Source organism: Dioscorea cayenensis, chromosome 19 (genome assembly GCF_009730915.1).
Source record: "Dioscorea cayenensis subsp. rotundata cultivar TDr96_F1 chromosome 19, TDr96_F1_v2_PseudoChromosome.rev07_lg8_w22 25.fasta, whole genome shotgun sequence".
NCBI classification, from domain to species: Eukaryota; Viridiplantae; Streptophyta; class Magnoliopsida; order Dioscoreales; family Dioscoreaceae; genus Dioscorea; species Dioscorea cayenensis.
This window is the reverse complement of record NC_052489.1, coordinates 24,110,291-24,212,977: the sequence shown is the minus strand read 5'-3', so window position 1 is coordinate 24,212,977 and position 102,687 is coordinate 24,110,291. Positions and strand designations below refer to the sequence as shown.

Here is a 102,687-nt window from a genome sequence, read left to right as displayed (position 1 = left end):
GATGTTTTGAAAAATTGGAGATATTGAGATCTAATTGAGTACCTTCATGTGACATGAGATTTCTGTAATTTAAACACTCTTGTTATACAAAGTTTGGATTGAGAGAGATCCATAATATCATGTGAAATGTAGTCTAATTCTATCATGAAAGACATATACATGTGTGTATGAGCGTTTGTGTAAGTGGTTGAACTATTGATATTTTTTAAGCATCAAGATTGGAATGATATCAACATTTAAGCAAGTACAATGAATACTTTAATTTGTGACAAAATTTACTTTAATTTTTTGATAAAATAGTTTTTTTAAATTTTAATTTTTTTATAATATAGACAAAGCCATTGACACCTCTTTTTTGTTTTTACGCCTCACACTAAACCTTGAACCGTATTTGATTTCAAGTTCAATGTCTTAACCACTCTGTTATTGTCATGGTGGTTACACATTTACAGTAATTACATAGAAGATGTTTTTTTTTTTAAAAAAAAATGAAAACAACAAGCAGTTATATATATTAGCACTTGCACTGTTGCACATAGGCTTGGGAATTCATCCAATCTGTGAGCCTGAGCTGGAATGAGGGGTTTGGGCTATGAGCCCAGACCTATAGTAGACAATCTGTGATCTATTATTATTATTATTATTATTATTATTATTATTATTATTATTATTATTATTTTCAATGAATCTTGAACTTAAAATTTTTTTAATGTTTCATAATTTTTTTATATTAAGATCAAATACCACTAAGTTATTAGTCCTTTTGTATTTACATAGACGATGGTTTTATCAAAGTTGTCAGACCCGGACCGGCCCAACCGGTTCAACAGAAAAACCGGGAACCAACTATGTGGCCGACCCGGGTATACCCCATTGAACTGGGTATTAAAAAACCCGGTGTTAACCCTGTGACCGGGGCGGTTCAACCGGGAACCGGTTGACCCGGCCGGGTCAATCGTGTCACAATGTTTAATTTTTTTTTTACAATATTTAATAATTTATTATTATTTTCTCATTAGACAATAAATAGAATTACAATATATATATATATATATATGTCATAAACATACCAACAAAAATTAACATTTAAAAATAAAATCTATTAATGTGTTATGTAAATACTTTCTAAAAATTTAATTTATTAAGAAAATAAAACAATAAATGAATGTAATTTTATTATAAAAATAAAATATTAAAGTATTCTAATTAAATAAAAAATATAAGAAAATTTAAAATAAAATAAAAACTCAATTGAGATATAAGAATTAGTGAATTAAATTTCTTATCTATTTTAACAAAATCAATAAATAAACAAATAAATAAATAAATAACACCGAGAGAAGTTCGATAATTATATATTGATATATTAAATTTGTAAATATTTAAAAAATGTAAAAATAAATGACATAATTAGAAAACTCTACTGTATATAAGGTCATTTATCAATTTAAATATCAAATTTGAGTAGGTTTTTATATTATAATTATGGGTTTAATATTATATTTGTTCATTATTAATTATTATAATATTTTTTATATTTAATTATTGACCCCGGTTCGACCCGGTCGAACCCATTGACCCCTGACCCCTGGGCTTAGCTGTGTCATTGCCCGGGCCGGGTCTGACAACCTTGGGTTTTATAACCATCCATTTATCATTTTACTTAAAAAAAACATGGGAAAATTACTGTTCACCCATCGTTATTTTCAAAACTTCCCAAAAACCCCCTCCTACTTTTACACACCCCGGACAGCCCTTCCGTTAGTGTTAAACTTCCCTTTTACCCCCTACCGTTCACTTGAAATAGGTCCATGTTGTGAAATCCCATTTTTGCCCTTGAAAATGGTGGGAAAAAAAAGCGCCAAATCACATCATATCCAACCTTTTCAAGGGCTTTCTGATTGGTTTCTGATAGACAATGTCTAGAAGTTGCATTACATCTTGTTCTTCTCCTCATTTCTCCTCATTTGGTTTGTTCGACTTCAGTTCTGCCGGTTTCGTAATACGGTGAGAATCTCTTCGTTGCTATCATTTTGATCATTCTGCGGGTGTTTATTTTGGAGGGTTTTTGTGGTAATGATAGATGTAAATTTATTTCAGGAAACGAGTCTGTGTGAAGTTTATCATACCCGAAATATATAAATCGGTTTCTCCAACAGAAAATGAAGTTGATTTCCATAGGATTGGTCAAGTGCACTCCATCTTTGCTATATTTTCTGTTTAACTCTATATACTGTTTAACTCTTTGCTATTCTCTGTTTAAATATAATACATAGCTGTTTAATATTTGTCGTCTCCGTTTAACTTTGTCTTTACCTGTTTAACTATTCATATTAATGTGTAAATTCTCAACGTCTATGCGTAAAATATTGATCTTTTTCGTTTGAACTTAAGTGTTGGCAGGTGGCAGGTGGCAGGTGGCAAGGTTATGGTATCCCGTGCATAAAAATAATGACGGCATTAATTCTTGTGCACGGTGACATAAATATCTGAACATCCGTTTGTTGTGATCAGTCAATCTCGGTCCACTGTGCGTTTTCTTTTTTTCTCGGATATGAAGCGTCAACCTGCTTGTGGACTTCACACCATAAATGACGAGGAATAACCCTTCCCATGGACAACCACTCCTCGTCGTCCTCATCATCATCCTCCTCATCTTAGGTAGTGTTTGGTGCCCTGGATATCCCAGGATAGGGATGGGATATCCAGGGCTACAGCCCCATCCAGGTGTTTGGTTTCCTGGATGGGGCTGGATGGGGATGTCCCCCATCCCTGAAAATGGGATGCCATCCCACCTTGGTGGGATGCCACTCATCCCACCATCTCATCCCTTTTTCTCTCTCTTTCTCTCATCCATTTCTATCTCTCTAAATATTTTAAACTAATTAACTTCAACTAAAAAAATTAAATTAAATAATAAATAAATATGTTATTCATTAATAATCTATTAAAATAATTTAAACTAAATAAATAAAATATATTTTTATTAATTATTTGCTATTTAAAAAATTAATTACTTCCTAAAATATTTAAATTTAAAAAATTAAAAATATCATCCATTAATTAAATTAAATTAAATAATTTTAAAATATTTTTTAATGATAATTTGAAAATACATTCTTAGTTTTTAACCTCTTGGTTATTCGCTACAGTTTCTAGGTATTCATAATAGTTTTCGTTTATTATGTTATTCATTAATAATCCATTAAAAATATTTCATGCTAAATAAATAAAAAAATTATCTATTAATATCCGTTATTTAAATCAAATACATACTTAAAAATGAATATCCAAATATTTACAAATCGTTATCCCTCTAACCAAACACTAAACAATCTTTATTCATATTCCTTACTATTAAATCCCTCCAACCAAACACTTAAACATAGATATTCCCATCCATGGATATTTCATTCATGGATATCTTCCATCCATGGAATATTATATCCCACTATCCAAACACTACCTTAAAGGATGTCTCATGATCCTCCTCATCTTGAGAATCAATCAGCCGTAATCACGCAACAAGTTAAAATATGTTTTCTTGCCCAAGTCGAAATTCCCGCATAATTACCTGAATGCAGAGGATTCTCCAGCGGTGGATGACGGGCAAGCAATTAAGCGGGAATTTCGACTTGGGTAAGAAAAGAAAGATTTCACTTATTGTGTGATTGCGGAGGATTCTCTAGAGGAGGAAGATCATGGAACATCCTCTAAGACGGAGTTGATATTTATCACTTGAGAATTGTTCTTACAATTTAAGAACCTTCCGTCAGTGTACAAATATTACTTTCTCTGTTTAACTCTCAGGATCTTCGCTTAAGTCAGACCATGACACATTGATTATTAGACTTTTTATAAATGTGTTTGCTTAACCTTTTTTTAATGTGTTGCGTTCTACATTGTGCAGGTTCAAGTTGATGCGCATGTTATGCAACCGCCGTGAGCATTCGAATGTACAGATATTTGGTGAGTCAAACCGAAATCTTAATAGACGAACGAGGGTCGACTCGCGAGTGTCCAAGGTCGGAGAAGACGTTGTAAATGTTTTATTTTAAATGAAACAAGCTTATTTGAATGTGAACTTCTGATATTTAATCAGATTCTCCATTGTAAACGTTTAAACAAACAAAATTATTTGAGTGTCAACTTGTGATAACTTGTGAAATTTAAACAGAGACATATAAAATTTGAGAAACAAAAAAGGGCATTGTAAACAAAACAAAAAGTTAAACAATAATCGATTTAATCTTTAAACAATGACAACGATGTTTAAGCAAATACATAAAGATGTTTAAACAGTGACCCAGGATGTATCCATTTTCAACGCCATGTCAGTGAAAGCATTAAATTTAAACACTGACATATATTTTAAAACAGTTAAATCACTATATTTAAACGGTTTGCATATTATTTAAATGATATAGAATATATTTAAACAGTTAACCGTTAGTTTAAACACTATATGTATCGGTTTAAACATAAAAATGTTGACGTTTAAGCAGAGACTCATGATAAGGTGAGAACTTTCCTTCGAGCGATGACATTATAGCTTCCTCGCGACAGTGACATATATTTTCTTTTTTGCCCTTGGGATGGAGGGAAAAATACCGCCCAATCACATCACGTCTAATCTAACCTCTATGCATACATTGTGCACTTTTTTGTTTGCCTTTTTGATTGTTGTTTGTTCTTTACATCTTCTTTTTCTTCTTCTTCTTCTTCTTCTTGTTCTTCTTTTCATTTGGTTTGTACGATTTGGTTTTCGGCCGATATATTATGGAGAGTTTTTGTGGTATTGCTAGATACAACGGGGAAAGAAGAGTGCTAATGTTCACGGCTCAGACTTCTTGGGAGTTGGTGTTAGCTGAGATATGTGAGCGATGGGGTCTCGAAGTTTTCCTTGTCAGGGTGAAGTTTATCACACCCGATGGATATAAAACGGTTTGTCCAATAGAAAACGATGTTGACTTCCAGCGGATGTGTCACGTGCACTCCATCTTCAAATGCGATGTATTTGATCTTGTTGTCGAGACAGACAATGTGCCATTGTCGAATCCTAATGAGAACGAGTTTTTCTCGTTGTAAGTTCTTTCTCTTTTATTTTATCGCGATAGTATAGGTTCATTATTGTTTAAGTATATCGACTCATCGGGTTAAATTCTTGTACTATTCATTTAAGTTAATTGGTCACCGCTTTAACTATTTAATTTAACGCTTTAAATATTTACTTTATCGCTACACTCTAGTCTTTGTTTAAAAATATCGACCTTTTCATTTAAAATGAAGTGTCGGGCAAGAATTCGATTCTGCAGCGCCTCCCTGCTCAACCCCATAGTGGCCCTCGACGGTGTGGGATGTCTTCCTTCCTCGCCGATCATTCTGCGTCGTTGCGTTGGATATCGGACAATGTTTTGACGGTGTTGAATATTTCAGGGACGTACTTCAAAATTTTGTAATCAAGCGGAATTTTGACTTCAAATTCATAAAGAACGAAAAACATTAGCGATCGTGGAATGCTGCCGATGGTTGTCATCATGCGCCTTCACGCATCAAAAATAGTATAATAAAAAAATACTTTCAAAAATCAAGACAATCAACACTTCACACACTTGCGGTGGTGGAATAGGTTCGGCCACATCCGAAAGCGTCCCAAAAAATGGGTAAGCGCATCGAGTGATTCTGAAGCTCAGGGACCGCCCTCATGACATGGCCATCGACATTCAGAAGGACATGTTGCGGGAACATGGTGTCCACATACCATACAAACAGGCTTGATTAGGAAAAGAGCATGCCCGGGTGGTCCTCGACGGCAGTGACATCTCCAGCTACGACTTGTTGCTTTGGTATGTGGATAAGGTGGCTGAGACAAACCCCGGCAGCGTTGTGATCGTGGAAAGAGACGGTGATCGTTTTAAACGTGCATTCTTTCTTTCGTAGCAGTGTATTGTGGGATTCAAGAGTGCTTGTCGGTCATGTTTCTCGATGGTACCCACCTCCTTGGAAAGTATCGGGTACTCTCATCGGGCCACGAGGGAAAGATGGAAACAATAGTTTTTTTCCACGCCGCCTTCGGTATAGTCGACAACGAGACCGACGCCTAATTGACTTGGTTCATATCCAAGTTAGGCGATGCTTTATATGAGGAATGAGATTATAATGAGATAATTACCTTCGTGTCGGACAGGTCCAAGGGCCTTGTGAACGCAATTGCGAGAGTCTTCCCTTCTTCGCCACATGCATACCGCCTTCGACATTTGGAGGCCAATTTTCATGAAAGCCAATGTCGACTTGGGAAGACATTGAGGGAGGAGTGTCGGGTCTATATGCTTTTCGCATTGCGTGGGCATCCACGGCTAAAGAATTCGATGATACCGTGAATGAACTCGGCAGGCACATCACCCAAGCCCATCACCGGTTGATTAATAAATCGGATATGGCATATTGGTCGAATTATCTCGCTCGGAGGTGATCGCTGGGGTGAGATGTATTCAAATGTCGCGGAGTCGTTCAATGCTTGGATCAAAGAAGCTCGTCATTTTACCGCGACTGAAAAATGGTCGACTCCATAAGGTCTGCGAATGTTAATTTTCACTTAACATTTAGTTTTAACCTTTCAAAATTTCCATATTTGTTTAATTACAATTTTCTGTCTTTAAATATTAATTTAATTGTTTAAATATTTACCTTACTGTTTAAAAAAGTTTACCAATTATTTAACAATCGCTGTCTTTGTTTAACCTTATTTGCCAGGTTCAAGTTGATTCGCATGTTATGTAACCGCCGTAAACAAGCGAACAAATGGGAGACCTACTTATGCCCAGACATACATTCGAAGATAGAGATAATTGTCGAGGATAGCCGAAATCTTCGTGTTGGTTGTTGTGTCGATGATCGCTACGGGCGATCGACCAGGCACGAAGAACTCAGTAGATCTTGCCATCGAACTTGTTCATGTCGGCAGGTGGCAAGTTTATGGTTTCTTCAGAACACGCTCATACCGCAATAATGCGCATGCACACCAACGTTCATCGATTTGTTAGTGGCTACTTCATCGTTGACAAATATAAACTGGCGTATAAGGAAGCTATATTCCCATACCCAACGATGACAAGCCTTCAGACGGAAATCGTGAGCTTCGTTTGTGACCGCCTGTGACGAGAAGGCAGCCTAGGCGTCCTAGACGAAAAAGGATCGAGTCGCAAGCGTTTGATGTCCGCGAGTTACATTGCAGCCGCTGCCATGGATCCGGTCACAATCGTAGATCTTGCAATGAAACTGTCGCCGACTAGGCATTGTAAATAAGCCGACTTCTAAAGAGAAACAGTCTGAATTGATTGGCAACTTTCCATATTTAAAGTCTTATTATTTACAGTGAACGCATTTATTTAAACAGAGACAGTGTTATTTTAAACGGAGAAACTGTAATTTTAAATATTTCAAACTGATATTTAAACGATATATGGTACATTTAAACAATGAAACTGAAATATAAACAATGAGAACGTAAATTAAACAATGAAATGAAATTGAATGGAATTTAACCTGCTTTACAATTGAAAACAAACAAAATTTACATTGAGATACATAAGTCATGTTCTTCGAAAACAAAAACAATGAATTGAATTTGTCCTGGTTTACATTCGAAAACAAAATTTAGATTGACATATACAAGTCATGTTCTTCGAAAACAAAATTTAACCTGCTTATGACGAACCCCCTTTCTCATGGACGCCGGCTGCCCTCCCCTCCTTAAGTATGCGGGAAACATACTTTAATCTAAGGTAAGGAACGTCTGTCTGCGGTAGCCGTAGCTTCTCACCCCAAATTAATTGCTCGATAAACCGCATGACGTAGACGGCGCAATCGATGCTTCCTTGTTTTTGGCGTGGGGTTTTCATGTCGTGTACGAGTGGGTACTTTGCCGTCGCCGACTCACCGAACTCCATATTGACACAATTATCGAATAGATTAAGCTGTCGACATATGCAAGTTGAGATTAGAATATCGATTAAATACCAAACACTATTAATCGGACATAATTAAAGAACTTACCATGTCCAACGCGTCTTTATTGTACCCCGCGCATGAAGAATAATGCATGTATTCTTGTTTATCATTGTCAAGGACAACGACATGGAAGTGGCCATTCATGATTATTGGGAGGATGACAAATTGAACTTCATGCAGGTTGCGCACAACATCCCCGATCATAGCCATAGTTGTTTCATGTGCGTCGTCCTGGTTTGACATAAACGACGACTGGTCGTGTGATGGAGGCGCTTCTTGTAAGGATATGGCACTTTGCTCAATGACTTTTTGTATTATGCATACGAAAGCTGCTCCATCACATCATCTCGCGACCATCTCCTTCCCCTCAAGCATAGTGTATAGTTTGTCCCGTGTGAGGTCGACAATGGTCATTCTTCCACACGACAGTCTTCGAGGTTAAACGATAACAGATATAATTAGCCCATATTGTAAATATTTAAATGATATAAGCAATTTTCAAATGATATTATAAATATTTAAACGTTAAATACATAAATTAAATGATAATATATAAACATTTAAACACTATCATAACAACTTTAAACAATATCATAAAAACTTTAAACTTACCTGTCTATAGAGCAGTTGAGGAAGATCCTTATCAACTCCCTCGCTCAGATTTGTTAAGACGCGACCGCCAAACCATTTTTTTCTTCTTCGAATAAAAAGCTTTCCGAGCCGCCTCGTCCCATTGTTGAATGGCCTCGATCATCTCTCTCGCTCGCTCGGTCGGGTGTTCACTGGGGCACTCGTCGCTGAGCCTTCACGGTGTTCAAAGACCGAGAAGATCTTCCTTCGATGCGGGACGACTGACGACAAAGATCAATCGCATACACATCCTTATATGGTTGTTCTTGTTGTGGGATTGTGTCTGGCTTCGATGCGGGGACGACGGCGACAGCATCAACCGCAGATACATCCTTACATGGTTCTTGTTGTTGTGGGATTGTGTCCTGCTTCGATGCGGTACTGTCGGCCACGGCCACGGCCACAGCAACAGATTCAACGATCTTTTCAACCATGGCCATGGCAACAGCATCATCGAGAGACAAACCCTTAGCTTGTTCTTGTTCTTCAGGGATTGTGTCCATCTTTGATGCCACACTCTCGGCAACCGGTTCCACCGGGTCAGGGATTTCGTTAACAAGAGAGTTAACGATCTCTTGTTATCAACGGCGACAGACTCAAGAATAGAGATCGACCCGATGGTGTTGCTATTGTTTCATCGTCACCGGCGATGGAGACAGAGGCGATTGTTCTCCTCTTTTTCGCAAGTCTCTTCGAATGTGGCTGCTTTTGGAATGGGCACCTCGATGATGTCGCCGCTCGCCAAATCCCGACGCCTGCTCGACCCAGTGCTCAGTTCTTTGAGGGACTGCGCAATGATCGTGAACGCCCCTTCTATTAAACGCTAAATAATATGTTTAAACATTAAAGACTTCTGTTAAACATTGTCCATGATTTATTACATTTTTTCCATCGAGCGATAACAAGCTGGTTTCTACCGTCGCTTGCTTCCGGTAAGTACTTTCACCGTAGCACAGCATCCTTGGGATCTTACTGAAACAGACTTTCTTCCCCTGCTCCGGCCACTCATAAAACCGGACGTTAAGCGCGACCGAAAGCAACCCTTAATATACCCCCGTGGTTGGGTCTTCTTCCCACAGCATCTATCTCTGCACTCGAGCGGTCGCTGTGGAATGTCCTCCATAAGCCACTCATGCGTCGCTCGCGCCTACGCGTATCGCCCCATGGCGGGTAGATCATCGACATAATCAACGATCCGGGCTCGAACCGAGCATGATGTATTTTGGGAAAAGGATCGCATCCCACGAGGTACACCATCGAGTTTGACAAAAATTATCTTCTTCTTCCTCTCGTCGAATACGCTGCACAAGAGTGCCCTTTGATAGAGTCTCCGTGTCTCTCGTAGGGTTTTTGATAAATATCTCCCTTCGAACGCCGACCGGGTTTTCTTCTTCGAAAGACGATCAAGGCCGCCATCGCAACGCTAGACTCAAGAACGCTGGCCACATCTTGAGGCCTCGAAACTCAGCCAGCCTTTTCCCCGATCCTCGAATTTATTGGTTCGACCATCGCATCTTTGCAATAGAGAATCAAGAAGGGCCCTCTCTTGGTATATAGCTTCCACTCAAATGAACGCCGCAAACGGTGTCCTTCTGATGATCTCCCAGTGTCGAGGGGTCATGTTATCTTTCAATTCAGCTAAGGTCTCCACTACCGGTGTCAAATAGCATCGCCCATTAACTAGGTTGACCGCCATAATCACAAGCCTGCGACAATAACAACACATTCAATTTTCAGTATTCACAAATGTTTAAGCGGAAATATAAGGTTTTAAACGGTAACCTCTCATTTATTAAACAAAGATATCAATTGTTAAACAGAGACCCAGTGTATTAAAAAGAGACGACAATATTGAAACAGAGACAACAAAATTTAAACTGTAAGATCTCATTTCTTAAACGTAAACCTCATTTGTAAAACTGCAATCATATCAAACGAAAGGGGAAATGTACATTATAAATATTACACAAATCGTAACAATCGAAAAAATTATTTTGATAGTGTATACAGACGAACATGCAAAACAAAACAAAACCCTAGCCGAGAAATTGCCCTGCAAACTAACAAAACCCAGCCGAGAAATCCCCCTGCAGAGTTCAATATCTTCCAACAAAAACAGGAGCACAAAACAAAACCGAAAAATCTTTCTTTGTAACAACTCAGTAACATAAAATCATACTCAATACCTTAGATTGCAAACTGATGAAATGCCAACTACTTGCGCGGGACTTCTTCTTCGAGATACCGGTGGAAAGGGAAAAGCTGCAATTACAGAGGCTTCGCCGGTAGAGACAACTTCGGAGACAGCTTCGGAAATGGAAAAGCTGAAGACGCGAGTTGAGAAAAACAAATAAACGGCTCCAGTAAATTCGTCTCTTGGGGTTACTCTACGGAAAACCCCCCCACTTCCTCTCAACTCGCCGAAATGGCTGCAGCCACTACTCCCCATGCAAGGGCATTTTCGTCCATAAAATTTAAAAATCACTCCGTTGACATTCGTTACATGCTTTGGGGGTTTGAAAAATATAAAGTTTAAAAAGAAGGGGTTTTTAGGGATTATAAAACTAATAGGGTGTTTTTGGCAATATTACAAACTTACAGGGTTTTTTTTTGACAATTTCCAAAAAAAAAACATTGCATCATATCCTTACCCAAACAGCCCAAAAATAATTCAAGTGGCCTTGGCCGAAGCCCAGGCCCATGTCCATTCTCAATACTAACCCTAACATTACTACTATAAATCTTGTCTCTTCTTGCTCGCTTGTTCTTTAACCAATCCGGTCGCCGCCATTTCTCACCTTCTCCTTCCGGAAACCCTAGTGAGAATTCTCTCAATCTTTAGCCATGGCGGAGAGAGGAGAACGTGGAGGTTTTGGGCGCGGCTTTGGCCGTGGTCGTGGCGATAGAGGCCGTGGCGACCGCCGAGGCGGGCGCCGGGGTGGTGGACGTCGTGAGGAGGAGGAGAAGTGGGTTCCTGTTACCAAGCTTGGCCGCCTTGTCAAAGAAGGAAAGATCAAGAGCTTGGAGCAGATCTACCTTCACTCTCTCCCAGTGAAAGAGCACCAGATCATCGAAACTCTCATCGGAGGCCCCGGATCTGGCCTCAAGGATGAGGTCATGAAGATCATGCCCGTCCAGAAGCAGACTCGCGCCGGGCAGCGCACCCGCTTCAAGGCCTTCGTCGTCGTCGGTGATAGCAATGGGCACGTCGGCCTTGGCGTCAAGTGCGCTAAGGAAGTAGCTACCGCGATCCGTGGCGCGATCATACTGGCGAAGCTGTCTGTAGTTCCTGTCAGGAGGGGATATTGGGGAAATAAGATTGGATTGCCGCACACCGTGCCGTGCAAGGTGACTGGTAAGTGTGGCTCGGTCACTGTTCGTTTGGTACCGGCGCCTCGTGGTTCTGGGATTGTTGCTGCTAGGGTTCCGAAGAAGCTGTTGCAATTCGCTGGCATTGAGGATGTCTTCACTTCATCCGTGGCTCTACCAAGACCCTTGGCAACTTTGTTAAGGTATTTGATTCTAGCTTCCATTCTTTGCAGTAGTTCGTGATTTTATTGTTATTTTATTTGTTTTATGATTTCATTGATTACCTGTGATTCTCGAGAATATGGTAAGTAAGTTAGATGAATTTTTTTTGGCTTTGATTGTGTCAATGTTGATGTTTTATGCATCTTATTACATGTGTGGGTTGTAATCTCCTGTAGAGGTTGAATGAACTTATTTTACTGTCTTGATCATTTGAGGTTCGGCTGAATTCTAGTTTTATGGGGTTAATGTCTTGTCTTGACTCATTATTCCAGTTTGGATTCTCATATGTGTGGTTTTGTAGTATATTAGTTGTGTAATTTGTTGGTTGAAGGTGTGTTTGATTAGTTCTGCAAGACAGCTTATCAGTAGCATATACTTTGTAGGTTTTTGACCTTGCATCTTTTGCTCCCAGTAGGTTCACTATCTTAATGATTTATTGTCCTCTATTTTAGTTTAGTTATTTACACATGAGGTTATGTTAGGTTTGTCTACGTGGATGCATGGTTTTTTTTTTTTTATATCTAATCAGGCCTTGTGTTCTCTTTCTTGCGTTTGATTGTTCTTTCTCTTGCTGTTTATGTAGTGTAGTATGTTAATGAAATTGAATTGGATTTTCTGACATTCATATTGAAAGATGATGTCCTTGTGGATTTGACCTCTGTGAAATTTTTTATAATAATACCCTTCAGTGAGTCTTGTTTTAGTGCATTACCGAGATCTGAAATTTTAGCTGTGCATGAAAAAAAAGGACATGTTATTTACCTTTATTTTGTGTGACAGTCAATATCATCTGCAAGTAAGTGATACCATGAGGTGTTTGTCTGGTTATGATTATTATTAATTTTCACACCATTTCCTTGTTTTATAATAGTTTACATCGAAGTCTGGATTTTGTTAAGAACAAACAAAAAGCAGTGGTCTACCATTGTGGTAGCCATATTAGCCACATTGTATGTGTTATTGATCTTGCACTAGTGTAGTCTACTGCAGTTTTCTTACAATAAATATTTTTTCACTGGACCAAAATGCAAATTTTGAAGTTGATTTCATTTAGCTCGCAGCCTATTCTTTATATTTCCTTATATTATTTTTAATCTGATCTTTACTTATTTCGTTTGATGTGCAACATCGTCTTATCTAAACCTGACACTGCTTCAGCCTTGTTTGGTATTCTTTCACCTTTGCCATAACAATTTTAATCTATTTTCTTTGCAGGCTACATTTGACTGTCTAATGAAGACCTACGGCTTCCTGACACCTGACCTTTGGACTGAGACTCGCTTTACCAGGTCTCCCTTCCAAGAGTTCACAGATCTTTTGGCAAAACCCACCAAAACCATCATTGAGGAACCTGAGAGGCTGGAAGCTTAACAATGGCTATCATATGTCAGTTTTGTTTTTCTGTTCCATCTATAGTTTTTATTACGCGGGACTTGTGTAGTAAGACAGATCAAATGGATGCCCTTGTTAATTTTTAGTGTCTGCCTTAAATGATGAAATCATCTCCTGGGTTGAACTGTTTGATCCTCTGGATGTTTTGTATGCTTTTGTGGGCTTGGGTTCTTTCACAAGATGCATGCGGATTTTGTTGATTGAGGATTTTCCTCTCGTTTTTGTTTTTCTTCTTTTTTGTAAAAGGATTCTTTTGCTGTGAAGTATAGTATTTATTTATGTTGTAACTAATGCAGGGCTTGATGCAAGATTATGAGGTCTTATATTCAATTGGCTTCCATGGAGAGGAAAGTAGAGAAACAGGTCATGCGCTACTATGATCTTATTCTTATCATCTCCTTGAGTCAATATCATTATTATTATTTTGTAAAATTATATTTTTTTTGCTTTTATAGTTTTTATTAGTACTTGAAGTTTAAAGCTTATTAATTTAATCACATCCCTCCCCTACATGTGTAAAATCTAAAATAATTCCATTTTTGTTAAATTTTGCATTTCTTACTGTGCACAAGCAGGTGATCTTAAGCTGAATTGCATGTAAATCAAGGTTCGGATGCTGCACATGAACAGCTTGAAATATGCTAAACTAATGTGAAAATAGTTTCCATCTTTTTTATATATATTTAAAACAAACACTAACTGTGAATTTCTCCTTTGTATTCGTAGAAGGAGAGAGACAAATGAGAGAAATGGATAATGAATAGGTCAAAGCAGAAAGTATAGTAACATTGCCAATGATTTTAAAAAAAATTACTGTGTCTGTACATTTCAAATTAAATTTATTATGTTTAAATTGGATGACGATCCGTGATTATTTGTGGATTTAAAATCTACCAATCGCGCAGCCTCATGTATAAATGTTGTAGTTCCTATAAAATGATAGTAAATTAGAGAGTTTTGTTACCTATTTTGGTGCTGGACCTGCTGGTTTCACTGAGTTCATCTCCGCTGGTTCTGGAATCAGAGAATATATTGGTTCCAGTCTATTATATTTTGACACATGTTTCACGTGATACTATTATATTTTTTCTATTATAAATAAGGATATATGTTAATTTTGAATAGGCTGAAATCAGGGTATTTTCTGATTTTAGAACAAGGGGTGATAAACTCAGCTTCACTAGCATGTGAAACATCATCTATCATTCACAAACCCCAATGCAGCGAGGAAACCGCTGTCATAAAAACTCAAAGTGGCATCAACAAGAGCAGGTGATGTGATTTTCTCTTGAAATTCTGCGACTACTCAATCATTTCCATTTCGAATATTTTGGTATTAATGATGCTAAACGCCATCAAACAAGACAAAATGCCTTCATATGTTTTTAGTGTTCCTCCAGTCTAGAATTTTTCCCATTTTATTTATTTATTTATTTATTTATTTTTGTATATGACAAACTTTGTCTTAGCACGCAACTTATCTTAATTACCACTGATTCCATGTGTTGTGTGATTTTATTTTATTTTTACTACCAGACATGTTTCCAATCCCTCAGGCTCAACATTAAACAATAATATCCACTTTTGTCCACTTCAATTATAACATGATAACTTTAATCTTTACTTTTTGGTGCTTTAAAATGCCTGCTGGCCAGCAGTAAATAATGCCCAACTCACAAGTTTAATGTACGAAATCGCAAAGAAAAATTTAAAAAGAAACTAATAATGAAAACCCACGACTAGGGGTGGACATGGGCTGGGCGACCCATGGGCTGGCCCGAACCCAGCCTCAAAAAAATACAGTGCCCGGCTTTAGAAAGTTGCTAAAACCCGGGCTGACTCAAACGTTTTACTGATTGAATTTCAGCGGCTTTGGGTCGGATGACTTTTGACCCTGACCCGACCCTGACCCGATCCGAATAAATAAATAATATATATATCATATATTATTTATAATATATATAATTATATATATATAATAAGTAATAGACTGAAAAAGAGTAAACATTTATAATACTCATGTCAGATTTTTTTTTAAACGTTTGAAAAAAATTTTAGGGAGTTGTAGTAGTAGCTTTTATTTAGCTTATTTCAATTATTTCATAAAAAAATTATTTATTTTTTTGGGTCGGGTCACTGGGCACTTAACGACAATCAAACGGGTCGGGCTTCGGATCAAAACACTTTAGCTGAATACTACCTAGCCCAAATTTCCCGAATATATGGGTCAGATATTCAGCTCTAGCCCTCAGACCCTGACCCAGACCCTGCCCATGTCCACCCCTACCCACGACAAAGAAAATAATATTAATATGAATTAAAACACTGACATGATTTTCATTACTAAAAACTTTTTAACTTTTAACCAGTCAAGTGAAAGCGTAACAGAAACATATCTAATAATGGATGAATTAAATTGATCCATTGAAAATAAAATAAAAAACAAATAAAAATAAGAAACATGATGATGCATGTACATAGAAAGATCACTTAAAAGAGAAAATAAAAAATAAAAATAAAAAACAAAAAACTCAAGAGAGCAACATCACTTCTTCTCCTCCACCACCACCTTTGTAGTCTCAGTCTGCTCCGGTGGCGGAGGAACACCAGCATCAATGCAGCTCCGGCAAACACTCTCCACCCACCCTTCAACATCACTCTCTCCCAAATGCCTTCCTCCACACACCCGAGCAAGCACTCCTGCCAGCACTGCAACAATAGTAATTACTGCCAATACCACCACCAGTGTCTCCACTGACCTGTGACTAGTCTCCGGAGCTACCGGAGCCGGTGGAGACACCACTAACGGTATTGTTTGTTGTTCAATGGACTTCATCACCAGCTTAAGCTTGAACACCATCATCATCACTATGAAAATGAAAAAAAGAGTAGCTACAACAGAGAGTGTATAATAATGGTTGATGATTGGAGACAAGTGGTGAGGAGGAGAAGGAGCATTGGGAGGAGTAGTGGGTGGACAAAAGAGTGCAGGTCTTGTGTTGTAATGTGATTTACTGTGTCATGTTGTTTCCCTTTATATTTAATGGCTTTGGATGTTCTTCAATGGATGGTACTGTTCACATATGTGTGTGTTTGTGTTTTTGTGTGTGTACAAATGAAGCATTGTCATATGGCTTTTTGGCTTTTTTACAAGAGGCCATTGTCCTCTGCTACTTTCTCAAAAACAAAGCCTGGGGACTACACTTGACTGGTCAATCAAATTTTCCTTTGTTAAACACTTCATAATCATGAAATTAAACACAAAAAAACTGATATTTAATTAAAAAAAAGGAAGCCACACCTCATGGAAACTTGGGTTCAGACAAAGTAAAGTATGTTTTGAAATACATGGCTAGACAGATAAAACTTTATTTTCAACTGTTGTGTTGTCCCTCCCTTATAATTAAAACATTTCACATGTGAGATTTTAATTAGTGTCATATGTACTATTTTCTTATCTTTAGTTTTTATATCTCTTGTTAAAATCTATTTTAAACGGTTGGTGAACAGTGATTTTGACCCAGTAATATTGTTTGTGTGCTTCTTGTACTTTTATCTATCTATCTATGATTGTTTTTTTTTGTATATACAAATTTTGAATTTTGTAACAGAGGTGTGGTTTATTTAATTTATAAAAGAAAAGAAAATATATTTAAATTAAACGTCAAATCAAATAATTGCTCAAAATTTGGAGGAAAACAAATATTCAGAATCTCCTCCTCACCAACGTTCTGCTGCCAAGTAACCCATTGCAAGGAGACAGAAAAGATCCTAGCTTTTGATATTTCAGCTTTTTCACACCATGAATAAATCTCAACCTTAGAAATTTATTTGGTGATAAATGAAACCAAATCCTCTACATTTGAAACAAAAAACAGAAGACCAATTCACACAAGTACATCACTCTTCTGTTCCTTCTAATCAGAGAGAAATGGCTGGAGTTTGGCCAATAATATCAGCAATGGATACTCACTGCTGTCCGTGTCTCATTTTCAGAAATCCAAAGCCATTCAAACGTTCATTAGAAAGCTCTTTTGCAATTCATCCATGGCGTAATTCATGTCTTAAAAGAACACCAAGAAAGAAGAGAAGACTTGTTATTGCTAATGAGATTGCTGGCCAGTATGAAGAAGGCTTTGATGATGTTCATCAGGTCATTGATACTTCATTCTTTTTTTTTTCTAGTGATATTTATATTGTTTTCATTTTATTCTGACTGTTTATTTAATGAAGCAACTTATAAATTATTTCACACAAAAAGCTGTGAGGACTGTTCTTTACCAGCTCTATGAGATGAACCCTCCAAAATACATGTGGTTTTATAAGTGAGTTCTTGATGTTCTTATGATATTTTTATTTCTGTTCATTTGACATTTTCTTTTTTCAGATATGTTTAAGTGTTGCAAATTATAATATCTTTTAATTTTTGCAGTTTTGTGGCATCAAATGACACAACTGATAGTAAACATTTTCTTCGCACTCTTGCCAAGGTGATTCTTTTGATTTATTTTTTCATATGCAAATATTAATTAAGCTCAAATTTTTCAGGAATAAACCACTTAATTTATTGGCTCAAAGTTTATATTTTCTCAGTTAATGTTTTTCAAAATGTTATTAGGAGACACAAGAGTTAGCTGAAAGAGTAATGTTAACACGCCTTCATCTTTATGGTCAATGGATTAAGGTATTATTCGTTGCTTGCTACTCTTAAGTGCATCATATTAATCAATAAATCAATTATTTTTTGTTAATATGGTCCTTGAAATGAAAGTGAGGCACTTTATTTTTTTGATAATCACTAAACCAAAAACATCAATTTGGTCCCTTTCTGCTGTCCATTCATTTTTCAATTTCATTCACATTATTGCTCAATGAACAAAGTTTTTTTTTCTCACTCACTAGTCCTCTGTTTTTTTTGTTTTCCTTAAACAGAAATGTGATCATCCAAAGATGTACCAAAGAATATCTGATGAGAACTTGGCCTTGATGAGAGAGAGGCTTATTGAAACAGTGATATGGCCATCTGAAGATACAAACTCAGACACATGATCATCATCAATTGACACACTTTCTTCTTATTTTGTATTTCCATTCACTATTCTCATCCATCTCTGGTTTTTGCTACTTGTGTGTCAGATTCAAGTGTTCAAATGGTTTCATATATTTTCAGTAAAAAAAAGTATATACAAAAAGCTCAGTGATTAAATATTAAACATCATCTTTAATTAGTACTAATCTCAACACAATCTTTGTGAAATCTGGAAATACTTTCCAATGTTCTTTACTCGATTTCAGTTTGAGCACATTAATAAAACTGCAACAGTACTGGATTGATTGATTGATTGATTGAGGTGTTTAGATTAAAGAAGGGATTAAGTATTAGAGGTTACAACATGCTTGTCTTTTAAGTTGCTCATTGTCTTTATCTTAGATATTTCTATTATCATATCCTATAAAAATTTTTATAAAGAATTAAATAATTTATACATGTAATACATATGGAGTCTTGCCGACAAGGAAAACAGAGTTTTCATTGATTGGACAACAAGGTTTGGTCCCACTACATCCACCGTCCACGTACACGACCAAATCTCATGCACACACATCCCAAGTCAAAATCCACCGTCCATTTGTCCACCATTTATGGTACATAACAGTGACACTAAAGAAGTCAGTGAAGACCACTTCCAAGTATCTCAATTGACGTGATGTGTTAATGCTCTAATCCTTTGAATCCACTCACAGTGCTTCTCCATTTCACTCCTCATTCCTCATTTATATATATCTCCATATATAGTGCTTCATCTTTGAATATTATACATCCCCACTCCTTTCTTTGTCTTTCTCTTTTGTGTTTCTCATCACTCTAAATAAAACATATTATCAAATATATCACCCATGTCACATGCCTGACAGTAGTAATACTTCTTCTCATCATCATCATCATCCTCATCCTCATCCTCAAGATGAACTTAGAGACATTCATGCCTTGATTACTGATCAACACCAGCCATCATCACTTAAAAGTGAGTTACTGTCAAGCCTGATGAACAGAGAGCACATGAGGAGCTCTATGAATGATGATGGAGCTGGAGATGATCAACTACAACAAGAAGAAGAAGAGCAAGAGGTGAACCCTTTGGCTATTGTGGTTAATCAGGAACATAATAATAATACTAGTGATCATCAAGAGGCAGTGTCCTTGTATAGAGTGAGGCAGGAAGAGGTGGAGACTAAGATAGTTGCATGGCAAACTGAAGAGGTGTCTAAGATCAACAACAGGTTCAAACGCCAGTCTGCTATCATTTCTAGTTGGGAAAATGCTCAGGTTGACATGGCCACCAATAACTTCAAGAAAGTAGAGGTGAAGTATATATAAACATGCATTATATATTATGTTATATATATATATATATAGTTTATACTGTAACTGTTTCAGAGAAAACTGGAAGAGAGAAGAGCCAGAGCAATGGAGAAGATGCAGAATGAGGTGGTGGAAGCAAAGAGGAAGGCAGAGGAGAAGAGAGCATCAGCAGAGGGCAAGAGAGGAGAGAAGGTGGCAGGGGTTTTGGAACTGGCTAAGCTTATGAGGGCTGTGGGAAGAGCTCCATCTAGGAGATCTTTCTTTTAGTTATGTGCATGGCCACCTTTGCTTAAGCTTGTGCTTGTGCTTGTGCTAGTGCTAGTGCTTGTGCTTTGTTGGATCAATGATATATATCTGTGTACAAAGAGACTTATTATTATGTATTTTGAAGAAATAAAGCAGAGTTGTGTGTTTTTGTTGATTGAATTATTGCAACATCTGAATCACTGTGACTTCTGCTTTGAACAACCTCTGTGTTTGAGTACATGACTCATGAATGGAATTGATGGGATGGGTGGGCAAATAAAGGACAATGTGATGTTGATTTTTTCTTTTCTTTTCTTTTTTACTTTTTAGAATCTGTTTGCTCTGCTTTTCCACTGTTGTTTTTGGCTAAATTAATTGGCAAACTAATTAAATAAAGATTTATTTTTTTCATTTGTAATTTCTTGTGTTTTTTTTTACTTAATCTTGCAATCAGAATAAGTTTAATATTGAGATAAAAAGATTCTCTTAGAGCGAAATTGGGGGAGAGGGATCTAGAGTGAAGTTTGATGAGTCTATCACTATTGTCAAAAAAAAGCTTAGAGTTTTTAGATCATCAAATGAAGAAATTGGAAAGATTTTGTCTTCCGAAGAGGTTCATGATCCAAGTGATGGTTAGGATTCGTGTTTGATATATCTGTGAGGGCTTCGGCCCTTTATTTTTTCTTGTTCTCCGTTTAATTGTACTCTTACCATATCTAGTGGTATTCTTATTTTTTTTCTTTTAATTTGAAATGGTTTTTCTAAATTCTCTTATTTATTTATTTTAAAAATAAAAAGAACTATTAATTTGTATTAAGAATATTTCACCAATAGCTAATGTTCATTTTATACCAGAAAAAAAAAATAACTGATGTCAAATATTTAGATTAATAATTTATGAAAAAATGATTACCTTTTATACAAATAAAAAGCCATTTATATCTATTTTGTACTCCTATCCAAATACTAGAGCTGAATAATTTTTAGATTCTCAAAGGAGTTTTCTACAATAATTTGATGGATATTTATTATTTACACAACTTTAGTAAATTGCTGGAGCTGTTACCTGGTTGAAAGCCCATGACGATATTGTATGTAAATAAATAAAAAAGGAGGGGTTAATGTGAAAATAAATCAAGAATGTTTTTTTTTTAATTAGCCCCTTCTTTCCGTTTCATGAATCAAGCTTGCATCTTTGAAAGACATCCCCCGACGGAGACGATCACCAGTTCCTCGGATGACGAAATCGGCGACGGAGAAGAAGAGGGTTCGCCGTGCCCCTCAGACCGGCGCCCGAGACACCCCTGAAACCGCCCCTTCTAAGGTCTCTATCTCTCACTCTCACTCACTCTCTGTCTCGCTAGGGTTTCGATTCGATCTCGCCGCTGCTGATCTCGGGAGTGTTTGGTTCTTTGTCGATCCTTGTTTTGTTTATTTTGAGGTCATGCTGGTGTTTTTGTTCTAGATTTTGTTTTGACAAATTTAATTTATTTTTTAGCTTGGGTGTTTTGGAAATGGTTGTTGTTTTTACCTTTTAAGGCTTCAAGATTTGATTTTTAAGATTTGATTTTTTTTTTTCCTTTTAGTTTTTGATCCGTGATGTATATGCGTGTTTTCCATTTCTTGCATTTGATTCCCGCACAGGCCAGTGTTGAATTGGAGATTCAGTCTTTCTGGATCTTTGTATGTGGTGAGAGGAACTACTAGGGTAACATTATTTCCCACTCAGACATCATATGCGAAGATAGTGATTTGAACTTCAGGATTACATGTTTAATGTTGTCGCTTGATAACTTTATTTGTTTGTGTTCTTCAGTGAGAGATTATGATGGTTGTGGAAGATGAATTAATTATTTATGAAATAGTTTTATTTAAACATTGTGAAAAATATATGATGACAAAGAGATCTTCATTGGAATTTTAACATTGAGGTGCCAAGAAATGGTGATGACCATGAAAATTGAGGGATCACTTAGGACTTGTATTCCCTGCTTTTGGGTTTCTTTTTTAAACTATGTAGCTTGTTTTTTCACAATGCAAGCCTTACTTATCTTCCCTCAATATATATGTTCTGATTTTTTTTTTAAATTAAATATATTTGAAATAGGTGAACTATTATGACTTTTCAAAATTTCAAAAACGTTCTTGATATCTTTGCATCCACTTTTCTTTAAATTTTTGTTATTCCTTGGTGTCTGTATATTTATCCTACCTGTTTACACCACATGCCATATATCTTATCAAGCTCTTCATGTTGGATAAACTCTTTAAACTGCAATGACCATCTTAATTGTCTTGATATTAATCTTTCTCAGCATTGATCTGAATAATGTTGCCTTCTAGTATGTTTGATCGTCTTGGTATCTATGCTCATTCTGCTATGTTTTGAAACTTATTAGCTTGTTAACATGATATTTTCAGAAGGCTGCTAAAACAAAAGATGAATATCAGTTGTTTGCTGAGAAAGTTAGGGACAATAAACAACTAGAATCCAGATGGGCTATTATGCAGGAAACACGGATGGAGTACTTTAGAGGGAAGGACTTTACTGTCTTTCTGAAGAACCATCCAGAGCTTAGGGAGGTATTAGGATCAGATAAAGATTTAGAAGTAGATGATATTGTCAATACTCTGCTAATGAAGAACCTTTTGGTAAGATGTGACCGCGTGGTGAAAACTGTCAGGCCTGGGAAGAAGAAGTTGTCTTCGTGGCCTGCACATTTAGAGATATATCCTGTAAGTGCCCATTTCTCTTATTATAGGTTTCTTTTAGTTTCCTTGTAATATGATCTCTCGAAATTCATTTTTATTCAACCACACCCCTTAGGGAATATGTAGTTATTTGGTAATGCTCAGAATTATGTTGAAATTTTTTAAAATTTTTTATTTCTGGTTTCCACTTGTGCTTTGGAAGTTTGCTTTTGTTTGTCAATGAAGATTATGTAAACATTAATATATTACAATAGTAGTTTCAATATTGTCGGAAATTTTAGTTTGATTAGTTAGATTCATGATAGTATCATAGTAAAGTAACTTTAGATGCATACAGAAGCACTTCTCTATCAAAAGACCACAAACTTAAATTGCTCAATTTTTCATGTTGATGAGTCCTTGCAAACTTTTGTGCTTGACATATTTGTTGCAACGATGACAAATATTTGGATTATCTTGTATGTTTCATAATTACTGCAAGCATCCCATTTCATATAGGAAATATATTGAACTCTAGACCTTAAAGATCTCACACGTTAATAATTTAGTTGGTGTGCCTTTACATCTTTTGAAATGGCTTGTCTGTTCTTGGAATAAGCCTGTTGGCCATCAAACCTTGTAAGTCCACCCCAAGCAGTCAAAAATTGGTCACTTTGATTTTCTGAGTTGGAGTAGCAACATATCAAATTGTTTGGTCATGTTGGCTTTTTGCCATCAGTATCCCATGTGAAACAAAATTTTGTCCGTGTTATGAGCTCTTTGATCTCATGGGCTTCGCATAATTATATTTGGCTAGATGTTTCTAATCCCTCCCTTCTGCAGGAACAAGTCTTCTCTGAAAATGATGCTTTCTTTGCATGGACATTCATGAAAAGGCAAACACTATGGCAAGCCATTCTTGCGTTTAGCTGGCCTCTGGTGGCACTGGCAATGTGCTTATTTCCTGTTTATCCTTACCAGTGCAAGATTGTTGTGCTGTACACATGTGCCGGGGCTCTTTTATTTATCGTAAGCATGCTTATAAGTAAGTGAATGATTATAAGCTCATTTTATTCACTGGCTAGTATTGTCAACAGTTTTTCTTTTTTAATTGAAACAAAAACTGGAATCCTGATTCCTAGGTAGTCAGAAGCAATTGCAGTAAGCATGGATGATAAATTTGTTTCATTGACTCATACACACTCTAGACAAATGATGAAGGAATGAATATATAAAATCTATTCTAGTTCTCTATCTACCAAGGAAAAGCCTTTATGTGGCTGTGTCTGCTCATTCAGCACTATTGAAAATGTGTTGAAATTAAGAATTATAAGGTGTATAAGAATTAGATTGGTTGGAAGATTATTTGGGAAATGCTTTGAACCACTTGTTTGTTGCTCAACCTTGTCCAATTCTGAATTGCCTTTGTATTATATGAGCCTTTTACCCAAACCCTCGTTCTTTTTTTTTTTCCTAAAAGGTTGTTTAGTTCCCCGTTTGGTATTTTTCTATACTCTACTTAAATGATCCATGATTAACTTGCCATGATATTAGCAGTACACGAGGTTGCTGTGCTGTTGGATTCATATAGATGTGGGACCATGGTTGGGAGGGAGGATTAAAAGAGAGAATAGTTTTAAGGATTTGCAAGAATGGATTTATCAAGTCGCAACCCATCAATTGAGGAGGAGATAACTGTCTACGATAATATGTTTAGAGAAGTCTCTAAGTGGAATGTTCCTTTTTATTAGCAATGGTTAGTCATGAACCTCACCTAAAATAGTTGCTAAATTGTTTCATCTTTGTCATGGAATTTGTGTACAATTGTGGGATTATTTGCTTACGCGTTGGCTTAATCATTAACAAGGGAAGATGATTTACTTTGTCCCATTATCTTTTCATTTTATATAAACATGAATTTGATCTGCGAAAGAAAGAAACTAACTACCTTTCGTCCTGGTTATTGCCCATTATTTTTATGTTTCAGTTAGAGGTGCTATCTTTGGTGTTCTCTATATCATCCTTGGAAAGCGCATTTGGATTTTCCCCAATATCAATGCTGAGGAAACAACTTTTAGAGAATTGATTCGGTTTTGGCCCAAGAAAGATGAAGGCGAACGTCCAAAGTGGACTTCAAGGCTTACTTACGCCGTTGGTGCTGTGCTGATCATACTGCTGCTCAGGCACCATGCACCCGATGAGGCTGCTAGAGCTAGGTACTGCTTACACACAAAAAATAAGATAAATCTGTCTTGGGTTTTGTTAAGCTGTGACTAAAGGTTCAATGAATTCTCTATTTTTAGGTATCAAAAGCAGGTGTCTAACATCATCGATGATTTTCTGGAATGGTCCCCAAAATTAGCATTGTCAGGGATGATGGATAAGCAACAAACTGCTAATGCAACAGAAGCGAATCCGCCCACAGATGTGAGCGGAACAGCTACAGAAGAAGTGGTGGAGCATTTGAACACAGATCCCAGTGGAGCAGCAGGGACAGAACATATAGTCGAAGATTTGAATGATGAAATCAGATCAGATAGATTTGCTGACGAGAAGACTGTTGATAACTGAGCTGATCTCATTCCATAATGCTGGTAGCAGGTTAAAGAAAAAGGAACAGGACAACAGCTGATAAACAGAATCCTTAAATTTTTGTTATTATGGCTTTTCTGAGTGAAGAATTGTTTAGTCACTTAAAGTCAAAGAGCTCAAAGTATGTTTATCATCAAATAAAACCATTGATTTATATGAGCCCTATATGTTACATTGTTGAAACTAAATTTGTGGAAGGATTTCTTGTGAACATCTTGTGCTGGTCAAGATATTCATTTAATGTACTAATAGCAGGGGCATGTGATGCAAGTGGAGGAAGTTTCCTTGTGGGAATAAAGCCATGAATCAAATCTCTTATACATTATTTATGCTGCTGAAATTGATGTAGGCCAACTTTCTATTATGGTATTACAGGCTTGTCCCTGTTTTTATGGTTGCCCCTTCCCAGGAAAATGCCTTTCTCCTTCCTTCTTTGTTTGCTTTCATGTGCAATTGATAGACTTTTCCATGAGAAGAACAACAATTGAAGTCATGCACTACTTCCTTCATGGTCCACAGGTACTGTACTGAATTGTCGAAAGAAACAAGACAAACTTATATCGCGTGTTTTAAGTCGGCAATCATCATTTTCTCTCATCTTCAAAAACATAGGTACCGACTCTGAAATCAGTAGTTTCAATGTAATAATAATTGTAATACTGTTGTTAGTTGGTGGCCAAAGATTATATACATGTTAAGTTTGTTCCACACGCCAAGAATACCTTTGACAGGATCTCACAATCTTTTGTATTCATTCACTAGGTAGTGCTGTTTTTGAATGGGAAGACAAAAGAGAGAATAAAACTGAAAACATGATTTACATATATTCATTCATACTAGGTCTTTTTAGTCCACATAGACTTATTCCTCTCACTCATTTACAGCCAAACAAAAGCTAACTATCTAGTGGTCCAGCTTTCTCTTGGCCACAATGGACCAACTTGTGATTTAAAAACACATAAACTATGAAAACTTGACCCCACTCTGCTTCTCATCCTCCATTTCCAGCCGTCTGAATGCATATATATGTATGTATTAAAAAAAAAAGGAAAAAAAAAAAAGATTAAAGTATTTGTTCTTTGCCAAGTTGGGCACAACTTGCTTAAATTGGAGACAAAGGTTATCTCTCTTTTTAGGAATTTGCTATACTAAGCTTAATTATCTGCTTGCTTAGCTTGTCTATTAGATCTCCATGGTTCACTTTATAAAGCTTTAGAAACAAATAAATAGATTTCAGTCTATGTTCAAAAAGATGATATTTATTAATGGTGTCTTCTTTTAATGCATTATGGATTTGGAATCCATTGACTTTTGACTTTGACTTGTTCAAAAAACACACTTTTTCTCTCTTCAAAGAAAAGTATAATTGATTAGTATATATTCCAAGTCCAAGAGGAAAACATTTAGTTATTTAGAGTTGATTTTGTTATTAGTATTATATTAAGAATCTTTAGATCTTTCCAAGACACCAAAAAAATACCACATTTATTTTTAAAAAGACACCAAAAAATAAATAAAAAAAAGGAAAGAAAAATGGAAAATCAAGTTTATGAATAAATTTAAACTCCAAATAAAACAAAAACAAACAAATAAATAAAATAAAACAAAAATCATCATTAATTTCTTAGAACTTTTATGGAAAGAGGTATCCAAGAAGACATAAACGATCCAACTCCGGACTAATTTGGCAAGTTGGACCCATCGTAACTTTCAATCTTAGCCGTTCATCTTACCATAGATCACGAATCTAGGGGCAAAAAAACTCAACCCGGCTTTTTTTTTCTTCTCGTCCGGTTCAGTTAAACCGGTTCGATTGGAGAAAGAAGCTTCTTGCAAGCGAACTCCTTCTATAAAAATGGCGGCCCTTGCTGGTTTCTTCTCACATCCTTCGATTTTTCTCGGATTTTTTCATTGTTTATTGTTATTTTTTTTTCCTTGAGATTTGGTGGGAAAGAGAGAAAGAAGCAAATCCAAAAAAAAAAAGTGAAGAAAAAAGTGCTAATTTTAGCTACTATTCCCTGAAGACCGGGCACGCCTGTTTTGAAACTATAAAAAGATCATTTTTTTCCAATTTTTTTCGGGGTATTTTTTCTTTGATTTCAGCTCTAGGAACAAATTTTGATCTTGAGATCTCTTGTGGATCGAGTTGTTCCTCTCTTGCTCCATCTGGTAAGTTTTGTTTTTTGTTTTTTTTGTTTTCTATGGTTTTTTTCTTTTGTTTTTTTGTTAATGGATTCGTGTATAGGTTGGTTGTTCTTCGTTTTAATGCATGTTTCTGATGCGGGTTTTGATTAACAATGAGGAGATGGAGTTTTCTGTGTGTTTGGGTTTGTGTTGCACGGAAAAGCTGTTAGCTTTGATCTTATTGGTGTTTTTTTGTTTCTTGTGAATCTTGTGCGTGAGATCTGGATACAGAGAGTATTTTGATTGAGGTTTTTGTTTTTTTAATAAGTTTTCTTTTCTTGTGGACATTGGCAACGAGCTTCGTCTTTGAACTTGTTGAAAATGTTATTTTTATGATCAATGTGGTTTTTCTTTCAGTTTGTATGTTAAGAATTTGATTTTTTTTTTATTTTTTATTTCTGCTGATGTTGGTGTTGTCTTCAAACTAGATAAAGAAACATTAAACATGAATTTTGAGTTTTATTTTCACAATTATGCTGATGCTTTATAAATACCATTATTCGTCTGTTCCCTTTGTTCTAATGCTTTGTTTGATTTTGGCCTTTGTCTCTCTCTTCAGGCTAGAAGGTTGATTTAATTAGAGAAGCAAAACTTCTTCTGTTCATGGTGAGAAGTAAATTATGATTGGATCTTTTCTCTTGAGAGTTTTTCTTGCTCAAAGTTTAGATCTAGGGATTGATAACGAGTTAAATGTGCTGGCATGTTAATGATTTATTCTCTCTCAGGGGGAAGAAGCACCTGAATATCTTCTTGACAACCTTGATGAATTTTCGTTATTGAAAGGGAATCAAACATCAAACATAGTTGGCAAAAAGATTGTATGAGAATATTATACATAATCTTTCAGTTCATTAACTCATAAATATTGTTTGTACATACATTGTATATACATCTCAAGCTCTGCGCTTGGACTGTATCAGTATGTAGTTGGAGGATGTGAGGACGGGGAAGATAATTCGTTTAGCATCAAAATTTTTGATAGGTCAACAAGTGAATGGTGAGTTTTGTGGGACTGAGCACTTTCCTTGTATAGTTTATTGAATCTATGGTTGGATTAATAAACTTAGTTTGACAGGTTAATTCCTACCGTGTTGGGTGTGAAACCGACTCCATGTAAACTTCACTCAGCTGTTCCAGTGAACGAAGACCGAATTTTGGTTCTGAAGAGCAACACTGCCACAGATGACTGCTTGTGGTTTCTTGAGGTTAGAATTCTGCAATCTTTTGTCTCATATGCTAAGTACTAGTTTTGTTTGTATATGTTATGTCACTTTGATTTCACTAGAAATATTTCATTTGGATAAAATAGAATCAAGCTTGTCTAAATGAATGCCAGATGTATCGTTGTTGTTTTGTCTGCTACCTATCTGAAATTTGCTCTTTGCCACTAATTAATAATAGTTTGCCGGCTTTCTTATCTCCTAAAAGATTTTTAATGAGGAATTGAGATAGCAGAAAGCTTATCGAGACAGGCCACATTTATTAGGAATCTTGTTTCATGTGGTGTTGTCAGTTGCAAATAGTGATGTTTGAGACGATATTTTTTGCTCCAGATATAAAATTACATGTTCGAATAAACATTTTGTGTTATTTATATCAAAAGTTTAATGAAAGATTTTCTTTGAAAAAATTCCTGTTATATTTGTCTGCTTTGTACATAGAGTAGTAACCTTTGCCATATTTGATAGGTGGACACCCGATTTGTTAAAGAACAGAAAAAAATTCTTGGCACTGAGGTTGTTGCTTGGAGCAAGGGGGTCCAAGGCACTGGCCCAAAACCAGTGGTGATCAGTGGCCCCTCTGGAGTTGGTAAAGGCACATTAATTTCAAAACTAATGAAGGAATTTCCATCAACTTTTGGCTTTTCCGTTAGTCACACAACTCGAGCACCAAGAGAGAAGGAAGTGCATGGGGTTCATTATTACTTCACGGAACGGAGCAAAATGGAGAATGATATCAGAGAAGGAAAATTCCTTGAATCTGCATCAGTCCATGGAAATCTTTATGGAACTAGCATTGAAGCGGTTGAGGCAGTTACTGATTCCGGAAAGGTGACAACAGATATCCCTTTCTGTCTAATGCACGTTACTAGAAAAAATTGGCATGCTTAACACCCATGCTCTTCACAAATATGACTTAACTCTTGTTTCTTTTTTTGGTTACAGCGATGCATTCTTGATATTGATGTTCAAGGTGCTAGGTCTGTGAGAGCCAGTTCTCTTGAAGCTATATTCATTTTTATTTGTCCCCCATCATTCGAGGAGCTTGAGAAGCGCCTCCGTGCACGGTAAAAGAAGGAAATCTTGGACTAGGTTGCATCTGGAACCCTTCACTTGTTACTCATTGCGTCCGTCTTAATTTTTTCAGGGGAACAGAGACTGAAGAACAAGTTCAAAAGAGACTTAGAAATGCAAGAGTTGAACTTGACCAAGGAAAATCAGCAGGCCTCTTTGATCACGTATTGGTGAACGATGATCTTGAAAGATGCTGTGAAGAACTTAAGGTGCTTATCTTTCATTAGGTTACATCATTCGATTCTGGCTCTGAAATCTCTACTTTATTGCTTTAACTTGAATACTTGTGTAAAATGGTAGCAGACTCAGACATACAACACCATTAAGTTAGAGCACTATATAATACATAATGCATGACATGAGTGAATCAAAACACCAGTTTCTTACAACTTGGGTTGTTTATGGCATCATCTCATCTCATGTAGAAAATTCTTTCATTGGACTCTGATGCTGATCCTGTGGCTTATCCAAGTAAGTTGCGAATCCCTTAAAATATTTTTTTTTTAAAATATAAATTCCTCTGGAAAATCAGAGTTACTAATTTGTTTCTGTATTGACAGCTACGGAGGATACTAGAATTACTGACTTCCATGCTGTATCGGCAAGAGACCAAATGATTTTGATACACTGTGGTTCTGAACAAGGAATGCCACCAACAATGTAAGCCATCAGTAGGCAGGTTGTTTCGATTAATTGCCGAGGTTTGATTGTTTGCTTCTTTTTGTAATGGCCAGATACGAGCTCGATGTATCATCGCTTAAGGGTGGGGCTCCCGGGCGGACGAGGGGATTGAATATGCACCCCATCAACTTGCCGACGACGGATGTTCTCAGTGGGATCGATATGGATTGAATTGAGAAACCTCATTTACACTGATTCTTATCATCATTTTAACTGTTGTAGGACTCAGAGATGGCATACGATTTTATATGAACTCTGATGGATCTGTTTGCTAAAATTATATGTACCACTGTGACATTGTTGGAAAATGAGAATTTCAGTTCCTCAATAAAATTGTGATGTCTTATCTTTCAGAAATTGTTCGAAATTTGGTTGCTCAAACTGTTCTCTAAATAACAATACACCCCAAAGCATTATTATTTCAGAGCTTCAATGTTCAAACCATTAAAACCTGGAAAGAAGGATGTTCTTGCCATTTGTTACATTGTTATTCTAAAGCCATTAAATCCCATTTACACTAGTTTGAGAGGGGACCGAAAACCAATGACATCATTGATGACACATTGGTTTGGTAAGTCTCCTCCCTCTCTATTTATCCTCATTTCCCACATTAACAAAGTCCAAGGAAAAAGCCAAGAATGAATTGCCTCCAATCCAGTGAATTCTCCTCTTCAGATGATGAACAATTGCCTTTTTGCCACAAGTGTGCATGCCTTTCTAAGCTTGAACAAGTGTGTGAACTTGAGATTTAACAATATGTCAACATGCAGTTAGTTCAGAAGAGAGGCTACACAACCCCAGAGAAAGAAGTCTCTCACTGGATGCTCACAGCCCTGCTTGGGTGGCGGTTCGCCAAGATGGCGCCATGCCGCTGCCCTGAGTAGTCCCCCTTGTCTTCTGTGTCACCTGGTACAGAGTGAAAATTGGACAAGTGAAAGCTGAACTGCTGTGAGACTGTAGTACTTACTAATTCATGGTTCATGTTCTGTGAAGTGAGAGTTGATGACACTAGAAGAGAATCACCTGAATTCACTGAGTTCTCAGGGTTATGATCGGAGGCATTTCCATCATTCTTCTTCGTGTTAAGAAAACGGCCCCCGCAACCCCTTGCCCTTCGCATAGCATGCTGATGACGCGATTCGTGCAGATATGGCTGTGTGATTAAGCAACATTTTATATTGTTCTAAACCATTGAAGTTTAAAGAGGTACTATATCGGAGAGCACCAAAAATAGCAGAAATCTATAGTCAATGACAGTTGATATAAAAGGAAAGGTTTCATAGAACTAAAGAAATACATATTGAGTAAAGAAGTGATTACAAAATAATGATCAATTCATGCATCTATCTAATAAGCACACAAATATATTCATGGAGCATGATTGTTAGGCAAGATATTCCACTAAAAAAAAACTACAACATCTGACAATAACTAAGTGATAAAGGGTTCAAAAGATATCAACTGCTGTCACTATTTAAACTTGTGGCTCTCAAGCACTAGAGGATCCATTGGCAAACAGTTGATTGCACTGAACTTGCAAATGATAAGTGCACTCCTTTTTTTCAGTTGCAGATGAACTCTACACATGCAATTAAGTTTTCTTTTTTTCCCCCCAACATTTATTGTGAGAATTATTAATATTAAACCTTATTTATAATATTATCAGCATCTAAAATGATATTTGGAAACATTTAGCATTGATTGTTAAAACTACTTCATGTAGAAAGCATAGAAACTTGTATGAGTCTACCTTTCTGACTTTTATCAGTTTTTTTTCGAGTTCAGCCTTGGCGCGTGACTGTCTTCTCCTCAATATACCATGGTATTGTTTGGCATTTACATAAACAGGCTCCTCTGTCATTTCAAGTGGCAAAGGCATGCGTGTATGAGGCATTCCAATCAAATGAGGATACATCTGAAAGAGTTTTTGGACACATTTAGAAAAGACATTGAAACATTCACAGAAAAAATGAAACTTAATTGCAGGAAATTAGCACTAAAGAAGACAAGGAATACAACAAAATGTTTTCATTTTTGCTTCCAACTTGCCTGAACTAATACCAGTTTTAATCAAGAAAGCTATACAAGTTACACTCAATCATTTGAAAATTTCCGTGATATTGTGTTGTATTTATTCATAAATTGACATAGAAAAATAGAAATGAACTACATATAAGAAGCACGCACAGTTCTATTGATAGATTGATGAGTAGAAAAACATACACCATAAAAAAGAATGCAATGAAATAGTCGCAAATTACACGATAAAAGTTCCCTGAAAATTTGGCTATTTACTAACCAGTGCTGGGTTGCCATAAGCGCCCATCAAACTGTAAGGATCAGTGTAGGAATATGCCGCACATCCCTGTTGAAGGTTAAAAGATACTGAGAATAGGCATTAGCAGCAGATAACATTAACAGCACTTGATAGAATAACTCCGCAGAAAAAATAGAACCATTTGAACTAAGGACTAAGATAAAAGGGAAGAAGTTTCACAATCGATTGACCGAGTTCCAGCTGAGTATGTGGTGCAAGATATTCAGGCATCACAGTTGGCATGACAGATGAGACAGGCGGCTGCTGTTGCCGTTCTTGTCCGTAGCTTCCAACTGAACCTACAATAAGTTCTTGCGTAAGAAACAGTTTATTTCTATCGAAATGCAATATGCATCCACCACTTGACCATGCTAAGCTAACCATATGACAGCACAAAATGAAACACAGATCATAAGAAAGAACCAACAGTCCAACACTACTAAACAGTAAAATATGCAAACTCAGTTCATAGCATATTATATCAAAGGTGGAAAATTTGTAAGTCATTGACTTCACATCACAAAACTTTCATGAACTATAAGGATGCTGGTGGTCAAATTACCGAGTAAATTATTTCTGAACAAAATTAATGTCATTCCTCTTCCAAAACAGAATAAACTCCACCGTTTTTGCTACTATCAAGTACTCAATGCAAATCATGTAGCTTTTAATCTCAATATCTCTTGAACAAGATTAATACACAGAACAACTAATCAAGAGAAGATAACCTGTCTGTGTCCCCAAATTTTGCAACTGTTTGCTAACATCAGAATTATCATCTTCTTGATCATTTTGATGAGATTGGCCAACACTTTGGTTCCCATCAGCACCATCAGGATTCACAGCAGATGCCGGTTTTAACACACTCTCTGATATTACAGGTGGAACAGCAGTACTGAGAGCAGAGCTTCCCCACCATGGCTGAGAACCCTGTCCATTGTGTTCTACTGTATTTGCACTCATAGGTCTTGTTCCCATGCTTCCAACCTTGATGTTCAGACTAGAATTTTGAAACATAACTACATAAACAAGACCATTCTATATCAGCAAAACAATAAGGAAACCACCAAGATTCTCATGTTGGTGAAACCATTAGCAAGCAGACACATTTCAGATATGCATACCAATGATCAAATTTGTTCATGCTGAAATGATAAAGTTTGTACCTTTTTGTACAAACACCAACCAATTCTCAAATATTCCTTGAATTGACTACTGACAAGCCTTATGTTTAAGCCAAACCCTAAAAAGCTTTTAATTTGCAAGCCAACAAGGCTTGCCACCAATTCAACTCACCATAAATACAGTAAAGACCATGAAATTATCAAAAATCATGACCAAATAACTTAAAAATATGAAACCTTCCACAATTCAAGATTATACTAATAAACTGAAAAGTCAAATCATGAAATTGAGATCATAGAATTTCCAAAAAGCCAAAAACACACCAACTCCCAGACAAAAACTCCACCCAGATCCAACCCGCATGAACAAGAGAGAAAACCAAAAGAACATGAAAAATCAAACAATTCTCACTAAATCCAATATAAATATCAATCAACACAAACAAATCCAAAACAAAATAGCAATGAAAAAAAGTACCTAACTAAAACAATTCACTGTCAGAATCACCAGTAAAGATTGAAGCACTTCGAATTCTTTTAGCTTCTAATTCATCTCCAATCATAATTTCTCTGGATAATCCATGAAAAACAATGGATTAAATCCACTCTCTATTTCTTCTCTCTTTCCCTGGTCCTCTCTTCGTCCACTCTCTAGTCTCTCTGTTTCTCTTATTATTATTATTATTTATTTATTTAACCAAAAAAAAAAAAAAAAAGTTGAATAACTTCTTAATTAGTATTTTTTAAAATAAATGTCAATGTTGGGTTTAAAAATAAAACTGAATAAAAACAAGCAAATGCTTCCCTTTCCCACGCTTTTCCCCCGCTTTGACCGTTATATCCTTTGGGAAACGTGCTGCCTTTGCCAGCCTTAAAAGGGTATTTTGGTCATTATACAACACATGTGATCTTCCGGGTTTGAAAAGTCAATTGACCTCGCTCAAATGAAATGACGAAAACACCCCCAATCGAGACTCACAATCATGGAATGAGGGTGAGGGTTTTTGAGTCATTGAACAGGGATGGGCACATGAAACGTGGCGAGAAGGTAAGTAGTAGTGGTTGGGAGTAACGGGGCCCGTTACGTTGGCGAATCAGGGACAGCTCCAATGTGGGGGTTTCGCCAGCGAAAGGGAAGCCGTGAAAACCGCCACGTGTCCTTCGGCGTCGGACACGCAAGGCAAGTGCCGAAGCTGGGCCTAATCAGGAACTTACACGTGTTAGTCATCATAGCCTCGGGAAACGGAGTGCAGCTCATTCGCTAAACGACAAATGATACGTGTCAACATCTCCTCTCTCTTGGCATTGCCCACTGTTTCAATTTTGTCGTTTTGCGTATATATAAATATATGTGGGTTTGGTGTTGGGCTTTTGTCTTGTTGTGGGTTACTAGATTTTTTTTTTAAGAATTAATTATTTGTAGGAATATAATTAATTATTAACTTTAAAAATATTAATTTCAAATTTTGTTTTTAGATTGAAGACCGTGCTTTGATATTTAATATATTTGAATAGTATATAATAAATTTTAGAATATGACGGAATATATTTTTAAAATTGATGATATAATAGTAGTTTTGGTTTTTATGGTAATTAACTAATTAAGGAATAATAACCAAAAAATTAATTTGTTTCAGTTAGTAACTTAGTATTATAAAGCTTATTGATCTTTTTGGAGAAAAAATATCAAATATTTTTTAAATTATCAATTAATTAATTTTTATTTAGCAACTTAAGAAGAAAAACAAAAACTCATAGCTCAGTTTAGCATTTTATTACTCTAAGTATAAATTCTCCTAGTAGAGCTCAGGTTTGTCATCTGAGCTCCATAGTCACAAGTGAGGGGCCGAGGGCGGAGGATTAAATGTTCACTTCATGATTTTGTGCACACCCTTGACTCTGTATTTGTCCACTTTATAAATAATAATAAAAAAAAAACCACTGGTGTTTAGAGTACAACATGAACTTTTTTGTCCACTCCATTGTCTTTGGTCTCTAGTGCTTTATTATCTTCCATTGAGGATAAAATATAAATCCCACATTTGATTTTTTTTTTTTTTTAGATCTTTAATTTTATTGATTGTTTGTTTTTTCTTAAAATATTTGATCAATCTATTTTTTAAGAACTATAAATTTTAAATCAATTCAAACAGAGTTAAAATGGACGTATAATGTATTTTATATATAAATATGAAGCTACTAACTTAAACTCAATACCCTTTGCGGCGGTGGAAAGGATATAATATTATATATATACAAATACATCAAAGGGGGTGGGAATTTATTTTACAATAAAGAAATGACACACAATTAGTGGCATTTTTTAGTAATTTGATTTTATCTTGTTGCTTGGTCCTTCATCCTTCTTCATAATTTTCTCTATTGCATTCATCTCCATTTTTCTAATAAGCTCTTCAGCAGTCTCAGCTGACACTAATATTTGGCTTGCAGAGTCCTCAATGAACCCTTCCTTCCAACCTTTATCAATCAACTCAAGCAAGCTATTATAATAACCATCCACATTTAACAATCCCACCTGCTCCATTAACTAAACAACCATTAATATATATATATATATATATTAAAAAATGATCATCATGAAAAAAGTTTTATAAACAATTAATGCATGCAAAGCCAATTAAACTCACAGGTTTCTCATGAATTCCAAGTTGATACCATGTTATCATTTCTAACAGTTCTTCCATGGTTCCATAACCCCCTGCTCAAGAAGATGAAGAGGAAGAAGAAGATAAGGTGACAAAACATATTATTATTTAATGTCATCTTTAATTTATACTTATATCATTATGTTTTTATGTAGAAATTCATCACCTGGGAGAGCTATGAAAGCATCAGCATGACTAGCCATTACTGATTTCCTCTCATGCATGTCTGCAACTGATCTCACTTCTCCAATAGTTTCTCCTGATATCTGAAAAACATATATACAGAAATGAATGATCATATTGAAATATAGCTAGCTAGGAACATTAATATTCAGTATGATATATAATTAATTAAACCTTCACCCCATGTACCTCAAGTGGAAGGAGAGCTGAAGGGATAACCCTGCAAGATCATATATATATATATATATATCAAGATATATAACATGAAAATGAGAAAGAATGAGTTACTGTTGATTAAATTATGTACCCAAGAACATGGCAGCCACCATTAAATACAGTCTGAGATATTAAACCCATCAGGCCTATACTTCCACCACCATAAACCAGGTCTATTTTTCTCTCAACCTGCATGCTTGCAATTAAGATGAGTTTTAGAAACAACTACATAGTTTTATTTATTCATTCATTCAACACATTAAATAATGAAAATAAACATATATACATATAGTTTTAATTAATTCATACCATTTGCTTTCCAAGCTGAAGAGCTGCCTCACTGAATGAAGGCTTGTTTCCTGACCTGCTTCCACAGAAGACACATATCTTTTTGAACCTCCATTTCTTCCCATTCTCCACACCTTTCTCCACTTCATTTACACTTTCCATCATCCAAGAAAGGCCCAGGGAAACAACTGATATATAATCAAACACTTACACTCTCCACTGCACACACACACACACACACACACACACACACACACATATATATATATATATATTTATTTATATATGTGCAGAGTTTCTATATAATTAGAAACTCAGTTTCACTCCTATGCATGCATGAAAGAACAGTGAACCATTCTCAGTACTTTGTTAAGTTAAAAAGGCTAGGAAGACATCCACAACTATATGCTTCACATTGATATATATATATATATATATAAATGATGAATCTAGACTTAAAAAACAAGTGTCGGTGTAATCTTTGAAAAACCATGCATCCAAACACATTAAATAACTGATGGTTACAATGCCTGTGAGTCTTGTGAATATGAAGATTGATTCCATTTTATTCAAATGAATCAGATAAGCTCTTGTTGTTTACTTCCAGTACTGTTTCTTGATCCTTAAATAATATTTTTGTTTCAACCTTCAGAGCATGAAATTGATTGATCGTCATAAGTCACGTCATACTTTTCCAATGGATCCATTCACTTAATTGGGGTGATGTAAGACAAGTCACTGGAGTTGGAGGGTCTCCTTGTCATGAGAATAGAATGTTATTTGATTGCTCATAAATAATTATTTCATTTTGCCTTTGTGAGTGGCTCTGTGGGGGCTCTCATTTGGCATCATTTCTCTTGTTCATCCACTTATTGTTCTTCCTTTTTTTTTGTTCTCATTCTATCTATCATTATATTGTCCAAGAACTCCCCATCTTCTGCATCCAATGCACTTCCAAGAATTCACAACAATCCATATATATATATATATTGTTTTTGTCCCCATGAGCTCTTTCTTAGTTCTCAAACCATGCAACTCATTCTTTTTTTTTTTTGGTCTTAATTTTTGGTTTTTTTTTATGAGTATATACAATTAAATGATCTACATACCAATTAATATTTATGGGGCATCATTTGTGGCTTAACATATATATATATATATATACTGTGTTTGTTAATTTTAATATATACTTGCCAACGACCTTTGGGTCTATTGGTACACGGGTCACCGATAGAGCTCTCACCGAATGGTGAGAGTTCTATTCTCGGCTGAGGGCACATTGCTGGGAGTTATGAATAGTAGTTGTGTACGGGTGGTTCCAGCGCCCACGTAAGCGCGGCCCCATCCCCACTTATTCCACTGAGATTTGTGCACGCCCTGAGATCTCTAGTAGGTTCGCCTGCTCCTTTTCCTAAAAAAAAAAAAAAAAGCTTTAATATATACTTAAGTGCTATGAGATAAGTCTAATTTAATTATATCCTCATTTGTTAGTTAATTGTTAACAAAGATTCTCCAAAACTGAAGACTTTTAATCAAATAGAACCAAAAAGCATTCACATGTGGGCATGGGGAGATGGCTCTTTGGTTTCTCTGAAGGATCCTCTTGCCCCATCCTTTCTTAAAGACAATGCAACCATTTGACTGTGTCAATGATTGTGCGCTTGCTTTCCCATACTTCATCATTAATTTGCATTTATTTTTTAAATTTAAATCTTTCCACCAAGTTTAGTCAATTCTTTTCCTTATTTAATAATAAAATTAAGTTTTTACATGTTCTCTCTCATAAATAACAAAATTACTAACCATTTTAAAATTTTACTTTTTTATAAATATGGACAAGCTTCAAGGAATCACCCTCAATTTTTCACTGCTAGTGAATTTGTGTTGTTATTGCGCTGCTGCTTTATATAAAACATGTCATGAGTATGTTTTCTTCTTATTTATTCAATTTTTAAAAATAATTTTTACTTGTGTGATAAATGAATTACTACTATATAAAATTTAATTTTACTTACAACATTTTAATTTTAATTTTAAAGAGATATAAATTAAATATTTTTAATCTATTTCAAATCTCTATATAATATATATCAAAGATTAAAATATTTTTATATTTGTATATAAAGGTAAAGATCAAATTTAGGTGGCACAACTTATTTTTATATTTGATCAAATATGCTTTGCCACCGAAATTTGGATCCTCCAACATTAGATGGCAACCTCAACTTCCATCTTGAGAGGTTAGGAATGTCATTTTTAAAGACTATCATTTGGAATATTTGGCTAAAAAAAAATGCTCGCATTTTCATCATAAACACTAAATCACATCAACTGTCATTGTTAAATATATTTTCATATTTCTGTCATGAGTTGATGCAGCTCTACAGACTAAGTAGACAAGATTGGAAGACCTGATTGTGATAGGCAAATGCAAACTGAAGTTCTTATGACAGCATACAATCCCAGGTGAAGAGCAATTAGTTGAGTAGAGAGCAAGGTCTCTAGTCTTACTAGGGCTTGTGTGTCTTTTATCTTTGTTATTTTTATTGATTTTTAGTTTTTTTTTCTGTATTGTACCTTATCGGCTTCCAATGCTAGTGCACGTTTTTATTGTCTCTTTTCAATTCTTAATATGGAGGTTTTATCCATTTTTCAAATAAAAAAAAATTCTCTGGCAAGCAAATATAACAAATTTAAAGAGGGACTAAGGAAAATAATTTATGGAAAACAGTATTACTGTATATTGTGTTCAATTTGGTCTTGAGAGGTTAATTTAATTAAAATAAAAAAATATAAAGTCAAGAGTAGTAAATTTGAATCCTCTCATCCCCAAATCGAATAATGTCCACATTCAATGAACCCAATCCGTAAAGCATGAGAACAAGAATCCTCTTCTCAATCTCAGCCATCAGGAGTGGTCTTTGATATTATCACTCCCCTTTTTTCTTATTATATACCCCCTCTGACTTCAGCTGAAAATGTTTGTTTTTAGGGCGGCTACTTGACTGTTTCTTTCTCTCGCCCACCAAAAGATCGAAATATCTCACGCTTCTCCATCGAGTTTTTGGTTATCCAGGGTTTTCAGGCGACGGCGATGGCGGCCACGATGGTCGGATCTGCAAAGGATTCGGCAGTCCAAATGCATAGGTTTCTCGGGCTCAGGCCGGTGGGATTGGCTCCTTTGCGTGCATCTGTGAGGGTTGCATCCGTGGCTTCTTTGCCGGCGAGCTCTTCCTCTTCTTCTTCTTCTTCTTCTTCTTCAGTTATAAGCGCTGTGTCTACGGTGAGATTTATGGTTTGCTCGTGCTTAAATTTTTTATCTTGAATTGTTTTGGATTGGTTTTTGGGGTAAAGTTGTATTCTTTTGATGAAAAGTTTATCTTTTTGCCTAGTTTTTGTGGTAAAATTGGGTTTGATTTGTGAAACTATGATGGATGGATGACAAAGTTTATGTGTGTCTATTTAGGAATGAAATATAGCTCAACTCCTTGCTTGTTCCTTTGTGAAACTTGAAAAAGTTGATGTGTTCTGTTGCGTAGATGTCATAGAGAAGGTGTTGAGCCATTTGTCTTAATGTGAAATACGAGTTGCGTATCAACATTTATACATGTCTAAAAGTTTTAGATGCTGTGCCTTCGTATTCAACGTACTTGATATTCTATGTTTTGTTGTTATGGATGTTTGTTGTGGAAATTTGTATTTATTCACTTATGAAAAGGTTCTGCTTTTAGGAAATGTTTTTTGTGTGGGTGTGGGTGGGGGGGGTGCAGCTTATTATTTGCCTTGTGTGGGACAATGCATCATAGTAAACTTGAAATTGAAATTACGTTCTTTCTTGATGATGACGTTTGAATTCACATGTTCATCATGGTGTAATGGAATTTCATAGATTTATTGTATGTGTCTTGCCACCATTGCTGTTCTTATCTCTTGCCTATGATTTGCCATATTCACTAATCTGACACAATCAAATTGTCTGAAAAATTAAAGTGGCATTTCTGTACTTTCAGAAGGCTATGTTTAGAATCTGAGGACCTTCGGTTTCTCTTATAATATATCATATTTGGGGAGAACTTTTTACAATGTATATGTTGGCAATGTTTCTTTCAAATCCTCTTGGTTATAAGATATGAGATCTTATTGCAAAAATGATTTTGTATTTGTCTGCAATTTCTTACTCATTTGATTTTATTGAAATCTACATCTCTTCTTGAGACCTGTACCTTTGACTAACTTATTGCTTGCTGCACTTCATAATTTAGTTCAATGACCATCTCCTTAATTTACTGTGAAGCAGCTAATCTTTTGAGCTATGCTGGTGTTGATCTTTAGAAATTGATATGCCTCCATTCATAGTTTGATGGCATCCCTTAATTGTTTTTTTTTCCCTACTTTGCTAAGGATTGATGTCACGAATATTCTATTCCTAATCTTGAAATGAATTTAACCTTCATTTTCTTGAAGACTATTATTAGCTACTTCTCCCACTTGCTACCTGGTCCACATTAGCTTGCTTTATGATCACATGACGCTACTGTAGAGGGCAATGGATCAGTTGGCTGACAATTGGCTGTATTAGTATCATCATTTGTTCTAGGCTTGCTATTAGAAAAAAATGTTTGAGTATAGGTTTCTGTTCTTTGGCTGGTCTCATTTGCTTCTTCGCTGGTTACTGTCTGAGTTACTACTCAGCACATCGTATTTCATTTACCAGTGGCAGCTTACCACGCAATTCACTGGACTTTGAGAAGTATTGCAATGGGTATTGATTGTTTATTTATTTGCTTAGCGCTTTATTTTTTGCATGCAGCCAATAAAGCCAGGCTCTTCTGAGGTAAAGCGAAGTAAAGTAGAGCTGTTCAAGGAGCAAAGCAACTTCCTTAGATTTCCTTTGAATGAGGAGTTGCAATCAGAAACTCCTAACATAAATGAGGCTGCCACACAACTAATCAAATTTCATGGAAGTTATCAACAAACTAACAGGGATGAACGGGGTGTAAAATCTTATCAATTTATGCTTCGGACAAAGAATCCATGTGGCAAAGTTCATAATAAGCTCTATTTGGCTATGGATGATCTGGCTGATGAATTTGGCATTGGGACACTTCGGCTAACCACTAGACAAACATTTCAGCTTCATGGCATACTAAAGAACAACCTAAAAACTGTGATGAGTACGATAATCAGAAGCATGGGTTCAACTCTTGGTGCATGTGGTGATCTGAATAGAAATGTTCTTGCACCTGCAGCTCCTTATGTGAAAAAAGAGTACTTATTTGCTCAGGAGACTGCAGACAATATCGCTGCACTTCTCACACCTCAGTCTGGTGCTTATTATGATCTCTGGGTGGATGGGGAAAAGATCATGTCAGCAGAACCTCCAGAGGTGGTAGAAGCTCGCAATGATAATTCCCATGGAACAAATTTTCCTGATTCTCCAGAACCAATTTATGGAACTCAGTTCCTGCCACGGAAATTCAAGATTGCAGTGACAGTTCCTACAGATAATTCTGTGGATATTTTGACCAACGACATTGGTGTTGTTGTCATTTCTGATAGTGATGGAGAACCTCAAGGATTTAATATCTATGTAAGTGAAGGTTTCTATTACCTTGGTTTCACTTGCCAGATGGTAATGTTAAACTGCTATATAAATGTATGTCATTTCAGGTAGGAGGTGGCATGGGGAGAACACACAGAGTGGAAACCACATTCCCTCGTCTTGGTGAACCCCTTGGATATGTGCCAAAGGAAGATATCCTGTATGCTATAAAAGCAATTGTTGCCACTCAAAGAGAGAACGGGAGAAGGGATGACCGAAAATACAGTCGAATGAAGTATTTGATCAGCCAGTGGGGAATCGACAAGTTTCGCAGTGCTGTCGAGCAGTACTATGGGAAGAAATTTGAGCCCTTTCGAGATTTACCGGAATGGGAATTCAAGGACTATCTTGGATGGCATGAACAGGTTAGTATGGGCATATGCTCTAAAGTAGGCTTTGATCTGAATACATATGAAAAATTTGATCTGAAGTTTCACGCTCACAGTCATCCTCCTATCTGATCCAGAAACATAGAAGAGTGGGAAAGTTATTGATGTCTTCTGATCTTTATGGGCATTTTTTACAGGGAGATGGGGCAATGTTTTGTGGACTGCATGTTGATAATGGACGCATTGGAGGGAAAATGAAGAAAACTTTAAGAGAAATTATTGAAAAGTATAACTTGAATGTCCGTCTTACACCAAACCAGAACATAATCTTGTGTGATATTCGCCGCTCATGGAGACGACCCATCACCACAGCACTTGCACAAGCTGGTCTGCTGGTAAAAATTGCTTGTTCTTGTTGATGTCTAGAATACAGAAACCATGCCTAGAGTTTCATAATCACCAATGAGTTCAATTGGTCTCTATGTTTTCTCTGTGGTTTGCTTGAGAAGATGCACATATACAAACAACACTTGATTAACATCTGGAAGTTATACACCTGATCTGAAATTTGTGTTGATTCTTTTTAGCATCCGAGGTATGTTGACCCACTCAATTTGACTGCAATGGCATGCCCTGCTCTACCACTTTGCCCGCTTGCAATAACAGAGGCTGAAAGAGGAATTCCTGATTTCCTCAAACGCGTCCGAGCTGTTTTTGACAAGGTAGTGCCATACTTATTGATTATGTTGAAGGAATGAATGTATAGTAAATTTAGTCATATCATTAATGGAAACTTCTTGTATTCACAAGTTTTATGGCACTCTTTTTTCAGGTGGGTCTCAAGTACAATGAGTCAATTGTAATAAGGGTGACCGGCTGCCCTAATGGCTGTGCCAGACCTTACATGGCTGAGCTAGGACTTGTTGGTGATGGCCCAAATAGCTACCAGGTATTTAAATGTTGCTTGCATACTGTATTATTGTTGTCAGAACACTATAACCGACGTTTAAAGATGGATTAGAATTGAGGATATCAATAATGAAGAATAAAGTGCATGTAAACGCTAGCCGAAGCTTATTGAAAATATAACAAAGTATCATATTTGACGGTTTGTGCTGAACAGATCTGGCTTGGAGGAACACCAAACCAGACTACCCTGGCGCAATGCTTTATGAATAAGGTGAAGTTGCAAGATCTAGAAAAGGTTTTGGAGCCACTGTTCTACAATTGGAAAAGGAAACGTTTGCAGGGCGAGTCCTTTGGGACATTTGCTACCCGGATTGTGAGTACTACATTTTTTTTTCCCATCTATTCTCCTTGAATTCTCACTCATGATTACCAGTTCATATTGTTTCCTGTGACAATGGTTTGCAAACTACCTAATATTAGTTATTGGGTAATGCGTCTTGATTCTAAAACAAAAGGATTACCTGTGCTAAACAATTTCTGATTTACTAGATCATTCAGAAAGTTAAAGACAGTTTTCCATTCTCTTCAAATTTCTTTCTTCTTATCAGGGAAAGAAATAGATAACTAATTGCATCTTTTTACAGGGCTTTGAAAAACTGCAAGAAATGGTGGAGAAGTGGGATGGTCTTCCAGAACCTCCTTCACGCATGAACCTCAAACTATTTGCAGACCGCTCGACATACGAAGCCATGGATGAACTCGCGCGACTGCAGAACAAAACCGCTCATCAGCTGGCAATGGAAGTTATTCGCAACTTCGTCTCTACTCAACAAAATGGCAAAAGTGAATAAATGTCGCCTGTCCATTGAACTCAGTTTTGCAAACATTATGAGTGAAGGCCAACATAAATCTGCCATCCACTGTTAACTTATGTTGACAGTTAAGGATACCAGAGCTTGTTCTATTCTACTGTCTTACTATTTTATTTTGTGTTACCAATCAAAATTTTAATGTTACACTTGCTTTAAAGATAATAGTCAGGCACACTTCATAATTATAACTATGTCCAGAAAGATATGCTGTCGATTGCCTCTTTGTAGTAAAATGGAGACTAGTTTTACTGATTGCCATTAGATACATTCTCTCCGGTTTAATATCAGAGTTGTAAAAATTTTACGAGAAGTTTTGAGACAATATCATATATAAAAAATAATATAATTAAATAATCCTTACATTCCATATTGTATATTTTAGATTTTAAAGATTTTATAAATATTTATTGCATAAATTTTAATTATTAATATTATAAGTAATATAAATAAAAAAATTAAATGTTATAAAAATTTAAAATTATTCCTTGAAATATTTTTAGAATATATTATATATCTACTAAATTATTCATTTAAAACGTTATTAAGCTTCATTCAGAGTTATTATTCACATTTAAACCAAAATAAATAAAACAGAGACATTTTGTGAGTGCTAGACCACAAGCAACAGGTGAAGAGTCTTAAGCCAATCCTTAGAAGAGTTATGTTGTTCTTGCGGAACCGGTTAAACGCAAGACCTTTTTACCACTTCGAACTTTTACATGAGCATCACAGCCAAGTTCACTAGTCTTCTATACGGTTCCGACGGCACACCACACACAGAATTCATTGATTGTATAAATTATAACTCACTCACTAATCCTCAGTCAATAAGAGCCTCTCCTGCGAAATCCCTTCGCGCTCGAGTTCTCAGCTTGGAAGCAATGGAGACGGCGGTGAGCTTTCGCCCTTCTTTTGGCCGTCTCTCTGTAAACCCTAGCCCAAGAGAAGCTCCATTTGCCCTTTCTTTCGTTAAGGGGGTTTCTGGTAGAAGCTTCTGCCCATCTTTCGCATTGAAAGCGCGCGGAAATCGAAGTTGTTTTTCGAGATCGTTTGGTCGAGGAACTATCCGATGTTCCACCTCTTCCACGACGGAGACTGCCTCTGGTATTGTTAAATTATTATTCTCTGCTTGCGGCTTGTTGAGTTTCTTTCTGATTCTTGAAATGTTGTGGCCTGTGAATTGTGAAAATGTGTGAAAAGATTGGGATTTTGTGAATTAGACGCGGATCAATGAAGTGAGATGCTAAATATGCCCTTGTTTTTATTCTTGGACAAATTCTGAAGTCTATGGGGTATGCATTAAAAAAATTTGGAAGACAATTGTTTTCTGAATGAGCAGATATAGTTTCATCTTGTACGTATATGGTTTAAACATTTAATATGTTCTTATTTGATCAAACATTTAATTATGTTTGTCCTTTTCAACTATAGATTAATCCCCTTTATTGATAATTTTTTTTTCTGACTTAGTTATCTTTGTTATTAGAGTTTTGACATTGCCATTTGCCATTGCAGTAGGGAAGAAGAAGTTAATGACAAGAAGAGATGTGAGAAATATAGCAATTATTGCTCATGTTGATCATGGTAAAACAACTTTAGTGGATGCTATGTTGAAGCAAGCAAAGGTAAAGTCCATGCTTCTAATGATTGATGGTTCCTAATAGTTTATGTTATTGATCAAAATCAATTTGAATGTTTAGTGAACTACTGATATTTGGTTCATGTCAATGAGACTATATCTGGTACAAGTGTACAACTCAAGCTAGAGTGGTGAAAATTTTGCATAGAGATGCATTTAGTTACTAGATATCTTCAGTATGGTTTCTTTTCTACATTTTTTTATTGGTACCTAGGTATAAGCTTGGTTAGCTTCCATTTATCTTCATATCTGTGATTATTTGACTAATTAGTGTTAACTAACTATTCATAAAACATACTGAAATCGAAGTTTGGGCTCTAGATGGGATTTAAATATCAAAACCATACTTTGTTTATCTGCCCTATTGTACTCTAAGAATTAGTTAGACAAACTTAAGGACCTTATCAACTTGGATGTTTGTTTTTAACATGTTCTGGGCTTCTTCTCTTTAGTCTGTTTTTTAGCTTTGATGGATAAAACTAAAAAACCACAAATCATTATCATCAATAAAATTGCGCAGATCTACATAATCATTTGTGACAAGAAGCTGTATATTTGTTATGCTGTGGGTTTCTCAATTGGAGTTGACCCCACGTGCTGTAGACCTGTAGTCCTTCATGGAAGTTTAGTACATATTAAAGAATTTATATGGAGTGGCATTATGATTATCATTTTTTTTCCTCAAACATGTGAAATAACTTAATATGAAAACTTCCCATGAATTTCTGGCTCATTCAAATCTCATTCTTAACTTTAAGTTTTTGAGAGAATTACACTGTCATAGACAATAGGAAAAATAGCACATTATTCCATTAGAGGTAACCATTATTTGGTTGCTTTTGCAGGTTTTCCGTGATAACCAATTTGTGCAGGAGAGGATAATGGACTCAAATGATCTGGAACGGGAAAGAGGAATTACAATTCTTAGTAAGAACACATCAATATTCTACAAAGGGACCAAGATTAATATCATCGATACTCCAGGTCACTCAGATTTTGGTGGGGAAGTGGAACGTGTTCTGAACATGGTTGAAGGCGTTCTTTTAGTGGTACAATACCTGCACTTCATAGCATAATCTTTGGAGTAGAATTGCTACTGATTTTTGTCTACCCATGAAGCTCCCTTAGATGCACTTTCTTATCAGCTCTTTTATGTCATTTATCATGGTCATAGAAACTATATTTGGATTGAATTAGCGAGTGATTTCAAAATGCTTTTATCTAATAAGCACTGACTGCAACATGTATGGCAATATTCTGAATAATATACTAAAGAAAATGTTTTCTTTTTCCTTGTTGACGATTGAATTGAAGTTCAGAAGCTTGGTTAGAACATCATCAGTTCCCTATTCACTTTTGTAGTTTTTGAAATGGATCCCATATTGAGGTGGGCCCTGATGCTTTAAATTTCTCTTACTCCTTTTAATGCTATTTCTGATGTCATCCGACTCATCCCTCGTACACTTAATTTCGTGTTGGCCTACTTTTTAATATGATGGTTTGTAAAATTTTTATGGATTACAATCCGCCAAATTGACTAATCCTATTTTATTAATTTTGCAGGTAGATTCTGTAGAAGGGCCAATGCCTCAAACTAGATTTGTCTTGAAGAAAGCTTTAGAATTTGGACATGCAGTTGTAGTAGTTGTTAACAAGATTGATAGGCCTTCAGCCCGTCCAGACTTTGTGATTAATTCTACATTTGAACTTTTTATTGAGTTAAACGCAACTGATGAACAGGTAATGATGATCCTCTCTTCACGTCATAAACAAATTCTATTTAACTTGACTTCTTGCTATTATGCAATATTGCAGTGTGATTTTCAAGCTATATATGCAAGTGGTATCAAGGGAAAGGCCGGACTATCTCCAGATGATCTTGCAGATGATCTGGGACCACTTTTTGAGGCTATCCTAAGATGCATACCAGAACCATCTATTAACAAAGATGGCCCACTGCAAATGCTTGTTAGTACTTTTCCATTTGCCGTAATAGATATAATCCAGAAAATTATGGTTATTTATGCTCTTCTTCATTGATTTCTGATATTATTTTATCTATCCCAAATTATATGTTTTTTCTCCACAAAAAGGTCTTAGTTAGCATTCTTGCTTTATGGATTGGCCTTTTGACAGCTTGTGTAGTTTATTTTTAATTTCCAAGAAAAAGGGCTGTTATTTAAAGAATAAGAGAAATCTTTGTTACAGTGAAGTCCGGACTCTGGAAAAGTTTTATACTTGGATGGCCAAGCATCCATTGTGTATCATATGTTGGAAGTTCTTATCGGGGAACCTTGAGTTCCTTTATCTCATCTGAATATCTGCATGGCATTGATATAACTTCTAGCTTGGTCAAGTATTGCTCTCTTTTTATCCATTCATTGTTGAGTCTAAGGCAGAATGTTCTTGAAAGCCAATAATAGATATTTTATTTATTTATTTACTTCTTTCATGTTTGATTAGTTTTTAATATATATGTTGTGGTAAAGTGTCCATGTTATAAGTTTATGTTCTCCAAATTGTAGGTGACCAATATTGAATATGATGAGCATAAAGGTAGAATTGCAATTGGGCGTCTGCATGCTGGGGAATTGAAAAAAGGAATGGAAGTGAAGGTAAAATTCTTCAACTATGAAAATGTGTACATATGTGCAGACAGACATAAATATGTATATGTCCCTTTGCATATGCTATTTAATTATCATGCATTGAACATTGAGTACAATTTAAGAATAAATACCTTGCTAATTCCCTAAATATGGGAAAATTCGGGGCTCTATTGGGGGAAGTAGGGGATGAGAGAGGGTCAAAGCTATGTCTGGAAGACTCGTCTTTATGACTCTTTGCTGATATTTATGTGGTAATGGTGCCAGCTTAATGTAATCTTTGTCATAGGATTTGACATCAATTTGCTTGCCAACTATTTCTGATATAATTATAGTATTAATGCAAACAATTTCCTACTGTAGGTGTGCACCTCAGATGAAACATGTAGACTTGCTAAAATTAGTGAGCTTTTTGTGTATGAGAATTTCAGTAGAGTTCCTGCTGAAAGTGTTGAAGCTGGTGACATTTGTGCAGTCTGTGGTGTCAGTGACATAATGGTGAGTACCTTAGCAATCATTTATTTATTTATGTTGGCATCAATGTGGAAATTTTCCATATGAACTCTAATCAGTGTAACTACATTGTTATACAGTGCAGCAGCTACTTTTATTATTATTTTCTTAATAAAGGAAGCTTCCTTTGCTCTCTTTCATTTTGTAGATTGGGGAGACAATCGCTGATAGAAGTTCTGGCACTGCATTACCTTCCATTAAAGTGGAGGAGCCCACTGTGAGAATGTCTTTTACAATAAACACTTCACCTTTTGTTGGTCGAGAGGTAAATACTTTACAAAAGCCTATATATATATTATTGCACATTAAATTCTAATGAGTTAGAAGTACGTCATCCAATTTGTGTGCGTCTGCACACCTAAGTCCAGAGTTAACATGGGCTTTTCTACTTCCTATGCACTAAGATTCATATGTTTTGTCATCTGATTCCTAGTTTATACTACGTCAAATTGATGATTAAATATGCCATCAAGATAAACCTATGAAGGTAGTTATTTTTAAAAATTCATATCGTATTTGAGAATATTATCTTTTTATTGCTGTTGCATTGGAATCTTCTGTGCATCAAAAGAGATGATTTTCTATCTCCTATAGAAGGTTGTTATCATGGACTGCTTGTTTAGAGTAGCTGCATTTTATGATCTGACAACAGCTGACACATTTTATTTTGTGAAACTTCTGTGCATCAAAAGAGGTGGTTGCATGACAATTTTATTTTGTCAACAGGGAAAATATGTAACCAGTCGCAACCTTCGAGATAGGCTTTATCGCGAACTTGAGCGGAATTTAGCCATGAAAGTTGAAGATGGAGAAACAGCTGACACATTTATTGTTAGCGGGAGGGGCACATTGCATATCACCATCTTAATAGAAAACATGTAATTTCAAATGTAGTTTGTGTTAAGTTTATTTGTATTTTCTGCAAATTATTACCCATATTTAATTTATTAATCCCTTGGTGATATCTTAGGCGAAGAGAAGGATATGAGTTTATGGTAGGTCCACCCAAGGTTATTAGCAAGAGGGTAGATGACAAGCTGTTGGAACCGTACGAGGTGAACTTTCTTTTGGATAGACTTTCAAGTGAAGATGAGCATATTCATCATTATCTTTGCATCATAAACCTAAGTTTCTTCTGAGAATGATTTCTTTTTATGCTGTTTTGAACTTTGAATTCCACCTTGTTTTATTTCCAAGTAAATAGTCAGATAGCCTTATTCTTATAAATTCTCACTCTGGATTGGCTGCAGATTGCTACTGTGGAGGTACCAGAAGAATATATGGGACCTGTGGTCGAACTTCTGGGGAAAAGGCGAGGGCAAATGTTTGATATGCAAGGAATTGGGTTTGTGTCTACCTTCTTCTCCTTTTACATGCTTCTTGAGATCTTCCAATTGTTGGATGACTCTTGCATAAGAGAAAGAAGATGACACTGGCTACGCTTAAGTAAAATAATAATTCACTTAAAGATGTGCCCTATTCTTTTGTCTTGGCAGTCTTCTTCATAGCATGTGCAAAACTAAAGTGAACTTTGGTGCCATGTGGATCATGTATTGGTTGAGGTCGACTTCCAATCACAACTAAAATGAGGTCAACTTGGACCCAGCCCAACCTACTAAAGGAGTCGGCAACCATCATCTTATTATGGCCAGTGGGTTGTGGTGTCACAGATCGTACTTTTTAGGCCAGATGAATAGAGCTATATTATTATTTATATTTTTATGAAGTTCTCGTCTGCATTCCACATCATAGATATTGTTTTTGGATTATGCAGAGATTTGATTGTAAAATATATCATCTAGAGAAATGGGTGCCACTCAAACTATCCTCCACTTCTCTAGTGGTTTTTACAGGGCCCATCTTCAATGGGTACTTGCTGTATAAAATTGTTTATATGGCCACTGATGTTGGCCTGGACCTCCTTGGATCATCTGCTAGACTAAATGTTAGTACTTATGGCATCTGGTATCAAATCTAAAATTAGTATTCACCAACTAGCATGATTTTGCATTGAATTTAATTAAGCAAACTTCCTTATATATTGCATTTTGCTTTATTTTGGCCCTTATGAAATTGACCAAAATTTCTACCATCGTATTCCAACATTATTCCAAGGAATGCTGTGTTTTTATGAACTTCTACATCTTTCTGTGTATTATTGAAGGAACATAAAATTGTTTTGCTCTTAAAGTTTGTAGTTTGATCCTTCAGATTGTGATCTCATAGCAAGATTTGGTGTATCCTTGCCTTAATTTTTTTTCCCTCTGTGCTTCTTTTGTTGGTGGACTAATAGCATTTCCATTGAATCATGTAGGTCGGAGGGAACATCCTTGCTCAAGTATAAGATTCCCACACGAGGTCTTCTTGGACTGCGAAATTCAATCCTAACAGCTTCACGTGGTACAGCGGTTCTTAACACAGTATTTGATGCCTATGGGCCTTGGGCTGGAGATATTAGCACAAGGGATCAAGGATCCTTGGTAAGAGATGATTATATCTAATTTACCGCTTTTTTTAAACCTTCTTGTCGACAGCTTGATAATTTAGGATATCAGAAACCTGAACAAATGAAATTTGTCATGTAGGTTGCTTTTGAAAATGGAACAACCACCTCTTATGCCCTTTTTAGTGCACAAGAAAGGGGACAGATGTTTGTTGGCCCAGGTGTAGAAGTATACAAAGGTCAGATTGTAGGTATCCATCAAAGACCTGGTGATTTGTCTCTTAATGTGTGCAAGAAGAAGGCTGCAACAAATATTCGATCAAACAAAGAACAGACAGGTGACCTCAAAACCTAAATTTTGACAGGAAATAACTTGATGATCTGTAGATAAGCTCAATTTGTATTAACTTATGCTTGGCCTTAATGTTCCAGACAGAGTAAATGATTATCTAATGATACTTTGATCTAACTCGGGTTTGTATCAGCTATCCTTTCTGGTGGTTTTCATATAACTAGTCATAGCTCTTGGTAGATATTAGTGTTATTGCATTAAATTATTGCATTGCACACTTAAATCAATAATATAATCAGATTTGCTAGTCAGTTTTGTGAAACCCCGTATTTGTGGTCAGAACCCAACGCTTTGTGCCTTATTGTTCCAGTCTAGTCAGGCATAGTCATGGTATCCGGGGTTAGCTAATCTTTGTTCACTCTACTTGTGCAGTTGTGCTTGATACACCCTTGACTCTTAGCTTGGATGACTGCATAGAATACATTGAAGAAGATGAGCTGGTGGAGATCACTCCTTCAAGCATCCGATTATGCAAGAACCCAAAGGTCACAAAGAAAAAGTGAACAGCTCCTGATGACCAATCTTGCCACGCCATTTAAGTTGGTCAGTTGGGAACTTATCAGCAACCACTTCTTGGGAAGACCAGTTGGCTTGGAGAATATACAATAATACTTTTTATCACGCCATTCAGAGCTCACTACATGGAAGAGGCTCTCATACAACAAATAAAATTCATTGAAGAATATCTTATTGAGATTCTGTTCATGATCAGAAGCATACATATAAATTATACGGAGCTTGCTGAATTATATTATTAGCTCCTATTTCAAAATTTTGAAGCAATTGCGTATTCTGTTACCATAGATACACTCAAGTCTCTCCTATATTCAATTTTCTGCTAATTCTGATGCTGGAAATCTGAAAAAGGAATATTCAATTATTCTTATGACTCAATCAATTCAAATTTGAGTGTGTGAACCCTCATGGTTCTTTCATACTCTAGCATCTGTAAACCATATAAGAACTTCTGATTTCTGTTGTTATTGTAGGGTCCATTTGATTGAAGACAACTCATGTGATAGGACACGGATCTTAAAGCAATGAGATATTTCTGCAACATGGCTGCAATTTCTTCAGCTTGTTATCCATAACTCTTGGCAGGTACTTCACTATATTCTTCTTCAATACCAGCGGCTTACATTATATCTTTTTTGTGCTGCTGCTGCTGCAATGTTTGCACTAACAGGATTCAGCTCTTGTTCTTCATCACTGTTTCATCGCGATATCAAATTCAAGCATATAAATCCACGGAGAAGCAGTAGTTGGCGTGCCAGCATAGCAGAGAGCGAGGAATCCCAGTTTAAGATTAATGAAAACAATGCCCGAGAAGCACTAAAAAAGTTGGACCAGCAACTAGAGTTACTCTCCCAGAAGGACACCCTCCCCCGGAGAAGACCAACCACTTCTGCCCCTGGTTCTTCTCATCCTCTTCTTCTTCTTCTTTTAGTCTTTTCATAATAATTTAGTTTTATTCGCAATTATGATCCATTTAGTGTTTGTAGAAACTTAAGTTGATTATATCTTCCGGTTTCTTTAGTATATATGATTCCGTTTCTCTATGTCGATATTGCAGAACCGAAGAAGGATAGAGAATGGATAATTAGAATGAGAACTGAAGAAATGCCGGAGATCTCTACATCATTTCTAGCATATTCTGCTTTTGCGCTGGTTCTTCTCACCATCTTTAATAACATAATCTTCAATGTATACATAAAGCCCAGTATTGATGGCTATGAAGAAGTCACCAAGATTCAAAGAGTACCTCTTCTTGATCCTATGGAACAGCAATCACCACAGCTTGCAGATCAGCAATAAAAACACTAGTTATGGAAAATGAAACCAAACAAGAAGTTCACAATTAAGCTTAATGTGGCCCAGTTTATATAGAATAAGTGTTACTTATTGTAAGAAATCTCCTTTATCTATACTTTGACATGGATTTGAAACAGGATATGTGAATCAATTATCTGTTGTCTGTTTGCTTTTGAATTCCTTCAATCACTGAACATTGTATACATTTTTTTGGAACATATTGCAGCATGAATCAATGATGGTATACAAATAAAATAAAAATAAAAATAATAAAAAAAAAAACTCTGGCAAGAAAGATGACAGCGCATGCTCTTTGCTATCAATATCTTGATCCCTCAAGGGTGTCAAAATCATAAGTATACTGTTATCATGCTCAGAAGCTATCAAACTCTCACTTTCTCTAAAATTCTTATTAAGGCTTTCATCACTTTGATTAAGATTTTGGTTAGAGTTAATGATAGTTACTTAACAACACAGTGAAAGATCATCACTCTGGCCCACCATAAAGTATTTTTCAACTACAAGACTCATTAAAGTCCCTAATCATTCTAAAACATCGTTGAATCTTGTGAAACATATTGCCTTGAGAGTTAGATTCTTCGAATGTATAATTAAATGGATTATTATTATTATTATTATCAATTTTATTTTATTTTATTAAATTAGTACAAAATGAAAAGTAGTTGATTTATTAATCTGTCTTGAAGAAGAACAAAGGACCACCACCACACACCAAGACATCTCAAAGTCATGAATCACAGCAATAAATAGAGCCTACCACATAATGCCATTTATTAACATCTCACCTACAAGAAAGCTTATGTGGCTCCCATTTCTTATCTAAAATCACCATTATTGTTCTCATAGGTCCAAGTGTTGTTACATTTAATCTGAGCATATTCAAATTCAAGCACATGTTTAGGTAACCAACTCTAGTGATGATCATATACTCAACAAATATAATTTACAAAACTTATACATAAAATAAAATTTAAAAAAAAAATCATAATTATCTCTTCAAAGATGACACCAAAAACAATATCCCAACAAGGCAGAGCCAAAACTACCCATATGCCATTTCTGAATTTTCAACTATCTTTAGAAAAACTCTACCCTTTGTCCTTCACCATCAGTACACCCCCAAAAAAATTCCCACCTTTTCTTTTTTTTTTTTTCTTTTCTTTTGATAAAATTCCCACCTTCTCAAACTAGAGAAAATAAAAATAAATTAATTATAATAAAAAAAAACTAGATCCTTAATCCAAGAGAGAGAAACAAAAGAAAGAGAGAAAGCCTTTCATATTGTTTTCCTCTTGCCTTGCAATAATATCAGAAGAGAGAGAGAGAGAGAGAGAGAGAAGAGGGTCACAAAGAAGAGTCTTTTTAAGACAAAGCTTTGACCCTCTCTTCTCCTCCTCAAGGTTCCCAAATACCTAATCCTCTCACCATTGAATCCGCCAAAGCTTTCAGCTTTCCTACAAATTCCCCCAGATCTCGATCCCTCCTCCACTAAACCCCAGAAAAGTTCAGATTTTTAGCCCAAAACCAAGAAGCTTCAATGGGGAATTGCTGCGCGTCTCCGGTGGATCCATCGGAGAAGAAGCCGAAGAAGGGGAAGAAGCCGAACCCTTTCTCTTTGGACTATAACAAGGGCCAGTCAGGCGGTGGTAGCAAGCTCACGGTGCTCAAAGACCCCACCGGCCGCGACATTGAGGCCCGCTACGAGCTCGGGCAGGAACTTGGCCGTGGAGAGTTCGGTGTGACATATCTCTGTACTGATAGGTCCACCGGCGAGTCGCTGGCCTGCAAGTCTATATCGAAGAAGAAGCTGAGGACGGCGGTGGACATTGAGGACGTGCGCCGAGAGGTCGAGATCATGCGCCACATGCCGACGCACCCTAACATTGTTAGATTGAAGGATACGTATGAGGATGACAGCGCGGTGCATCTCGTCATGGAGCTTTGCGAGGGCGGGGAGCTCTTCGATCGAATCGTTGCCCGCGGCCATTATACGGAACGCGCTGCCGCCGTCGTCACGAAAACCATTGTTGAAGTTGTGCAGGTACTAAAAGATCCTTCCTTTTCTTTATTCTTATAAAACTTGGAAACTTTATAGCTTTTGTATCTGTTTTGCTGTGATGTTATCTCTAGGAAATACATGGTAGCATTACTTGAGCTCCATTTGGCTGCATTTCCCCTATAATTTTGTTTTATTCTCAGAATGGTGACCACTCTGTTTTGTATTGTTTGATCACATAATCACCTTTTTCCCCCCAAAGTTTTGGTTTTCAAAAAAGCATTCTTTGGAGTTTAGAGACCTTTTTTTGATGAATCTTCTTCTCAGAATGGACATTAGTTTGGAATTTTGTATCTTAATAAGCTCTTTATTCTTTAGAGATAATATTATTTTAATAGAATACGAAATTCATTTAATACAGTCTCTTTCTCTCTTAAAATTTGATGGATTTTGATGTCATCATTCACGTTGTATACTATGTTGCAACCTCTTGGATATGTTTATAGAGGAAACATGAATTTATGTACTACTACTTTTGGGTTAGCGTCCTTCTATATATATATATTGTGTTTTTGGTTGCCATTAGGTGGCTAACCTTATCCTTCTAATATGAGTTTTATTAGTGACTTACAAAATTCCTTCTTGTATCACATTTTGTCATACTAGGATTGCTTTAGATTTTGAATAAAAATAGTCAGATGATGTCCTCTTGTGCTCTTCCTTTTATATCATCACAGATGTGCCACAAGCATGGAGTGATGCATAGAGACCTCAAACCTGAAAACTTCTTGTTTGCAAATAAAAAGGAAACTGCTGCACTCAAGGCAATTGATTTTGGGTTATCTGTATTTTTCAAACCTGGTAAGTTCCCTGAACCTCTACAAGCAGTCGGAAGTTTATGAGAAAACTGTTTACTTATAGCCGGTTATGTTTTTGGAATTCTTTATGGCATAGCCACGTGATATGAATTAAGTGTCTAGGAGCCATAATATTGCTCAAGTTCACATCTGAATCACATTTATTTCCATGAAATGCAAAGAATAAGAGCATGATTTGTAGCGAGGTCACATTGTTCTTTGACATGCCAATATTTGCTGACCTTGAACAGGTGAACGCTTTACTGAGATTGTTGGTAGTCCTTATTACATGGCACCAGAGGTTCTTAAAAGAAATTATGGTCCTGAAGTTGATGTCTGGAGTGCTGGAGTTATTTTATACATCCTTCTTTGTGGTGTACCACCATTTTGGGCAGGTATAGTTCATGAAATGTTTGAATATCTTAGAGTATTTTTATCAATCAGCCACTCTCTCACATGAAGTTATCAGAAGTTCTTGACCACTCTTTCCTGGCAATTACTGTTGGAATCTCTTCTCAATAATTTGTCATTTTAGCTGTTATTTTGGAAAATAATATATATATATATATATATATAGTATTTGTATCATTCATAATCTGCTGATCTAACTATCTCAGATTTATTGTTTCTATGCAGAGACTGAACAGGGAGTGGCACAGGCAATTATTCGATCTGTAATAGATTTCAAAAGAGATCCATGGCCTAGAGTATCTGATAATGCCAAAGACCTTGTCAAAAGGATGCTTGATCCAGATCCTAGGCGAAGGTTAACTGCTCAGGAAGTACTTGGTAAAGTTTGGTTTTGCCAGCTTCTTTATTCGAGTTTTATATAACTTATTCACAATTTTTCTGCAGAATGATATAACATTTTTTAGACAGTCTTTAATTCCTTAAGTATTTTAGTTGGCCATTCTCACGGTGTTTATCTGGCCTTCCACCCGCAGATCATCCTTGGTTGCAGAATGCCAAAAAGGCACCGAATGTCTCTCTTGGTGAAACTGTTAAGGCAAGGCTCCAGCAGTTCTCTGTTATGAACAAGTTCAAGAAGAGAGCACTCAGGGTGAGCTTTATTTTATCCAATACTTGAGTAGATCATGTAGCTGAGAGTTAATACCTTACAGCATAACATGATTGTTTTCATGACCTATGCTTTATCCCTGTGGCTTTTCCTTTCTCTTTCTCTTTTTCTTTTTCTTTTTCTTTTTTTTTTTTTGTGAAATGTTTTCCTGTCATGTCCAGAAGGCTCTTAATTGATGTGTTTGGTGATTTCCACTTTTACAGGTGGTTGCTGAACATTTGTCGGTGGAAGAAGCTGCAGACATCAGGGAAATGTTCCGGGCTATGGACATAAACAACTCTGGGAAATTAACTCTTGAGGAGCTGAAACTTGGTCTGCATAAGCTAGGCCATCAAATTGCAGATGCTGATGTTAAGATTCTAATGGATGCTGTAATTATCTCTCTAAACAAAGCTTTTTCATATTCTATAAACAAAGTTAATATCTGTAATCAATCCTGATGTTAGTTTTTATCAATGCCATGTGATCATGGTATCATCTCAATCATCATTATTCACTAATGATTTGTGATTATAACATCATCTCACCATTTATTGATTTAATTATTTTTTGGTTATGTGTTTGTTAACCTTTTTATGATGTTAATGGCAGGCTGATGTTGATGGCAATGGGACACTGGATTATGGAGAATTTGTTGCTGTGTCAATTCATCTGAAAAAGATAGGGAATGACGAACACTTGCACCGTGCCTTTGCCTATTTTGATCAGAACAAGAGTGGTTATATCGAAATCGAAGAACTCAGAGACTGTTTAGCAGATGATTTGGGCCCAAATCATGAGGAAGTCATTAATGCCATTATTCACGACGTTGACACAGACAAGGTTGGTTCCTCTAAATCCAATTACATCTTTCACTGGTTTTAGATTTCAAGAATTAGATCACTGCGAATTATAGGAATTCATGCTATTAGTGTTAAAAGGAGTTATCCTATTCCGGAAAATGTAGCCTATGTAAATTTATCGACAAATGCAAATCACAATAAACTAAACATCAACCATTCTCTTTATCAGGACGGGAGAATTAGCTACGATGAGTTCGCGGCAATGATGAAGGCAGGCACAGATTGGAGAAAGGCGTCGAGGCAGTATTCGAGGGAACGGTTTAATAGTCTCAGCCTAAAGCTCATGAAAGATGGATCTTTGCATTTAAACAATGAGGGTAGATGAATTCAGAAACAAACATAGATCAATGCAGTTCAAAAACATTGATTCCTTTGGTTGGTTTTGCAAGATTCATTCTTTCATGGTCCCCAATTTTATCTCAATCATTGATAATTCTTTCATCAGAAGAGATTAATTTTCACCAGAAGTTGTATGAAGTGAAGGACAAGACGTAGGAGGGAACGTGTTTGGTTTTTGGTTGTAAATATCTAATGTGGCTTAGTTTTGACACATTATGCTACATTTTGAGTGTTGTGTGATTCCCCTTCTGTAGAACTTGTTTGGTTTAAGCAATCTGTTCAAAATCTGTGTTAATATTTATTGAGAATTTTACTTGCAATTTTTTTTATTAAGTTTCAATTATTATTACTGAGTAATTATACGTGGCAGTAAGATGCAAACCCATGCAACATGCATGACATCAGCATGCTACGTGTAGTGATTGCCATGCACCACAAAGCAAGCATCCTACTGCCGAGTGCCACCTCTTCCTCTATATAACCAGTCAGCTTCTCCAAGAGAAGATCACCTTCTGGCTACCAAATGGAATCAATGGATAATGAACACCACTCCACCATCCATTCTCGCCTGGATCGTCTTGACATCATGGTATGTTTGTTAACATTAAGATTCATACAGATAAACCCAAAGACATGAATGAAACCTTTGTTTCTTACTGTTTGTTTATCTGTTCATGTTCATGTTCATGTACTCACAGATGGGCTATTTGGAGGAGATAAAGACAAGCAAAGCCATGGGAAACTCCTTTGCTTCAACAACAACATCCAGTGCAACTGGCACAACAACAACAACAACAACAACAACCACAAGTGAAGGAGCACTTGGGAATTCATCAGTGAACTCTTCCCCCAAAAGCATAACTGATGTTGTCACTGAAACTCAGAAGAAGGGTAGCCTCTTAGACCGTGTCAACCATCTTGAAAACAGAGTCATGAAGGTGAGTATACAAATACATACATATACATACATACATATATATATATATTCATTATAATTTATTTTCATTTAATTACAGTTAAGCTTGCAAGTGGAGAAGGAGAACCAAGAAGATAAGAGCTTGAAAAGCAATAAAGAAAACAAGAAACACAAGAAGGGACTGAAACATCTAGTGAAGTCTTGCGTCAACGGTGGAGATGTTATGACTAAGGACTGATGATATCTTTGTTCTTACTTCTTGTTGTTGTTGTTGTATAAACTATAAATTTTTAAAAAGTTGTTAATAATAGTAATAAGAATAATAATAATTATGTTTAATAACAACCCGTCAACGCTCATGTTGAAAAAGTCAACGAACACAACATCCCGGATGTTTCTAGTGAATAATGGAATGACTAGTAGCTAAAACGGCAAGCAATGGCAGTGCAATGCTACTACGTTTTCATATCTTCTTAACGGGTCTGACTTGTTGACTTTGGATCCATTAACAGTTCTTATTTTAATACCGACACCGAACCCGTGCTTTTGAAAACCCCAAACAAAGATTGAAATCGAGAAATCAGTGAAGAGAGCGAGAGAGAGAGAGAGAGAGAGAGAGAGCTTGGAGAGATGCTGGACTTGTTCTTCGCGGTGGCGTTCTCGGCGGCGCCGCTGACGTTGTACGTGCCGCCGGTGAGGTGTTTGAATCTCTTCCTCGTCGCCGTGCAAGGCTTTGCCCGGCAAACGGCCGATCGCTCGGCGCGCGTCTACCCGCGAGCGCGGCTTGGATTCTCTCGCGTCGTCGCCGCGCTTCGCCGTGTATTTTATATATAGATTCATGGATTCGATCTTCGATTTGGTGCGCATCACGGCCCTTGTTTGTTTGTCCTCTTTTACGGGATCATGAGTGTGTGTGTGTTTTTCTTTCGATGATGATGAGTGATGAATAAGTGAATTATTACTTTATTATGTAGACTTAAAACTATATTATTTACTTGTTAATGAATTACTAGTTAATGCTATGTTTTGGTGTGCCAATTTGGAAATTTTTTATGAACATATTAATTATATTAGCAATGAAAATAAATATTATGATAAATTTATAAATTTTTTTTTTTTTAAGTGAAGAGATACTTTACCTTTTAAATTTTAATAATGGGTGCTGGCAAGTGTCCTCACAATACGAGTTGTTGTCCTCTTCTATTGATGTGTTTTCTTTTCCTTAGCGTTTATAAATCAAATTCAGTGTCATCTCAGTTAGTTATATAAAAACATTATATTCCTCAAAAGATTTTGTATCAACATGCTATGTTGGTGGCCGAACACTATTGGGCCTGTTATGAAGAACCGGTATGAAATATATAAAAAATTTTAAATTCAAATCTCACTTGACTATAATAATGATAATAGGTCCTATTCAAATCTTGTGTCCTCAAGTGAATGTGTACACCTGTAATATATAAACACTTCTCGTTTGTTGCTTTTTTTTTTTTTAAAAAAAAAAGAGTTGGTATTTTTATTTTTTATTTTTATTTTATTTTAATATAGTATCATAAATTTTGAATATTATTATATTCTGTATTTTATAAAAAAAATTAATTATAAATATTACTATTAGAAAGGATTTGCAATGAGTTTTCATTTTGTATAAATTTAACTTATCAATGAATATTATGTTAGTTTTTTTTTATATTCTTAAAAATTCATCTAACATGTATATTTTTTAAAGTTATATCCTCTACACGTACACCATTAAAATATACTTTAAATTATATAAGTATTAATTTTATAATAATAAATATATATATTTTTCTAAAATTCCTAAGCTATCAGTGAAATTGTTGATTTTTATTTAAATGTAAAGAGTAAAAATAGCACACATTTATATATTATATGTAAAAATATTGACTTAATCAGCATTAGAATTTCTTAAGATTTAAATGTAATAATGAAATAAGTTAATTTTTTTTAAGGATATATATATATACTAATTTAATGTCACTAAAAATTTTAGAAGAATATATCTATAGACTTTTCAATTATTTATTTAATATATAATAATATATTTCAATAACGTACGTGGATTAGAAAAGGTACGTATATAAATAAATTAAATTTTTATGAGATAGACATATTTTGGTTTTTAGTGAAAGGTATATAAGGAAGGTGATTATGTGTTTTACAAGGGGTTTAATGCAAATGTTCCTCTTAATATTTCAAACCCTAGCTATGTTTTTCGCTCGTTTTCTCTCTTCCCGGCACCGCCATCACGCCTCTCTTCTTCTCCCTGTCATCCTCGTCGCCGCCGGCTCCTCCCTCCCTTTCGCTAGAGTCATTGCCGCCGCGGATCCTATATCTTACTTGCTGGGCAATCGCCGGCACCGCTCACCTGCAAAGATAAACGAGCCGAGGTCGAGCTCGGCTATTCTAGAGCCGAGCTCGAGCGAAGCCTTAGCTCGCTCAAGCTCGGCTCGTTTACCTTCAGAAAAGCTCGTTTTCTCTTTTCTACTAATAAAGCTCTTTCCTTTTCTACTCTTCTTCCCAAGGTCCTCGCATAGCCATGGCCACCGCCGCCCTTCGTCTCGATTCGGGCCTCTCGTTCTCCCTCCATCGTGGATCCAGGGGGCTTTCGGTCCTGCCGGGCAGAGTGAACGCCATTTCATGCTCCGGCGAAGACAAGACTTTGGCTTTGGCCTTCTCTTCCCCGGTCCTGGGGAATCGGTCTTCTTTGTTACCGTTGGCGTCGGCGGTGGTCTCTGAGGCGGAGTTGGAGGCTGGTGGGAGCGTTGATCGTGTGGGAGAGTTGAGCCAGGTTGCTGGGGTGCTTGGCTGCCAGTGGGGAGATGAGGGCAAGGGAAAACTCGTGGATATTCTTGCTCAGCGCTTTGATGTGGTTGCTCGTTGTCAGGTTTGTCTCCGTTTCCATTTCGAATTTTTCTATTTTGTGCTTGGTTTGTCATTATGTGTGTATGCTTCTGGGATTGAAGATGTAGCTTTATGTTGCAAATTTATTCCATTTGTATACATTTGACCTAGACTTATCACGCTGCTTAGTAACTTCATACTGGTTCAATCATGATTGTATGTGTCGTTTTATGAGTCTATCTTTTTTCATTTAGGTTGCACACTGTGATGTACCTAGATTTTACTGTTTTGTATGCATTTGACCTAGATGTAGCTCTATTCAGTTCTTGTTAAAAGTTCAGCTTTTAGGTTGTTTTTTATATAATTATTATTTTTTGCTCTGCAGCCTTGTTTTCTAGTTGATATTGATTTTGATAAATCATGCATTTTTACTTTTTATAGTTTAATAGTAATCAGCTTCATTTCATTGTGTGTTTGTTTGTTGTTTTATCTTCTTCTTCTTCTTATTTTTTTATTATTTATTTATTTATTATTATTATTTTTTAAGTTTTCATTTAGGTTGAACAAAATGATATTTTCACTGTTGAGTTCTTGGTAAAGGTTCAGGTTTCGGATTTACCTTTGCTGTTTATTTGATGCTCTTCGGTCTTGCTTTCAAGTTTGTCTTGATTTAATTATTAATTAGCTTTTTATCCTTCTATAATTTAATAATAACCAGCTCCATTTTCTTTGACCATGTAATGGTTTACTGATTGATTCTCTATTCCAGTTTCACTGAATTCAAGTTTAGCTTACCTTAGGATAACAAAAAGTTGACATTCACTATACTCAAGGCTTTCCCTTTCCAACATCTTTGCGGCACATGCCAAACTTTAAATTGAGTTACTGGTTATTGTAATCTGTAATATAAAGCTAACTTTATATGGTGTTCATCATATTTTGCAAGTTGGGAATGAAAATCTTTTTAACAGTATGGGCTTGCATTTTATATACCAAGAGTAGTCAAAACATTCAATCATGTGAATAGTTTCTGTGCGCTACTGGCATATATGATGTTTAGCTTAGTCTAACAAGGATCATATCTGATGTGAAATAGTATTGGTGTTGGACTGGTAATGGATTTTCCATTACTTTCAATTTATTTCTGATTTTTCTACTGTTTCATTTTTTTTGTACACAGGGTGGAGCAAATGCTGGCCATACCATTTATAATTCTGAGGGCAAAAAGTTTGCCCTCCACCTTGTTCCGTCTGGCATCCTTAATGAGCAAACTATCTGTCTGATTGGTAATGGAGTTGTAGTTCATCTTCCTGGTTTATTTAAGGAAATTGAAGGTCTGGAGGCAAACGGTGTCTCATGTAAGGGAAGGATTCTGGTTTCTGATCGGGCACATTTGTTATTTGATTTTCATCAAGAAGTGGACGGACTTAGAGAAGCTGAGCTAGCCAAATCACTTATTGGGACAACAAAGAGAGGAATTGGACCATGCTATGCCAGTAAGGTTATACGAAATGGAATCAGGGTTTGTGATCTGAGGCATATGGACACGTTTGGTCAGAAGCTTGAAATTTTACTAAAGGATGCAGCTTTGCGGTTTGAAGAGTTTAAGTACAGTGCTGATATGCTGAAGGAGGAGGTGGAAAGATACAAAAGATTTGCGGAGCGGTTGGAACCTTACATTATTGACACTGTTCATGCCATGAACCAATATATTCTACAAGGTAAGAAAATATTGGTTGAAGGTGGCCAAGCCACCATGCTGGATATTGACTTTGGAACATATCCATTTGTGACTTCTTCAAGCCCTTCCGCTGGTGGAATTTGCACCGGTCTTGGCATTGCCCCAAGAAGCATAGGTGACCTTATTGGAGTGGTAATGCATCTTTTATCTGACCTCATCGATTATTTTACGTCTTTCACTGCATGATTACATTCCTGTCCTAACTGAGATACCATTTTGCAGGTTAAAGCATATACCACAAGAGTTGGTTCAGGTCCTTTTCCAACTGAGATCTTAGGTAAAGGTGGTGATCTCCTTAGGGCTGCTGGGATGGAATTTGGGACAACTACTGGCCGACCTCGACGTTGTGGTTGGCTTGATCTTGTGGCTCTGCAATACTGTTGCCAGATCAATGGTTTTTCATCACTCAATCTTACTAAGCTTGATGTCTTGTCGGATCTTCCAGAGATCAAGCTGGGTGTTTCTTACAAGCTCATTAATGGACATGGGATAGAGTCCTTTCCTGCAGATCTGAATGTTTTGGAAAAACTGGAGGCAAGTATTTGATATTCTCATGTTTTGTGCCACATCCATGCGATGTCAGCCATGCATCTGTTTTGATGGTTTTTTGACATATCAGTCAGATAGATATTTGGACAAGGCACTTGAGTTACACACTTTATTTTTAAACCTGTTGTTATTCTATAGATCTTCTATTATCACCTTGTGATTTTACTGACCAAAGTTTTCTGCTTTACTTTTGTGTCATTTAAGATTAGGTGGATTTTATTTTGGCTTCTTTCAGGTATATAACAAATTCTGATATAGTTTATACTAATTTATTCGTATCATACTGCCAATTTAGAATTTACAAATGTGATTTCCTTTACTGGATGTTTCCAGATAGTTAACTTGTTCAAATTAAATCATGCAAATGACAAATTGCAGAAATCATAAAAAATCTCAAATTTTTGGTATTGGGTATCCCATTGATGTTTCTTGATAGTTATATCGAGCTCTACATTGTCTAGCCCTTTATACCATTATTCAGTAACATTAGGCAAACTTGTGATGAAACTTTGCAAATAAGCATCAACCATGTACTAGTAAAATTGGAAACACTTGATACTACCTGTGGGTATTCCTCAAGCGAGTTATCTTCAACATATGAACAAATTCATGCAAATGTGATATGAAATTTTTGTTTGATGCTAATTCCTTGAAGTGATTTAAATGGTTCAGGTTGAGTATGAAGTGTTGCCTGGTTGGCAAAGTGATATCTCTTCCATCAGAAACTACAAAGACCTGCCACCCGCAGCTCGCCGATACATCGAGAAGGTAGAGGAACACATCAGCATCCCCATTCATTATATTGGTGTCGGACCTGGTCGTGATGCCCTGATAACTAAATAATTCGCCCGAAGATGAATTTTGTTAGCTAACATGGAGATGTTTCACCATGCTTGTGATGTATCTGATTATTAATTATCTCCACCTGTAACTTGAATAATTACTCTTCTCATGAAGAGCTTGATGATTTTTATAAGCCTTTTGATGCCAAAATTTGTTCTCCGGAGGTTGATTGCAACTTGCTTCATTTGCTCTATCAGAAAGATCAGTGGCCAGTGCATGGAATTAGCTTATGTTGTTTGATTTTAGCTATTGTGATGAATCAGTGCCAGATTTACAGTTAATTTCCATTAAAAAGAGAAGGTTTAATTCCCTTATAAGTCCTTATAATTGTGTATTTTCTGTTTTTTTAGTTTTTTTAATATTTTTATGTACAATTAAGTCATCATATTTGGTCAAATTAAGTTATTCTAGTCCACAGTAATATTTTTAGATATAATTAAGTCTTTGCAATTTACGCTTGTTTATTTACACCGTGAACTAGAATGATTCAACTAGACTAAATATGAGGATTTAATTATATTTAAAAATATTGCAAGGACTAAACAGGTAAGAGTACATAATTATAGGGACCTGTACAACAATTAAACAAAAAAAAAAACTATTATTTTTTTAAATAAAAGGGAAGGAAAATGCACATCTTTCAAAAATTTCTCCCTAAATTATGTTTTTAATTTAGTATCTCTAATTATGATGAAAATTTGAGAAAACTCCTACATAAATTGTTCTGGCGCGAATCTTGAAGTAAGATGAACGGTGGAGATGAGTGGTTAGAAGCAAGAGGATCTCTTTCATAAACCTTGAAGTCCAGGACTTCGATATCTCATCCTCAAAGTTCTCAAAGAAAACCAAACTCTGCAATGGAGAAAGGAGCGAAATCCCGCGGCAAACCCTCGCCCTTGACCCTTGACCAATTCATCTCTATTATGGCTCCTCTCATCGATCTGGAAAAGGTATGGACTTGAATCTTTTGATCGTTGGTCTAGTAACTGTGTATTGGTACTTGAATTCAACCCAGGAGATTTCGTTTTGCGATCTGCGGATGCTTTTAGTTTCTTCCAAAATGGAATTTTTTTGTTTTTTTGGTGATTGGAGTTAACAATGGCAACATTTTCACTAATAAAATAGACGCCTCAGAGAAACATCTTTCCTTCTCTTCTTTGACCCCATGAGGCAAAATTTCAAATTAATTTTCTCTCTATTGCCTGTGCTTCCATTAATCCTCAATGTTTATTCCATATGGTTGTGAAAATAATGATAGGCAGTTTGGTATCTGAAAGACACTAACTTGGTGAATATGCTGCCCAATCATTTTTTGATGCAACCGGATGTGTGCACCCGATACTGGTGAATGTTCAGGATGCTATGGCTTGTTGCTTGCATTAAATGTTATTCGTGCAATATTTTCTGCTTCACAGACCTTTTTTTCTGTACTCATTTTTGTTGTTCTCCTGATAGCTTCCTTTAGATGTTTTACACCATGAAAACTTGGAAGCATGACTATGGGTAATTAGTTTGTGACTGCAGCATTCAGTTGTTTAATATTAAGATTTACTGTGATAGTCTACTGATAGGTAAATGTATAGTTCTATAAACAAAAATTTGACAAATAGTGCATCTTAATGCTTAAAACAAATGTAGGTACACAAGGTGGAATAACCATTGTTGATAAAAGATGATAGCCTTTGAATATTTTTTATACCATGTGTTTTTCAATTCTCTGCTTTCCTGCATTATCTTTTGCAAACAGGATTTTCTTGCTCTTTAGGGATGCATCCGTTAAATATTTATACCTGGTTTCGGTATTATTATCATCAGTGTCTCATATTCTATGAAATGTAACTATATCTTCTATGTGTTGTGATGTGCTTCATGTTTGTGATTTGGTTATAGGAGGCTGAGATATCAGCATCTATTAGTTCTTCCTCATCAAAGAGCATAGATGTTGCACAAAAGAAGGGTTCTGCCATTCTTAATCTTAAATGTGTAGATGTACAGGTTTGTGATGATCTGTTTCACATAGCATATAGAATGTGGTTCTCATTTTGTATTTTTTATTTCTGACAAAGTGGACAAGACATGTTAGATTAATGCAGTCCTCTTTGTAAATGAAATGATGTTACTATTTTTGTATGTTTACTTAGACAGGATTGATGGGGAAATCACTTATTGAGTTTCAATCTACAAAGGGAGATGTTCTTCCTGCTCACAAGGTGATTGTTGCTTGATATAGCTTTCAAAAGTTTCTTTTAAACTCCTATTTGTGTGTCTTTGCAGTTATAAAGTTCAAGGCAATTTGTTTTAATCATAGGTACATGGATAATTTATTGGCTTAGAGCCTTAGACTTCTTGGCAAATAATTTTAATTTAGCCAAGTTGCCTCAGCCAGAAACTAGCACCAACTTTTTGTACAGGCACTGGTTGTCCAGATTATAAGTGTGCGAATACTTTCGGATTTGCAATCATAGAAATTCTTCCAAAGATTGTCTAAATGAATTTATATTAATTTTTGTCAATACTTCTTTGGAGGTTTACAGTCTGTTTTTTGAATGTGGGTGCAGTTTGGTACCCATGATGTGGTAGTCTTGAAACCTAACAAGGCTGATCCAGGTTCTGCTGCACTTGGACAAGGTGTTGTTTATCGCCTAAAGGTTTGCAGTTCTTGTATGGAATCCTGTGTGCTAAAGAAAATTTTTATATTTTTGTCAAGGGTTGCAAAAGACCCTTTTTTGGTTCCTTATCAGAATGTTGGTTATTGGTCATAAACAGGATTCTTCAATCGTTGTGGCTTTTGATGATATTCCAGAAGATGGTTTAAACATCCCTCTGCGTCTCGAGAAGGTGGCAAATGAGGTACTCAATTCTCCATTAAAAGTTTGTTTTCTTATTAGTAATTTTTTGTATGACATAAGTTTGATCACATTCTTGTCACAGTCATTTATTGTGCCTTGATGCTGTGTTTGATCTGGAATTTGGCCTTGATAGCATGATAGTAAATATCAATTTTTCATATTGGCTTACCATAGGGTCTCTATTTAACCACTATAGTCTCCTAATTTATTTATGGAAGATTCCTATTTAATTCTTGATGTAGGTAACTTATAACAGTATGAAGAATACATTAGTCCAACTCAGCAAGGGTGTCCAGAAGGGACCAGCTGCAGATTTGATTCAAGTTTTATTTGGGGAGAAACCACCCACTATCTCAAAGAAAACTATGTCTTTAACCTCCTTTAACAAAAATCTTGATCACTCACAGGTAAATCCCAGCTTGATGGTTATATATTCTGTGCACAATTTTTCTTCTTGTATTTATCAATTTTGTAAAAAAATTAATGAATTATTTGCTTGGTATGATACTTGGAAGGAAGCATCTAGCTAAAAATAATAAAAAATGATCCGTCTAAGTGTCGCTTGTGGATATTGGTCCAGATAACTGGTCCAGATAACACATACTTTATTGTGATTTTCATTATATATTCTGATAGGGACAGTAGACTTGTGTTGGTAGTTTTTTTTTTTGATAAAGGCGACAAGCGCCACTTGTGTTTGGTAGTTGGTTGTGGTTTTTTCTTAATTGTTTATATTTATTATTTCCTCAATTAAATTAGCTTTTTTTTTTCACTTTGTTGAAGAAAGAGGCAATTTCAAAGGCTCTATCATCTAGGGATGTATTTTTGCTTCATGGACCACCTGGAACTGGAAAGACGACAACAGTGGTTGAAATAATTTTACAGGAAGTAAAAAATGGCTCCAAGGTTCTTGCATGTGCTGCTTCTAATATTGCTGTTGACAACATTGTTGAAAGACTAGTCCCATATAGGTAGTATCTTTTCGCTGTTTTTTTTTTCATTTGTAATTATTTATGTGTACTCATTTGTGTTGGATGCTGATCCAACACAAAAAGCAAGTTGATAATAATAATAATAATAATAATTATTATTATTATTATTATTTTGAATTTACTCTTTGTTTCCTGATGAATTTAAAGTTCTTAATGTGATGAATATATTCAATATCTTACTTCTCTCATATACTTATTCTAATTTAGAGTAAGATTGGTGAGGTTCGGGCATCCAGCTCGTTTGCTGCCTCAAGTATTGGAGAGTGCGCTTGATGCTCAGGTAGTATAGGTTCTACTATGGGTTTCTATATTTGTCTTGAATGAACACCTTCAGTTAATTTTAAATGTAGTAGCATATATATGACCCCTCATGCATATTATTTCTGCTTTGGTTTGCATCATTATGTATGCTTCGGCTGACCTTGTACATTGGAGTCATGTAATGTTGGCTGTCTTTATTATGATTCTGATGGACAGATCTACTCATGGTGCCTCCTAACAATGGAAAATGACTGTAGTAGATTAACATATACTTCATTCATTGTTAAGGAAGAGTTTATTTTTGTTAGCTTAGGACAGATGCATCATCCATTGGTCTGATTTTATTTTATTTTATTTTATTACCATTTTCTTCTCAAATACAATGCCCAAAAATTAAAATAATTTTTTTACTTATTTAGAAATTTTCTTGTCGGATGTGTATCAACCAAATGCAGTCCAAGTTGATTTCAAACATATAATTTGCACATAGTTACAACTGTCATTTAGCATGCTTCGCTTTAAGATGGAGGTATTTATTTCCTTTCTCATGTTCAGTATCTTTATTTGTTTAGGTACTACGAGGAGATAACAGTGGCTTGGCAAATGATATTCGAAAGGAAATGAAGGTAATTTGGTAAATGTTAACTTCTCAATTGTCATTTATTTCAATCTCATTGTTGGGATTTTGCATCGGTCAATGATACTTCTTTTGAAGTATCAATATAATGCATCACGGAACAAGGACTTTCCATGTATTCTTCTCAAATTGTTTAACATGCCTTTTTATCTGCCATCTATGTAGGTTCTATTTTGTGCGCTTTCTTTCTATTGTCAGCATTTGATGCTCCATAATTTTACAGGTTCTAAATGGGAAGCTGCTGAAGGCAAAAGATAGAAACACAAAAAGGGAAATAAGAAAGGAACTTAGGGCCTTGTCCAAAGAAGAGAGGACAAGACAACAGCTAGCCGTGGCAGATGTTATAAAAAATGCTGATGTAGTGCTGACAACTTTAACTGGTGCTTTTTCTCGAAAATTAGATGGTGTTACATTTGATTTGGTTGTAATTGATGAAGCTGCTCAAGCGCTTGAGGTCGCTTGTTGGATAGCTTTATTAAAGGTGAGATTAATAAATCTTTTCTTGGCAAAGTACACATGTACTTCTTTATATGTTTAAAGAGAGATTATTAAATGACGGAGTTAAGAAATGCGTAAGGATGGATCAGGACGACAAAATGTAACAATGTGTGGGTAGACATATGGGGCAGGAGTGGAATAGTCCGGTATTAAATCAAATGCATCACCAAGAGGATCACATTTACCAAGGTAGCATGCCATGGAAATTTAGATGGTTATTCTATTGAGTCTGATCGAATATGATCAAACCTGGTCTTTGTTGAGTTTTTTTTTATTTGAATCTAATCAATGTACCCTGTTTGTGGAAATCTTGCTCTCCCATGTTGGATAATATTCCCACCATGGATATGGATATTAGTGCTCTAATGACTAATCTCATTACATCTTTTATTTCTCGAAGGCATAGTAGGTTCTCTGATGTGGAATTTTAACCATTCATCCAGACTTTAAGACGAAAATAGGTGCAGTTAATTATGAACCTTCAGGGATATCTACCCTAGATAAGCTTGTATTATGAGGCACTAACAATTAAATCTGCAAAGCTTACCTTTTTGCCAAAATCTGCAATTCTGGGAAAACAGTTTGCTATCGCAGGTAGCGAATGCTCTCAACTGTTGATTTTTTTTATATATTTAATTTTTGGGTGACTAAACTGTTGAACTGTTGAAGTGTTACTCACTGGTGATATATGGTGTATCTGCTTTCAGGGATCAAGATGTATACTTGCTGGAGACCATCTTCAGCTTCCCCCAACTGTACAAAGTGTTGAAGCTGAGAGGAAAGGCTTAGGAAAGACTCTATTTGAGCGTCTTGCTGACTTGTATGGGGAGGCAGTCACGTCTATGCTCACTGTTCAGTATCGTATGCATGAACTTATAATGAACTGGTCATCCAAAGAACTCTATGATAGTAAGGTGCTCAAAATTGTCCTCGTCTTTTATGGGGTTACATTCTGTTGTCTAATGAAGAGAAAATTTGCTAGTTATATGTGTTTAAAGTGGCATAAACTAGTTTCTATCAATCTTCTTATTGCTCTGTGTATCTTGCCCCTGGCCCTATAGATTGAAGCTCATTCTAGTGTCGCTAGGCATGTGCTTTATGATATTGAAGGTGTTCAAAGGTCATCATCAACAGAATCTGCCCTTCTTCTGATAGACACAGCTGGGTAAGGTTCATTTCTTTTTCATTGCGTGGCACGAAAATTTTTTGCTCATTTCATGGCCTAGTAAAGTGTAAATGTGTGTCTTAGTGAATGTCTTGACATGTTGGCAAGATTGTCCTTTCAACAAAAAATATTAGCCACTTTTTTCTTCAACCCAGCTTACTGAAGTAATGTGATAACCAGTAGATTTGATATAATTCGACCTTTCATTGGATGTGAAATGGATCTATTGTATACATAAATATATATATATTTTTTTTTTCGGTGCTGTTCCATCATAATGTTTTTTCTCTCCATTACATAATAATTCTGTCACCTGATGCTTTAAGATGTGGATTCTGGCCTTGTTAGGTGTGACATGGAGGAAAAAAAGGATGAAGAAGACAGCACAATGAATGAGGGTGAGGCTGCTGTTGCCATAGCTCATGCCAAAAGACTTGTTGAAAGTGGCCTGCATGCGACAAACATTGGAATTATCACCCCTTATGCTGCTCAGGTTTAACCTTCTTTTAACCACAGAATTAGGATCAGCAGAAACGCTAGAATGCACAAAGCTTTATTCATATATTCAGTAGTTGCTTTCAAGTGTTTATGTGTTTATCAGATATCAGTTCTCTAGTTGGAGAGTACTTGCCCTATTAATAAATTTCTGAACTTTGATTCATTCTCTTCTACAAAGGTTGTTTTACTGAAAACACTGAGAAGCAAAGAAGGCAAATTAAAAGAACTGGAGATTTCTACTGTTGATGGGTTCCAAGGTCGAGAAAAAGAAGCCATTGTTATTTCTATGGTCCGATCTAATTCAAAGAAAGAGGTAGGATGGTTTCAGTAACAACAGCCCTCTGCCCTGATAAATCCATATTATGTTAACCTTATTTATTTTCTTCTGTAATTTACGTTCTTTGTCACTGCATGCATCTCAGGTTGGCTTTTTAACCGACCATAGGAGAATGAATGTGGCTGTGACTCGAGCAAGAAGACAGTGCTGCATCATCTGTGACACTGATACTGTAAGCCATGATAGTTTCTTGAAACGAATGATAGAATACTTTGAGGAGCATGCCGAATATTTGAGTGCCTCTGAATATACAAATGTCTGATAGGCTTTCATCTGTGCTCATCTTGAGAGTATGTAAAACTCCCTCAGATTATATTTTTATTAAAACTCATTGTGATCATGTTTTTCATTACAACGTGCAAGTTCTCAAAGATGAAACAGTGAAATCGAAAACCAAGTAAAACAACTAGCTCTAGCATACATAACCTCATGTTTCTTTAGAGATCCCAGATGGAGATGGGCATGCCTAGTTCATCATGCAGGTCATCTTCAACCACCACCTGATGATCCTCCAAAGCTCGCATCTCCACTAACGTCTCCCAATCAAAGGTACCATGTTCGATACCTGAGATCTCAGCTGACAGATCACCCTCATTCTCCGTCATCGCTTGAAGCTCTCGCAAAGGTGAGCTATTTTCCTCGGCTGCCTCCATAGAAGCAAACTGTGTATTGTTGTCCTCTTTCACCAAGCCCATCTGCTGAAGAAACTCCCTCAGATCAATCTGAGGCTTCTCCATGGGAATCACTGGAGGATTCAAGGCCTCATTCACCAAACTCTTACAAGTGGTAGAACTAGAAGACGATGAAGAAGACGATGACGAAGGAGAGAGCTTGGTATTGTTGCTCTTGATCTCTTGAAGTTTTTGATGGATAACATGAACATTGTGCTGTGCGTTGATGTTGAGAAGACCACAAGAAGGGATCATGGAAACAAGGGACTTGGAAGTGAACCATTTGAACCTGCTCTGTTTGCCGAGGATGAGGGATGAGTTGAGGGTGGAGGTGGACCGGAGGTGCGGGAGATTTAAGTAGGCCTCAGGGCCGTAGAGGCGTCTGGCAGCCTCATCGTAGGCGAGGGCTGCTTCTTCGGCGGTGGCAAAGGAGCCAAGCCAGAGTCGGGTTCGCTTCTTTGGTTCTCTAATCTCTGCCACCCATTTCCCCCAAGTCCGTTGACGGACACCACGGTACTCACAGGAGGCGTTCTGCGGCCCACCTTTTCCCCGGGCAGGGCCCTTCTTCCATGGTCTCAGAGGAGCTTTCCGGTTATTCTCCATTGCTTAGCTTTGTCTGAGGTTTTGGAGAGGTTTCTTATATAGATGGATGGATGGAAAGATAGATGTTTGAGAAGTAGCAGCAGGGGAGTGAGTGTAAGTGTGTGTGCATAACATGAGATGGCGCGGGATGGTGTTTGGTTTAAATGTTGTCACGGTTGAGTTTTTGAAGGCTTTTTTGACCGTTTAGGTGGAATTTCTCTTTTAGAGAAAAATAAAATAGTCAAATTATTTATCAAATTTTAATTTTTCAGAAATATCCTAATGAATCCTTTTTTTTTATTTTATTTGGGTATAATTGGCCTAAAATATAGTTTATAATAAGTGTTATTAGATATTAGATATATAATTGGTTTTAATTGATAAATGGTGTTTTTTGATTTTATTTTTTTTTTAATGTGATAAGCACATATATAGTCAGGAGTGTGCACAATTAGAAATTAAATATCTGGTCTAGAGATCTATTACTACTAGTGCGCACATCAGATTTTGAGCTTAAACAAAATAATTCTCACTAAAAATCCTTTGGTATTTTTCTGAAAAAAAAAAATATAATTAGTGTCAATTCAGAAATCATGAATTTCTAATTTGATTTCTAATTAAAAAATAGAGGGACGGAGAATTTACAGAGTTCTGGCAAGTAATTTAAATTTTTTTTTTTTATCTCATGGGTGACAACTGGTAAGTACAAAAACCCAAGAAAAAAAATTTATGAGTTTTAATAGTGCACAAATAGTTCACTTAAATGGACCCTTTTTAGGAATATATTTCTTTCATATAAGGTTGATTGTAGCAGGGGAGAGAGAATAGTGCATTTAACATGAAGAGAAAAAAAATTAAAGAAGGCACCTCACAAACATTTTATCAATCACGAGTGACCAAAATCACATGTTTTGATGGCCCGGGACTCATGCCTTCACCACCTCTTTCCCATGCATCTTCATTCTCTCTCACTCACATTACTTCAACAACAACATGCCTTATCACCTTGGATGCTCCCCATGAACAATGCACCAATTCCTTCTCTTAAATTATATATATATATATATATATGCAATTAATACTAGAAAGAATATCACACAAAAAATATCAATCTTAAGGCTAGCTTGATTTTATTTGTATGGTCACTGAGATAAATCAATTTAAATTTCCAACTATCAAAACTGTTTGGCAAAACTCAAGATGTTACAAGAGAGAAGAAAGGTGAATGGTATCCCTATCATCTACTTTGGTAAATGCTTTTGCTAAGCTGTTTTCAAGCAAGAATTTGGTAACCCGGTATTGTTTTTTCGAGGAAGATCCCGTCTCCAAGGATCATTGTGCAATTTATAGTGTAATACCTGCGCACCAAAAGTCGAGTTAGATCATATAAGTATCATGACTCTCTATATGCCAATTAGTGTTTTTAATTTACCTGTATAAATGTGGCAAATACATCATCTTCTTCCAGTTTTGAGTATTCAACTGCCCAAGCATCCTCTTTGTCGAACAAAGTCTTCTGTCTCTGAGCCTCAAGTAAAACAGAATCACGATAAACGAATCTCTGCCAAATCTTGCGAACGTTTCCCAGCATGAATTCTATTTCTGTCTCATTTATACTCTGCAAAGAAACAAATAAAATTAAAACCATAAGATGGTGAAGGAATAACATACTAGTTTCCGGGAGAATTGGGAGATAAAGTGAATAATTGCCTTGAGAATTCGAATCAAGTTTGGTATCTCATCTTCACGGATTCGAACTGCAAAGCTTTTGTAGTTAAGAACATTCTCATACGGCAGAAAGATTCCATCCTGCAATGACATGAAAAGCAAATGTAATAGAAAGGAATTTTTGCCTCACTAGGTACTCATAATTGCATATCAAACAAAATGAAACCAAATAGCCGAGTTGATTGCTAAGAAAATCTAAACCTGAATGATCACCGGGATACACCCTTGAAGAATGCTATCTTCCATACGTCCACTCCAACCGTCCCCAGGCAGAACACCACAAAAAATAGAGCTCGCCAGTTCATCGTAGTAACGAGAAGAGCGCAATGGAGTTACTGTTACATTACTCGTATGCTGTCTCCCAAGTTTTCCCTGATTATTTGGAGTAGAACCGAATTCCTCAGCTAATTTCTGTCTAATACCCATACTGTACCTGAAATCATTTAAAAACACAATAGAATGAGATGAAATATACATACATATTGGCCCTATACAGACAATGTTAAATACATACGTATCCTCTGGCCGACCGTTTTCATAAGCAGGCCCCAAGTTTCCATTGAAATAGAAAAGTGTCGTTCGCTCTTCCCTCGGCCTGCAAAAACATTTTTAGTTCATTCTGACCTCCAATGAAAACAAAGGTGCTCTGAGGAGCAGATTCGTGACATCAAATGCTAAAGAAGAAATACCTGGCCCAAAGTTTCAACCACACTGCACCTGGTTCAGGCCTCTTCCATGCTGGAAGAACAAGATCCTTCTCCGGGTCAAAGCATGAGTGATTGCCTCTTTTATGAGGAGGAATACTATCCCAGTTATCGGCCCAGTAGGCAGTAGTCGAGTGATTATGTTTTGAATTTGTGTTTCCCCAGTGGACCAGCATCATGCTATTCCAAATTTCTTTCGGAGCATAGCAAGCACCTTCATCCCATGAAAAAAACTGCCTAGAGATAGAGGCAAACCATTAAAATCACATAGAAATCTTCAGCCAAATGCTCTATGATGGCTGTTATGTTATGCAAAATTCATGATATTACCCAAATATGGTCCCTTCCAGAGGATTCATTCCAGTATGGATAACGATACATTATGTGTTCATAAGCCTTCTTATAATAATCCAAAGTTAGAAGGCTCCGCATACCCATATGCTCCTGAGAGTACAATAATGATCAATCTATAAAGAGACTCTAATGGAGTAATCAAACAAAAGGATTATGTTTCCAATAATACAACTTTACCCGTTTGCTCAAGTGCGGTGCATCATATGCCCGCGTTATCAAGCATGAGTCAAGAGCAGGAACAAAGAAAAAGTCTGCTTCATCACCATTCATTGTACGATGAGGACTTGCTAGGATGCTCTCATAAAGTGCCATCTACAAATGAAAAACAGCAGTTAACAAGGAAGCAAGTGTGATATTTTGTTCAATTACAACAAAACAAGGCAGACTTTCTTCGTTGGATAGTACCTGTGATCCATATAACTGTTCAGTCCACAATGTTCTGTTCACTTCATTGTAAATTCGGTTTACACATTCAAATTTGAAATGCCGACCCTGCCAAATAAATAGAGCCAAATAAAGAGTAGGGGGATGATTAAGCTCCTAAAACAACATATTGATAGTAAATTGACCTCAAGAAGATGACTGTTGAACTCTGGTGGCAACTCATAAACATAAATAAGGGGCCTCTTCTTTTTCACCACAGCTTTAACGCTCATAGAATTACTAGTCAAATGGACTCTATCAGGTAACTCAACTGTTGATGGTCGAAGCCATGCAGGCCATTCTTGCATGGGTGCTATGGCTGACGGGATGCTGCAATCTATTCCATACCAACCACTTTCACACTGAAAATACCATTGCTTCAGTTCAAACAAAGAAAAGAAAACAAGAACAGCAAACAACCAGGTCACAAAAAGGTTATCACTTATCATGCTGATACTATTATATTATGACAAAGAAGACACTAAGTAAACCCTTCCAAACTTTGTCATCCATAATCAATGCTGAGAAGTGAAAAACAGCAAATGAGTGGAGAATGCAGACTAGATTCTTAGTCACACACCTCACAGGAACCACCACGGCAATGTCCATTCTCAGAACACTGGCTGACACAACTAGATATTGTTGGTATCTCACAAAATTGGCCCCAAAGACCGTCATACTTGCAATGACACTCCTCTTTAAATTTCGTTTTTGAAGAATATGCCTCCTTTGGATCTACATTACACCAACCAGGTTTACTACTATTGGTTGTGAAAACATCCTCATCGATTTTACCCCAGTCCGTAACCATTGGACCTCCAGGTTCGGTAGGTAGCCTGAAGTGAAAAAAAAAATATTTGGAAGAAATCAATTTTCTTTAGAGTAATTTTGAGAAAATCATTGAAAGCATCTGACATGAAAGATGGCAGAGATGAGGTTAAGAGTAACAACATTACATTGTCTTAAAACCACATCCTTCTGCTAGAGGACGATTTGGATATTTTGTTCCTTGTCCACAAAAACACATTGCTCGGGTCTTATCACAGTAAGCAGGGCAGATTGAAACTATCCATGGCCCATAAGGCAGATCAGGGATTGCTGGGTAATTACAGTCAAAGTGCACAATCTCAGAGCATCCTTCGCCTGTCAAGAAAATGGCAATGGGCTTTATATCAATGCTAAAAATACACCCAAAAGAATAAAAAGAAGCATGAACATTACTTCTCATTTCAAAGTCAAAAAGAGATGACCAACAAGTAGCCACAAACACTCCTAGTATAGAAACTTTAGAATTTATGACTGATGTTTTAACAATTTCTAGATCCATTTACTTCTGGGCCCCTCATGTCCAACTACAAGAATGTTCATAAATTTGGATTCATGGACCATTATCTAGATATTGCATTAATTTTAGTTCAACCTTTATCTCATATATTTGTGCAGAATGACAGATGAGCAAAAGATAAAACTCACCAGAATATCCATGAAAGCACCTGCATTGCCCAAACTCGCGGTTACATACACCTTGACCATTACAGTTATCCTTGCAACCTTTGCCATTGATAATCTACAAAAACAATGGAACTTTTGATTCAAAATTTCAAATAAGCAGTTGATAGACTATCAACAATCTGCAGACTAAACTAACAAGTTCTCAACAGCAGATTCTGAATACCAATTACACATACCTCTACAATATCAATCTCCTCGGAAACTGAACCACAACCAGAAAACCACCTCCCAACCCCAGCCTTCCATGGGGCACCACGGTGGGCAACTGCCCCATGAGAGTCAGCTGGAAACTGTACATTGAAGTCAATCTCTGGCCCTGAACTGGCATTGAATTTCTCAGTTCCATCATGGATTGTGGCATTGTTTTCAGAACAAGAAATTTGTGCTTGCCGAGCACCAATGTAATCAAAAGAAGAAGGAAAAAGCGGCCCCATGAACATATGCACTAGTGAAAGTAATACAATCAAAGAACCAATTGCTGCTACCGAAGACCAAGAGCATTTCCATGACTGAATAAAGATCATTCTCCGACAAAGACCACCCAGCATAGAAGGAACTCCACTTCTGGCCATGAAAAAGGAAAACAAAATTCAAAATCAAACCTTTTCACAAAATCTAACGAAAAGGATCACCTTTGAAAGTCTTCTAGATAAGGCAAATCAGAAAACAAAGACTAGAATTCGACTCTAAAAACACACGAAATGAAAGAAGCAGATCAAAATGTCAACTTTTGAATGGTTTTAAAGAAAGAAAAAAAAAAAGAACACCTTTTGGATGTCTCGATACTGCCTCGACTCCACCTGATATCAATAACAAGAAAAAAAGGAAAATAACAATCAGATGTGAATCAAAATGGCCATTATTCAACGAACTCAGAGAGAGAGAGAGAGAGAGAGAGAGAGAGAGAAAATCACCTTTCTATGGTCTGAGACAATCAAAGAATTCCCAATTGAAGTTAAATGACAATAACGCTAATATAGTGACAAACTTCCCTAGAACCTTCACTTAGTTTGCATCTGGGCATCCTTACAACTCATGGAATCCTCACAATAGTCAACAAGATTAAGAAATGCACTCCAGACAGCGAGAATTCGACGGATCTGTGAGGACTTTCTCTTGCCCGGTAGAGGAACAGGACTGCACCAAGGACAACGAAGACAGAGTCATACTTTAATTTAAAAACAAGAGAGGGCGTGCAAAATGGAAGACTATACCTACCCTTTATTCCATTTCCATCTCACATCGCAAGTTGGAATTTTGAGTTCATTTACATCCATTTTCAGCTATTCAATCATCAGTTTGGCATGTTCATTCAGCTCCTGATTTTTCAACCCATCTGCATTCCATGTTTGCCTGGATCAGCAGCTCCTTCCGGAACACCAAACAGCTTTACATTTGCAGCTGCATGATTTTTAGCTGCCTTTTTGGACCAGTCTATTTTGTCCCCCAGACCAAAAACAAACATTGAGTCTTTGGAAAGACGAATTATATATTTTGTATGGTTTTTGAGTCTATTTGTATGTTTTAATAGGATGGTTTCTTATAAACATGCCATCAATCTTAGCTTCACAGGTAGCTTTAACAATTATCAATATTGAAATTAACTCCACATTTGGAAACGGAAAATTGAAATTAATGGCTTTTAATATGGAAATTAATTAGTGAACTTTTCAATGATAAAAAAAAATATGACCAATTCTTGCTTTAAAAACAGAGTCACACACAGATGAAACTATTTTTAGACTACAATTGGAATTTCATGATGATTATTTTCCTCAAGCTAATAACTTGAAATTCTTTCTGACAATCTCTCTGAAAATGAATGATGAATATGTATAAACAAACAAAACAATAAGAATCGAACAGTATCACTTAGATAAGTAATTGCAAGGCTTCAGGAACCAGAACACATCCAGAGATTTCCCCTCATTTTCATCAGAAACAGAAGCACTGTTCTCATCCATTGCTCTTAATGGCTTCTTCTCTACACTGCTCTGCACCAGCTCTCTAAGAATTCCCCTCTGCTGGTGAATCAAACAATAACTAATCAGTTATACTGAGTATTCTGTTAAACTAACACAATTATATACAATGCATTGCTGATAATCTACACTAGTTTTATGAGAAAATAACATAGTTATATGCAATGCATTGCTGATAATTTACACCAGTTTCCTGTAAAACCAACACAATTATATGCAACGCATTGCTGATAATTTGTACCCAGTTTTCAGTAAAATGAACACAATTATATGCAATGCATTGCTTATTTAGATCATACTGAGATTAAAACTCACCGGTGTTGTAGATTTAAGAGGGGAACTAGTAGCAGCAGCAGCAGCAGCAGCTTTGGTGCTCTTGAGGCGCCTAGTTGCAGGAGAAGGAAATCGCTGCGGTGTAGGCGGGCATGATCTCACTGCTTCTTTTTTCAGTAATGGTGAATTCTCATCACCATTCTTCTTGCATTTCTCCTCCACTTTCTCAACTTTCAGCATCATATCACCTTTCTTCATAAGCCCACCCTTTCTCTTGCCATCCATGCTACACAAAACAAAGAAATAATTCAATGAATTAGCCCAATGAAACAGTTATCCATTCAATCAAAGGACCAATCTTGTTTCGAGAAAGATACTTGGAATTCATATTCAAACTCTTTGGAACTTCTTTATCCGAAACCTTCTTCTCCACCACTTCTAGTTCTTCCTTTTTGACCTCTTCCTGGGCAGCAGAAGACCCCTCCTTCATGACAATCAACTTCTTGATCTCCTGACAGAACTCTGATATCTGTCCCAATATATCCTTGCCAGCAAACAAATTCCTCGCCGAGAGTGTGCTCCTCAGCTTCGGCGCCAGCTTCTTGTGCCCACATTCCTGCCCCACCTCTTCCTTGTTCTTCTCTGAGCTAGACTTGATGCCCTCCTTGAGAATCTTCGGCATCGCCTTCGAACAGCTTGCAGGTGGAGTAGTAGTGGCATTCTTGTTACATAAATTGGGGTCCTGGTTCTCAAGATCCTCACATAGATTCATGGAAGTGAGCTTTGCCTTTGGTGCTTCTCTGAAGGATGAAGAGGAGAGCAATGCAGCAATCCCTCCTCTTCTCTTGAGATTGCCATCTCTGGAAACCATATAAAGACACTTACTTTAGCTCAAAGATTACCAAATTTGATCTTTTTCATTCATGATCTCCTTCTCCAGCACATTACTCACCTTTGATTACCATTCCTCTCGCCGAGCGGGAAGTGCTTCATCTGAAACCCAAGGAACAGCAAATCAATCGATGAAAAACAAAAATCAAACAGAGGAGAACAAACCAAGATTGATTCTTGAGGTCAAGAAAGGAGAGACCTTGGGACTGGGAGACATTCGACGGAAGTCCTCGGCGGTCTTGGGGTGCCGGCAATCCGGGCGGCAGAACCAAGTCTCGTCATCCACTACGGGCTGATTAGGGGTGGATAGATCCGCCCATTTCGGTGCATTGATGCGCTCGTAGAGCTCATCATGGACGAACTTTGACTCAATGCGCTTCCAGTCGATCTTCGCCGGCTCCATTAATCCAGGGACGGCGGTGTAGTCACCGGAGCCTGAGTAGATCTCCCTGGAAATCGGATGACTCTCTCGGCGAGAACTCGAAGAAGAAGACGACGAGAAGCAACGTTTAGAGGGAGCCTTCGATTCTAAGATATGGATTTCTTTAATGAAAGCTCTAGTGAACGTTGGGACAAGTTGTAGTGTTTTTCGACCGTTGGACCTATTCATTTGGAAAACCAGTAAAACTTTGGGTATATTTGCATATGCGATCCCATCTTTTCTTATATTCCAATATCTTTTTTTATCTCATTGTTATTATTTATTTGGTCAGAATTACTATAATATATATATATATATATTAAAAATTTGTATGTTAAAATAATATAATAAAAGGTATTTTTCACTTGTTTCTGAATAACTGTTTTAAGTAAAACAGATTATTTTTTGCTAATTTAAAATAATAGATGACCACCAGCTCAGATAAAATTGAATAATTCTCTACACTCTAAATTTTACTTTATTAGTGACTAACGACTAGTATTTAAGTTCTAATCTTCTCAGTTTCATCATTATATCACGGTTGATTATAAAAAATCAACACAAGGCTGCAAATATCCCAAAGACAATAATCTGTCAAAATGTTTTACTATTTCCTAACTGACAAGTGCTTGTGATCAATCTGGATACAACGTCTCCAGCGCAAAAACAAAACAGAGAAATATCAAGTACTAACTTAACTAAACAGAGAAAAAGATTTCGGCATTGCATGGAAGTGGTACATCCAAGCTGAACTCTCTTGTGCCCAGTTGTTTGTTCTATGTGAACAGCATCGATCAGAAGATCCTTTGGAGGGTGAACAAAGAGATGATAATAAACTTAGTAAAGTTACGAAGACTGAGAGAGCCCTGAAGTTTTCAACCATAAAGTTCTCCCTAGCATAGCATTTCCATGAACAGCAAGATACGATGCATTCAGCCTGAAAGAGTTTTAAATAGTCTTAGCCATGAATGAGAAACTAAGGGTTAAGGCAGCCCGGAACGGAGAAAAACAGTGACTCACTTGTCAACATCCGGAATTGCCAATGGATCGTAGGGTTCCTCTCTGTGCTCCATAGTTGGATACAACCCGGCAGCAGATGTCATTTCAGGGGCAGCCTCCATCTGAAATCAGAAGAATTATATATTAAGAAAAACAAAGCCTCCAAACCTTTCCTAGTTCATTCATAGCCTGGAATTTCTGTTTAAAGACAAATATGACACACTGAAATATCCACAACTTATGGCTATTTCAAAATGTGACCACTTTGAAAAACTAAATAAGTGAAGATTCTGGCCTGAGTTCATAAGGAGCTGGTCTACAACAAAAACTTGGACCAGGAATCATCCTACACTCAAAGATTCTGTAAATTAGTTTCCAATTACATTAACTTACACCTGAGCTTTGGAATAGTCATAGAGAACATGGGTGCTTTTTGCTTACTGGCATCATTGCTCAATAATTTTCTCTTGAACCCCAAGAATTAAAAGGCCAGCAAGTCCTATAACAAGTGTTTCAGAGTAGCTTTGGAAACCATTGTTCTAAAGATAAATTCCCATAAGGACTAAATCCCCCACCATGCCTGTCTATGTTAAATTCTTCTTCTGAGCATGCATCAAAATTATGCCCATTGGGGCTATCAGGCAAAAAACTTTGACCCTAGAAAATATTGGCACACTGGGTAAATGGAGAGATACAAACAAGCAAAACAACACACAATAAGATAACCGGTCCCATTATGTACCATTTTAAAAGAAATGTATTCGTTATGTGGATAATGCTATGTTTTTTGGTCAAACTACGTAGAAAATTGATTGTATCTATTATAATTTTTGTCCTCACAAATTCGTGCTTTTAAATAGTATATCTGTTTGAAAAATGATACAGTACTTTCTTTATAATATGTATTTTTTATTTGATTTTGTTACTAAACCAACCAAATTGAACAAAAAAAATGTTTAATATACCCAGTTATCAGTTGATAAGATCATTTCAGTTGGTTCAGCTTTAAGTTTTACATAACCAATACATTTTCAGTTATGAAATTAATAATCAAACAAACCAAATGCACAACCCTATTTACCCCACAGCACAATGTGGTCCCACAGAGAGTTAATGCGTCCAGCTTTCTAATGCAGGAATTATGAAGATGTTGTCTACTTGTCTTTTGGTGAATTGTTAGCAGTGATCATATATACCTTGTACTCCCCAACTTTTGCAAGAAATCACAGGAGAAATAGATAAAGACTAGAAAAACAAAAATATAATGCAACTTCAAATGATCCATAAACCAATCTCACTAAAAAAAATTTACTAAGATTAGTAGAAATTCTGTAATTCTTGCCTGTTGAGGATATCCATATCCTCCGTAAGCACCATATGCATATACAGATGGATCTTGAGCAACCCCATATGAATATGCATCATATCCATAACCATAATAACCACTTGTCCACTGATTGGGATCCGCTTGCTGGACCCAAGCACCAGTTGGATCCTGTAAAATAAGTTGGCAAGAAAGAGAAAAATCAGTTCTTGATATATGTGATAAAGTTTTCTTTGAAGTAATAAACAAGCATATATTCGATCTCTTATACTTTGAAGTGCAGATTTTAAGTATGATCGTTATAAATGTGATTAAAATCAACAAATATGCTCACAAAGAAAGATATCATATAGCAACCAATACACCATCTATAATATTTGAAGTATCCTAGAGAATTAAGAAAAACATTGGGATAAGGAAAAAAAATCAAGGTGTCTTGGTACAGATCATGGTCAGTAGCCATAGAGGAAGATGAACTCCAAGAAACATAACACCATATTTACCAGCTAAATAATGTCAAGGCATGTGATCATCAAGACCATATATATCGGCACTATAGTTCATAGATATGATAAAATAATAATTGGTCAATTCCATGGATAATAAACATATCAAGGAAATTAACAATAAAATGCACAACTGCAGCCTTTCCCCAGATTGAAGTACAAACATTAAAAACACAAGCCATCCATCTTACCTGCTTACTAGTGGGAGTTCTACCCCATGAAAGCCTTACAATCTGCTGACCAATCATGGATCCATGCAGTCTCTGTATTGCTTCTTCCGCAGATGACCTAAAGAAAACCAATTCAAACACCTCATTGTTTACTCATCCCACTAATGTGCCAGACACTGATTTTCACAATTACAAGCAATATTTAGAAGTGAGGAGACTAGCAGCAGACGCAACAGAATTTGTGTTATTTTTGTTTTGGTTTAGGTAAAGATGATAATAGATCAAAGAGGATTCATCACATTTTCATTTACCTGGTCGCAAACTGCACAAAACCACATCCTTTTGCTTGTGGTATCTTAGCATAGATGAGTTCACCAAATTGTGCAAAGATCTGCTTCAATTCTTCCTCTGTTATATTTGGGTCCAAACCACCAACAAATATCTGCAAGAGAAAAATCATGACTTAACAAAGTGTGCATGCAGACTAGCTACACAAAGCATGTGTTTGCTTACTGTTGTATTAGTAACATCAGTGTCTGGAGGAACTGGTGGCAATTGCGGTGTAGTATAAGTCACTGTGGGATATACAGCTGCAGAAATAAAGGCAAAAAATAACAAAATGCTTAGATTTACTAAAATATCAATTAACATGGAAAACAAATAGTTGAGTTACAAAGTTCTCCCTCTGCCACCAAATACAGGGACCTTGCCATGGACATCACTTCAATCATGAGATTTATAATTTATTTCAGTGTATAAGCAATTGCAAAATTCCAGTTGATTCTAACAAACAAAAGTGTAAAGAAATTATGAATGTAGAAAGAGTCCTATGGAAGCCTGCCAAAGATCAAAATTTTATGTTGTGACTGTGTTAGAACCATGTTCATTGGGGGAAGCATTATCAATGAAAATGTGCAGTATTTGCAGCAAATAACCAATCACAATCACAAGAGACTATTGGCACCCAAAATCGGGGGTTTCCAATCAATCAATGAAGCAATCAAACATTACTAGGGAATCAGATGCATTGGATTATTATTACCAGTGGGAGCAACATACTGTGGTTGAATTCCTATGGTTTTCTTGGGTGTGGCTGCACTGATGCGCATAGGCCTTGTTGAGCAATAGACCCCATTCATTTCAGACATTGCACGATTTCTTTCCATCTCATCAGCAAACTTGACAAACCCATATCCCTTTGAGCGTCCAGTACTAGGATCAGTTACAACCTTAGCCCCTCTGACAGACGGATACTGGGATCTAAAGAGCTCTTGAAGCATATAATCTGTAACATCCGGTGCCAAGTCCCCAACAAAAATGGAATGATCTGGCCCAGCATCAGCACGTCTTTCACCAATGCCAAAGGAAGCCCAATTCAACCTGAACTTCTGATCAGTTCCAGGCATGAGCGTTCCATTGAACGTCTGCAAAATTCTCTCCGCAGCTGCATGGGAAGCAAATTCCACAAACCCATAACCTTCAGGCTGCCCAGTAAACTTATTGCGGATGATCTTCACTGATAACACCTATTTTCATTAAAATATCATATATCCCGCATCATAATAATTTTGCTTACGCTTCTAAAAAATACCAAAAAAAATATACAGAGAGAAAGGAAAAGAAAACAGGGAAGAAGGCAAGTGCTGAAATTTTATTAGTAAAGCAAGCAAAAAATCCACCTAGCAGAAATGTTTGACGGCCCTAAAAAGCAAAGCATAAATGTCAAGATACAATTTTGGTGGGTTATCTGAAGATTATATGAAAACACATCTCTAATGCTCTCAGTGAAACTTATAAATCCAATATTGAACTTGCAACGCCAATTATCAACCAGAACTAGGTATTGGCACACATTAACTACATAAAGTCGATGAAAACAACGCTAACTCCTAAAAAATAGGCATGTCAATAGAGCATCCAAAACCCTAGAATTTCAGCAGAAATCGGATCACAGCAACTAATAGCATCAATTGTCAAAGAAGAAAGTTTAAAACCAGAAGAACTGTTCTCCGGAACCAAAGGGCACGACATATGCAAGCATCAAAGGAAATAGGGAAATCAAATAAGGGTACCTCGGCGGAGTGGGCGAAGCAATTGTAGAGGTAGTTATCCTCGACCCAATACTGAAGGTCACCGATCCACAGGGTCCTGATGTCCTCGATGGAGGTCGGCTGGTGGTACGATGGGGCAGCGGTGGTCGTCGGAGCGGCCGCCGCCCAGGCTTGCGGCCATTGATGTTGCTGCTGAGAGGGATCCATTCAATTTGAGTTTGGTCCCTGCAAAGTAATATATCCAACAAATTTTGCAACTAAACCCCTAAACTTTTTATATTTATTAATAATTAAAAAAATAAAGTATACTTTAATTTTACATTCATCAAATTTCCTAAAATAATAAAATAGAATTTCCAATTGAATTATTCACGAATTTCACAAAACGGTATACGATTGTGAATAAGTTGTAGAAAATTCATCTTATATGAATTATATATTTTTAAAAATTATTATAAAAAAAAAATTGCAGTTAGAACCCCGAATCCAGCGGGAAGCCGTACGTTGCTTAGGCTTAAATAATTCATTGGTTAATCAATGACTTTGCTCTTGAGAACAAACAGCGTTAATACTTTTTGTACCATCTTAGCCGTGGAAGTTGATAGATTTTAATCACGAGGTTATACCAACGGTTATGATATCTTTAACAAGATCTCCGCTGTTAACTTTATTACAGCAGATCCGAGCCATGCATCCCAAAACTCCTTCACCGCGAGTCACTGTACCGCCCCTCTTTTCTTCTCTATTAAACAAGAAGAAAAATTTAGACAAAAGAGAGTCACAGCTCTGATCATCAATGGCTTTTCCTGTGGCGCTGGTCATCATCCCATTCGGCACGCTCTTCCTGTTGTCTGGGTTGATTGTGAACATCATTCAGGTAAGAACTCGAAGAATCAGAAGAAAAAGAAGGAACTTTGGTCTCCTTTTCTTCAAATTTCTTTTTTTTTTTTTACAAGGAATAGCTAGAAATTTAATCGAGTTTGGTTGATCAGCTGTGATTGTTTTTTGTATTCGATTTTTGGATCATTTTAATTAATTTTACTCTTTTATTATCCTACATTTGATGCATTATTTAGTGAAAAAGAAATTTTTTTGTCAATGATTTTGTGGTTAATTTCTGTTGATTTGCTTGTGGATGTGTGTTCTGAGAGGTTTGCTGTAAAAATACAGGCTATTTTTTTCATCACTATACGTCCATTCTCAAGAAACATGTATAGAAGGATCAATAGAGTGATGGTTGAGTTGCTGTGGCTCCAGCTTGTTTGGCTCTTCGATTGGTGGGCAGCTATTGAGGTATTCCTTCAAAAGAGAACTCAAAATCATTCAAACACATGCATTGTTTGCTTTGGCAATGCTCAAGTCACTCATTCTTATTTTCCTCTGCTTTATTTGATTACCTGAATGAAAGGTGACACTTAAATTTGTTAGTATGATACTTTTTTTTCACTTCAAATAGTTCTAATAGTTAAAGGGATTGCTTTTGTGGTTTAAGGTTCAAGTCTATGCAGATGCAGAAACTTTAGAGTCGATGGGTATGAGCTGAATTTTTGTTCTATTTGATAACAGTGATGATTGTCTTTGATTCATTCTTGGGATGTTGCCTCCCATCTGTTGTTTATCTTGGTAATTATCTTGCAGGCAAAGAGCATCTACTAGTCATTCCTAATCATCGAAGTGATGTTGACTGGCTTGTTGGGTGGATTTTAGCAGAGGTGCATCATCATTTATCTTCTAATTTGATATGAACAAGCATTGGCCTCTTGCATCTTCTCCTGTAATGATTTGTGCTATATTTTTTCCCCTTATTGTCAGCGCACAGGTTATCTTGGTAGCACAGTAGCTATAATGAAGAAATCATCCAAATACCTTCCAGTGAGTGAATCAATACAGGATATGGCCAGTCCTGCAATCTTGATAGTCAATTCTGAAAGTTGATATGCATTATCACTGGTTTCAGGTCATTGGTTGGTCAATGTGGTTTAGTGAATATCTCTTTCTGGAGAGAAGTTGGGCCAAGGATGAAGTTACACTGAAGGTAAGATCAAATTTTTTAAGTACCTTACTAAGAATTTCTTTTAGTTTTTTGTGGTTAATTTTAAAGTTTAAATCATACAGTCAGGGTTGCAAAATTTAAAGGACTCCCCCCGGCCATTTATGCTGGCTCTCTTTGTTGAGGGAACTCGATTTACAGAAGCAAAGCTTTCGGCAGCTCAAGAATTTGCAGCTTCTCGGGGACTACCAATACCTAAAAATACTTTGGTTCCTCGTACCAAGGTTTATTTTTCTTCCAATTTACCATTAATGAGAGCATCATCCCTTTTTTTTCATTCCTCGATTACCTGATGACCTCTATCGGTTGCGCAACAATTTTAACATCCTGTCTCAATTGTTTCTGCAATATAATTAACTCATTTGAAATCAATTAACATCTTGTCTCAAGAATGAGTTATCAGTGTTCAGTAAACTGATAACAAAGTTAAATTTTCTGTCAAGCATATCCAGACATTTCGTGAGTTAAAATTCAATTCAACTCCAACCTTGAATAAGCCATTTTAATTGCACTTCAGGGATTTGTTTCCTCTGTGAATATCATGCGCTCGTTTGTTCCAGCTATTTATGATGTTACAGTAGCCATTCCAAGAGATCAACCTTCACCAACAATGGTCAGAATTTTGAAGGGGCAATCATCAGTGGTGAGCCTACAAATGTTCTGTCACAAATAGCAAACGCATTTTACTCATGTTTGAATTGATGTTTATTTCTGCTTTTCTGCCACAGCCACTCTTTTCGGCCATAACTGTTGTTTATTTTCATCTCTAATTTTGTTACAATATTCAGATTCATCTGCACCTGAAAAGGCATTCAATGAATGAACTACCTGATTCAGATGACGGCATTGCAGAGTGGTGCAAAAACATCTTCATATCCAAGGCATGTGATATTACTCCACTGCTCTACATCAGAACTTCTTGGTTGTCCCAAAATTCATATGATACTTTCAAGTAGCAACACATCTGGTTGCTGTATTTTAGTAGGACGGATGCAATACTTGATCAGTTGTCTTTAATTTTTTTTCTTCACATCTCCCTTTTTGCTCTCCAACAGGATGCTCTACTGGAGAAGCATCGAAACTGCGGAACATTTGGCGACAAAGAGTTCAAATCAATTGGTCGGCCAAAGAAATCTTTGCTGGTGAGATACTGTTCAGTGCAATGGCATACAGAGTGAATTCATACAATTCAGCCTTTATGGTGCAATTTAACATTTAAATGTTTACAATTTGGTAACAGGTGATAATATTCTGGGCATGCCTGGTAGGATTTGCAATGTATGAATTCATCAGATGGACTGCCCTGTTCTCAACATGGACCGGAATTGCCTTCACAATGGTTAGTCTATTGTTGATCACAATCACCATGCAGATCTTCATTCTCTTTTCTCAGTCTGAGCGCTCAACTCCGGCCAAAAGTCAGGCATGCCAAGCTGAAGAAAGACTAGAAGACCAGCTAACAAAGAGTCTGATTTAGATACAACCATATGATGGTTTTGTAACCCACATATATATGGCCTGAAAAGAAATGTCTAACTGATGTGCTGTTTGTAACTTTGTATATTCAATTCTTTGTAACAGCTTGAATTATGAGCAATGATTATCAACAAAGAGGCATTCATTCATACACCATGGATGTTCAGGATATAAGGCACTCAATTCTGAGAAACTGATACACCGGGAAAAGAGCATGTTTCATTCTTGGGTTGTAGGGAAAAAAACTTGAAGCCTGGAAACGGCAATCCATTCTACTAGAAGTGTTTCACTGTACTCTCAAATTCAACAGTAATAACAAGTGGGCAAAACAAGAAAACTCAAGGATGTAGCAAGGATGTTAAGGGGCATGGCTCTGATCAATTAGAGCTGTGTTTGGAGATGTAGTCTGGAAAGAAAATGCAGCTCAATGCAGCATGAGTGTATCTCTAATATTGTCGGAGCAAGAACTCATTGGCGCTTCAGTTCATCACAAGAAACCTCCACAAAGCAAACGGGGCAAGCCTGGAATAGAAAAATGAGAGTCAGCAACTGCACAGGAAATTAATGACTGAGGCAATGCAGAGACTACTAAAAATTTAAGGTGTAGCACAACTATGGCTAACCTTGTTTATGCTGAGCCATCTCGCTACACAACCGGAGTGGTAGACATGCTTGCAAGGCAAGGTCATTTGTCGATCCCCTCTTCTGTAATCCATTTGGCAGATTACGCATCTACTCACAAGCATGAACAACCAAAGGAGCAAATTGAGGTGAGGTGATATGATATATTCAGCAGATATAAGAACAATCAACAAATACTATAATATATCTCTATATTGGGAGGCCATTGCCCCAAGTAATGAACCATAACAATGTAAATGTTCCTTCTCTATTATTCTCAAGGATAGCACCAATTAAAAGTTTAAATTGGCAAATGAAACATAGTAAGAAAGGTTGACCATAGAAACAAAAAGTTCACTGATTTACCTCTCCCCCCGTGATTTCTTTCTTGAGAAGAAGCCACATTTATACTTAGAGACTGGAAGTAAAGAAATGTGTTCTTGAGAAAGACCTCGGCTTTGAGTTCCAACAGCCTCACCCAAATCCAGCAACTCCTGTTGATAATTTTAAACTAATTCAATTGATCAAGTTCAAACAAACATGAAGGCAAAAGCTAGCAACAAAGAAAGAATTAGAAGTCCAACTAATTGCCAATGCTTAGCTTGTGGCATTAATTCAGCACAAGTGCTTATCTTACATCAGAAGAGTATGTTGGCATCCTTACTACAAATAGGACAATGCACTGTGTTGAAAGGATAAATCGCAGTTATACAGGTTTCATAGAACTAATCTTTGAACTATTATTTATGTCTAAGCTAAAGTAAACAAATAACAATCCTCCAAACTTGCTAGTGTCTGCGTGGTTTAGGTACCAGGCTACATTTCCCAGTACAGCCTGCATGCAAGCATTTCTTAATAAAGGGAGCATAGATATGAAACTTACAGATGACACCACAGTGGACCTGAGAGTTGGTAAGAATAATTTAAAATCAAACTACCCTCTCTTTTTCAATCCCAACACAATTGATCTAGAAAAGACTATGACCTCTTCTTTTCTGGAATTTCATTGGGAGCGCATTAAACCATAAAAAATTGATGAAGTTAACACTTGCTCATTATTTTGAAAAACTTTCAAATAAACTTTCCCATAGACTTCGCCAGATCATGGACTCTCATATATAGCACATCACTACATCAGTATCGAATTCTGTATGAACTACAATACCCATGAGCATGCGGATTCCTTTAATATTCTTGAGCCAACGGTTTCAGTAAAGCACACATCAAAATCATGTAGGAATATTTACAACAATGCAAGTCCATTCATTTGTAGATGATAAATGAAAATCATGGACTCTCAATGAAGATAATTAAAGAAATCATAGAATCCGAGAAATGAATACACAAAGAATAATTCAAATGCCGGTGGCTACTATAATGTATATGCACAAATTTTCAATATAATTAGATGATAAAAACTAGAGTATACCTCATATGTCATGTTGTCAGGGTCAATGTTGTCTTGCCAAAGAACCTGCAGTGGACAAAGAAGACCCAACTTTGTAAATGCACAAGAAATACTTGACAAGTTCAATATTTGTAGCAAAGAAAATGCTCTCTAGTCTTTAGTTAATAGCTTGACCACACAAATATGGGAGAGTCATACACCCAAAACCACGCTAAATTTTAAAACATTAACAAGAAAATGGCAGAAAAAAAAATTGTGGCCAATTAAGTTACAAATTCCGTGGATTTCTAGAAACATAACCACTGTCATGCCCGGAGTTGATTCTTCAATTGTCATCGTATCTAAATAACATCCGTAAAAGGCTTCAAATAAGGTTCATCAACAAATATTCTTCACCAATTCTGATCCCAAGAATATATAAGATGAAGGCTCAACATCATATTATCCCGAGAATACGCATGATAAGGCTGGACGACATAAGATCCCAGGTATGTATAAGGCTCAGCAACTTTTTAAATAATTCTATATTTAACAGTTGTTGGTTATCATAAATTCTTATTGATGAAAGAAACGTTGGTATCACATACAAGATAAGGCCCAACAACTATTAAATAATTCAAGATTTAAAACCTGTTAGTTATCATAAATTCTTATGAGTGAAAAAAGAGTTGGTATCACATATAAGATAAGGCTCAACAACATATAAATAAGATGGAAGTAATTTTGTGGATTAAAAGTCACATATCATTCAGCCAAGCAAAACACCCCTGCTAATATGCTACATCAAAATATATCACACGTTTCACGTCAATTCCATAATTTAGGGAATGTCAAATAGTATTTGTTAGCATCTTTATGCCATATAAAATGCATCCCAGATGATTATATGCGACAAAGGCTTCTCACCTGAGAGCTGCTTGCCGAGTGGTTGGTACGAACACCTGCAAAACAAGAATAATTAGAGCCTAAACCATTATCAGAACAAACATGACAAAGATTTCTTGACAAAGGAAATGCTCCACAGATAATCACCTTAGCTTCCAAACAAATAAAATCTAATAAAAATATTCACACTGATGAAAACAATTTCTTCTCTTTCAATTTGCACTCCACCTTGGTGATAAAGGTGTCAAAGAACAAATTTAAAGTAAGAAGACTCAATTTTCATTGACCAAGATAACACTGGTTCAACTTAACATTATTATAAGAAGATTTTCATATTACAAGATTTTAAAGGTGTTTGCAAGTAGCTTTCAAATTTGTCAGATCAGATGTAGCTTACATTCTTGTGTTCCAGTACTTGCACTGGCATCGGATCCTCCACTTCCATTCAGAACTAGTTGTGCTGAGTCTACATTGTCCAATTGTGCAGGGTTGTCCAGCATCCTTCTTCCTCCATCAAATCTTGGAACATAATCATTTATCTCATATGCATGACTAAAATTGTAATAAGAATTGTTTCCTGAGCCAAAAAATCCATATTTATAAGAGTTGGCATTCATCATTGGCCAATATGAACTTCCCTGCATAAACCAGAAATTCAACCAATCACCACAGATAATATTGATTATGATGAAAGTAAAATAATATTAATTATAATAATAATTTTAAATCAAAATGGTAAAAACACAAGCAAATAGTAAGAACCAGCAAAAAAAGGCACATGCATCAAGTGTAAAAAATATGAACGCCTCCAGAGTCCTAGAAAAAGGACAATTTGTAAGTTTATAATTAATGCAAGTCTACAAATAGAAAGAAATAGCAAGTTGCATCCTACAGATGAAGCAAATCACAGGTATCTCAAAAAATAATGTGATGCGGATAGCAACATGACTAAAAGCAAGGTGCTAGGATAAACAAATCTCATGGATAAAAGACATAACCCCAACGATCTGCAATAGCAAAAAAGTCATCCCATTTAGATATGCAACCAAATGATTTTTTTTCTAATTTACGGATCTAATAATAAAAGAAAGAAAAAGCATCTCCCCAATAATATGTTCCCACTACATATACAAGCAACGTGCAGATTCTTATGACAAATGTGTCCAAATCTGTGCTCTACCTGATCATGCAAAGCTTCAGCAAGAGCAACATCCGCGTGGGCATATGTAAGACCTTCAAACAGATCCATAAAACTCTCAGTTACGGTGTAAGGAAACCCAGTGTTTATGTAATGAACCTCCACCTGTCGGCCACTATTCATCCTGTACTATATTATAAGAAAACCTGCCAGAAAAATTATTAATTCCAACAACAAAACATAAAGTTGTACTTGAGAAAAAAATCATGAAAACGTGAAAACCAATAGTACCTGATTACCATATATTATACAAAACTAAATTATCAGAGCTCCTTCAAGGGGAACCAGCACTAAACCTGACCATCAGCCTTCCATCCTGAAACTCATCCAAAAAATAAAAAACATAATTTTTAGATCTCAAAATACAGCTCTAAGAAAAAAAAAAAACATACACTGAAGCAACTCATGCCATTAGGGCAGTTCAAATCAATAAGCAATCGCATTAATTCATCCAAGTTATTTTACAAATTTCAAAGCATTATAGCAGGTTTACAGCGCATGAACGCAAATCAAGCCAAACAACTTCACAATAAAATCCACAAAATCTCCACACAAAAAAAAAAATCCAGCATTGTAAAACCTTTGCCATTTCTGAATTCAAGCAAGCAAAAAAATCACAAAATCTCGTCTCAAAAACAACACATCCAACAGGAAAGCAGTTGAATAAGGGTAAAACACCATCACTCACAACCGCATTCCACACATCAAAGATCATCCATCCAAAACCAACAGAAACAAACACATAAAACACCAGCAAAACCGAGAACGGCAGCAAAAGCAAGAAACCAAACCTCCACACTAACAAAAGAGATCAATGTCGGACTACAGGGCAGCAATGTCTGATTACAATCACCAAAACCCTACCAGATCTCTCCCACTTCTCGCTCACCCTTCATTGCCCGGCCGAAGAGAACGAGAGCGAGAGAGAGAGAGAGAGAGAGAGAGAGAGAAGGGAACGAGAAGAAGAAAGATGAGGGTTTTGGAGGCCTCGTGTTGTCATTGTCGCGCTTTATACTAAGTTTCCTCTTCTTTCTATTTCTATCTCTCTCCATGTCTACTTCTTGATCTGGTTCTGGTTCGGGCTCATGCGCGGGCACGAGATAGAGCCCGACAAAATCATCTCGCGAGATGGGACCACCGACCACTGGGCCCACATCGAATGATGAGAAATAACCTTGTTTTTTATAACCAGATGAGATTATTATTGCTAATTGTGAAAAATATTTTCATATTTTATTTATTTATTTATTAAATAAAATCTATTGAGTATTGAGTCTTCAATTGCGCTGGTGGAATTTTTTTTAAAATATAATTATATTTTTCTATGTGAGCTTTGGATTATGATAATTTAAGCCCGAACCTAGAGGACCCGGTTAAGACCCTAATTGACCAACTCTTTATAACGTTCAGCGTGTCGTAAGGGGCCACCATAGACCCTACGGATAAAGCTCCGGACCCAGTGCACCGCATCGGAACCCGATGCTATGAGATTCCACCACGTTACGATACCTCTTGTCAAATACCAATACTACCCTTATACGTTGGGATCATAGTGGACCCGTTCATGAGGGTTATTAAGGTCACTTCATGAGTATCCCAGTTTCTCGTGAGTCATATCGCGATATATCAAGGTGGGTAGACGAGGGTGGCCACCAAACAAGCGGAGAAACGCAGCGCCTCGTGGCTCTCGTCAGCACGTGTCATTCTCCTATTGGTTCTTCTCTAAATGTATTTTAATTTTAATAAATTAAATAATAAAAAAGGAATAAATATGGATTAAAGAGGGAACAAACAACGCTTGGATTGTACGCAAGCATCATAAACGCCAAAGACGCAATGAAGCTTGGAATTTTTCACTTTTATTTTATTCCCCTTTTTTTTTTAATAAATATAATTTTAAAAAAAATCTAAAAATATAAAATTAGTAATGAATAATTATCCAGGTTTCACGGCGGAAAAGGAAAGGAATGGATGGTGCTTTCGGTTGGTTGGGTTGCAAAAAGTTTGAGTGAGAACGTGACTCTGAGTTACATGACTCACTCTTTTCCTTCTTCTCCTTCATATTTTTTTTGGATTTTTTATTATATATATATATTTGATGTGTTTATTTTTAATATATATATATATATAGGTAAGGTCGGCATGACTCATGTATGACTTGTAATTCCAAATCTAGAGACACCAAAATTCTTTAAAAAAGGAAAAAACACATTCCTAACACACAGATTGGTTGTTTAACCAGTGATGGAGAAGATATGCACCAATAATAGATAGATAAATAAATAAATAAGTATAATGAAGTAGGTATAACCTACAAGGTGACCAACTCATACATAAATATATATATATATATATTAAATATAATGTGTACGTTTGTGTTGGTTGGGAAAAAGTAGGAACCACAAGTGTACCTTATCTGCAAGACTGCAACCAAAAACAAGCTTCTCATGAGAACAGAAAACAGAAAACAGAGAATAGAAAATAGAAAACAGAAAACAGAAAACGGAGAACAGTGAGGATTGGATCGGTCGGTGCGAAGCACGAGACGCCCGTGACCAAAAGGTTGGCTATTTCTTTGCTTTGCACGAATCCCTAGGCAGATGATGACGTGGAATTTCTTGGCTTTTTCTTACTTTTTTTTTTATGGGATTCAATTATTAAAGTAAACTGTTGGCTTTAATTTTTCCAGACCAGCTGGAATGCAAAAAAATAATAAGATAAGGTATTCATTTTACAATTTTTATTTTGATAATTTGTAATTAATTGAGATATTTTATCAAGAAATAATTAATTTTAAATTATGATTGGCTAAGTGGAAAAATACAAATTTGTTAATGATCATTAGTTTTGCGTTTAATGACAAATAAATTAATTATAATTGTCAAACATAAATAAAATCAATAAATCACTATATAATCATTGGTAGCATTTGATTTTTTTTACAAATACAATAAACATTGTTCCTATAAAATTTACACATAAATCAAAAATTGATCATTTGATCTATATTCTCATGAACATAAAATTTTAAACTATTGAATCATGGACTCGTATTTAATTAATCTATTCCACATGATAATTTGATAGAATTGATGCATATTTGATATTTTTTAATCTATTAGTGGACATAAATAAATAATATAATATTAAAAATACATATTAAAAAATTGAATAAATTATTTATAATTATTTTTAAAAACTTTACTAATTAAATTTTATAATCATAAACAATAAAAATAAATAAATAAAGAAGATGCAAAACTTATTAATTTTATATAAAAACATCTTTAAATATTTATTTTTATACTTATCCAAGTTTCATAATATTATTTGAGAACTTATCCATGGATAATCCTAGATAAACTCATTTACTAAAATTTATCAAGGGGCGTATTACCTTGACCGGCACACAAAACCCGATGTCAATGGGTTAAGATGTAATTCGTGCTTCGATTATTCATAATCCATCAAATTAACAAACTAACACGTCATCGATAATATAAAATAAATAAATAAATAAACAAAAATCAACATTGGCCCAGTTATCAATCTTATTCACACAATATATTAATTATCTTTTATCCATTTTTTATATATTAAAAAATGAGGCATTATTAAGAGCTAAGAAATAAAAACGTCGGCCCAGAAACAGACAACTCTCTAGCTTAAAAAAAATAAATAAATAAATAAAAATTCTAGTGGCACCAATGAACATGGTTTGTGAAACCATGTGCCATTAATTACCATGCCTCAATGGCCAATGCACACAATGCCATGAAAGTCACTTAAAAGCCTCCTACAAATGGCTCACAAACAATTAACAAAGAATCCAAAGTACTCCATCACCATGAGAAGTTCTCTTCTTCATCTTCTTCTCTTCATTTTCACCATCATTCTTCTCCATGGCAGCACAACTGCCAAGAAACAACCACTCTTTGGTGGCTCACACCCTATCAAAAACTTAACAGACCCTCACATCTTAGACATTGCCAACTTTGCAGTGACACAGCACAACAAAGAGACCAACTCAAACCTCAACTTTGAAAGAGTTATCAAAGGAAAAATTGGAGTTGTTGAAGGTCTTGAGTACCATCTCATCATTGAAGCCAAAGATGGTACAAACATCTGCAAATATGAAGTTGTGGTTTGGGAGATGGAATGGCTGCACTTCAGGAACCTTACTTCATTCAAGCTCTTGAAAAAGAAGTCACAAGATGCATGGAAACCAGTTGAGAACTTGGAGAAGGATGTGCATGCCTTGGAAATGGCTGGGTTTGCAGTGATGGAGCATAACAAGAAGGATAAGGATGTGTTGGTGTTGAAGAAGGTGGTGAGTGGAGAGACTCAAGTGGTTGATGGAGTTAAGTATAGGTTTGTTATATTGGCTGTTGATAGTGCTAAGGTTTGTCATAGTTATGAAGCTGTGGTTTGGGAGAAGGCCTGGATTAAGTTTAAGAAACTCACTTCTTTCAAGCTTCTCAAGAAACTCACTTGATTGATTTTGTTGTTGTTTTTGGGTTGATTTATGCTTGGCTTTTCATATATTTATGTACAATAAAGGAAGGCAATGTTGTTGTGGTTTTAAGTAGGAATTTTCCAATTTAATAAAGAGTTGCTAACAATTGCTGGGCTTGAGAACTTGAAATATAATTTGGTTTTTGGGTTTGAAGTATTGAACTTGAATTGGAATATTGGACCAGCCTATGAGTTAAAAGAGTTCAAATTTACCATATCGTATATTCGTATATATATGGCATAGGAATATTAACTCCCATGTAAATAATTAAAAATTACTATTTTTTTAAATTAAAAATTTAAGTTATTATTTTTTAAAAATAATAAAGAATTGAAGTGTGTCTGATATAAATTTTGTCCCAGGTTGTTAAAAAAAAGTTTGTCTATAAGGGACATGCTTAACAAAGTAGTATATACCAATACATATGAATCTGGTAAAACCAGTTAGTTTGGCGCTTAGACAATGTTTATATAAAAAAAAAATTAATTAATTAATTATTATATATAAAAGGTATGCATACATCAATTACATGTCTAAATTTAAATCAAAATTAAAATTTTCAAATTTTAAAATCAGCCTAGAGCACAGATCTCGAGATAATTTAAAGTATTCAAATATCAAAATCAGCTAAAAACACAGATCTCGAGACGATCTAAAATATCATTCAGAGTCCTTTCTTCCCATATATGTCGGGTTTCAAATCTTATGATCAATAAATAACATTTGTGATTCAATATATCATTCAGTGTCTCTTAATTGACACAATGTCAAAGCATGTATTTTCGATCCTACATACAATTAGACCAGACCAAAATATTGTTTGTGGCTCTTGGTATTGAGATGCAACCTTTCAATTTAGATGTAGGTGATGATCTTTTAATTATATCTAAATAAATAAATGCAACAAAAACATTATGTAAATTCACTAATATAAATATAAATATCACAATTTACAAACTCTAAATTGGATTAATCTAATAATCTATCATAAGATTCATAACTCATTTACCAACATGTACAACAGTACAAGTCCGGTACTAATTCATTTATATTGGTGTTTTTTAAGAATATTTATGTGAAAATTTTTCAGCTTTGCTAACTAACCTTTTATGATTATGCACAACCCCTTGAAATCTTTTTGTTTTTGGCATCATCATTTAAAAAACTCCTTGGATTTATTTATTTATTTAAAAAAAATGAAGAAAATAAAGTTTTATAAAGAAAAAAACAAACATTATAACCGTATCATATTTAAAAATTTATAAATTGTGGGAATTAGCTTGGTCAATTTAGTGGGTATTAGATTTTAGGGCACCAGATCTAGGACATGTCATTATGCTATCCTTGAGAATTAACTTGGCCAATTTGTTGTACTCGCTACTAATCTTAAAAAACTATTTTGTTTTGTGTTTTTTTTCATCTCAATTTGGTTCTCTGTTGTTATCTTCAATCGTTACTGTATTCACTATATTATTTTTTTTTTGAGAAAAATGCAACAACCGTTGTCTTTATGGCGTGTGAGTTGATTGTGACTCCACATGTTACATGAAAAAAAAAATTTGGTGCCGCTAACCACTTAAATCAAATGACTTTTTCATATTTAGTGGATGTTATGTCATTGTTTTTTTTCTTTCCAATTTTTTTTTAAATATCACATTTAAAAATTTATAAAAAAAATATTATTTAATACAAATCAATTCATATCTTAAATATCCATAGAAAATCCAATCAATAATACGTAAATCTACATCAGATCCAAGCAACCCAAATCCCTTCAACCAAAAACACCCAGATTAACACACTAAATCAAAAATTAATTAACTTCTAAATAATTCCTCCTATCCATCAATCCATGCATTCCAGCACCAAATACCACTCCCCATAAACAACGCACGTGGTGGATGTCCACATCCCACTAATTTATATGGGGTAAATCACACAAATAATTACTAAATTATTGGAGTATTTCTGTTTTGGTCATTAAATTTTTAAAAATTCTATTTGGGACACTAAAATTTAATTTTACTTCCAATCAAATCATTAGGGAGAACACCGTTAACAGTGTCCTGACATGGCAAGCCATGTCATATATTTTTTTGCCACATCATTTAAGTTCAGTGACATAAATAGAATTTTTTAAAGTTCAGTGATCAAAATAGGAAAAACTCTATA

General features: G+C 36.0%; 22 protein-coding genes across 35 annotated transcripts; 14 read left to right on the top strand and 8 right to left on the bottom strand.

The window, feature by feature from the left end:
• Positions 1-11,401: 11,401 nt before the first annotated feature.
• Positions 11,402-13,698, top strand: LOC120250472 (40S ribosomal protein S2-like). The gene is given in 3 exon segments (XM_039259293.1): positions 11,402-12,112; positions 12,115-12,152; positions 13,387-13,698. Coding segments are annotated over 3 exon segments (822 nt in total). The 5' UTR covers positions 11,402-11,484; the 3' UTR covers positions 13,543-13,698.
• Positions 13,699-15,954: 2,256 nt separating this feature from the next.
• LOC120250470 lies at positions 15,955-16,626 on the bottom strand. Its single transcript, XM_039259291.1, has one exon. The coding sequence runs from the start codon at positions 16,427-16,429 to the stop codon at positions 16,109-16,111; it is 321 nt and encodes a 106-aa protein (XP_039115225.1). The 5' UTR covers positions 16,430-16,626; the 3' UTR covers positions 15,955-16,108.
• An 800-nt stretch (positions 16,627-17,426) lies between these two features.
• On the top strand, positions 17,427-18,791 carry LOC120250492 (chaperonin-like RbcX protein 2, chloroplastic). The gene is made up of 5 exons (XM_039259313.1): positions 17,427-17,716; positions 17,797-17,888; positions 17,996-18,053; positions 18,182-18,247; positions 18,496-18,791. Exons 1-5 carry the CDS (start codon positions 17,495-17,497, stop codon positions 18,610-18,612), a joined length of 555 nt encoding a protein of 184 aa, XP_039115247.1. The 5' UTR covers positions 17,427-17,494; the 3' UTR covers positions 18,613-18,791.
• Positions 18,792-18,897: 106 nt separating this feature from the next.
• On the top strand, positions 18,898-20,353 carry LOC120250491 (remorin 4.1-like). 2 transcript variants are annotated; one of them, XM_039259312.1, is made up of 3 exons: positions 19,561-19,693; positions 19,774-19,927; positions 20,003-20,353. In XM_039259312.1, exons 1-3 carry the CDS (start codon positions 19,641-19,643, stop codon positions 20,192-20,194), a joined length of 399 nt encoding a protein of 132 aa, XP_039115246.1. In that variant the 5' UTR covers positions 19,561-19,640; the 3' UTR covers positions 20,195-20,353. The 2 variants fall into 2 exon arrangements, with proteins under 2 accessions (XP_039115245.1, XP_039115246.1); XM_039259311.1 differs by having other exon boundaries at positions 18,898-19,927.
• A 987-nt stretch (positions 20,354-21,340) lies between these two features.
• On the top strand, positions 21,341-25,669 carry LOC120249935. 2 transcript variants are annotated; one of them, XM_039258647.1, is made up of 5 exons: positions 21,341-21,497; positions 22,595-22,909; positions 23,708-23,909; positions 24,852-25,080; positions 25,168-25,669. In XM_039258647.1, exons 1-5 carry the CDS (start codon positions 21,411-21,413, stop codon positions 25,433-25,435), a joined length of 1,101 nt encoding a protein of 366 aa, XP_039114581.1. In that variant the 5' UTR covers positions 21,341-21,410; the 3' UTR covers positions 25,436-25,669. The 2 variants fall into 2 exon arrangements, with proteins under 2 accessions (XP_039114581.1, XP_039114582.1); XM_039258648.1 differs by having other exon boundaries at positions 21,347-21,497; positions 22,598-22,909.
• Positions 25,670-27,353: 1,684 nt separating this feature from the next.
• LOC120283932 (guanylate kinase 1-like) lies at positions 27,354-30,972 on the top strand. Its single transcript, XM_039290735.1, has 11 exons — positions 27,354-27,625; positions 28,200-28,246; positions 28,366-28,458; positions 28,561-28,637; positions 28,716-28,845; positions 29,329-29,691; positions 29,806-29,927; positions 30,008-30,143; positions 30,360-30,405; positions 30,495-30,594; positions 30,669-30,972. Exons 2-11 carry the CDS (start codon positions 28,244-28,246, stop codon positions 30,784-30,786), a joined length of 1,188 nt encoding a protein of 395 aa, XP_039146669.1. The 5' UTR covers positions 27,354-27,625; positions 28,200-28,243; the 3' UTR covers positions 30,787-30,972.
• A 275-nt stretch (positions 30,973-31,247) lies between these two features.
• Positions 31,248-34,706, bottom strand: LOC120283933 (nuclear transcription factor Y subunit A-7-like). 5 transcript variants are annotated; one of them, XM_039290736.1, is made up of 7 exons: positions 34,565-34,706; positions 33,661-33,951; positions 33,113-33,231; positions 32,915-32,980; positions 32,366-32,530; positions 31,639-31,768; positions 31,248-31,553 (listed from the first exon to the last, which is right to left on the bottom strand). In XM_039290736.1, exons 1-7 carry the CDS (start codon positions 34,617-34,619, stop codon positions 31,441-31,443), a joined length of 939 nt encoding a protein of 312 aa, XP_039146670.1. In that variant the 5' UTR covers positions 34,620-34,706; the 3' UTR covers positions 31,248-31,440. The 5 variants fall into 5 exon arrangements, with proteins under 5 accessions (XP_039146670.1, XP_039146673.1, XP_039146671.1 ...); XM_039290739.1 differs by having other exon boundaries at positions 31,248-31,521; XM_039290737.1 differs by having other exon boundaries at positions 33,113-33,225.
• A 1,554-nt stretch (positions 34,707-36,260) lies between these two features.
• On the bottom strand, positions 36,261-37,918 carry LOC120250035 (cytokinin riboside 5'-monophosphate phosphoribohydrolase LOG1-like). Of its 3 annotated transcripts, none has more exons than XM_039258775.1 (6): positions 37,431-37,918; positions 37,213-37,317; positions 37,095-37,125; positions 36,889-36,988; positions 36,705-36,775; positions 36,261-36,604 (listed from the first exon to the last, which is right to left on the bottom strand). In XM_039258775.1, exons 1-6 carry the CDS (start codon positions 37,556-37,558, stop codon positions 36,380-36,382), a joined length of 660 nt encoding a protein of 219 aa, XP_039114709.1. In that variant the 5' UTR covers positions 37,559-37,918; the 3' UTR covers positions 36,261-36,379. The 3 variants fall into 3 exon arrangements, with proteins under 3 accessions (XP_039114709.1, XP_039114708.1, XP_039114710.1); XM_039258774.1 differs by having other exon boundaries at positions 37,213-37,310; positions 37,431-37,910; XM_039258776.1 differs by having other exon boundaries at positions 36,261-36,592; positions 37,213-37,310; positions 37,431-37,899.
• A 2,441-nt stretch (positions 37,919-40,359) lies between these two features.
• Positions 40,360-45,306, top strand: LOC120249636 (sulfite reductase [ferredoxin], chloroplastic). The gene is made up of 8 exons (XM_039258211.1): positions 40,360-40,692; positions 42,220-42,999; positions 43,080-43,376; positions 43,538-43,735; positions 43,928-44,062; positions 44,173-44,289; positions 44,464-44,622; positions 44,894-45,306. The coding sequence occupies exons 1-8, from the start codon at positions 40,504-40,506 to the stop codon at positions 45,098-45,100; spliced, it is 2,082 nt and encodes a 693-aa protein (XP_039114145.1). The 5' UTR covers positions 40,360-40,503; the 3' UTR covers positions 45,101-45,306.
• Positions 45,307-45,956: 650 nt separating this feature from the next.
• On the top strand, positions 45,957-53,609 carry LOC120249473 (putative elongation factor TypA-like SVR3, chloroplastic). The gene is made up of 14 exons (XM_039257989.1): positions 45,957-46,225; positions 46,637-46,746; positions 47,606-47,809; positions 48,324-48,500; positions 48,576-48,728; positions 49,286-49,375; positions 49,730-49,864; positions 50,028-50,144; positions 50,606-50,757; positions 50,850-50,934; positions 51,130-51,224; positions 52,194-52,359; positions 52,465-52,660; positions 53,047-53,609. Exons 1-14 carry the CDS (start codon positions 46,003-46,005, stop codon positions 53,175-53,177), a joined length of 2,034 nt encoding a protein of 677 aa, XP_039113923.1. The 5' UTR covers positions 45,957-46,002; the 3' UTR covers positions 53,178-53,609.
• Positions 53,188-54,672, top strand: LOC120249262. The gene is made up of 3 exons (XM_039257770.1): positions 53,188-53,217; positions 53,776-54,088; positions 54,248-54,672. The coding sequence occupies exons 1-3, from the start codon at positions 53,188-53,190 to the stop codon at positions 54,487-54,489; spliced, it is 585 nt and encodes a 194-aa protein (XP_039113704.1). The 3' UTR covers positions 54,490-54,672.
• A 1,372-nt stretch (positions 54,673-56,044) lies between these two features.
• Positions 56,045-59,920, top strand: LOC120250116 (calcium-dependent protein kinase 20-like). The gene is made up of 8 exons (XM_039258896.1): positions 56,045-56,548; positions 57,241-57,364; positions 57,612-57,755; positions 57,997-58,149; positions 58,305-58,420; positions 58,642-58,809; positions 59,030-59,260; positions 59,450-59,920. Exons 1-8 carry the CDS (start codon positions 56,045-56,047, stop codon positions 59,603-59,605), a joined length of 1,596 nt encoding a protein of 531 aa, XP_039114830.1. The 3' UTR covers positions 59,606-59,920.
• A 179-nt stretch (positions 59,921-60,099) lies between these two features.
• LOC120250118 (rho GTPase-activating protein gacE-like) lies at positions 60,100-61,555 on the top strand. The gene is made up of 3 exons (XM_039258899.1): positions 60,100-60,208; positions 60,318-60,557; positions 60,636-61,555. The coding sequence occupies exons 1-3, from the start codon at positions 60,143-60,145 to the stop codon at positions 60,771-60,773; spliced, it is 444 nt and encodes a 147-aa protein (XP_039114833.1). The 5' UTR covers positions 60,100-60,142; the 3' UTR covers positions 60,774-61,555.
• Positions 61,556-62,773: 1,218 nt separating this feature from the next.
• LOC120250117 (adenylosuccinate synthetase 2, chloroplastic-like) lies at positions 62,774-66,750 on the top strand. Of its 2 annotated transcripts, XM_039258898.1 has the most exons (5): positions 62,774-62,946; positions 63,082-63,443; positions 64,581-65,273; positions 65,364-65,675; positions 66,363-66,750. In XM_039258898.1, the coding sequence occupies exons 2-5, from the start codon at positions 63,096-63,098 to the stop codon at positions 66,531-66,533; spliced, it is 1,524 nt and encodes a 507-aa protein (XP_039114832.1). In that variant the 5' UTR covers positions 62,774-62,946; positions 63,082-63,095; the 3' UTR covers positions 66,534-66,750. The 2 variants fall into 2 exon arrangements, with proteins under 2 accessions (XP_039114832.1, XP_039114831.1); XM_039258897.1 differs by having other exon boundaries at positions 62,774-63,443.
• A 588-nt stretch (positions 66,751-67,338) lies between these two features.
• LOC120250656 (DNA-binding protein SMUBP-2) lies at positions 67,339-74,122 on the top strand. Of its 2 annotated transcripts, none has more exons than XM_039259485.1 (15): positions 67,339-67,483; positions 68,424-68,528; positions 68,675-68,743; positions 69,092-69,181; positions 69,300-69,383; positions 69,625-69,789; positions 70,166-70,353; positions 70,582-70,654; positions 71,208-71,261; positions 71,496-71,753; positions 72,478-72,684; positions 72,832-72,935; positions 73,284-73,428; positions 73,612-73,746; positions 73,856-74,122. In XM_039259485.1, the coding sequence occupies exons 1-15, from the start codon at positions 67,391-67,393 to the stop codon at positions 74,030-74,032; spliced, it is 1,947 nt and encodes a 648-aa protein (XP_039115419.1). In that variant the 5' UTR covers positions 67,339-67,390; the 3' UTR covers positions 74,033-74,122. The 2 variants fall into 2 exon arrangements, with proteins under 2 accessions (XP_039115419.1, XP_039115420.1); XM_039259486.1 differs by having other exon boundaries at positions 67,359-67,483; positions 68,679-68,743.
• A 63-nt stretch (positions 74,123-74,185) lies between these two features.
• Positions 74,186-75,275, bottom strand: LOC120250657 (dehydration-responsive element-binding protein 2F). The gene has a single exon (XM_039259487.1). It carries the CDS (start codon positions 75,042-75,044, stop codon positions 74,208-74,210), a length of 837 nt encoding a protein of 278 aa, XP_039115421.1. The 5' UTR covers positions 75,045-75,275; the 3' UTR covers positions 74,186-74,207.
• Positions 75,276-76,130: 855 nt separating this feature from the next.
• LOC120250654 lies at positions 76,131-81,113 on the bottom strand. 2 transcript variants are annotated; one of them, XM_039259483.1, is made up of 17 exons: positions 80,963-81,113; positions 80,659-80,881; positions 80,512-80,544; positions 79,921-80,308; positions 79,706-79,799; positions 79,189-79,375; positions 78,813-79,068; positions 78,379-78,594; positions 78,215-78,301; positions 77,987-78,121; positions 77,786-77,899; positions 77,441-77,688; positions 77,266-77,346; positions 76,953-77,184; positions 76,734-76,832; positions 76,456-76,641; positions 76,131-76,381 (listed from the first exon to the last, which is right to left on the bottom strand). In XM_039259483.1, the coding sequence occupies exons 4-17, from the start codon at positions 80,290-80,292 to the stop codon at positions 76,286-76,288; spliced, it is 2,403 nt and encodes an 800-aa protein (XP_039115417.1). In that variant the 5' UTR covers positions 80,293-80,308; positions 80,512-80,544; positions 80,659-80,881; positions 80,963-81,113; the 3' UTR covers positions 76,131-76,285. The 2 variants fall into 2 exon arrangements, with proteins under 2 accessions (XP_039115417.1, XP_039115418.1); XM_039259484.1 differs by lacking the exon at positions 80,963-81,113 and having other exon boundaries at positions 80,659-80,934.
• Positions 81,114-81,557: 444 nt separating this feature from the next.
• Positions 81,558-83,442, bottom strand: LOC120283861. 2 transcript variants are annotated; one of them, XM_039290629.1, is made up of 5 exons: positions 83,090-83,442; positions 82,952-82,992; positions 82,377-82,859; positions 82,042-82,285; positions 81,558-81,765 (listed from the first exon to the last, which is right to left on the bottom strand). In XM_039290629.1, exons 1-5 carry the CDS (start codon positions 83,291-83,293, stop codon positions 81,613-81,615), a joined length of 1,125 nt encoding a protein of 374 aa, XP_039146563.1. In that variant the 5' UTR covers positions 83,294-83,442; the 3' UTR covers positions 81,558-81,612. The 2 variants fall into 2 exon arrangements, with proteins under 2 accessions (XP_039146563.1, XP_039146562.1); XM_039290628.1 differs by having other exon boundaries at positions 81,558-81,768; positions 83,090-83,441.
• A 365-nt stretch (positions 83,443-83,807) lies between these two features.
• On the bottom strand, positions 83,808-88,577 carry LOC120250032 (polyadenylate-binding protein RBP47B'). The gene is made up of 8 exons (XM_039258767.1): positions 88,383-88,577; positions 87,353-87,836; positions 86,824-86,900; positions 86,622-86,752; positions 86,332-86,428; positions 85,653-85,805; positions 84,332-84,432; positions 83,808-84,248 (listed from the first exon to the last, which is right to left on the bottom strand). Exons 1-8 carry the CDS (start codon positions 88,566-88,568, stop codon positions 84,158-84,160), a joined length of 1,320 nt encoding a protein of 439 aa, XP_039114701.1. The 5' UTR covers positions 88,569-88,577; the 3' UTR covers positions 83,808-84,157.
• A 553-nt stretch (positions 88,578-89,130) lies between these two features.
• On the top strand, positions 89,131-91,940 carry LOC120249827 (1-acyl-sn-glycerol-3-phosphate acyltransferase PLS1-like). Its single transcript, XM_039258496.1, has 11 exons — positions 89,131-89,238; positions 89,532-89,654; positions 89,854-89,893; positions 90,000-90,073; positions 90,174-90,233; positions 90,319-90,396; positions 90,477-90,635; positions 90,929-91,054; positions 91,200-91,292; positions 91,467-91,553; positions 91,652-91,940. Exons 1-11 carry the CDS (start codon positions 89,158-89,160, stop codon positions 91,886-91,888), a joined length of 1,158 nt encoding a protein of 385 aa, XP_039114430.1. The 5' UTR covers positions 89,131-89,157; the 3' UTR covers positions 91,889-91,940.
• A 177-nt stretch (positions 91,941-92,117) lies between these two features.
• Positions 92,118-96,999, bottom strand: LOC120249828 (E3 ubiquitin-protein ligase BIG BROTHER). 2 transcript variants are annotated; one of them, XM_039258498.1, is made up of 9 exons: positions 96,791-96,999; positions 96,239-96,315; positions 95,982-96,145; positions 95,199-95,439; positions 94,823-94,857; positions 93,938-93,982; positions 92,875-93,002; positions 92,511-92,619; positions 92,118-92,409 (listed from the first exon to the last, which is right to left on the bottom strand). In XM_039258498.1, exons 3-9 carry the CDS (start codon positions 96,120-96,122, stop codon positions 92,356-92,358), a joined length of 753 nt encoding a protein of 250 aa, XP_039114432.1. In that variant the 5' UTR covers positions 96,123-96,145; positions 96,239-96,315; positions 96,791-96,999; the 3' UTR covers positions 92,118-92,355. The 2 variants fall into 2 exon arrangements, with proteins under 2 accessions (XP_039114432.1, XP_039114431.1); XM_039258497.1 differs by having other exon boundaries at positions 96,231-96,315; positions 96,791-96,998.
• A 2,773-nt stretch (positions 97,000-99,772) lies between these two features.
• LOC120250030 (multicystatin-like) lies at positions 99,773-100,601 on the top strand. Its single transcript, XM_039258765.1, has one exon. The coding sequence runs from the start codon at positions 99,802-99,804 to the stop codon at positions 100,492-100,494; it is 693 nt and encodes a 230-aa protein (XP_039114699.1). The 5' UTR covers positions 99,773-99,801; the 3' UTR covers positions 100,495-100,601.
• The last annotated feature ends 2,086 nt before the right edge of the window (positions 100,602-102,687 follow it).

What these genes read in the sequence shown, in the direction of transcription:
- LOC120250470 (XM_039259291.1), bottom strand. Translation starts at nt 16,429, where the DNA reads ATGATGATGGTGTTCAAGCTTAAGCTGGTGATGAAGTCCATTGAACAA.
- LOC120250492 (XM_039259313.1), top strand. Translation starts at nt 17,495, where the DNA reads ATGGCTGGAGTTTGGCCAATAATATCAGCAATGGATACTCACTGCTGT. An exon ending in GCTTTGATGATGTTCATCAG is followed by an intron (nt 17,717 to 17,796) that starts GTCATTGATACT and finishes TATTTAATGAAG; the next exon opens with CAACTTATAAATTATTTCAC. An exon ending in TTCTTCGCACTCTTGCCAAG is followed by an intron (nt 18,054 to 18,181) that starts GTGATTCTTTTG and finishes AAATGTTATTAG; the next exon opens with GAGACACAAGAGTTAGCTGA.
- LOC120250491 (XM_039259311.1), top strand. Translation starts at nt 19,469, where the DNA reads ATGCCTGACAGTAGTAATACTTCTTCTCATCATCATCATCATCCTCAT. An exon ending in ATAACTTCAAGAAAGTAGAG is followed by an intron (nt 19,928 to 20,002) that starts GTGAAGTATATA and finishes TAACTGTTTCAG; the next exon opens with AGAAAACTGGAAGAGAGAAG.
- LOC120249935 (XM_039258647.1), top strand. Translation starts at nt 21,411, where the DNA reads ATGACGAAATCGGCGACGGAGAAGAAGAGGGTTCGCCGTGCCCCTCAG. An exon ending in CACATTTAGAGATATATCCT is followed by an intron (nt 22,910 to 23,707) that starts GTAAGTGCCCAT and finishes TCCCTTCTGCAG; the next exon opens with GAACAAGTCTTCTCTGAAAA. An exon ending in GATGAGGCTGCTAGAGCTAG is followed by an intron (nt 25,081 to 25,167) that starts GTACTGCTTACA and finishes CTCTATTTTTAG; the next exon opens with GTATCAAAAGCAGGTGTCTA.
- LOC120283932 (XM_039290735.1), top strand. An exon ending in GATAGGTCAACAAGTGAATG is followed by an intron (nt 28,638 to 28,715) that starts GTGAGTTTTGTG and finishes TTAGTTTGACAG; the next exon opens with GTTAATTCCTACCGTGTTGG. An exon ending in GATGCTGTGAAGAACTTAAG is followed by an intron (nt 30,144 to 30,359) that starts GTGCTTATCTTT and finishes CATCTCATGTAG; the next exon opens with AAAATTCTTTCATTGGACTC.
- LOC120283933 (XM_039290736.1), bottom strand. Translation starts at nt 34,619, where the DNA reads ATGATTGGAGATGAATTAGAAGCTAAAAGAATTCGAAGTGCTTCAATC. An exon ending in CTTATGGCAACCCAGCACTG is followed by an intron (nt 32,531 to 32,914) that starts GTTAGTAAATAG and finishes AAACTCTTTCAG; the next exon opens with ATGTATCCTCATTTGATTGG. An exon ending in AACTGATAAAAGTCAGAAAG is followed by an intron (nt 31,769 to 32,365) that starts GTAGACTCATAC and finishes TTAATCACACAG; the next exon opens with CCATATCTGCACGAATCGCG.
- LOC120250035 (XM_039258774.1), bottom strand. Translation starts at nt 37,574, where the DNA reads ATGATGGAAAGTGTAAATGAAGTGGAGAAAGGTGTGGAGAATGGGAAG. An exon ending in TTCAGCTTGGAAAGCAAATG is followed by an intron (nt 37,311 to 37,430) that starts GTATGAATTAAT and finishes GCAAGCATGCAG; the next exon opens with GTTGAGAGAAAAATAGACCT. An exon ending in TGCTTTCATAGCTCTCCCAG is followed by an intron (nt 36,776 to 36,888) that starts GTGATGAATTTC and finishes CTTCTTGAGCAG; the next exon opens with GGGGTTATGGAACCATGGAA.
- LOC120249636 (XM_039258211.1), top strand. Translation starts at nt 40,504, where the DNA reads ATGGCGGCCACGATGGTCGGATCTGCAAAGGATTCGGCAGTCCAAATG. An exon ending in CTCAAGGATTTAATATCTAT is followed by an intron (nt 43,000 to 43,079) that starts GTAAGTGAAGGT and finishes ATGTCATTTCAG; the next exon opens with GTAGGAGGTGGCATGGGGAG. An exon ending in ATCTTGGATGGCATGAACAG is followed by an intron (nt 43,377 to 43,537) that starts GTTAGTATGGGC and finishes CATTTTTTACAG; the next exon opens with GGAGATGGGGCAATGTTTTG.
- LOC120249473 (XM_039257989.1), top strand. Translation starts at nt 46,003, where the DNA reads ATGGAGACGGCGGTGAGCTTTCGCCCTTCTTTTGGCCGTCTCTCTGTA. An exon ending in CACCTTTTGTTGGTCGAGAG is followed by an intron (nt 50,145 to 50,605) that starts GTAAATACTTTA and finishes TTTTGTCAACAG; the next exon opens with GGAAAATATGTAACCAGTCG. An exon ending in ACCATCTTAATAGAAAACAT is followed by an intron (nt 50,758 to 50,849) that starts GTAATTTCAAAT and finishes GTGATATCTTAG; the next exon opens with GCGAAGAGAAGGATATGAGT.
- LOC120249262 (XM_039257770.1), top strand. Translation starts at nt 53,188, where the DNA reads ATGACCAATCTTGCCACGCCATTTAAGTTG. An exon ending in TTGCCACGCCATTTAAGTTG is followed by an intron (nt 53,218 to 53,775) that starts GTCAGTTGGGAA and finishes AACTCTTGGCAG; the next exon opens with GTACTTCACTATATTCTTCT. An exon ending in ACCAACCACTTCTGCCCCTG is followed by an intron (nt 54,089 to 54,247) that starts GTTCTTCTCATC and finishes TCGATATTGCAG; the next exon opens with AACCGAAGAAGGATAGAGAA.
- LOC120250116 (XM_039258896.1), top strand. Translation starts at nt 56,045, where the DNA reads ATGGGGAATTGCTGCGCGTCTCCGGTGGATCCATCGGAGAAGAAGCCG. An exon ending in ATCTGTATTTTTCAAACCTG is followed by an intron (nt 57,365 to 57,611) that starts GTAAGTTCCCTG and finishes GACCTTGAACAG; the next exon opens with GTGAACGCTTTACTGAGATT. An exon ending in TGTACCACCATTTTGGGCAG is followed by an intron (nt 57,756 to 57,996) that starts GTATAGTTCATG and finishes GTTTCTATGCAG; the next exon opens with AGACTGAACAGGGAGTGGCA.
- LOC120250118 (XM_039258899.1), top strand. Translation starts at nt 60,143, where the DNA reads ATGGAATCAATGGATAATGAACACCACTCCACCATCCATTCTCGCCTG. An exon ending in TGGATCGTCTTGACATCATG is followed by an intron (nt 60,209 to 60,317) that starts GTATGTTTGTTA and finishes ATGTACTCACAG; the next exon opens with ATGGGCTATTTGGAGGAGAT. An exon ending in TTGAAAACAGAGTCATGAAG is followed by an intron (nt 60,558 to 60,635) that starts GTGAGTATACAA and finishes ATTTAATTACAG; the next exon opens with TTAAGCTTGCAAGTGGAGAA.
- LOC120250117 (XM_039258898.1), top strand. Translation starts at nt 63,096, where the DNA reads ATGGCCACCGCCGCCCTTCGTCTCGATTCGGGCCTCTCGTTCTCCCTC. An exon ending in ATGTGGTTGCTCGTTGTCAG is followed by an intron (nt 63,444 to 64,580) that starts GTTTGTCTCCGT and finishes TTTTGTACACAG; the next exon opens with GGTGGAGCAAATGCTGGCCA. An exon ending in TAGGTGACCTTATTGGAGTG is followed by an intron (nt 65,274 to 65,363) that starts GTAATGCATCTT and finishes ACCATTTTGCAG; the next exon opens with GTTAAAGCATATACCACAAG.
- LOC120250656 (XM_039259485.1), top strand. Translation starts at nt 67,391, where the DNA reads ATGGAGAAAGGAGCGAAATCCCGCGGCAAACCCTCGCCCTTGACCCTT. An exon ending in CTCTCATCGATCTGGAAAAG is followed by an intron (nt 67,484 to 68,423) that starts GTATGGACTTGA and finishes ATTTGGTTATAG; the next exon opens with GAGGCTGAGATATCAGCATC. An exon ending in CTTCTGATAGACACAGCTGG is followed by an intron (nt 72,936 to 73,283) that starts GTAAGGTTCATT and finishes TGGCCTTGTTAG; the next exon opens with GTGTGACATGGAGGAAAAAA.
- LOC120250657 (XM_039259487.1), bottom strand. Translation starts at nt 75,044, where the DNA reads ATGGAGAATAACCGGAAAGCTCCTCTGAGACCATGGAAGAAGGGCCCT.
- LOC120250654 (XM_039259483.1), bottom strand. Translation starts at nt 80,292, where the DNA reads ATGCTGGGTGGTCTTTGTCGGAGAATGATCTTTATTCAGTCATGGAAA. An exon ending in AACGGTCGGCCAGAGGATAC is followed by an intron (nt 77,185 to 77,265) that starts GTATGTATTTAA and finishes AAATGATTTCAG; the next exon opens with GTACAGTATGGGTATTAGAC. An exon ending in TATTTGCCACATTTATACAG is followed by an intron (nt 76,382 to 76,455) that starts GTAAATTAAAAA and finishes TTTGGTGCGCAG; the next exon opens with GTATTACACTATAAATTGCA.
- LOC120283861 (XM_039290628.1), bottom strand. Translation starts at nt 83,293, where the DNA reads ATGGAGCCGGCGAAGATCGACTGGAAGCGCATTGAGTCAAAGTTCGTC. An exon ending in GAGAGGAATGGTAATCAAAG is followed by an intron (nt 82,860 to 82,951) that starts GTGAGTAATGTG and finishes TATGGTTTCCAG; the next exon opens with AGATGGCAATCTCAAGAGAA. An exon ending in AGTTTGAATATGAATTCCAA is followed by an intron (nt 82,286 to 82,376) that starts GTATCTTTCTCG and finishes TGTTTTGTGTAG; the next exon opens with CATGGATGGCAAGAGAAAGG.
- LOC120250032 (XM_039258767.1), bottom strand. Translation starts at nt 88,568, where the DNA reads ATGGATCCCTCTCAGCAGCAACATCAATGGCCGCAAGCCTGGGCGGCG. An exon ending in GCTTCGCCCACTCCGCCGAG is followed by an intron (nt 87,837 to 88,382) that starts GTACCCTTATTT and finishes TAATGAAAATAG; the next exon opens with GTGTTATCAGTGAAGATCAT. An exon ending in GAACTCCCACTAGTAAGCAG is followed by an intron (nt 85,806 to 86,331) that starts GTAAGATGGATG and finishes CTTATTTTACAG; the next exon opens with GATCCAACTGGTGCTTGGGT.
- LOC120249827 (XM_039258496.1), top strand. Translation starts at nt 89,158, where the DNA reads ATGGCTTTTCCTGTGGCGCTGGTCATCATCCCATTCGGCACGCTCTTC. An exon ending in AGAAACTTTAGAGTCGATGG is followed by an intron (nt 89,894 to 89,999) that starts GTATGAGCTGAA and finishes ATTATCTTGCAG; the next exon opens with GCAAAGAGCATCTACTAGTC. An exon ending in GGCCAAAGAAATCTTTGCTG is followed by an intron (nt 91,554 to 91,651) that starts GTGAGATACTGT and finishes ATTTGGTAACAG; the next exon opens with GTGATAATATTCTGGGCATG.
- LOC120249828 (XM_039258498.1), bottom strand. Translation starts at nt 96,122, where the DNA reads ATGAATAGTGGCCGACAGGTGGAGGTTCATTACATAAACACTGGGTTT. An exon ending in AAGTACTGGAACACAAGAAT is followed by an intron (nt 94,858 to 95,198) that starts GTAAGCTACATC and finishes CTTGTTTTGCAG; the next exon opens with GTGTTCGTACCAACCACTCG. An exon ending in CTGACAACATGACATATGAG is followed by an intron (nt 93,003 to 93,937) that starts GTATACTCTAGT and finishes AATTATCAACAG; the next exon opens with GAGTTGCTGGATTTGGGTGA.
- LOC120250030 (XM_039258765.1), top strand. Translation starts at nt 99,802, where the DNA reads ATGGCTCACAAACAATTAACAAAGAATCCAAAGTACTCCATCACCATG.